Below are 127,734 nucleotides of genomic sequence, written 5' to 3' on the forward strand. Positions count from 1 at the left end.
GTGTTAACGAATGCGCACGAGATAAGACATGTCTCGAGAAAGAGACGAGACGCGCTTTATGACATCCAAGATAAGACGAGGCAAATATTTTGGACATGAGATAGCTTGTAAAATGTCTCTTCTTGTCTGGAATGTCTCGAAAACAAAAGTCTAAGTTTTAAAAATTTATTTTTCAAGATCTATTCTCTCAGAAGTAGTTCTCTGCCTTAAAATTAATAACGGCATTTGTGATTTGAAAAAGATAAACAATGCCTAAAGTTAATAGTTGACTTTTCGAAAAGAAGCTTCATTAAGGGTGAACCTGAAAGATGTCCACAAAGTTCGGGAGATGATTCGTGACATCAAAAGGAGACAAATGGTCCTCTTGCAGTTTTCGAATTCAGCTTCGTTGTCGAGATACAGGGTTGCCAACTGGTCGTGCTTGAGAAACTCACTGGGAATAAATTCAACTCTAAGAATAAACTACTACTCATATATTTTTCAGGTCAATTGATTTATACCATGTTGTAAGGTTAAATATTTATTTACGAAGTGTGTACAAAATTCGCCAGTCTTTTCTGAGAAAATCGTCAAGAAAAAGTCACCTCCAAGAATAAACTACCCCTCGTAAATTTTTCTAAGAGAAATATCTGATACTGCAATATAGGGTTGTTAATTAAATATTGATTAATGAAAAATAAACAAAATTGTTAAAACCATTTTTGAGAAAATAGGTTTTCTCGATTTTCGTCTGTTGGTAAACCACACTTATTTTAGGTGGTAGGAAAAAAATTGGAAAAGCTCCTGTAGGAATACTGTAAACCCTAAGTTGAGTTGAGTTGATTTTAGTTTAGCGTCCCTTTCAGCAGCGAGGCTATATGAGACGTGGACCTACTGATTAACGTGGAATCCGAACCACATGAGCTTCCGCCGGGAATCGAACCCGGGTCTCCCACGCCAAAGGCGCGTACGCTAACCACTTAGCAACGGAAGAGCTCTACTGTAAACCCTAAGTTTAAAATTTGGTGTAGATAAGTTGAACGGTATGGCGTCTAGGAGAGTGCAAAGAAAAGTGTACCGAACGGACGGACCGGAAGGACGGGTGTCGAAAAGTCACATTTTCGGCATGTATAGCCTGAGCCTGAGCAAAAGAAAAGCCTGAGTTTACCACAAAAAGCTAGAGTTTACCAAAAAATATTCAATTACAGGGCCACCGCACTAAACTTTTTTCAATTCAATTTCTTAACTGTGTTAGGCCGCAGTTGTTACTGAAGTGTGTATTTGGATAATACGAATAAAATTATCGTATTATTCAAATACATCGAATGTCAGATTATCGAATAAAAAACTTCGATTGAAGAAAATCCACACTACAAAACTAACTCACACTTTGAGCACATTTTCATTAGACATATAATAGACCAATTAATACAATCATTGTTTATGAAATATGAAAAAAATCAAATGAGTCATTTTTGAGAAAGTCGTTCAAAAAGAACACGTAAGGAGTAACCTACCTCTTGTGAATTGTTTCGAACAATGAGTTAAGATATACTTTTGGTTATTAATGAAATATTTATTTGCGAAATTTGAACAAAATCGCCTGTCGTTCGAGAATATTGTCGGGGAAATAACCTTGTCCCCCAAAATAAACTATCCGTTGTAATTGTTATCATAGAAATGACTTATACTAAAATACAGGGTTATTAATGAAATACTTATTTATGAATTATCAATAAAATTGTCCGAGTAATTTTTGAGAAAATCGTGAGGGAAAAATAACTCCCCGAATAAACTATCTCTTGAGGATTATTTCAGGGTAAGCGAGTTATTCCATATTATTAGGTTTTTAATGAAATATTTATTTCTGGGTACGAACAAAATTGCTTGACTCATTTTTGAGAAAACCGCGGCGGAAAAGCACCCCCAAGAGTAAACTACCCCTCGCATATTTTTTCAGGACAAACGAGTTTTGCCATATTGTTCGGTTATTAACGAAATATTTATTTATGAAATAAGAACGAAAACACTTGAGTCAATTTTGAGAAAATTATTGAGAAAAAACTCACCCCCTTAGTATAAACTAACCCTTGTAGATTTTTCTCAGATAAATGCCTTATACCACAAAATAGGGTTGCTAATTAAATATTGATTTATAAAAAAGAAACCAAGATCGTTAGAGCCAGTTATGAAAAAATATCTTTTTTCTATTTTCATCGTACAGGAAACTACCCTTGTTTTGGGAGTACGAGGGAAATAAAAAAAACTATAGGAAATACTATGAAAATCTTAAACTAAAATTTGGTGCAGTTAAGTTGAACGGTATGGCCTCTAGGCGAGTGCACAGAAAAGTGTAGCGAACGGACGGACGCTCAGATGGACATGTATCGAAAAATAACTTTTTCGGTGTTAGGAGCTATAACACGTGTAAATTCGTTGAAATCTCAAATTTGATTTTTTTCGAACACCATACTTTCTACTCTCATTTGTCACATCAAAGAAAAGGAACTCAGAACTACAGATAAGAGGCACCTACTTTTACACATAGACATTTATTGATTTAAAGCTGTTTTAGTTTGTGTCATTTCACTTCCAATTGAAAGGTTTTACAATGACTAACGGCATACCAATGACGAGACGGAAGTTTTCAGGAATTAAATCCATCCAGAAGTCTAGACTGCCTTACACCTATCAGCCTGTTTTTACTTCTGCAATTGTTGACAGCTGTAATTTCGTCCAAACACTACATGAAATAATTCTTGGTTGACGTCATTGTGTTACTATTTTAGTATTGTTCTCTTCAGACTTGGTTGAAGTTTTGTCTTAACGGTTATACATTTTTCTTTTCTTATTTCATCGTTACACATAAGAATAAAATGTTGTGGTGAGTGGATAGATTCGAACCTACGAACATTGAGTTTTTATTCTTCCAACACTTTACCAATGGACCAAGCTTTGTCTTCACGTTAACGCACGGTTACAGGGTTTATTACGATTTAAATAAAATGGCTGGCTGTTCGAGTTTTCTGCTCACATATTTTGATAAAAAATTTTCATTGCTTCGTAGATACGTAGAGCAATGTTTAGATACACGTTTTAGGAGAGTGAATTTTGGTGTATATAATAATTTCATGCCAGATAAAATGTGGATTAGTTTTGATAAAATGTTTCGTATGTAGTTCTCAATAATAGGCTTGTTGTTCGGGGTGAAGTTCCAAGGTTCAGCATTGACTAGCAGTTTTTGCTATTAATATCCCTTCTAACAATATTGGCAATGGACAAAAGTTAGCCCGTGTTGAAGCTTTTTGCTCCTAATTTAGTTATTTTACTTTATTATTTAACAAATATATTGAAAATTTTCAGCAGACACGTATGCAGTAATTTATTTCGGGAGTGGTCTGACCTCAATATTAGGATAAATTATAATAAAATTTTAAAAGATAATCCTCAAAATTAGGCTAAATTTACAGAAAAGTTGGGATTTCAGAAGGGGGTTCGGACCCCTGGGACCCACCCCTAAATGCGTCCTTGTTTGTCAGTAACGTTTCCTCATTTTGAAACCCTCAAAAACTTCGGATAGACTATATAAAGGAAAACGAGTTATTTTCGATGAAATATCACTTCAAGGAGACGCGTGTTTTATTGCACATGGTGGTATCCCACGTTCACAAGGGCAAGAATTCCTTTCCTTTGGTTCTCTGCTATTGTGCTCTATCAAAAGGTTAGGTTTGTAAAATATTACTCCTACAACAAGCAAGACTGGCAGATAGGAATACTGAACAAAACTTCACAGAAATGCATGCTGAACTTACGTTTATAGCTACCCTTTGGTGATTTGCCCTCAAGGTCAATCGAGTGGTAATTCAGTTCCGTCTCTGTTCTTAAGCCATGTTCGTATTACTTCGAACAGTTTTGATAATGAAAAGCATGCCTCTTAATATAAGACTTCTTTCGCGTAAGAAATCGAAACTCAGTTGGTCAGAGCAACTAGTCTGTACGAATTAGGTTGTTAGTTCGAGCCCAGTACGAGTAAGGGTTTTTATTACTATTGTTTTTCTTTTTTATGTGAGGAAAAATCAAATTGTGACATCTCGATATCAAATGTATTTGGTTAGGTAGCTTTGTCTTAGCTAAACTTTAAACATCAGTAACCGTCGAAATTATTTCACTAACCGATCACTCACTGAACATTTCAAACACGTCAAACCAGTGGCATAACATGTAGGTTAACCTCTCCTCCGCAGTCCTTAGTTATGTGTCCGTACTTTCAGAGGCGGACCAAGGGCCGGGCGACTGCCCGGGGCGACAAAACGAGTCTCAAAAACTAAATTTTATAATGTGTTTTCTACTGATGTTTTTGGTTTATATTCTTGTAAAGTAGTGGCAATTACATGATCTTTTTCCATTTCACTATGGAAGAAGAGAGTTTCATAGTACTAAGGGGACTGTATCGAAAAATGGAGAGATGGCATGTAGAATAGAGTGCCAGGAAGTAAGTATTGTTTGTTTGCTTGAGTTCAGCGTTCCACGGTTGTGCCTTAATGGCCAAGGGAGATGTGGATAATAATTATAATGGAATCCGAACCACTTTTATCGTTCAACAGTAATCCACCGGGAATTGGAACCGGTACCACAGAAGGCAGGCGTGCTAGCCACTAGACCAGGGGAAAGCGGAGTTCGTATTGCTTATAGCGGGTCATATTCTTTGTGAAGTTTTCCTAGATAATGAATTTCCTTTTGAAAAATGGGTTTAAAATATTAAAAACACTATGATAAAATGTAAAATATAGGCTAGTACTAGGGGGAGGGCGCCAAAAAGTTACTTTGCCCGTGTGAAAATTTGGCCTGCTCGCCCCTGCGTATTTTCTGTATATTTTTTGGCCTTGCAGCTTGTGCGGTCCCCACGCCACAGGGTTGCGAGGGCGCTATTTACGCCTATGCTTCAGAGCTCCTCCGTGGCTAAGCGGTTAGCGTACGCGCCTTTGGCGTGGGAGACCCGGGTACGATTTCCGGCGGAAGCTCATGTGGTTCGGATTCCACGTTAATCAGTAGGTCCACGTCTCATATAGCCTCGCTGCTGAAAGGGACGCTAAACTAAAATCAACTCAACTCAACGCCTATGCTTCGAACGTAATTCAATAACTGCTTAAATTCTACCACCAGCGTGGAAACGGGAATATATATTTTTCTAATAGTCCCTAAGAACTTTCACTCAGAACGCCAGATGCTATTTTTCAGAGTGGGCTCTGGCTACGTAGAAGGAAGATCTGTTTCCTAAGTAAGTTCCTTTCAGAAAGTTTGCTATTTCTTTAACGGTGATGTAATTAAACATACTCATCGTTATTAGCCCGACACCAATCCATCCTTAACAAAGCCCTCTAGAAAAATGATCGGCAAAAGTTTATTCTGCCTAATTTTATAAGCGACTCAAGGGCAAAACACTTGTTAACGAAAGCAATGCTGTGTATATACTGCCTTGTTTCTGACAAAATATAAAGTGCTTTGTAATCTTTAGACACTTTTCCTATTCTTTTTGTCACCCTTGGTTGTGTAGGGCAGCCTCGAACAAATAAAGAAGAGGTAATATTACAGTTAAGGGGCGCTATAAATATATTAGGTATTTCTTTTGTTACCTAACCATAACGGCCTAGGGTCGTCTTTAGTAGAATAAAAAATGATACGTGATATTCCATTCACGAAGGAGGAAAGGATGTTCTAAATATATTTCTTATTCATTTTGTCTGCCCTGCTTCTCAGAAAATATATACTTTCTGTTGGAGGGCGCTGAAAAGAGAGGGGGAAATAAAACGTCGTTCCCCGTCATATATTTTAAATTTTGTGACGTGGTTGCTCAAATTATTACTTAAGAAAGCACTTTAAACTAAGACGTCTAAAGTTACCACATTATGTAAGAGTGGCATATTCAGGAATAATAATAATAATAATAATAATAATAATAATAATAATAATAATAATAATAATAATAATAAATGTCTTTGGAGAGCCAAAATAATATGACACGAATCATTATATGTAGAGCTTTAAGATGAGTGGTCATAGGGGAGGAAAAAACAGGATTTTTCTCTGTCTGACTCTCTAACGTTAAGATTATGTGCTGAAGGTAAGAAACATCATCATTCTACAATAGGTTGCTTTTACATAGAATATCAATTACTTGAGTTCTCATCCTTCGGGCAACTTTCCTTATGAAGTAAATTCAAAACAATTTCAATTTAAGACAAATATTTATAGGGAAAATTAAACATTTAATAGGGAAATCTGTTATCAAAATATCCAAACACGTAGATAGAAGACAATGTACTGAGAAACATTGTGAAACTATAAAATTCTCCAAATTAGAATTAACATTTACTAAAAAATATTCGTTATGCATCAGTGAGCATGTAGTGAGCAGCAGAATTGGCGTGGGTCAATGAAAACTTGACCCACGAGCCACTGACCCACCACCCACCGTGACTCACGACCCACTCTGACCCACCATCCACCGTGACCCACTTATCCACTGTGACCTACTCTGACTCACCAAAATCCATTGTCATCAACTCTGAACACGATCCACGGTCTCTTCTGTACTGACTAAATTGTTTACACTTGTAATAAAACAAGACTGTGAAATTGTCACTAATCGGAGTTTGAATTTCTAGTCAATCGCTCAAGCACTACTCTGTTACAATAACGGTGGATCTGACCTTTACGATATAAAATGGTAAAGTGTTTGTCAGTGAGGAAATTGACAGTTCGAGGTGGGGTGAAATTAGTGTGTGCCTAAAATATACTTGTATTAAGAGAGTATTCTTGCAAGTGTTAATTTCTGAACGCATTCCAAAAGAAACTTCTATTCGCAGGAAAATATCCCTGTAAAATATGGAAAAAGTTATGGTTTCTCAATTCATAGTATTTTTCTCACAAAATACTTGAAAAATCAGCTTTTCATAGTGTATAAAGGTGCTCGGGTAGCCTATGTGAGAGTATCTTCATAAAGTATACTCATAATTGTAATTTGTGTAATCACTAAAACACCACATTAAATTTAAGTTACAAATATGCATAATTGCAATTATTATGAATATTTATTCAAAGTAGTTTACCTAAAGCAAAGAAGAGACTTACTAAAAATTAGGTACAAAGTTGAATAACACAAATAAGCCATTAGTAATACAAGTATACATTTTCCATAATTCGTAATTTTCCACCTTAAAACAAATCTGAAATCGGGTTTATTTCCTGTTGGTAACTTTTTCGTGGTAAATCATCCGCAGCGGAATGATGTCTATCCTTCAGACAAGAACTAACTAGCGCGTCTATTTCGAGCTTGTCTAGCGGTGGGCCATTGATAAACAACAAGTTAGACAATGTTTGAACACTTAGTCTATTTCTAATATCAGTCATCTGTAAATTCATACGGGGAAATCCCCGTTCGCACTCTGTCGTGGAAATTGATAATACTTCTACCCGATTTCTGCAACTCCTCATCGACAATCTGCTTGTTAGACTTAAGTCTCAAAACGATTTTTCTTGGTAAGTTTTGAAATACTCAGCAAGAAGTATCTCTCTATCACGATACATCTTTTCTATATCGATCATGTCAGTTGGCAATGTCGATTCATGGAGAATAGAAACTTCATCTACCACGCCTTCGATAGGGAATCTTGTGAATAAATTATCAATTAAAGCCTGATAAACTGATGATTTCTTATTTGTTTATAAATTTAATTTTTGTAATTATGCATGAAGGTTTGATGCCATCACCAAGTTCCGTACCCCGTCTAGAAAGCAAAAGGGAACGAGGTTCCTGGAAAGTGTTCAGAGGTGAATGGGAATTTCCCTTCTTCTTTCCCTTCAATTACCACACTGCTGTTTGCCATGGGCCAAATTACGATGAATTTCAATTAAATTATCATAATGTTGAATTATCGATACTTTTCAGTGGAAAAAAGGATGAAATTTGAAAGTTCCAAATCAAGGTAAGTAGACCAACGTAAAGGGGGAAAAAAAGTGTAAAACTTTTCATATAATTATGCGTACAATCCAAACTTCAAATTTCCGTGTAATTAAGCTTACGGTACAAATTGTATGCCTATTTTTCTCACAACTTTATGGGTTGATTGCTCTGTGGTGTAAACGCTCCATATAATAAACATAAGCTTCAGCAATTATTATAGTAGGAAGCAATGGATATATGAAACCAAGCACTGTATTTTTTTTTTCTTAAATAACATCGATCGTTTTCGATCATTTTTACAAACCAACTCACTATCAATTTTCCATATATAGAAAGTCCCCCCCCCCACATAAAGGAGAATTAAAAAAAATGCTAGGATACATTCTGTTTATTTTCAATAAAGAGTTAATACACTGAATTTCAGCTCCGTAAGTTTAACGGTTTGCGAGATACTCAATTTTTTTCTCAAAAATTCGGATCCTCACTACCTCCTTAGGATATTATGCATTATAATAAAAGCAATATAACATCCCAGTTTGGATTAAGGCCTAACTATATACCAAAAGTAATTTCATTTGACTTTGCAATTTGACCGTGATGATCAGGCGCACACAGTTACATTGAATTTTTTATATAATAATTTATATATTACAGTGATCCAAAAATGTATTTTTTCCAGTAGTTAGCTCCTCTAAAAACTCTCAGGTCTCGAAAGCCAAGTAGTAGTATAAGTCCTATTGCTATTATTACAATTAAAAATATCAATATCCAAAAGTGCGTGAAGTTCATTTTTCACTTAGATATACTCACCTCAGCTAAGTAGACATAAAGAAATGGAAAAGGAAGGAAAATGGTGTTGAAAGTAAAACGAAGACAAATTTACCAGTCTTCAGAAGATACTGTCTACAATGCAGTGAGCAGAGTGAGTCGGTAGATCTTACTGAGTCGGTGGGTGGAGGGTCACAATGGGTCATGGTGGGTGGTGGGTCACATGCTGTTGACCCACGACCCACTCCATCTCTGGTGAGCAGTGAGCACAGGGAAATAATTACGAAACTGTTTGCAAACAAAAATTAGACACGCTAATGCAAATGCGATATTTTCTCTTTTTTTGGTATCGTCATGAGTTTTACACATGTTACAATTTGATTCTTTCCCAAATAAAAAATAAATAAAATAACCTTAGTGATAAAAATGACAACAGCACTTCCACGGGGTTCGAACCCACTACCTTCGGCATACAGATTCGTTGCTTTAACTGCGCTATTTGCTTTATTACGTAAACTGAACCTGTTCTACAGTAAAGACGATTTTTCATTACGATTGGGCTAACAATTCGTCTTTTTCCATAGGTAATTTCCACTATTTGCTCTATCTATACGTTAATACTTAGCATACATTCATATATTTGGAGTTTGTAGATAATGCATATAATAAGACATTAGAAATATTTCGTTAAAATTTTCGTTTGTAGATCTAATCCACGCTTCTCTCAATGACATAGATCTCGCTGCTTCGTGCTGAACTGCAGAATTCCCTCGCGTTATTGAAAATTTCCCACTTTAGCAGAGTTTGTAATTCTCGAGATTTCTGTGGATTTAATGTTTTTTGCTTCTAATTTATTTATTTTAAGCTAATATCTAACACAAATATTAAAAACGGGTTTGTTATTAACCTGTCCTGCCGCGGAAACCTTCCGAAATTTCGAACACATAAAGAAAACAGATATTTTCAAACAACTTCAAAATAAAGAGACGCGTCATTTATTTTGCTCATAGTAGTACATACTAGATTTACGAAGAAAAAACTGGAAAGCAAATGCAATAAAGAATTATTTTCAAGAGCCAGTTCTAAAATAGAATGATTGTTGTTTCAATAGAATGGTTAATACCCGGGTGATGGTTATGTTATTAGAAGGCTTATACTTTGCCGTGTAAATATGCTGATAAATGGCGAGAAAATACCAAGATGGACTGAGGAAGATATTAAGTTTGTGGTAGACAACATCGTGTCCATATGTTTTCTCGAGGTACTTCAGTTTCCTGCCACTTCCTTATTCCACCAATTAATCCATTAACTTCCTTAATTATCCATCTACCTTAGCATAATAGGCATAATCGTAGGACGTCAAACTGAAAAATTTCGGATTTCACTTTGGATGAAGAAACAATTTTCACACGAAGAGAAGAAACTGAAGCATTAAGATGTGTGACTGGTTATATTGCAAAGAAACATAAGAATTTATCTGCTACAATTTATACGAATTGGCATAATTCAAATGTAAGATGGATAGAAATGGCTTCGCGGTCTCGTTTCAGCTTCTTCCGGATAGGAGCAATGAAGAATGTACGTTATACGAAAATTTCACAAAACTTAATCGAAAGAGAATGTAATTGGTCCACTGTTTGATGCAGATATTTCCAAATGAAGATCCAGCCATGTTGAAACTAATCGCCAAGGCTAGGACATTCTTCAGAATTCAGTTTTTGAATAGAGAACACCGGTGAAGGAATGTTCTTAACAGTGAGGATGATGGATGCAAAGCTGTTCAAGTGCTGCACAATACTAAGGGACTGCATATTGTATTTGTCTAGTCTTATTTTATTCACATTTTTAACAGCGAGTTATGAAAGGACCTACTAAAAACTCGAACCAGTATAGTAGATGGACCTTGATTATGAAATATACCACTGCTACGAAATGTCGCCAGCATATATATATATATATATATATATATATATTTTCCCTTAACAAAATTAGTGGCATAATGTATACCCTTGATCAGAAAGCAACATTGGAAGACTAGCTGAAATACGTTCTTTACACGAGAAAATTTACACAAACCATGAAACGTATAACTGAAACCCACTTTCTTTCCCTTAAGATATGTATTTTGAATTGAAGTTATAAAAACCCATTTCAACTCAAATCTTACTATTTCCCAAAATTCATCTGAAACAATTCAAACTTTTCTATGATAGTGAAGAGAATGTCTATTACTGTGTTTATATACTCATTTTTGAGTCGCGTAGAAATTTGGCACGCTAACCAACAATCATAATGGGAATTGGCCAACGCAGGTCCTCTCGCCGTGGCCCGATCATTATATATTAGTTTTTATGCTTGAAATATTTTGACAGTAACAGGTTACATTATTTTGGGAACTACTCTGCTCGCAGTAGAGAAGAGCTACTCAATTATATATAAAACATTGTTCGGTCAGTGCATAAATTTTTGTACTCCAGGTTAATATAGACCTCTTTGGAACTACATTCGCCAAAATGCATTACTTATTTTCTTGTAGTTTGTAATCTATGGGTCAAAGCTTTAGTAATGTAACTCAAGTAACTGGAGTTTGAAACATTGCTACGTATTAGAGATTTTTACTTAGTCCTCTTATATCCCTAACATAACAGTGCCATTTGAAAAGCATACAAAGTTAGCAACACTGCCATACAGCATTATTGATGGTCTCGGCAGTGTATAATTTTACTAAGACGTCTGGTAAAATTTTACTAAACAGATCGCTCAAATACATTGAAACTATTTAAATTTCTTAAAATTTTTACCAGAGTTCGCATTTCTTAAAACTTCAATGTACCGTATCTTCATTATTGATGCTCATAGCTACAACTTCGGGATATATTCCATCTTCAAATGGCCGATCTAGAGTAAGGCCGCGCTAAGAAGAGCTCTGACAACTCTCACGTGCGATCAAGCGCGGTTGCCACATTTATCTTCTGTAACAATACAACAAGGGGTACATTTTATGGGGAAAGAATCACCTATGTATTACAACAAAAATATTATTTAACATTATGCCTGACGAAAGTATTGGTCAAAAGAAACAAAAATTAGTATTGCGTTAAGATATAGTTTACAAAATTGTCAAGAAAACACCCGTTACTTCTAAACACACACGGCCTTATGCAGAATCGTTTTGACGTAGATTAGCGTCATACTAAATGCTTGACTACTGCATGCAAACATGTTAGTCCAACTCTTTAGTATGACATCCAGCTTCGTGGATAAGCGGTTAGCGTACGCCTTTAGCATGGGAGACCCCGGTTCGATTCGCGGCGGGAGCTCATGTGGTTCGGATTCCACGTTAATCAGTAGGTCCACGTCTCAGCCTCGCTGCTGAAAGAGAAACTCAAAATCAACTCAATTCTAGTATGACACTAAACGCGTCAAAACGACTGCGTAAGACCCATAATGTTATATTAAAAAAAAAAAAAAAAAAAAATGAATACTACTTACGTTAGAGTATGGCTTTCAATTGTAGACAATTTAATTCCGTTTATTGTAGAAATCCTACGCTTTTTTCCTAGGGTGGATGAAATTTCAGTCGGTTCAGAGAAGTCTTTCGGGCACTTCTCTTTTGTGATTTTCCCAGTTGTAGGGCTAATGTAGAAAACTGAATCTACTCTTTTCATCACTTTATTCAATGGCAATAAAGGACCGTCGTTACGTTCTTTTTCGAAATATTCCCTAAGATTAAACACAAATTCCTGTGCCTGACTTGTCAAGGGCACCCCCTTTCCGCACTTCAGGCATTGTGTTCATAAACACACACATATATACTAAATTTATATTTTAGGTCTATGTGAATAATACGAATACAAACTATGTTCCACCGATGAATGAAAATAACGATTACACCACAATATTCACACCAATGCACTGAGATGATAGCACAAAAATATCAAAACCTGACAACAAAAACTTCCACAGTAATGAGTAGATATAAATGCGACAACACTGTTACCATGGAAACAACCTAGTTTCGAAATGTATCTTTGTGGGTCTAAACCTATCGTCCCCTTCACATATTGGTGGAAAAAAGTCTTCTACGAAAAGAAACAGCTTGATCATGTTCGTTACTTTCCAACTACCCAATTTCTAAATCAGTCCTTATGAAAAGCTCTTTATAACTGTCTCTATAATATATAGACTATGTACAGTCATGTCCAAAATGACTGTCTCTTATCTATAGCTGTCTTCTTGTAAGAATAAAATTTGATAATGATTTTGCAGGGTACTTTTAATACTGATACTGATGTACAATTGGGAAATGTATATTTGTTGTAAATTTCATAGGAAAAGAATTATATACATGAAAATTAGAATGAGTAAAATAAAATGTTGCTAATGGACAAGAAAATTTATTTTCGTTTTATTGTTCTTATTTACTGCTCTTGACATGAAATTTGCCACATACATGTCTTTACCGATTATACACATACTAACATTATAAGAAATACCGGGCGAATTCGTTATCAAATTATATAGCTACAACATTTATAGACACGCGACAATAATTTTGGACATGAGTACATTTTTTCCGATGTCAACAAATTTCCTACACAGACCATTAGAAATTTTACTAATCTCAGCCTGACATTCCAAATCACGCTTCATTGCCCATGAAATTTAGAAGAGCCGTAGACTCGCTACCCTCTTAGCTTTCAATTCCACGAAAATCTAAAATCTACTCCCGGCGGCGACAGGGAGGTGGACCGGTTGTTGTTCCACGTAACCCCACTTTTATTTACGTAGCAAACTTGTCAGAAGGACAGTTTTGTCAATAAGTGGAAAAAGAAAAAAAAAATTATTATTGTGGCAATAACGTTAGTCCTAGTGGAACTATGTTGTGCTCGCATATTGAAGAGTAAAGTGAAGTACGATTATTTTTTAAATATCTAGTTTGTAAATATTTCAACTTATTATGACTCAATCACTGATAAAGTAATTTGATTCCTTCATCGTTCTGTCAAGTGGTCGTTTTGATTCTTGCTATGACAGTTTGCAACACTGTCGTCAACTTACACGATGGTAGATCTGTCAGAGCTCAGGTTATGATAGCCTTAGAATAGTACCAGAATAGACAAACCCATTTAGTTGGGAACATTCATGCTAAAAGAAGTATTAACAGGGAAATAACTGCACTCAAACCTGCCAATGACTGATGTCCTGAGAGCAATCAAACTAGGAGCATACATATTGTGGCTAATAAGTTTATAGATGACGAATCTGTCATGCGGTGTTCTTAGTTATTTTTATTGCTATGGACAAGACGATGTGGTCTTGTGCAGTCATTAACAAGATTAAATAGAAATAATCATACACACAAATCATGTTATTTACTTCTGTCAAACTAAGAAAACTATTTATTCGTTAGAAGTTCCTTCGAAAGCTAAAAATGAGGACAGCTAAATAATTTAACAAATTTCAAAATTATTTTCCACTATTTTATTTCAAAACATTTCATTTTACAATATATATATACACACACAGATACAAAAGTCAAAATTACAAAATTCTCACTGTTGTAAACTTAAAGCACTTCGTTCAAATTTAACATTAGTGTATTATTTATTACTTCCAATGAAATAATGGCACTTTGTTCAGAGAATTAGAAGGCAACACATTTGCTTAAATTGCTTCGTTCTCCTGCATACGAAAATAATTTCACGAAAAATGTGTTTACAAATATTCTACATAAAAATAAATCATTTCGAACTTCAGCTCAAGGAAAATGGGATTTTTTTTTTTTTTTTCAAATATTCAACCCTGAGATGCAAATACTATATAAGGAAACTGCGTTGTTGTAAAGCAATGGATATTGTGAGATACCATTACAAGTAACATATCTATATTCGTAATAACTATGTTCAAAACTTCGACCCAATATTAAACTTAAAGAACTCGATATAAGCTAAATACACAAGAAACAGATTTAAAAGGAAAGACTATCACAGTTATTAAAAACAATGACAAGGCATGCAACGAAGTGAGCGTTACATCAACTATGCAAGGCAAATCCTAGTTTATCAGTCTCATGGAACAGAATTTGTTGCAATTGCTATAGGCCATGTAACAGGTCCTTTAACTAAGATTTTACTCAAGCCTTCTCTCATCCTTTTGAACTGTCGTTTAAACTCCAATCCACATCCTTTGGACAAACGGAAGTCTACTAAAATCTTGCCATCCATATCAATCAGGTTCGCTTTGAATATCAGTTGCATTTTTCGCCTATCAACGGTTGTTATTGTCACCTGAAGGAAGTACAAAAGAACAACGAATTAATACCAAATAAATTAGGAGCAGCAGCATCGCATTTACTCATTACTAAAGACTAGTCATATCATCATGTTCTGTGCTATGAGCGATTTGAACAAAAATCGCTCAATGCCTACAGTGTAACATCACAATTTTGAACGAATGCTATTTAAATTTAAGAGCACGGAACTTCAATTTTTTGAGCAGACACTTTTGAGAAGGGAGTATACATATACACCGATTATTCAATATTTTTTGATTAAAAAGACATTGTGTCTATACAAAACCCTGCGTATTGGTATTGTTTTAGAAAGTAACAACGTTGTTCATAAAAGGATACGAAAATGCATGATCCAGTTTATATTGAGATATTGAGGAAAATAGTTTTGTAGCAAAAAACACGAACAGACAACTAATGTCATTCTGTCTGGAGATGGATCGTTTCAACCTTACTGTCTGGTGGTGTTTATACGAATCCTTATCAGTAGTTTTCACGAACAGTTCAGTGTGTGCTGCTTTCACTAGCTTGAATTACTAAATTAGTGCGATGAAAATACTATAAAATGAGGAAATTAAACAGCTCCGAATCACGTGCTAAAGTGGTTGTTTCGAAAGCAGAGTTCTCTGCGGAAAATCGCTCAGTAATTGAAGTCGAAGCAATGCGTTTGACTTTTCAAAGACAGTCACACACACGTGTAAATATTGTACGGAAACGAACTGGTCGTCTAGGACTAATTTCTCGTAAGGACTGCAAGCAAATGGAATAAAATTTAACCACTCCGGAAGCAGCAATAGAACTAAAGAAGAGCCGTTCTTAATCAGATGGGACGGTAATCCGAAACTTGCAGATTTATGGTCTTAGGGGAGCGATTGCAGTAATGAAACTACTCCGAGGAGGGAACAATGTAAGAAGAAAGTATTGTGCTATAACTAATGTCCGGATTTGTATGTAATTACATATTTTTTCCTTTTATGTAGGTTCGTCAAATCCTTAAATGTTTGTGAGTCACATCTGTACGGTGCTTCAACTCAAATTCCATATTTTTATAGTTTCTACACACACACACACACATATATTATATATATATATATATATATATATATATATATATATAATATATATATAAAAAACTGTCTTAAAATTTTGTGTTTACTGAAATTTTAACTTAAAAGAATAAACTCTCCAAATGTGCAAGGCTTGCATCTAGATTCAATTTTGTCATGTCTATCTTTTCGTTTCTTTACCAAATGAGAAATACCTCTTTTCTTGTAAAACCATGTTTTGTAGAATTTTCGCCGATAACAAAAGAAATTAAGAAAAAACAAGTTAAAATCCTACCTCCGGGGTACATTATCAGCGCCCTTTATTCTCAACTCTGGAGGAAGACAGATCAGATGCCTGACAGGCGACTGGCCAGGAAATTTCTAAAATTAAGTCTATTTGATTGTTAGGAGGTCGGACGGGAAAAAGATGAAAGCAAATACTGCAATTCAAGTTAAAACTGTATGCTAGTGTGCTTCCAGGAATTTAATGCAAGAGTTCGTTCCAAGAAGCTAGCGACAATGGCAATATCACAGCTGGTAACCTAAGCTTTCAGAGAACTTCGCTTGTTCAACTGAATGACAGTATTCTAGTATTGCAGTTGCAAAACGCACGTGTTCTGTATTGACAGTCGAAGTTAGAAATGGCTCCGGTTGCCTCAACTTTATCCGCGAAATTACAGTCGGGGGTAACTATCGATGATGCGTTTACTACGGACGGTAAAGTGGTGTTGTGCCACGTGTGATTAAAAAAAAAAAAAATCAATGAAATCTCAGAACTATGTGTACGAAGTGCACTCCATGCAAGAAAAAAATTTGCGAACTAAAAAAAAAAAAAAAAAAAAAGTACTCTTGACAAATGCATCAAGATACTTCAGTGAGTGAGTTTTTCAAAGACATGTGCTATAGATACTATTAGGAATGAAATAGAGTGTTCGTATTATATATATTTGGATTTCTGTGGACGAAACAACCGACGTTTGGGAAGTTATGTAGCAAATTTAGTGATTGGAAATTAAGTAAAGAAGTTCCACCTAAATCCTATCTTATTGTGAGTAAATTGCTGGAACGCACGAATCATTCCACGATTGTTCGCTTTGTAAACCATGGTCTTGTGTTGTGGCCGGAAGGAATTCAGGAAGAAAAAGTCTTGTTCTCTATACAGACAGTGCAGCATACATGTTAAAAACGGCTAGAGCACAGTTTTTTTTTTTACCCTCACTTAATTCATTTCACCTGTATGGCCCATGCTCTTCAGTGTGTTGCTGAAGAGGTGAGAACTTTTGCGAAGTAAATCAATTAGTTTCTTCCACGAAAAGAAAAAAGTTTCCTAAGGCGCCAGAACGTGTTCAAGTTTACAGAGATCAACTGCCAGATGTGCCACTTCCTCCGGAGCCTGTGCTAACGCGATGCGGCACTTGGATACAGGCAGTACATTTCTAGAATGAACAAATTTAGCCTGTTCATTCATTTCCATCGGAGTCTGCTGTGTCAGTTGGCATTGCCCAGAAACTGTTTAATGACTCAAAAGTAGCGTGTAATATCACATACAGACCAATTTTGGTTGGCTACCTTAGAAGCATTAAAAAGCTTCGAGACTTTTGGACGGCCTCTTCCGGAATCCATGAAAATCGTAGAAGATGCAGAGAGACTGCTGCAAGGTGTGTGTGGAGATGTAGCAGAAAAAGTTCGAAAGAAACTAAATGCAGTGCTGGAAAGAAACCCGGGTTACGACAGCCTATTGGCAGTGTGTGAGATTCTCAGTGGTGAAACACGAACCGCCCGGAAGATATTTCCCCCAACTACATCCCCCTGTTGAAATATGCTCCTGTTACCTCATGTGATGTGGAGAGATCATTCTCTGCATACAAGAATATTTTATCCGATTGCCGACATTTTACTTCTGATCATTTGAAAATGTACCTTGTAACCCACTGTGCAACAACACAGTTGAACTGCAAGTACTTTATTTCAAATTAAAAATGTTCATTAGTGGAAATATTCTTCAATCTTAGTTCAGCTGGTATTGTTTAAAAGATATAGGACTGCTTTTCCCTGCATGAAATAAATATATATAAAACAATGCATTTCGTCTTAAGTTGCTTTTAGTATTTAAATTTGTATAATGCGTATGATTCATTTCAAGATTGGGCCCTGGTGACGGATGCACATTTAGTGTAAAAGGTTCTAGATTTAAAACGGCACCACACACCACATGAGATTTCTGAAGTACAAATGCCGTATGCATTGCTTTTCTCGAGGCTTTCCTGTTTCTCTCTAGCCGATTCACATCTTCATTCGCGTCTGATTCTTATTATCCTGCAATCAGTCACGTCAGTGACGTATGACTGTCTCAGCTATTTAAGCATTTCACGTCATTGGGGGACTTGCATTAAGCAGGATGAAGTGTACATTTTCCTTTTTATTTTCGTAATTCGCTTAAATATTGCATACTCATACGCATGTTATTACGTTTTCATAAATATGTAACATTACACATTCTTATAAAATATTAAATATTTCTTATATTTTAAAGCGATTTTTGATACATATTTAGGGGGTTGATATTACATAAAAATCCGGACTCTAGCTATAACATATTGAACCGATGACAACGGAATAGGATATTCTGCACTGATGAATCTAAATTTCAACTTTTCGGTCCCAAACGCCAAATATTTGTGCGTCGCCCATCCGAAAAGAGTTTTCCTCCCGATTGTGTAATACCTACAATAAAACAAAAAATAGTGTCATGGTGAGGGTGTTACACAGACAATGAAGACTGCGACCGTTCATCGATCAGTGCTAGTTTCTATCACTTTGGGCTCAAATAGGGTATAGGTTGAATAACGGAAGGAGTGAGGGCTACGTAAGGAAAAATGAAATGAAATTGAGTTTTAGGTTCCACGGTTATTAGGCTAAAGGAGACTGACTGAGTAATGAATGAAGTGGTGGAATGAAGAAAGTGGAAGGTAACGGGGGAAGGTAACCCGAGGAAACCCATGCATACGGTGTTTGTCCACCACAAAGTTTACTTGGCGGGGGCTGGGATCGAACCCGGGACCCCAAGCACCAGAGGTGAACGCTCTACCACTGAGCCACCGCGGCCCCAACATAAAGAACTTTCAAAATCTCGACATTATTTACTAACATGGTTTGATTTAGAATTATATGGTGCATTACATCAGAACAGTATACTTCCCGAGTTAAATTGTTAGGTAACACGAGCCAATAAAATATGGCATTTCACAACCACTTTTCGGTAAAGATTTTTCAAATCCTTTGCTCTGATGTCAGTTTTGACATTTCACATTTCTGTATCTCTGAAATCATTTCATGCCTCCTAGTGGTCTAGTCTCCTGTAAATAGTTGAAAAGTGACCAAAAGAACATGAAAAAGTGGCCAAAGACGACCATAATCTTATCGTGCTTCTTTTTCCTTTGTCAATTTATTCCATCACCTCTCTGTTTCACCTTTTCTTCTTTACTACTTTTTGAGCTTCCTTCTTCCTTGGGTTTTCTAAGTATGCTTTGTAGTTGCGGTAAGCAGATTTAGCAGATGAAAGAAGCTTCTGAGTAAGTGGAACCAGTTCTGGCCTATTTCCGATTTTTTTCATCCCAAACATTATATTTAACTTAGAATTGAAAGTTCTCAAAGCCATGAAATATCCAAATTTATCACCTACTCTTAAGAAGACAACACAAGACGAACATGATAAACACACAAATACACACACACACACACACACAACGTTGAACGGAGCGTTAACTATTACGAGAGAAAACAAAGACTTATGATAGAAGAAAGAATAGACACAGAAGGGTTCTCAACCCCACCTTGAGAGCTTAAGCATCCACCAACAAGCCACTGTGCTTTAGAAAGAATAAAAGCTAGAATAAGTGAGAATAAAATTGACTGAAGCTTTCAGAAGAGTAATGAATAACAAGTTTCAGCCTTTCCCCATTTATTCTTATATTTTTCTTACAAAACTGCCAATGCAAAACAATCACATGAAAAAGTCCCTTTACCTCCCAAAAAAATAGCTTAGTGACAAATTTAAAAAAAAAAAGTAACTTTTAGTTAAGAAAGTGACTCACTGAGTCCTGTCATTTGTTTATGATCTTTTATTTGTACGATGTTTCTCTTAGACGACAGTCATCAAATAATATTTAACGTTGGAACCTGGTTTGCAAGTGTTATCAACCTCCCTGATCTTAATCTGTTGCGTGTGGTTGCGTAATCGCAGATATTTGATAATGTGAAATTTATAAATGATAATACTCATACGACATAGCAACTTAATAAACCGATAATTAGATATTTTCTCTTAATACAAATCATCTCTTCCTATACCCCAGCTCCCTCTATAAAATTCGGTGCTCCGGTACGACCTAACTCTCAAATATAAATATCTAGAGTACTAGTTCCTGTGATATGTCTTTAACCATCTTTAATATATCTTACAGTTTCCGAGTTAGGCAGCTTCAATGTTACACTTCCCCCGTATTCGGCATCGCGTGAAACCATGCGGTTTTCGCCCTATGTCCATATGAATTTTATTTGTTTAGGGGAGGATGTCACCAGTAGATTTTGGCTACATAATAAATGAACTCATTATATATATATATATACAGACTGTTCCATAATTCGTGTTATTTTCTACAGCGCTGGGAGAAGATGAAGTTTTTACACTATTAATTTAAAATTTGGCACTCTTATTGAGAAATATCTGAATTTTTCGAATTTCTAAAGAAAATAAAAGAAAATTGCTGTTTAGCCCCCCTTTTAGGGGTGTAAACACGAAAGTTCATTTTCCTTATGGGAGATTCAATGTTAAATTTTAGAGCAGTTTTCTCCAATAATTATTCGTGAAGATTTTGGAGCAAATGAGTTGTATTTGTTACAAAATGCAAAAACACCTATTCACAAAGCTAGTAAAGCCGTCTCAAACATTATTTTGCAAAGGTCCTCCTTTTGGGGGGCAAGGGGCGTAAAAAGGTGGTGGGTGATATGTTACCAAAATCTCAAAATTTATTCTCGGAATGCCAGTAAGTGTGAGATTAATCACAAATGTCACAGAATTAATGCTCCAATGTCCTTACATGTAATAGTGACTGATAATGGGGCTACAGCCCCCTTTCAAAAATTAAAAAAAATCACTATAAATATCCTTAGTAGGGACATACGAGAAGAAGGTATTTTTTTTTAATTAATGTAAAATTAGGCGTCATTGTATCAAAAGAGTATGCGTTTTTAAAATCTGGAATGATATTTTGATAACGCATCGTCTTAGGGGGGCACAGGAGGCGAAGCACTTAATGATGGATCTTTATAAAAATTCAAAATTTTGTTCCGGAAATGCCAGTGAGCGTCAGATTTTTCACCACTGTCACAGAATTAATATTCTAATGCTCCTTGCATGTGCCAGTGACTTATATGTTGCTATAGCCCCTCTCAAAAATTAAAAAAAAAATCACCATAAATATCCTTAGTAGTGACATACGAAAAGAAGGTACTTTTTGTCAATGTGTAATTTGGCGTCGTTGTAGCACAAAGGTATGAGTTTTTCACATCTGAAATGTTATTTTAGTAACCACTGCCTTAGGGGGGCACAGGGGGTGAAGCATCAGATGATAGACCTTTATAAAAATTCCAAATTTTGTTCCGGAAATGCCAGTGAGGGTCAGATTAATCACAAATGTCACAGAATTAATATTCCGATGCTCCTTGCATGTGTCAGTGACTGATATGGGGATAGCCTCCCTTCCAAAAATCATATTAAAAAATCACCATAAATATCCTTAGCAGGAACACACCGGAAGAAACTATTTTTTTTAATCAACTAAGTTAAATTTGGTGTTATTGTGCTAAAAAGATGTGTGTCTTAATATGGGATGTTGCTTTGGTACCGCACCGCCTTAGGGGGCAAAGGGGGCGAAACATAAAATGATGGATATTTATAAAAATTCCAAATTTTATTCTGGAAATGCCAGTGAGCATCAGATTAATCATAAATTTCGCAGAATTAATATTCCGATGTTTTTTTGCATTTGCCAGTGATTGATAAGGTGCTACAGCCCCATTCCAAAAAATCATAAAAATTAGCCATAAATATTTTAGCAGGGACATCCGAGAAACCATTATTTCTTGTCAAATTAATGTAAAATAATTTGTTATCTTAGTAAAAGGGTACGCGTTTTTGAAATATAGAATGTTATTTTGGTGACACTGGTTTAGGAGGGCACAGGGCGCGCAGCATAAGTATTTGAATATTTATTTAAAAAATCCAAATTTTATTCTGGAAGTGTGAATGAGTATCAGATTAATCACAAATGACACAGAATTAAGATTCCGATGCTCCTTGCATGTGCCAGTGATTGATGTGGGGCTACAGCCCCCTTCCACAAATCACGATAAATATCCTTAACAGGGACACACCGGAAGAAGCTATTTTTAAATCAAGTAATGTGAAATTTGGCGCTGGCGTTTTTTCTTTTTTTTTTTTTAATTCGGTATAATTTTGATAACGCACCACCTTTAGAAGAAAAGGGGGCGAAGCATAAGATTGTGGATCTTTATGAAAATTCCAAATTTTATTTTGAAAATGCTAATGAGCGTGAGATTAGTCACAAATGTCACAGAATTAATATTCCGATGCTCTTTGCATGTCCCAGTGACTTATATGGGCTACAGCCCACTTCCAAAAATCACAAAAATTCACAATAAATATGTCATAATTAATATGTAGGTTGTCATTATTGAAAAAAAAAAAAATACAATAAACCTGGAAATTATTGTAAATGAATAACTTCTGTCAATGTAACTGATCATGCATATAGCTTTGTTGTTATGGTGTCACTGGAATATAATCAAAGAATTTTATATTTTTAAAAATCAATTAGGGCTCTTTTTATAGCAGAAAATCTCACACAAACCACCTACGTATTTTCTACACACTTAAGCAGAACCATCTCGAAATGTAACACAAAATGACAATGCAAAACGTAGCAGGAACAAAAAATTAAAAGTGAGCTTTAAGTTTCAATATTGTTTGCTTTATTCCTAAAAAGAAAAAGCATGTATTAAGCATGTATGTACGGTTATTGTGTACTTCTTACACAATAACCGTATTATCCAACTTTCCATATAACAACTTACTCGTATGTACTGCAGACGTAATACACACGGACACACGGTTTTAATAGAAACAAATGTTTCCCGAGGAATAAGAATCAGTTGCTGGAAATTATTCTTTGTTGAAAACTACTCTTTTTGGCTCTACTATCACTAATTGTTTAAAGAGATCATTAACCTAAGTGTAAAACCCATAAAATCAACTTACTTTTATTCGGCATGCCCTCCTGAACGAGCAAGACAAATTAATGCGATTTACTAAAGAAACTGAACACCTTCTCCAACATATCTGGAGTGATCATCTCTATACTGTGGACAATCCTGTTTCAAGTCCTCTACACTTGGTGGCCATTCGACACTTGACCCCATAGAAATAATCCGTTCCCCAAATTTCTCTCTCAAAAGATTTATAGTCGTATTTGAGCGATGCACTGGCGCTCCATCTTGTATAAATCATAATTCATCACTTTGACCTAAATTTAAACGATCAAGTTCAGCAAATACTTTTTTTCTTAGTAGCTTTTGGTATGATGACGTTACATTTTCATCAAAAAAGAAAGGTCCTATCACCTCAGTCGCAGTTATACCACACCAAACCATTATTCCTCGTTTGTCCATTGACACTTCTGATCTCACGTTCGGCTGTATCGATGACCAATATCTTGCATGTGATGAGGACACAAAACCATTTAAGAAGAATTTTGCTTCATCGGAAAACATCACTTGAAATAAGAACATAGGGTTTTCATTTAACTTCTCAATAAAGCAGTTACAGAAATAAACACGATCACCATAATCACTTGCACACAATTCAGAAACCATTCGGACCTTGTATGGTTTTACCTTCAAGTTTCTTAAAATTCTTTGTAGCGTAGTTTTCTTAATATTTAAGCCTAAACTTCGACGAGCAAGGGATTTCCGCGATGAACTAGTAACAGATAACAATACTTGTCTTTTTGTTTCTTCTGTAGATACACTTGGAGATCTTCCTGCACTTTTTCTAGATGCAAGATGGGTAGTGTGAAAACAATTGCTGCGGAACTGTTTGTACAAACGGTGAATTTGCATATCGTGTACTTTTAATCCGAGTTCTTTAACTATACGGAATCTTGTTGCTCTTGCAGATTTTCTGATAAAATGTACCATTCAATTACATTAACACGCTGATCCTGAGTTAAAGACTGCATGATCGAAGGACACTACAGTATGAATGTACTCTTAAAGTATACTGGAAACGACAAGTAATTATCAAATGATTAAGCCAGTCTATCCCCGAGATTCACCTACTATGTAATGTCCATTTCCGAAGAAGTCAATCTAACCCAGGTGTTGATTACAGACACGAAATCCTATTGAACTGTCAACACGTTAACTCGTAAATCGTTAGTGTATTGCGATAAGAAAAGGTCTGAAACTGTTGTCAGCACACATGAACAAGAAGTTGAGTCAGGAATTAGAGGGTGTTTTATAAACAAAAGTTTGTTGACATTGCTTAAAATCAGCTTACAGTGGGACACCAACAAATGATTCGGACGTGTTCCAGTGCTTCTTAAACACACATCTCTTAGCATGGAAGATAATAGAACAAAGTGGTGTGGTTCTTTAAATGATTTAGGGACCGGGAAAGGGGAATTGAATCACTAAAGTGGTCGCTGGCACATGGAGGTAGCTTCTAAGCATTAATTTTGGTACATTTCCAAATATTTTGACGCTCACGGGAAATAGCGAAAAGTTTGAATTTTTCTTACTGCCTATCTTCCCCAATTTGGAGGTTTGGCGTAATAAAACTAGAAACGCATGTACCATCATAGATGAAAGGGGATGAAGAGGAGGAATGGTATCGTATTTTGTACCTAAAACTGCTAATTTACAGCAAAATTCGTATAAATATAGAGCAAACTGGTTTCCGCATTTTACATTGAAACTCCAGTTAGGCCAATCAAACTTTTAGTTGACGCCACTAAAAGAGATCAACACATGACCATTATCATATTGTCGCTTTAGCTCTTTTTCTAAACAAACATTTTTCGACAATAATGCCAAATTTCACTTTAATAATGAAAAATATTTACCTTCTGCCAGTAGGTCCTTGCGTATAAAAACATTCATTATGAATTTCTATTGTTTTATGAAAGGGGATTGTAGCCTAATATGTCACTGGTACAGTCCGCAGCAAAAAAGCTGCAACATGAGCATATATGTTTATTGTGAAACGACGAAGTCCTTTGCTCCAAAATAAGTGTGCAGGGGAGGACGCCGAGGTTTCTCCTGGCGTGATTCATGCCACTTAGACGTTATGTTGATTCCCTGTGCTGTTAATCGTAGTTTCACAATAAACTTACGTGCTCATGTTGCAGGTTCTTTGCTGCGGATTGTACATGGAAATAGCATAGGAGCATTAATTCTGTGCCCCTTGCAATTAATTTCATGCTCATTGGCACTACCAAAATAAAATTTGGAATTTTTATACTTCGGCCTCTGTGCCCTCCAAAGCCAAAAATTACCAACCGCGCTATTTGTCCCGTTACCAAAATAACATTTCAGATTTGGAAAATACAGAACTTTTTATTACAATAACACCAAATTTCACATTAATCGACCAATAGAAAAAAAAGCTTCTTCTGGTATGTCCCTGTAAGAATATTTATCGTGATTTTTGGTGATTTGTGGACGGTGGCTGTAGCACCACATCAATCACTGGCACATGCAAGGAGCATCGGAATATTAATTCTGTGTCATTTGTGATTAATTTAATACTCATTCACACTTCCAGAATAAAATTGGAATTTTTATAAACATCCATCATTTTATGTTTCGCCCCCTGTGCCCCCCTAAGACGGTGCGTTATCAAAATAACATTCCAGATTTGAAAAACGCATACTCTTTTGATACAATGACGCCTAATTTTACATTAATTAAAAAAAATACCTTCTTCTCGTATGTCCCCACTAAGGATATTTATGGTGATTTTTTTTTTAATTTTTGAGAGGGGCTATAGCAACATATAAGTCACTGGCACATGCAAGGAGCATTAGAATATTAATTCTGTGACAGTGGTGAAAAATCTCACTCTCACTGGCATTTCCGGAACAAAATTTTGAATTTTTATAAAGATCCATCATTAAGGGCTTCGCCCCTGTGCCCCCCTAAGGCGGTGCGTTATCAAAATAACATTCCAGATTTGAAAAACGCATACTCTTTTGATACAATGACGCCAAATTTCACATTAACAAAAATACCTTCTTCTCGTATGTCCCTACTAAGGATATTTATGGTGATTTTTTTTTTATTTTTGAAAGGGGGCTGTAGCCCCATTATCAGTCACTCTTACATGTAAGGACATTGGAGCATTAATTCTGTAACATTTGTGATTAATCTCACGCTTACTGGCATTCCGAAAATAAATTTTGAGATTTTGGTAACATATCACCCACCACCTTTTTACGACCCTTGCCCCCCCAAAAGGGGGACCTTTGCAAAATAATGTTTGAGACGGCTTTACTAGCTTTGTGAATGAGTGTTTTTGCATTTTGTAACAAATACAACTCATTTGCTCGAAAATCATCACGAATAATTATTGGAGAAAACTGCTTCTAAAATTTAACACTGAATCTCCCATAAGGAAAATGAACTTTCGTGTTTACACCCCTAAAAGGGGCGCTAAACAGCAATTTTCTTTTATTTTCTTTAGCAATTCGAAAAATTCAGATATTTCTCAATAAGAGTGCCAAATTTTACATTAATAGTGTGAAAACTTCATCTTCTCCCAGCGCTGTAGAAAATAACACGAATTATGGAATAGTCTGTATATTTATTTATTTATTTATTTGAATGCATGCTTAAGACTACTGACTTTTTTCTTTAGTGACATTTTTAAATTTATACTCCACATTTGTTTGTGCACAAAGTAATGTGATCATCGTTATTATAAATAAGTTTCTGTTAAACAGTTTTATTGGAGAATCTTAAGATGGAACAAAATTTGAACTTTGGATTCAAATGTACGGGTATAGAAAAAATTTAAAAATAGTTTTTTAATCAAGAAATTTCCTGATTTAATCCCCAGCCAAGTAATTTCGTTGTGGACAACATCGTGTTTGCGGGTTTTCTGGGAATACTCCGGTTTCCTCCCACATTCTCGTTCTACGAATTCTTCCATAATTCACTTTAGTATTAGTTTCCCTTAGTGTAACGGAAATAATTGTGGGATGTTAAACTGTTCATGTCACAAATCAAGAAATATTACAATAGGCTGAAACCCACTTAAATTTACATGTCCTGATAATATGACTTAAATTATATTAAGTGCATATTTAATATAGGGCTGCCATTTTAGCAGCTGTGGGAAATAGGCCGTACAATGATAAAAACTAAATTCTACAAAAAAAATAATCTATTATTCTTTCGCAACTGCAAATCTGACATTGTAAACATGCCAACTCTCAATTCAGAAGATATGTTCCATGTTCGTCCCTGAACACATGAGAGCCCTATTGTTATTGGTTATATAATCTCATAATTGGGAACACACTTAAGTTAATCTTTATTCATAGCAAATTTTATTAAAAGAAAAATGAAGTTTGCAATGAACTGACACCTGATATGTATTTACAATTTCGTTAATAGTTGGCGCTATAGTCTATTTTCAACATTTATGTTAGTCCATACGCAAATAATTACTTGTACTACTCAAACTCTGTAATTCACATTTCACTTATAAAAACAAATATTACCAAACCAGAATTTAACCGTAATTACTAGGCCACTAAGCAGTAATGAAGTCTGAATATTTGTGGGAATTATTTTTTGTAAACACAAGCAAAGAAAAAGCAGCAGCAAATTGGTCTTTTTCTCTCTCTCTCTAAATTAGAACTTCTAATTAGCTTGATTCTTCAACTTCACACAAAATTATACTACGAACCAGCAACTTAAAACTTGTCACAGCCACAGCACTCACTAAAGCGACAGAGGCATAAATTTATATTACAACTATACAATAGACCCAAAGTTTGATATTGATTTTCCCAAGTTCAGTACAGTGTCCGAATGGAAATACATCAAAAAGAAATTTGAATAACTCGAGAACCAATAGTGATAGAATCGTCCGGTTTTGTTTTTCGGGAAGAGTAAAGAATAGGATTTTATATTAAATTATTAAAATAAAAAAATAAAACTTTTTTGCTCGGTAAACATTACGATGGTACTCAACCTCCTCCACGTGTTGTGTAACATTTGAGGTGACACGGATTCACAAGCATCGATACTTCGTCTTAGATCATCCAAATCGAACTAGGGCCTGGTAAACAAAAGAACAAAGTCCAAGGAAACAAGTTGCGCGGTCTCTGGCCACTGGATGAGACCTCCCTTTCCAACCCAATAGTTCTGAAAATAGTTATCCAGAAATTCTTTCTGCAACGGGCATAATGGGGAGGAACCACGTCTTAGAACATGTATCCCTATAGTACGCAAGACGGTATAATATTCCAACACTACCAGGAACTAATACTACCACCAACGTTCCTGTAATTGTAGCTTGTTCAAAGAATAAGCCGATGACAACTTTCAATCAACGCACCCACACGCTTTATTTTGGGCTGTTGCGTTCGTTCCACAAACTTTTTTTTTATGTGGACTTTCTTCACCTCCATATCCTGCAGTTATGCCTATATACGTACTTCACCTGACGTACGGAAAATTGCTGACAGAAAACTGCCCTTTTAAGGAATCATTGTGCTTATCAATGTACGGTAGCATTTCAACAACGAATTCCTACCTGCAAGGCTTTTTATTAAACTGGTTTTTGAACAAGCTGTAGCTTATAGACTGATACGTAACCTTTTATGCGCAATATACACTGATATATGGTTCATAAATGTTACGATTCGCGACACCTTGCCTAGGATTTGCCTTTTAAGATTAACAAATATACTGTGAAAATTATTATTACACGCTGTATAACTTCGCGAAATTATATTTTGTTAGTTTTAGGACAACAGTTTGTCATGTCATTAACGTATGTATGTATTATTAGTACCTTACTTTTGTGCATTTCGCTACAAATATTAGGGTATGATATTGTTCAATGGTTTGTCCTTTCCTTGGTTTGTGTGAAAATCGAAACAGGAAGTAATTTTAAATATTGAAAATTCTTCTGTTTTCTTAAGATCAGTTATTTCATTAATTATTCTCTTTCATGAAAAGTTATTCTGATTGGTGAAACGAAATCGCCATTAGACTAAGATACGTCAATTTCTGATTAGTCGGCATTCATTTAAAGTTACGAGAGGAAGATGCTTTTATTACTGCGTCACCTTTCATCCAATTAGGGTTCATAACTTCATTGTTCATTGTCTTGTCCTGGAAGTGAAATAAAATGTTTGTTCTTGTAGTCTCTAGAAATTAATATAAATACGTTTACTTCGTGAGAAAATAACGAAAAAATGTGGTGCAACAAGTGTATACGCCATTTTCTTCACCCATGAAGTCCTGTTGTATTCAATTGTGTGCTGCGCATAAAATTCTATTCCTTTATCATTCCGAAAAACAAAACCAGACTATTGGTTTTCGAATTATTCGAACTTCTTATTGGTATATTTTCATCTAGACAACAGTTTCCTTATAAACTCCTTCAAATTCAAATTCACTTCCAATGCAAAGCACGCTCCCAGAAATTTAAGCAATATACTCACAAACTGTTCAGATCAAGGTTTAAGACAGTCATTTCTAGATACTAATTTTTAAGCTCAGTTTTAAATGGCACTACTTACAATACCAGCAGGGTTAATTTTCCAAGAATAACCCATCTTTTCCAAAAGAACTCTTAATTCGCTCAGTGTTGTCTCTCGGTCAGTGGTGACAAAAAACCTTGTCATTCGACGTACAAGCTTCTGGAAAAGATTGCTCTGAAACAGAAATAATCACAATAATATTATTAACTCATGACAGGAAAATTTATGAGATTTACAAGTAACTTTTCTCTCTCAATACGCTTTAGGACTAAACTAAATCACCGATACTTCATCTAACACTTAAAAATCCGAAGGTTCACCGCCAAAAAAGAAACTAATCATGTGTACTAAACCAACCTTCGGCGTTCCTTAATATCCAATTCAAGTCCTCTTCTCTTTCTTGGTCCATTTAAGTAGGCCCCACAAGCAAAGGTAAAACAAGACTTATTTCATGTGAATATGACCCAACCGCGAGTTCTTACGGAAAAGTATCAAACTGACCAAAATGTTTACTGAGCTGGGCATTATGCACGCTCCCCTTCAAACTAGGAAAATGAGGATATATATTGTGCTTGTAGTGGGAGATTTACAAAATGAAAAAAATCGAGAAAATAAAAAAAGGGGGGGGGGGAATAGTTACAAAGACACAGACTAATAATGTAAGCTGAGATTCCCTTTCTGTTCAGCTGATGCCCTTTCGTAAACAATACATACTTCATACCATCCCTCTTTCCCGCTCGTTGGGTAGACAAATTTCACATGCAACATTGATTATTTGATCTTGAAGCCCGTGTTATATACTGAAAACAATTTGCACTCATTCTTGATAATTTTGTAAAGTTATAATTTGCACAATTATTTAGTTTTCAGTAACAAATCTTGAATACAAATATGAAAGACAAAATGTAAACATGCAGCGCCAATGAAGTTTGCTGAAGCCTGAATTTGTCAAATTTATTTGTGCATTATTTTTAGTGTATTTGGCTCAGGCAATTTAATTCATTTTTATTTTAAAACGACTGCTATTTTTAAACAAACAGTGTATCTTATCGTTGTACTTCCTCGCAACGGATGTATATTAGCTACGAGGCAAGCGAAGCAGTCGACGGCCTTGGCAACCAACGGCAGCAATCACAGTCCTACCTGTGCTTACGTCATTCTGGTAGACGGGACTCACGTGAACAGCGAGAGCAAGGAGGAAACTGCGTGACAAAACATTCATTTGGTGCCAATTTATTGAAACTGAAAGAGCCTTTTTACACTCGCTGCTACAAAAGTGCATATCAAAATGTAGAATCAAATATCTAATCAAATTTCCACATATAGGGAACATCCACATTATTTGTCAAAATATTATCTATCATTAATAAAGATATATAAGTATCCTAATTATCAAATATAAGCTTCATTTATGCCTATCTTGGACGTCATTTCGACCTGTTAATCGTCACACGTGCTTTCAAATTGTTGTGCATGGTGCAATATATTGATAATCGAATTCTTTGAGTGTCTAGTTGATTTTCAGGTTAAATGATGCTGAAGTTTTATCGTATTCGTAAATTTAATGTTATTTGAATTTTCGCCTATGTGTAGTTAGCGGTGAGAAGCTATCGCTTTGTGATAACTTGTATCGTCGTTAACGCTCGGGTGAAAGATTCGATTAACTACTATCTATTGTAATGCTTGCTCTACTTATATTACCATCCTATGGAGTAATCACAAACTGTACAGTCATCACAAGTGGTACTTTTTTATAATTTCCATGTTTACTTCTGCTCAGTGGCTTATGCCGCTCGTGTTGGCAACCACTGGACTAGAGAAATATTTCTAAGTTCTTTCAGTTATCATTTAAAGACTTCATTACTGGTCCCTGTAATTCACAAGGGTGCCCAGATGAAATAACCCACACAATTTCCGACCATTTACGTTAACATGTGAGTTACATATGCATTAGCTAAGGCTTCAATATAGATCCACTTGCATCGCAGTACCAAATTTGGACATACATGTTATCTTTTCTTCCTCATGTACAGTTAGTATTCGAGAATGTCCTATATGGACTGTCCTCGGAATCTACAATCGTACGGAACAAGGTAAGGAACTTCCAAGCAGGTCTATAATTTACAGTTAACAACTTCGTTGAAAGGTTCTTCTGTTCATGTTGAAGTTATGGCAGTGGTTTAAACCAAAAAAAAAAAAAAGTCTTAGAGAGGCATTCCACAGAAGACAGTTGGCAAGTGCTACTTGAACATTTACACTTGAAACACTACAAATTTACAATGGTCAACTAATTACTGACAAGGTTGTTCGTGGAGAATTCTGTAGAGAAATTATGTTGGATCGGATAGAGGAAGACGAGACATTCCTTAACACAATTATCTTCAGCATTTAGAATACACTTTATATCAATGGCATAGTGAACACTCAACTAGAATCTGGGGTAGCGAAAACCCATGTCAAACCATTGAACACATCCATGACAGTCCAAAAGTTAAAGGTGTTTTTTGGCCTTAGCAAATTTAAAGTGTACAAGCCTTTTTTCTTCATGGAGAAAACTGTCAGGGGTATCGTGTATCTTGATGTTAAAAATTTTGTTTTAATTCCTCAGATGAAGATGTAACCTATTACTAAGAGCAAAAAGACGCACCGCCTCACTTCCTCAGGAAGTTTGAGATTTTCTTGATATTCGCTTCCCACATCGGGGGATTGGCAGTGCAAGTCCAATTGCATGGCCACCTCGCGACTTGGCACCTATGGGTGCCTTCCAGTGGGGTTTTGTGAAAGATCGAATGTGTGTTCCGTCCCTACCAGACAATCTTGTAGAGCTGAGAAATCGCATTTACGCTGCTGTTGCAGAAGTTAAGCCCGATGAGCTGAACTAATGTGGGAAGAATGACTTCCGGTGAAATGTCTGCCACATCAACGGCAGTCACATCAAACCAAAATGACACTGATGTTAAATTTAAAGTGTTTTGCTAGAAACTTACACCTCTCGTTCCTGTAAGTAATAAATTTCTATATGCTTTCAAAGTTGTAAAGTTCTTGTTGACTTATCCTGTACCTATCTAAAAGAACCTTCCCGTCCACTAGCTGAATAGCTCAACATTACAGTAACAAAAAACTACGCAGCGGTAGCAAATTGCAACTTTAAACCCTAATTCTACTTAGACTACAGGCCATACTCGTAGAAAGAAGAACTGATATTCTGAATCTAAGATTTGAATAGCAGCGAAGTAGTAGTATTTATTGCATTACTTGAAACGTATATGTAGGAAAAGAAAAGCCTCTTCAGGGTGAATTTATTTTATTTTAATAATACTATGGATCAGTAACTTATTTCAATATACTTCAAACATTTAACCAAGCAGATTGACAAAATTAATCTTATAACTTACCTGACTAGGAGTAGTCTGAGTCCCATTCATTTGAGTACTCAGTAACAAATCATCGATATGAGCTGGCTGAGAAAATGAACACAGGACTTTCTCTTCAGGATAGCCTTCCGGTGGGACACTACGCACAAATGGCTCTGGCTGTGTTAGACACAGCCTTGTACCACTATCATCATTGAGGCTGGGTGGTGAAAGATCACTTCCGGAGCATATGCGCTTTGCTGCTGGGGGCGTGTCTGCTGGCCTTACAACTGAATTCAAAGAACGAACAAATTATCTTCGAATTCTAACCTTTCACACAATGCTCAATTACACTATTGAATTAGCACAATATCATCATTACGATAAGAGAAACCCAGAAAATATCTTTAAAATGGACACAGTTTTCTCTGCTCACGGAAACACTATACTGTAAGTACACGATTATATATTCAAATGCTAGAGCTCGGAAAAAAGTCATTAAGTCAATACAACCATACCTAATCATTCTCATTTGAAGGTCTCGGTCACATACATCAAACCGGTTATAAGGGCAACTGAATATACGCCAACGGTAACAAATCTTTCAGAGAAATAAGAGGGAATGCTGATAAGGACTAAGCTTTACTTTGAAGGAATGTAGCAAGGCAGCTGAAAGTTTCGTGATGTTACTTTTCAATGGAACCATAATAAAGAATAGGACCATAATAAATTTCCTGCTTTCCAAAAGAAAGGTGTGGAGCAGATCCATAAAGTAATGTCAACTTTGGGTGACAATGGCCCTTCATACGTAACAAACTGTTAGGTTGTCAAATTGAAAACTGGCCACCGGTGTTGGAGGTGAAAAACCTAGAAGTTATGCTTCTGCCTCTGACATAAAAGCCATTCATAACTATCATCGCGGACATTTTAATATCTGTCGAAGCACGCTACATGTGGATACATCACGTGAATATGCGCTATTATCCGTGACTTGGATGAGAACTGGAGCAAAGTAGATGCAACGTTTTGACAAGAAACGTGTGCAGACTTTGGTTATGTTCTTGGAACGTCTTGTAAAGAGTGAAAAAATGAAATATGAGAGTTTTACGTCTCACGATTATGCCGGCGAGGCTAAAGGGGACTGAAGATAAAAAATTATGAAATGGCGGAATGAAGACAGTGGGAGGAAAGGGAGAACCAAGAAACACCCCCACACACGGTGTTTGTCCACCACAAAGTTCACTTGGCGCGAGCTGAGATCGAACCATGGACCCCAAGTACCAGAGGTGAACGCTACACCATTAGCTACCGCGGCCCCCCTTGTAAAGAGTGAGCCATGGATAAATAGTATCTGGTGAGAAGACATGGATTTATCAGATCATGATACCGAAGAACTAAGGAGTGACTATACAGTGGTTTTCCCCAGGGTAAAAATTCCTTGTGCAGAGGTCAGTGTAGAAACCACCAGAGACTGTTCTGTGAGTGAACAATCTCGAACAAGGTTCAACCATTAATACTATCTTGGTTAAGTTGACGGAAAACGAGGGAAAATGACTCCTTCGGATAGCTTTCACATTTGTTGCATGAAAATGCCTTAACAGGCTAAAGAGCCATATTGACCGTAAGCTTTGGTGTTACTCCATCTACCCTATTCGCCTACCCTAGTACCTTCCGATTACCCTTGTTCCTCAACAAGAAACCTGACAGGACAAAGTATTGGTAATGTTCAGGAGGCAACTAATGCTGCAAATTAGCTGGTACAAAAATATAGGATTTTGCTTTAAGAACTGCAGACACTAAGTGTACGGACTTATAGAATATGTAGAACAGTATGGCAGTTTCAGCTTTCTAGCTCAATTCCTTAAGGTACGCTTAATCTTTATCAGCATATCCTCGCACAAACTACATGAAGTTCTCAGTCAGACAAGCCACCAATCACAGCTGCCAACGAACAGGAAGCCACATATGTACAGTATTCCCAGGGTGCAAATTTGATTCCTTGCGCATAATACATAAAACATTTACTATTAACTACTCTAGTTTTACAGATACAGAATGTGAGTGGCTCCATATAACGACTACACTGTTCTACGGATATTGTCAGATCAAAAACTCATATCAGCATAGCTAGTTGGTATCCTTACACAGACGATGTTAGTAACACACCTGCTTCTCTAGTAATTTAAACTAATCCTCTCTCCCAATTTTTACGAGTCTAATAAGAGAAACTACGAGCAAAACAGCTTGACACTACGGCGCATACGGGCCTCAGCATTCATTGGGTGTCCATGACTAGTGGCTTGTATGTCATGTAAACGCCTGTGATCCGTTAATTTGCTCGGGAGAGGACGTAGGTTACACATAAGAGACTTCAATACGAATTGGAACTACAGGTAGGGATATAGGAAAATGGTTACACAATGAAATCCGCCACCTTGAACTTACGCAATTAAACAGAAACCACAGCAGAATGTGAGATTTTAATAGTAAATTTTTGTAGAAATTGAATGGCACTTTTTTTTCATCTAGCGCTAACAATTATGAAATTACGACTTATTTTGTATAGTTGCAGCTAATACTAGCATAAGATAGCCTAGACACACGCAGAGCGCAAGTTGATAGTGCTGATCTCTGCAGAACTAAGCACCATAGTAATTGCAGACGATTTTAACCGCTTTCATCTGAAAAGTATTTCCATCGGCAATAATATCTTCAAATGCTAAAGAAATTCCCAGAAACCGACTGTGGCAGATCGACCAAAGAGACTACGCATGGCAACAGCTGTGCTCTTAGTCTCATATCAACCATGCGCATTATGTCAGTAAATAAGTGGTACCCTTGTAAGCTGCAACTTCAACACCTTACAGAAGATGATCAAGCTCATCGCCTGGAATTTGTTCAATTGGCCATACAAGAGGTAGAGAAAATCCACGTTCGAATCTGACATCGCTTACTCATGAGAAAAGAAAAGTCGTAACGTAGTAATGATTAGCACTAGAGCAAAATTACTGTCATTCAATTACTACGAAAATCTGCTATTAAGATGACATCACATGCTATGGTTTCAGACAATTACATAAAATTCAAGATGGTGGACGTCATTGTGATGTATCCTCAAAACATTTTCCCCTAATCCTGTACCTTACATGTTTACTTCGGTTATATCTGAAGCGTTTACCACTAATTAGGGTGTTTCAACACTTTTGGATCACTCTGTATCACAATGTAATGTACAAATATAAACTATATCTTCCTTCAAGTACAGAAATAAGTAATCAAACTTACATGTTTAAAAATGTACATAAGACACTATATTAAATTTCACACAACTGGACGCTTATAAACTTCCCGTAAATAGCCATGTGCAATGGAAACTACTTCATTTTTAGCACTATAGCTCATTCAATGCATATTACGAAGCATCTAAAATCATGAAAGAAAAGTAGGAAATTTGTAACGCACAAAAAATAAAGACTGGCAGACAGAAATTAAAAATTATCAACAACAATAATAGTAACACGTGTCTTAAAACCTGTTTATAGTTTTAAAAAAATTCAGACAAATCTAAACTTCGGGCTCGTACTTCACATTATTTCTAACTTGTATTTTACCGAACTTTCCTGAAACCAGTGTACAAGAAGCTTGTATAAGCATATATGTATTGTTACTCTGATCACGAAACTATTAACGATTTTTCTTTTTCTTTCGCATATGTAACAACTGCATCGCTCATAGTCTAACAGATACAACACAGAAATAGCACTAACACTGTGAAAACGACAAGTATATCATTCAATGGTTCGCTCCATTCAACAAAATTAAATCCACCACATGCCTAGAAACTCCGTTGTAAATAGATTAATATCCCTACACCATAAGAGGCGCTTGAATTTTTCTATAATATTTTATTGCAAAATATAAACACAGACATTCGAATATTAGATATAACAATACCCCACCTATCATTGCGGGCAATTTTTTGCGTTTTACCTTCTGCACCTTCAGAGAGTTCGTCTCAAGTCGAAGTATCCCATGAAATTAGAATTATTCGTATTGGCAACTTCGTAAACTACCCAACTGCTTTTTCTTCCATTCTAGATCTAACATCCGAAAACACTTAAACACATGTCTTTTATCACGTTGACCGGTGTGACTGATTTCAAGGGCCATTTGTACCACATCACTTTCTGTAGTTTTATATAGTTAATTTTCGCTCACCTGTTATATCAGTCTACTCAGATTGGTTTTCGAATTGTCGGCAGTCAACGAGTAAAATGAGAACTATCAAATTCCATGATACTAAACATAAGAGGTTCCAAGGTATGGGCATTATAATTGCAACCCTATCAGTTTTCATTCTTTCTAGGTCGGATATCATAACTTCTAAAGCATGTGCAATTATTTTAAATGAAAAGTCTAAATACCAAATTTCAAGTCTCTCGCCTTAAAGGCTACCTAGATAGGGGCACATTATTGCTATCCCCATTCCCCCATTTCAAAGTTGTATTTCCGATAATCCTTAGTGATACCTAAGTCACAAATCTGTCCAAATTTCAAGGATCTAACTAACTAAAGGATCTAGCAGGCTAGCCTAGACGTACTGAGACCTACTATTTTTATGTACAAAAATGTGAATGCAATAATGCATAAATCACGTTGAATAATTACTATATTTTGTTAAGACTTATGTTGTATCTGCAACTTACCGTAAAACCTGACACTACGCATTGAGAAAATGACGACTCACGCAAGTTACACATTTTCTACGAACGTTACTATCTGAATTAACCTACTTGTATAACTTGTGTCGAATTTCTTCTTAGTCCATGTGCATTAAATGGGACTGCGTTGGGTCTTCCGCCAATACCTGCTCCGGTTTTAAACGTGATTTACCTGGATTGTTGAAATTGCTGCCAAGTAAAATAAACGCAGGATCACCTCAAAAACAGTAACTTGTGTATTCCTTGTCAATCTTCCATAGCTTCACTTAAGATTTATAGTAAGACCCCCTCCCAATTCATATTTCATTGAAGAAAACTATTGTTGCCTTTTTGAAACGATATTTGCGATTGTTTTCTTTAAAGTAACTGTGGGTTTTGTCACTTCAAATGTTTGTAACACGTAAAACTTGCGCTAAATTATTAATATTACTTTGTGTAGGTATAACTGAAATTATAATATTTACTTTTATATATAATTAAAAAAAAAAAAAGTTTTGTAATTTAACATTTAACAGGGTTTGAAAAACTTAACAGACTTTCTTAAAAGCTAACCCAGCTGGGTATATGTGAGTGTTGAAATCCTTCTGAATTCTTAAGATTCTTTGAGGCAAGAGTTAAAATTTCATTGATAATTTAAGATTATATCATAATTTACAAGTTTTCTGTTCACTCGCCTTCTTTCCATTTTTTAAGCAGTTTCGTTCACTGAAACTTCTTTATATGTTTAAGCTATCTGTTTATCCGTCCAGGAGAAAAATCGAGAACTACTTGACGGGTTACTATAAATTTTGGCCAGAATGTACGTCAAAATTTAGACAGGTCGCTGACAGGTGATGTTCAAACCGAAAATGACAGAAATCCGTTTTAACGTTGGTAATTACGGAACAAAAACGATCATAGATAGCGAGAAGCTGTTTTCTGCAATCGATTAAGCATCGCAAGAGTATACCTATTTCTAGATTCTTAACTCATACGGGATAGAAACCCATTGCAACTTCAGTTTGCAATAATTCTCTACAGAGAGCAAATACAAGAACAAGAAGAGCTCTTTTTGGAACTACTTGAGGTTCTACAAACAAACACCATCTTTATTAACATTCTATTCAAACCGGAAGTGGCATAAAACCACTTAGTTTTAATGTTGATCACTATAGATTAAAATATTAATAGATGGCGAAAACATGTTTTCTACATTCATAGGAAATAGGAGCATTTTAAAGTGATAAGTATTATAGATCATCATATACACGGATTTCTAATTCAAAAACCATTATCTGCTTATCAGTTTGTATCGTATAAATTTAAGAACTCTCTCGTGGCTAACGTCCGCAACTTTGATGCGAAATATCCAGCTTCGATTCTCCATAAAATCTCATGTGGTTCTAATAGTTAAGTCCCATATAGCCTAGATGCTGAAAGATTAAACTAAATCAACCAAGTAAATAAATAGTAAATGTTTCTGCAATATAAAATATTACGTGTAATGAATATTCATCTGCTTTCCACCCGCAAGTATGATTTAAATGTTATAATTTCAACATGCTGCCTATCCACAAAACTGTATGGCACATTCTTTATACTACTCTCAGTTTCATCTATAATAGATGAAAAGAAAGAAAGAAAGAAAGAAAAAAAAAACGAGTTTTAGTAAAAACCGAAATATCCATGTCTTCCCGTTTCTACTGGCTCTCAGTTCAGGATTTACAGATTCATGTTGGTACGATTGCTGTCCAAGGAGTTGTTCGACATGTAGTTACTTGTTTTCCTTTTTACAATCTGGAACATGACTGATAGCCATCTGCTATGTCTGAACTTCCCCAGAAAGAAAAGGCTACGAACACGTAATGACATCAAGTGGTGTTAGTCGCTTTTACGTGATTATGCTGAATTTTGAGTATATTTTTCGGTAATAACCCTTTTCTCTCCTCCAAAATACGCCGACGCTATAGGTCTGTTCTTCCACGACAAATGTTCAAAATCACGAAATTTTACCATGACTGACGACTTCGAATTTAAAGTATCCTTAGTCGCGCTTATCCTGTTTCGAGAGCCGAAATTAATACTTTGTCATTAATTAATTATATCGTATCATTTGGATTTTGTCACATTACCTTCTTCGCCACCAATTCCCTGCGCCCAAATACAATAAATTTTCCAAGGTTAAAAGACTAACCTCGCGACAAAAATACCACTTTTTTTGTGCGAAGTTCGAATTTCAAGCCCCCTCCATCACGTGTCCCTTTGTTTACCGCGCCACAATAGATACTATTCTAGGTATATGTTCCCGAAATATCATTACTGCATTTTATTTTGTAGATTTTTCAAATGTAAAATTGGGTTTGTCATTTCACATATAAATACAATCCATACATCAATTCTTTAATATTTCTCAAATCATTCACTCGGTACATTCACAATTTCACTATGATCTTGGAATAGTCTTCGGTGTAAGACTACGTACATAGAATCGTAATATGGGAAATTAATCCTCCTAGATAAAGCAATATGATATAGCTTGGCTGTACCTAGAAAATACTAATAAAAAGCTCAAAACTCACGTGGGTTGGTTCTTCAGATGTGTCCAACCTAGAAAATCGGACAGGGGCCCACTGGAGCAAACCCTTATCTTCACGCCATCTGTTCATTTGTTTTAAATTGAGTAGACAACCGATTGTATATATGTAATGCCGTATAAGAATCACAGTAGATTTTAAAATAAATCACTTCATATAACCGGAACACAAAAAGGTGACTACTGGAAACTAAAAAAAAAAAAAAAAAAATATAAGTACACTTATTGCGTGTGTATAAGTTAATTTCGAAAATTGTACCTATAAAAAGCTAATATTTTCAATGCACAAATATTCTTACATGTTATAAAAATTTGAAGAAAAAATTCAAGACAAACAATCGCAAAAATGTTCAAAAGGACAGTCAGTTTTCTTCCAACATTCTTACGTTAAGCTGTTGAAAAAACGAACCACGAATCCTTTAAATGAAGGAGTAGGAGATTAAGTAATACATAAGTACTTGTTTTTCACGATTTTTTTTAAGTTTTACAGTATAACAAATCTGGATCTCAACCGCACCAGATGCCGATGAAAAACCCAGCGATGTACATTATGGTTAATTTGGTACCATCTACCAGCAAAACTTCGTACCTCGTTCCTGAATAACAACCTTCACGAGAGTGAAAATTTCAGACACTAACCTGTTGAATACCAACTCTATCTTGATATTTTATCAGTACTGAAACAAACATTTTTAAACTTTCTTAGCATTCAGCATTTCTTTTAATTTCCCCTTCTGCTAAAAGCAGCCGCCCTTCCCTACGATGATTCCAGTTGTTTGCACTGTGTTCCTGACTTCGGTAATCTAGCTTTATGACATCCATTCCTCTCATACAGCTAGATCACCAAAGAAAGGACTACAGCTTCTCTCCCTCTGTTTTAAATTATGTACAATGAATCTATAATATAAGAACATACCTGTTATCTGGATGACTCGAACATCGATGAAAAGGCCCTTGTCCCTGCTTTGGTAATCTAGCTTTATGACTTCTAATACAATCATACAGCTATATCACCAAAGAAACGACAAAGACATCTGCACAACTTGTCTCCTTGAATTCTTCTACGTCAAAGACAGCTTCCAACATAGATCACTAACTGAAACTAATATCTTAGTGCGGAGAATAACTTACAACTTGCAAATTTTGATCAAAATTTATAAAAATTAGTAACTTGCGTAAGTATTCCAAAGTTTTCCCACGAGATATGAATGTCGTGGACAACTTACGTTTAACTACTGGTATTTGTATTACATGTTCTCGTAACAAATGTTTTTGCAGGTTGAAGATAGTAACCCAAACTACAGGCATATTTAGACATCAATCCAATAATACTATTAATAATACTCTCAATTCCTTTTGCGTTGAGTTTGTAGTAGAGTTAAGTATACTACCTATTTCTCACCTAAAAAAAATAGATCATACGTATGCAACAATATTGGTCTAACATGTAGGAATAATTTTTTCCTAAACAACAACTGTATGGTATAGAATCGGTATGAAAAAAAAGTTACAATAGAAAAGAATAAAATTAGTACTTTAAGTACATATAAAACTTTTCTTTTTAAATTTAAAAGCAACCCTTTACCTACATAATAGTACTCAACTGCCAAGTTGTGTATTTCTGAATTTCAGTCTTCTGTAATTCTTGTGGAGCTAATTCACAGTAAGACGTTAATTACTGCAACTATATTACAAGTAAGTTTTCACTGATTTCGAACATTACATTGCTTATTTCTAGGTTAAATTTAACAAGTCACTAACACTTCTTGGATTTAAACACTAACTTCAGTGATTTGAGCAGAAGTACGATAATTTTAAACTAATTTTGAATTAGTGCTACATGGACGATCATAAATTATCTCCTGGAACACACACACGTTCTATTATATATTAGCCCAGCTATTCCGGACCATATGTTAATATTAGATTGATATAGAACATACTATAGCAATGCCTAGGTTATAAATATTTTGTAAAACATTATATACATGTCCATTCTTTAACCAATAATTTTCTTTCAAAACAGTTACGACATTCGTGTAATCAATAAGTACAATCAAATCATGTAAATGTTCAAAAGACAAGTATATTACATCCATTTTTTTTTTCTTTTTTCAATTTCTTTATTCCATATATTAATAAGCTAATATTTCACTCTCTCTTTCAAACAATATAATTAAATGCTTACTTTTATCAGAAAAAAAAGTCTACAAGAAATCTTAAAAAGTTCCTAAAGCAATAATAATAAAATAGAAATAACATTGCCAATGCCTGAGTTGTCAGAAATGTTGCGAAGTGAATTACGCTTGTAACGTTTTACTTGTTCTGGCAGCATAACAGGGCTGCATATAACATCTTCATTTAAAATGCACGTCAGACTGGTAGAGACTTTCGAAGCACTCTCTGCAAATACGAATATGCAGATGTGAAACTTCCCTACCGACAAGTGTACGTGCAGTAATACAAGCTTAAATTAAAACTACGCACATGAGACAAGTACATGACTCAAAATTGCGCAATACTCCTAAACACACTGACTTGGGAACAATGTTTACAGGCAAACGAACAAGTGGAAGAGCAACTTTGCAATCTATAAATCCACGAACGCCCAACAGAAGCTCCATTGAAAGATACAGTACAAACTAACCAGAAAATTAATATCTTGCATTACTACGAAGATACTGTTAATAGCTATGATTTACTCTAGATAAAAATTTGTCCTTTGCGTTGCGTTACTGAATTTACGTCCAAACAAATCTACTATGGAAACAAATTCGCTTTAATGTTTCATTCAAGAGTATTCAGAACATACTTTCTCGAGTTTCCTCAAACAGTCATGAATATTCGAGTTTGAAATAATTTGTATCAAACACTTCACACATGCTTAAGCCAGAAACACTTTCTGATGCGAAAGGAAGCTCCGAAACTTCCACACGAATTGAAAAACTGGAAACTAGTAAACACTTTTATACTTTAGAAAATATTCACTGACTTGGCATTTTATTTACTTATCATCTAAGAAAACGTTACCAACAGAGTAACAACGGGCCACTTCCAGGTTGTTTATAATTTAAAGCAAAGATTGGTATAGAGCACGGATTACCAGTGGCACACACAAAGTCGCATAGCATACTTCAGGTTTGGACACAGAGTTGACAATGCTCATAGGGAAGAAGTTAGTAATGCTAAGGTACATGGACTATGGATTGGTCATTGCAGTTTTAAATTACAAAATAAAATGGGTCTAACATCAATCTAAAAGAAAATACTGTACCTAATTTCGGAAACTACAATACACTCAGGCAAAATCACTAATCTAAATGAATACAGGATTCTATTATATACATGACTAATGTTTCGCATTTTCAACCTAAGTATATATATATTCCGTCATAACAGGCATACTTTTGTAGTTTCGTTCAAAAGACTGGATTCATTTCCCTTTTCCATATACCATTCACATAAATTAATTTCAGTTTGGTGTTTAACAGTTATCAAAATAACGGAAACATCTTAAAAATCCAACTTATCTGACCGCTACAGTGCCGTTTGTATTCATTGCGGATCGTCTCCAGAGGAATAGTGGGTGGATCGCATTCTTCATGTACTGCAGCACTCTGTAGTATCAACTATAATGAAGGGAACAGACTAATCGGATACCCATAACTTCCCCTCTGAAAATCTCCAGGTACCTCGCAATTCTCGATGTCTGGCCTCAGTGGTTCCCAACCTGATGAGTGCAAGCTACTGGGAAATAAGCTATATTCGTGTTTACAATTATGAATCATAACTAAGGGAAATTAAATTAAATATGGTTAACATAAAAGAACCATTCACGGTTCCATTAAAAGCAAAGCTGAGAAAAACTGCTGCACCACAACGGTATGCAGAAGTTTTGCTGGAAACAAATATGAATGGATGTCTATTATACATTAGATTTCAAGGGTGGACCTGAAATCGCACAAGCGCACCAACTAGCAAGGACGGGAGCGCCACGTAAAAAAGGTTGGGAACTATTGTACTAAAGAATTCGTACCACACCGCTTCGCGTGTATCACCCAACACAGTATGAACACAAGATAGAGCATATATGTTGTGTTACTAATTCTCAAAGATCACTTGTTGCAGTACGTTGCATGTTTCCGTTATTTTCATTAAGCTAATTGTTAATGGTAAGATAAAAGAATCCGCTCTTGAACGTAACTGTACATACATACATTCTTGTCCAGAAAGCGTACGCAAGTGGTCGGGGGTAAGATATATCACTTGTAATTATTTGAATTTAGCAGTTTAAACCCTCTTTAACTTTACGTACGCCACTGTTGACAAAACTAGAACAACTGTACAATTGTCGCTCCAAGTTCTGTTCCACAAACACTTATTTCTTCCACTAAGAATTTAATTTTGGTTTTCTCTTGAAATATTCTTTATATGAAACCCTTGGCAGAATGTACACTACACGAACATAAGTTTAAGTCCACATCATATTCTCTTCTGAAATGACACTGATGAAAGTAAGCCTCACTCCCCCAGATACAGAGTAAACCTGAATCATTAAAGGCCTCAGAGTCACTCAGTACCTGAAGAAGGAAGGACTTGGTATACTAGGAATGCCTTTACATCCCCATTGCCTTCTTACGGGCTGCACAATGCTCACGTAAATAAAAGTAAATATTACAAATAACTGACGATAGGCTGAAGATAATTGACAGTATTTACATGTTTATACATAAAACATTTCCTGAAAAGAGTAATCAGCAAAACAAAACAAAATGAACAATATCACTTACCTTGTGATTTCAAATATCTCTTTTTAAACCATAAATGGTTCTTCACTTTTTGAATTGTAAACCTACTAGATGGAAGCGGTACAAGAATTTTTCTCGCTAACGACAAAGCAACGTTGTCCAACTTTGTCCATGGGGTATTTGTAAATTTGCCATCCTTCCAGTGAACGTACTCAGGGCAGTCCGAAGTTGGTTTGTCCCATGGTAGTTCTGGAAAAAAAAGCGTTCCACGTATTAAAATTTCAAACGTCACATATCACTGATTTAACTGAAGTTATTTACCTACTTCAAGAGTTGAATTCTCAAAACAAAGTATTAAACAGCACACAAAATACTAACCATTCATACACCTACTTAGCAACACCTCAAGCCAAAACAAAATTAAAAATATAAGCACGGTAATCACTATCAATAAATATCATTTCCTATATTTTCCATTGACTTATCAGACTAATTCGAGGTTTAATACATTTAACTCTAATTCGAGGTTTAATACATTTAACTAAGTGCAATTACAACGAAACAAAATTATAGATATTTACTTCACGGAACTGTATCTATACAAATAAAACTGACACCCAATTCCTCGAACATATTCCGCAGGAAATTTTAACCTAAAATACTCAACTGTCGAAAATTCATACTTTTATTTCACCTAGATAAAAAATATATATATAGTGCTTATCAAAGTGATTGGTGATCAGGTCACTTAGAACAAGACTGCATACAGTATCAATATTGTGTAAATAGTACATACATTATCTAAGTTTAACAATATTAAACTCAATTATATGAACTCTCATTGCGATTTGACAGAATAATCTCTCCTGAAATTCATGACCTACAGAAATTAAACTACTGCATTACAGACTGACAGTAATGATATTCAAACTTTTGTGGGAAAATGCTATTGTGACCTTCCTGAAAGGTAGCAGATTCCCAGCTCTCAAAAAAATTGCATTTCCTAAAAATCAATATATGCAATTTGCACTTTTATCTCAACATTAAGACGATCGTATGCTCCTGCACGGTGGCCCACTAGTTAAAAATTCAAGTTGTTTGCAAAAATAGGTTTAATTTCAAACAATTTTGGCTCAATTACCAAGTACGTGCGCGATGTATTTCCATTTTCCTATTTAACACTTTCTATTACAGAAACTATCCATTTTGGATTACTGGAGTTTAAAAGCTTCCTCACAAAATTTGCAGATATTTATTGTATAAGAATTTCTTTCGGTAGTAGCACATCAAGTTTGTTCACAAAATCATAGGAATACCATGTCAGTGCAAAATTGGATAAAAAAATGCGACGAAAACGACACCGTGAGAAAAATGACTTGACAGTCTCCCTTGAAGTCGCTGGAAACTGGTCGTAGAACTAACTTATGCACTTAAAATTTTATTGCATGTGGAACAGAAGAGCCTGAAGGGGCTTCACTTAGCCCACGACTGCATTTTGAGATCCGAACCTTCCAGCCTTAGTGTTAGAACCTTGAGTACTAAAGTGAAGATTAGATATTGAAGCTTCAATTATTAGTTCACTAACGACGTATCTGGTTGTTTCTATTAAAATTAAAAAAACAAAAAAACAAAAAAAAAAAAAAAGTTTGGTTGGAATTGAATGCTTAGTTGCAGAACCGAGGAAATTTGTGACCTGAACCTACAGTCTTACGTAGGATTAACCATAAGACAGTCCCCCAGAATCGAATCCAGGTCTCGCAACAAAGGCGTTGTGCCAACCACATAGCCATGAAGCATAGGCCTATCTGGTCACAAAATTACGAAATAAGCATCGTATGAACTTATTACAACTTTTGCTATAAAAAAAGTTCAATTCATTGGACTGCTTAATACTTTTTATTGACAGCATTACTGGTTCAGAATAAATGAACAAGAACTACATTATGCTAATTCAAGATAACCTCTCAATCTGTGGAATAACCAGTTTCTTAATTGTTATATTTTGTTGTAATTTTACTTGTTTATGGTAAATTTTCTATTTTCACACACTAAATGTACATTTATGTGGAAGTATATACTAAATTCTCAGTTTGAACACATTCCTTAACACGACAGTTTTAAACTTCAACTTATCAAAGACAGGCTCATTTTCGTAGTTAAAATTCATAAGTAACAGTATGACAATGAATTTACAAAAGCTTCAAACTTTTAAAGGTCATCTAAGTATTAACTACTATTCCCTACATCATTTCAGATAATTTCTCTGCTGGTTCTTGCCTTTTGCCACCATAACCTATATTGAAACCAACTCTACTAGGAATAGCGATATCGTGTGAAGCAGCTGTATAGCTACTGTTTCTACTGGATATATCAGTGCTTAGGAATTAAGTAGATATCTACAGAGTATATCATCCAGCTACACCTACAGCAAGTTCTTCACTACATATAAAAAAAGCACCCTCCTCTCCCCAACTCGTGTGTACAGTCGCATATATGTTTGCGTAATAAGTCTGAACGTAGTGGGCTCATGAAATTAAGTGAATTAAAAGAAAGAAAAAATTAACATACTCAAAAGCTAAATGTTCAACTCTAAGTTGCCATATCGGGTGTAATACTTTTTTTCATATCAAAATTTGACTACGGTTCTGTGAGAAATAAGTGCTTTGTTTATTAAAATAATTTATCTCCCTTTCTAGAATTCTAAGTTAGACTGCGAGAAAAAAAAAAAAAAAGGTAATAAAAGCATACGTTGAGACACGTTGCTAGTAGTAGTAGTAGTAGTAATTCTTGTCGAAGCTTCAAACTTGCTCTACATTTCAGCCGAATGACATACTGTACATTTATATGAGCCAAGAAAATTCACCTGCTCCATGAGCACTAAAGTATCTCAGACTAGTTGATAGGAAACCAAGAAAACTCTCTACTCTCCTAGTCTTTCTCGCCGTAAGAGCGGAAGGCAGGTATACCACCCCTAACATGGAAGGAAACGTTTAAGAGACAGTATTGTTTAAAATCTAAATTTTCACCCCACTACACGTGCGCTTTGTCAATGTGAGGGAGTTTGCTGTTCCTTTCAACTACTCTTAACGCACCCATCATCCACAACTTCAATTAATAGTTACTTTAAGAAAATGATATAGCATTGTTTACGTATTTTATAGGCCTAATAAATATGGATTTGACCATTTAAAAAAATATAACAACAGTTGTTTATAGACCAAACTTATGCTGATTCTTTCATTTGATGTTAGAAGGGGGAAGAGCTATAAGGAATCGTTGACGTATGTTTCCAACTGTAAAGAATGAAACAAAATACTTGTATATTCGACTGAACCTCAAATACAGGAAATATCGTTGTGAAAATACTGTAGTGCGTGTATTAGTGGATGTATGTGTAAAGTTTGCTGTATCCGTTAACATTTTAAGAAGCAAGTAATTGTAATATGAAAAATATGTAGTGAATCCCATAACGAAGAAATGAAGAATCCCTAGAGGCACCAATACAATAGGCAGTGGACTGCTGGAGAAAGAGGAAACTCCAGTTTGGCAAGCAAAAATAACTAATAGGAAAATAGAATTAAACTGTTTTCAGTTGCTTTAATTTGAATCGATTAGGTTATTTGGAAGTGACTCGCATTCTTTTTTCTTTTCGTGAATACAATATAACTTTTTATGGAAAAGGAATATACATTTTTTTTTTAGTTTTCTTGTCATATGTTGTCATGTTACGGAGGAATGGGGTCTGAGTGGTAAATTACTTCCAGTTTGATAATTGGTCATGTAAATTCGTGGATAACGACATTGTGTCAGTGGGTTTTCTCGGGGTTCTCCCTTTGCTGCCACTTTATTCTTCCATCAATTCTTCTTTATCATTCATTTTCCATAATCACAGCCTCCCTTAATTTATATGGCATGCATGTGAGACGTTAACTAAAGATACTTTTTTTATGCATATGTTGCTGTATTAACGTAAAAAAGTAACCTGATAAAATCATCATGCCGACAAATTGTGTACAAGGTCCAACCCTGCCATCAGTTGTAATACGCGATCGAGTAACAGACACAGTCCGCTATTCCAATGCTTCTGCAAACTCCCACCGTTTAAATTAATGAGCATATTTAAATTGGATTGACAGTTAATTGTTAACTTGTTTTGGTTACCCTGTTTAATGTGTTATCAAGAAGTACGTACACGATAATATGAGAGTTTCAATTCGTTGTTTACATTTTTTTAAAAAATATCTACATATCAGCGAATGAGGGCGTGTATTACTAAAGAGAAGGGCAACAGCCACCGCCTGAAACAGACAGCTAGCAGATGGGTGGTGGGGATATAAGTCCTTATCAACTTGTCTGAGAGACTTGCTAAACCATTGCTATATTTCAATTAAGACTACACAAAACACTACATCAAATACAGGATATCTGACACTTTCAATCTAAGAGTTAAAAGTTTATATTATATAACACTTTTCAAAACTAAACCCTTTACATTTGTACCAATAATTTATGAATGAACCAATTTCTCCGTGCCTTATTACAGACAACCAGATATATACTGTATTCTTTAAATTACTGGAACAATAATACTTTCACAGCTGGTGGGGTGAAAGTTCTGAGCGAATGCACAATAAGTATCATCCTACTTAAATATTTCAATCATTAAACTTTTATTTCACACCTATGTAATCGCTTGATTGTGCTACAAACTACTTTATTAGGTAACATTCTGAACTTCGAAACATAAATTGAAATGTGACTATACTTAGCAGGGTTGGCAAAAACCACGGTTTTTATTGAGAAAACCAAAAAACCAGGTTCTTTGGTTTAAACTTTTTTTTGTTTGTTTGTTTAAAACAGCTTTTTTGGGTTTAAATAATTTGTTCTATGTATAATACATATGAACACAAATTTGTATCGCCGTAATGTTATGCTGGAAGGGGCCACAAACTTAAAGCGGAATCCAAACCGCTTTTCGGCTTACATCCGAGAGAAATTGTTCTCCATTTAGACTCGAAACCGGGACTAATTGGCCACAAATGCGATGAGTCTGCTGACTCACTCACGAAGAACTCTTGATAAAAATACGCTGCATTGATCTTTACATAGGCCTACTTGTTAATATAATTGTCAAGAGTAATTTCAAATGGACAAACAGATAAACAGTTGCACAATTGAAACCATTAAACAGAATTATATACCTAGATATAAATTGGGAAACTCCCGCCTCAGACATTGGGAAAATCTGCTACTACTTTAAATGTAAAGCAATAACGAAAAGATCCCGTTATTGCTTGCCATGTAAAATTTTATGGTCAACGTATAATCAGTACGCTAAATCTGAGGTATTAAATTACAAATTTAGTATGTAGATATCATTCAATTAAATTAAAATTGAAAGTCCAATCCAAGCTAATGCTGGAAGCTACGTAATTAGTTGATAAATTTTGCCAATTTATATCAATATATTTAAGCAACTTTAGCTTCTTTATAAAACAACAGGCATTCAAGGAAGCAGAAATATACAATTTAGCTTCGTTTCGTATGTTTAGGCTGAACATTCTTATGTAATACCGAGGTAAGAAGACGATTTTTGCTTAAAGTGACATCCGAACCACTACTTGGTTTCCACTTGAAAGAAAGGTTATGGTTCGACCGAGAATTGAACATGAGACACCTTGATTAAAAGGTGAAAAGGAGATAAAACTAATGTAGATGGTTTGATATGTGGAAACGTCACCATAGTGTTCATACGATTTCAAGCTTTTTTTTTTTTTTTTTTTTTTTAAACCAGCCAACCTTGATACTTAGCCTGTCAAGCTTCTACAAATTGGACCGACAATCATTCTTTATGCTCGTAGTTTCTTCCTGATTGCCTGGCATGGCAAAAAAAAAAAAAAAAAAAAAAAAAAAAAAAAAACTTTTAATTGTTGTGTTCTCAATAAGAGGCTCACCAGATTAAGATTTTTACTTAGTGATACAAATTAATGTAGAGATGGTTATCCAGTGACACGCAGACGTGATTGTGACCAAGATTACAGCGCTGCTGATCTAGATTATCCATTAAAAATAGAGATACTTAGGTAGATCTATTGTACCGATGTGATAGGTACCCTTCAGCTTCAATCAGTTATTTCTAGAAAACTACGTGACTACATATACAATAACAGCTCAAACTATTAACAAAATTATAGCATATAGTATGTTAATATTAACATGTTTTGAACTTTACACTACTTATTGAATAATCAATTTAATCAAAACATTTTAAGATTCAAAAAACCTCAATATGTCTGCAGATGCCATGCTCCTAGTTGATGTTTCCAAAATATGAACCGGGTCACATGCTGACCGTACAGGGATGATCGTTCCATGTGCTTGAAATTTCACTCCTGACCTTGGTAATCTAGTGTAGGCAGTATTAATTGAAATCCTACAGCTAGGATACCAAAGACAGGAACAAAATCATATCTAATATAGTCACTGCTGGAAGAAAAACTGCTCAAATACAGAATTAACACAACTAGACTTGTCACATATTCGTAACAAACATTAAGTCATTTATACGTTAAGCCTAATTATTGACCATTAACTACCTCTTCTGCGGGATTCATTAATTATTAAAAATAGCCTAGAACAATCCAACTCCAGACAGAAATCTACTTTCCCTGAAATCTTCACCTGAGAAAAACTTTTTTTTTTCTTTAAATAGTTATATAAAGTACCGGACATATAACAGGTCAAAGCTGACCATGTAGAAGCCACTGTCGATCACATTTTTCTAAAAATGGCAATTATCAAAAAACCTCCCAACCCAGATGAGCCTCCTTTTGTACCAAAGTACCGATTTACAAAGTATAAAGAAGGAAATCAAGACCTGTGCTCAAAATCAACCAATATACAGCAATTACAAGTTCCTGAACTTTTTTCTTAATACCAATCTAGTAAATTTTAAATATTCTCCAGAGTCGTAATTACAGTACTTTATATTCTGAAAAGAACATGCCACCAATAACTAATTTTGCAGAGAACTGGTCTTATTCTACCGGTAGTAGTACAGAGCTACCACTGGCAGATTTACGAAATATCAAATTTTACAGCAATGACTTATTGCAACAAGGGGAGAGAAAAGTTTTGCAATATGGCACAGACAATTCTTTTCAATATTAGCACTTCAGAAGACAAAAGGAAGCCTTGGTGTTAAACCCACCTCCCCTAGTATAATCGCAAACGCAGACGAAAAATATATTCTGAGGGGCTGCTCGTCATTTTAAAAATAGCATACAACTATGAAATTTGAATATTAGCAGGTCCCTCAGAACACATTTTTCGTATAAGGGACATGGAAAAGGAAAATGTGATGGGGTCAAGGATCTAGGAAACTATTTCACTAAGCACAAACTATCGAAGTCCGTAATGCATGTCATTCAGGGTGCAACTAACTTTGTCCAGATACACAATACATTAGAATTAGGCGTACACTTTTATCCACAAAACAAGTAGATCTTTAGTCTTTTTAAGAGAGTTGAAAATTTCACTCGCTGGTTTTCAAACTGAAGCGCTATCACAACTCATTCGTTCTCGTCAACTGACAGTAATAGTATTACAGCCAGACTATGTGTAATAATAAATATTAATTCGGTTTCGCAGTTTCCATTCAACTGCACTGAACGCATGTTAAAAACTTCGTTACAAATTCAGAGGCAGACATTCTTTTCAGAATATATAGTACTTTGATGTAAGACTTGTAATATTTTCAGAACTTTCAAGATTAGCCTTTGAAAAAAAAAAAAAACTAATTGCTGTATAAAGGTTGATTTTGGGCACAGGTCTAGATTTCCTTTATACGAGGGTAAGTAACCAGTATTTTTCTATTTCTTTTCAGGTTGGCTTTTCAGCACATTGTGTGCTCCTCAGACGCTAGGTGTCATCGTTGGCTTCGCCTGTGGTAGGTTGCAGCGTTATCGGATCAGTCCGCTATGCGAAGTAAAGATGGGCGCGACACACCGTGTGCACTAAAGAACAATGTTGTCATCCTCTTGTAATTTGAAGGTATACTCGGACCGGAACTTTCAGCACAATACAGGGATAATACGTTGCCACAGCGAAGTGTTTACCAGTGGACTGAACGGTTTAAAAGAGGTCGAACGAGCGGAAAGAATGAGAAACGAGCAGGGCGTCCAGCTACAGCAACAACTGACGACACTGAACGGGTACTTGCCTTGATTCTGAATAACAGATGAGAGACTGGTAATGAAGTGGCAGCCCATATGCAGATTAGTCCTGATTCTGCATGACATGCATAAAAGGTTCAACTTTCACAAAGTGAGATGGGTTTCGAAAAAAACAGCACAAGCAAAACCGTGTGAGAATCTGTCAACACCTACTGGACCGTTATGCTAACGAAGGTGAAGCATTTCTCAGGCGAATCATCACTGGAGATTAAACTTAGATCCATCACTGAGCCAGAGAGAGAACGCTAGAGCATGGAATGGAAGCACTTCGATCTCCCGTATGCTGAGTGGTTCGGGACTCAAGAACCAACTCTGGAATATTACTTGGAACAGAGGTCAAATATAAACAGTAAAAGATAGTGATATACTGGTAAGCAACCTGAAGCCTGCAATTCGTATTAATCACAGATCGATTGCCGGAATATGCATGACAATGGGAATCCATATATCGCCGCCCACCGCTCAAATTTTTAGACGCTGCGTTTCGAAGTGTTGGAGCATCCTGCATAGAGGTCCGATTTCGCCCCGTCGGATTACCATCGGTTTGTCCCATTTAAAGAGCCCTCAGAGGCCGTCGATTCAACTCTGAAGAGTGAAGAAAGTATTAAGGCTTGCTGCTTAACCAAAAACCTTATTTGCAGGTGTAGGAATGCTTGTGCAATAGTGGATCAGCTACACTGAAAAACAGGGTGACAGATGAAAGATGAATAAAAACATTGTACTATTGGTAATAAAAATTGCAGGTGCTTATTACCTTACCCTCGTCTGTATTAACGAGTATATATTATTATTATTTTTAAAAATATGACTTTCAACAGTGGTTTCCGCGTGGTTAACTCTTACTGTATCTCCAGTATCATATATAATAATTGTTTTAATTAAAAATTAAAAATGTCTTTCTCATTTTCACATACGAACTTTTACGCCAATGTTCCATGACTAGTATGAGTGGTGAAGACTACTGAAGACTGACCTAACTCGTTAGGAAAAAATGGTGAAATGAAACTGGAAACTTTCAGAAACCAACAGAATGTGTTACTAACAACTCTCACACCTGGGATAAACTCCTTAAAGAGGCACTACCATTGGATAGCATTCCATCCCTTCGTAGAATTATATAGATATCATTTGAAAACTACATTCTTCGTATTTACGTCCTTTGTCAGCCGCAAGCCCTACAGTTTGAAATGCGATCTGAACCAATGAAGTGTGTTCAATGCTGTCTCACCGGGAACAGGGAAGTCAAACTGAGTTATTGCAAGAAATTATAAGAGTGGAAAATTTAATTTCTTTATAACTAACAAATACTAGAAGTTACGACATGCTTGGATCAAATTACTAACCTCCAGTCAGCATTGCAACCAAAATTATGCCGCACGACCAAACATCAGCTGGTTCTGCATGGTAAGGCCTAATGAGAACTTCAGGCGCAACGTACGGTAAAGTACCACATCTTTTTTCCAGAGGGCGTTCCTGGAAATTAATAGTAATCGACAATTGGTATTGAACTCCGTACAAATTCCAAGAGGAACTAAATAAAGTGACGCTGCTACACGACTAGAATTTCTTCAACTCAAAGCAGTTTCTCAATTATTTATATATTTTCAACATTAGTATCATGGAATTCTCATTATTACTACTACACCACCTGTCTAACATTGCAACGAAGTAATAGTTAACAGAATGATTAGTAAATTTCAAATCACACGACATAACTGGAGCTCCCCCATGGCTATATGGTTAGAGTAGGCGCTTTTAGGTAGAAGACTACTTCGATACCCGGCAAAAGCTTATAATGGCACGGATCTCACGTTAAGCTGTAGGTTCGCGCCTTATAGCCCCGCTGCTGAAAGGGACGATATCTCAAATCCAACCAATCATATAAGTTTGGTTAATTGCTCACAAGATAAACATTAATTCGTCTCTAGCAGCACATGGTGGATGACAGTGTGTGTACTGCTACCGTCTGCTTTTATATTGGTTGTATATGATCTAGTTTGTACAAATTATTTTAAAGTTCGATACAGAGGTAGGAAGATAAAGAAACCCAGGCAACAAGAATATATACTTTTATAAAGGTTACCAGTGAAAAACTTTATACAACAGTTATTTAGTACGGCTAATCTGATGTTGCACTATATTTAACGCTGAGATGCGAAGCAGATTAAGAATATGCTGGTTACAATAATAACCTATGTCACGTTCGAAAACTTAAGGCAGTGCAATCACATTTACGACGAATCATCAGCCCATCGAACATTGATTGGCTTTTTCGCCGTGCAGACAATCTAAATTGATTTCAATAGCGCATATGGAAGTTGCCCGTCTGTACATTCTCCCGTGATTTATTAGCAATTCTTGCAACATTTTGAAAAATGTAAGTTGGAGAAGATACTAATTTGAATGCCTTTCCGTACTTTGTGGAAAAGCCCTGAAATTATAGTCTCCATTCGCAGAAGCTGGAGTCAAGATTATTACGTCTAAATAAATACCTACCTAGCATAAAATTTTAAAAATCTGAACCAAAGGATGTTAAAGGATGGCACATTACTTCTTTGTAAAGCTGTCAGTTGAAACTTCTTTTTGTCAGTTATTTACTTCAAGCCTAATTATTTAATTATACTACTTGTATTTAACGTAACCACGTAACTACAGGAATATGTAAGATTTGGATGTATTAACCAACTTTCAATACCACTTAAAATGTTTTTGAAATTGAGCTGCATTTATGAACACGATCTGGGAAATTCTTAAAAGCCAATATAAAAACTAGAACAATGTTATTTACAGTGAAAGTCAAGAATTCCCAGTCACATACGACATCTCTGCCTTCAAACAGAAGTACCCCTTCCGTTAAGTATTATAATATGGTTCTCAACTCTTTCAAAGCAGAATTCCTGTAGTTTGACGGGAATTTTCATACTAATTTGTCTGAAAACAGGTGACGGGCTTTTTGAGGAATCATATAGTAGAATGGTTGAACTAGTACCACAAAATTTCAAAAATCAAATTAGTTAAAATCAATTTTGAGAAATTGTACAAGTCAAGCTTCCAGTCACAGAAACAATGCCCAGTACTCTACAGCTACTAATTTACAGAAAATTATAATCCTTCCTCACCTCTCCACATAATCCCCATTGAGATTCAGGCATTTCTCACCGCTGCACCAATCTGTCCAAACCCTTTGCAAACATTAGAGCTCTGGCTCTTTAACGCTCCCTCACATTCCGCTTCACCTCTTCATCTGTTTTGAAACATTCACCTTCCAATGCAGAACAAAACAAATAAACAAACAAACAAACAAAAAAAAAACCCGCTAAATTGAGGCTTTATGGAGAGTTGGCCAGCCGTTCCAACTTTAATTCTTCAACTGTAAATTGTTTGCGTGCTAAGTATGGGTGAGTCTTATCGTTAAGGACCAGACACCAGGCCCGACATAAGCAACCTAGTCTCCTATTAACTGCTGTAACCCTTCTTAACGATAACACCCACCCCACTTTCCATAGACTCGAAGAGCCGAGTTACTTTCATCTCTTCCTGGTATTGAAGTCCACATTGCAAGATGAACATCTCGAAACGGATGCAGTGAAGTAAATGTGAGGGAAGTGTTTACATATTTTACCAAACACTTACCCGTCCCTGATGTCTGTACAAAGTAGCCATTCCGAAGTCAGTGATTTTCAAATCATCATGGACATCCAGTAATAAATTCTCGGGTTTTAGATCTCTATGTGCCACGCCCATGCTATGAAGGTATTCCTACATGAAACCAAAGGAGATTATCATTGGAGTGTATAACTCATTCCGAAAGCGGAATTATGCAGTTAAAGACAAAGAATAAATATCACAGCTTATAACAGGTAAAGGAGTTTAGTTAGTCACAGCGTAAAAATCGTATTCCCCCTGGCCAGAATTCACCACGCTAAAACTATGATGTACTTAAGGAAACTGGAGAGACGGCAGTACAAATTTAAATTGCACACCGCCTCCAGTCTCATCAATGTATTCCTCCTTCCCGCCCCCCTCACTGTCCATTCCTTCTTAGTTGTCATAACAGATTTAAGATTGAGTAAATATTTTCTCAATACAAACTGGAAAATTTCTACCGGTTTTAGTAGAGATGAAGAGTGGAGATGGAAATATTTTCTTGAGAAGTTTGATTGCAGAAAACAGCTTTTTCCTGTTAAGTCTATGCTCTACTAATTTTTACTCTACAGTGATTCATATTAAATCTGGAAACTGCTGATTTCTCCCACTTCCAGTGGATGGAATAAATCCAACGAACTCCATCCCTAACTTTTCACATGTACACTCATGTCCAAAATTATTGTCGCATGTCTATAAATATGTTGTAGGAATATAATTTGATAACGAATTCGCCCGGTATTGCTTACAACGTTAGTATGTGTATAATCAGCAAAGACATGTAAGTGGCAAATTTCATGTCAAAAGAGCAGTAAATAAGAACAATAAAACGAAAATAAAACTTTATTCTCCATTTAGCAAGATTTTGTTTTACTCATTCTAATTTTCGTATTTATAATTCTTTCCCTATGAAATTTGCTACAAATTTACATTCTCCGATTATACACATTGTATCAGTATTAAAAGTACCCTGCAACATCATTATCAAATTATATTCCAAAATCAAGAAAACAGTTATAGATATGCGACAATAATTTTGGACATGAGTGTACATCCTGGCGATTCATATAGACTGACTTTCTTCCCTTTCTCTCGGACGGACAGTAAATAAGAGTTTGAAGATAAAAGTTTTTGGTAAACCAAACCCTTCAAAAACGTACAGAGAGCATATTACCAGCGCGTAATAATTTGTTTTTCAATCTTACTAATCAGATCTACGTAGATTATTTTTAAACCATTACCATTATATATACAGGATAAAATTACAATGGTAGCTTAGAGAAAGCAGTAAAAGCAAATAACTTTATAGGTATCATCTGATGAACTCAGTGATAATTGAACAAACAAAGCTGATATATGAATCAATTATGACTTACTGACAGCAGTGAGCGTTAACTGTTATATTGGTTGAATACAAAGAGCATATTAGGCTCTTCGCTAAACTTATCCCGACTTTTTTGAATTAAGACCCAAATGGTATCTACAAAATATTACATGAATTATTAAATGCTTCCAATATCTTGAGTATAATGTGTAAATTTGGATGCAAACAACTGGTCCGTACGGAAACAAAAACTGGCTCACTTTCTACTTTTAATATTCTTAATCACTACGAATAAAAAAGCAGGTTTGAATTTAGCGAAGAGCTTTAAGAACGTTCAAATGAGGAAACTTCCCTCAATACTTCATAATGGAATATAATTATGAATTTGTGGAAATAACCATCTGGATTATTTTAAGTCTAAACTTAAAGAGTATTCTAACGAATTTTTCTTATAATAAAGCATGGTAGCACAAGCTTTTACTTCAAACTAAAAGACTAATTATACCTAGTTCTACTTACAAAAGCTGACCCCTTTCCAACCGAAGTACTTGCAAACAGTAAAATCTGTCAAACCACGTTTCACAAAGCAACGGAACTATACACACGTGTATAAGGATAAATGTGCTGTAATGAATAAAATGCCGCCCCAAAAAATCGCTCTTCAGAACGGTATGTCATGGCTCTTTTACATACAAAGTAGCGTTCCCCCGATAAAAGTGTCGAAACAAGGCTTTGTGGTAGACAAGCAACTATCAGCGTTTTTATAGTTAAACGTTATGTACAGCGTCTACTCCACAACACAGTATGCCATCACCAACGAAATCATAGCCAAGGGAGGAAGCGAAACAAGTCCTGTGCTAAGAAAAATCCGAGTATTGCGGCATGTGAGATTCCACTACCACGGTGTTATGACCAAACTATTACATGTAACCCAAACAGTGAATCGTGCAACTGTCTGCAAGGTCAAAATGTGTGCGTTAACACCATGGCATATTGAGGAGCGAAAGAGCAAGAGATTAAACCTGTATAAGCATCACCTACCTGGTGACCGTTGGAAATTTGATGGAGCAATGGACGAAGCGTAGACCTACCGAAGTGACTGGAAAAGTTATCCATCACTATGGAATTGTATATGAAAAAGTGATTTATCTACATCAGTGCAAGGAGTTTCTCAAACTGTTCTTACGTGGTTACTGATTTTTGATACAGACGAAAGCTCAAAATTCGTAAAATCGAAAAGCAGTTGCAGGAACATGCCTCTAGTTTACAAACACGAAATACAACTAATATATGGCAACACCCACAACGTGAAATTGCACTTGTTCAAGTTACACGGCCACAGCATCGTAGCAGCACGTAATATCCATGCTATTCAGTTTGAGAATTCCCCCTCTGAGTCCCAAGTATTATTGTGATCTTGTGACTTCCTGTAAAGCCTGCCAACAGGAGTAGGGCAAAATACGTGGTACAGCTGCAACGGAAGCTGTGGTGTGCAATGTTCGATACCATGTGGCCATATCCAACCATGATAAATGGTGATAATGTGGAATATCGTAAGTACGAAACAACTGTTTGGATGAAAACAGATCAGCTTCTGCACGGATAACTGAGACCAAAGGTTTTCTCTGTAGTGAACTACTTTAACCTTAAAAGGGCACTTACCACTCCGGACAGCAACTGCCGAAAGTACTTCTGAGCCTCCCAAGCAGGCATTCCGATATCTGGTTCTGTTTACAGAAAAATTTATACATATGAAGCTAATACAGCAAAAACTGAACGTCATATAGCAAACTAATATACTGGACGTCAGAAAAAATTACTCGGTGGCCGTTGACATCTGCTGAAGGCCAAATTATTCAGAAAAAACAGCTTCTTATGTATGACTTCTGAAGAAGTAGTTGATACAAAATTAAGTGGCAACGAAATTTACAATGATGCTTCCTTCGAAGTTTTTCCTAACTTCCCAGTTTGAAGGAACCCGGCCTGTTGTCTAACTTAAGTTACCAACACTGAAGTTCCATAGATTGTAGTTCTGAAAATTTGTACGAAACTCAACAGACCTAACAAAATTATAAGTCGCTAAACACCATGCACTTCCAACTATGACAATGGGGAAACAACTCGAGGAAGTGAATTAATGATTATGTTTTAATGAGGGCGTCAACAGCGAGGCTACATGTAGTCATTACAATAAGCATAATTGCGAACACAATCAAAAATACAAAATAAAACTTCCTTAAAAATTTATTCCACATGCGCCCACGAATAAGAGCGCTACTCTTTAGGTTAAAGGTAAAATCCTATATAAAGGCAAGCTTACTAGGGCCTCCAACTGCTATAGGATATCAAAATTTCACTATGTGGCAGCTCCGCAGATTAACTTGGAAAAATTAGAATTGCTCTACGAATCCACCAAGTAGTTGCAACAAATGTTAGGTAGGAAGTGGTGCTAGTGTCAACGTATATTGTCTAACTTTATCTTTGGAGAATCGACATACTTCTTGATAGACAGGTAGATTTGTATTTTTTTTTTTTTTTTTTTTTTTTTTTTTTTTTATCTGCGACATTGTCACATCGTGCAATTCGCATCTCCAGACCAGGACCCGAAAATTATACAATATTTTACATATTTTTTGCTTTGTTTTTACTTATAGAATAATACTTTTTAGTCCGTAGGCATCATTTTTAGACCACCATATATATATATATATATATATATATCTTTAAAACAGGTAATAAAGACTTACAATAAACAAAAAATAGAAAAATTGCAACAATTCGAAGAAAAAAAACTTCAGACTGTATTATAGCAGGGCAAGCAAGAGATGGTCTCTGACGTTTCTTACCACATGTGGAGAGACAATGCAGACCCTACTTTGGTACTAACGTTACCAACCACGGTCACTGCCTTACACCATTAATTAAATTGCCACTATAGATGCACCGAAAAAACTCTTGACACATGAGTAGTGGCAACATCACGAGCTGTCCGAGACCACCTCTTGCTGGTCATGCTGTAGCTATTCCAATCTCACGAATAAAATGAAAATGCGGCTGCTAAAGACAACATTACACCCAGTCCTGACAGACTGAGGTGTTCCTAAGCGTTCTGAGGTATGAATATTCTGAGAATTCCATAAGATTGTGCCTAATTCTCAGTGGGACAAGACCGTCTTCACAATACCAACGGTTAATGTCATGCACTAAACAGAAATGCGTTAGCCGATACACAAGCGGTTAGACCACTTCATTTGGGTGGCTAGTACGCGATGACATTACTCACTGTCCGAAAGATGTAGCAAGTGAAGCTTGTCAGTGGACGCATCCGTTGGACGAAATAGCCACGGAGATCCGTAATCGGGAGAGTGCTCTAGTGCAACATCTATAAATGCAGGGTCTGCCAGTTACCCGGAAGACGATGACAGCCTTGTCGCCGCAGCTGATTGAAATGAAATCAAGTAGTCAAAAGTATTTCAATACAATTTTATGAGTCGATACAGTTCTCTCGCAATCGTTCAAATCATTTCAAAACAAGCTGTGTTACTACACTAACAATATAATGTACCTTTTGTATTGTCATGTTTAATTTGAGCTCAATGTATTCGAATTGGAAGTTTAGTAATTATTCACGAATCCAGTGTCATTTGTCAACTGTATTCAACACGTTCTTTCTATTGAACCCGGCGGGTACAGTATTAGTGATCTTGTCCACTACAATTTAAAAAATCTGCCACCATCTCAACGACCCTTAGATCATTGAAAAACTAGCTATACTTATTGGTCTAAAGCACATTTCTTCCTGGGGACATTTAATATTGTCACTTACCAGATAGCAAATTTCAACAGTGCAACTATTGATTCTAGTGAAAATAAGGAATTACTACACAGTAAACCACAAAAAGTAATTCACTTCACATCTGGAACATTAAATACTTCCTGATTTATCACCTGTCTACAAGATGTTCAAGATGTCTTTACGGGGTCTGGTGGTTCAGTAATAGAGCGCTCATATTTAATGCATGGAGTTTCAAGATTGTCCATAGCAAGGTCAACTGAACTTCGTGGTGTATCAACACAGTGTGTGTTGATTTTCTCGCAGTTTCCTTCTCTCTTGCATTCCATCATATCCTCATCTGACTCCCTTAGTATGAGTGCATAATCGTGGTAGGCTACAACAAAAATATTTACTTCTCCGTAGCATGAATTTCAACCATCAACCGTTCATTATTCAACGGTAACTGAAACACGATAACCTCTCATTAAATCGGACATAATGGAACGCCGTTCTGTTGTTCAAAGACAAAAATCTTCACCGAAATGCTGCTATGCACATTTGGCGGAAATTGAGTTAAAAGAGGCAAACCATATGACAGTTCCCACTCAATTTAAATAATCGAATTCATGCCTTTTCACGGTCGAAAAATTTAAGCTTTTACTGACCGCACAATCACAAAAATCGCTCGGTTTGGCTTCTGCCAAGTTTTTCCATTAACTTGAACATTTTCTTCTGATAATGAAATCTCGGCTTATTCATGGTTGGGTGCACAATCACACCATGGGGCATTAACTGGCGAAACAAAGCTTCATATAATAAAGCTTTATGAAATAAGTTATTGCAAGTACAAACATTATCGTATTCCTAAATTTGCAACATCTCGCTAAACCGATTTTAAGTCGACGGCGGTATTGTAGATACTGGGGGCCACTATTTCCGGTATTTGATTTTTTCGTCCTACAGGGTGTCTACTAAAATTCCAAAATGAAATTTCGTGACTTTCTTGACCTTTTCTTTACCAAATCATAAAATTTCGTAACACTCGAGACAATTTGGGTGCGAATTAGGCCGAATTTTCATCCATGCGATAGAAGCGTGGTTTGCTTGCGATTTCATAGCGTCTAAAGCCGATCACAGACATTTTTGGTGGTGAATTTTGACGTTTTATAGAACAAAATTTTGCAATTTTTACTTACATTTGTTCAGATAAAGAAAACCGTAACCCAAAAGCCAAATTTCTTGACTTTCATGATCGATACACACCCTATCCTATTTGATCGGACTGATGTATTGCAATTGATTTGTTCAATACAAAACCGTGCCTACAGAACAGAATCAAATTATCCAAGAATATTCCTATAACAATGCAACGTCTTCAAATTTACAAGTATTGTTCTGAGATATTGCAAATTATTTTCTAGCAAGTTATAAGCATTTATATCTCACCTATTCTATCGAAAAGTTCTCCCCCAGCTGCATATTCCAGAAATATGTACTCCATATTTCCTTCCCTCCGTTGCCCATAATACTTGATGATATGAGGATCTTTTAACATCGAGAGAATACAGATTTCCTTCCTTATGCTTGACGCTGCTTCAGGGTGTTTCTCCAAGTTTACTATTTTCATGGCAACAGCCTCTCCTGAGGTTTCGTTTACAAGTAACTTCACTCTGCGAACAAAGTTTAAAATCGCACTGCATTATACGTGATATTAAACTCTGGAAAAGATAAATAGCTTCTATTAATACTAAGATAAGTACCGAGCGGACTACAATTTGTACCAGTTTCGTATCCGAGGATGTTTACGTAGAAAAACTCACTCAGACTTCACAATTTTCGTTCAATCTGATACGTCTACTCCTACTTGAGCATGAATGTGAGTGGGAGATAAGATGGAGTTAATTCCTTTTCAGCATTAAAACTGATCTGTTTCAAGCATATCTGAGGATGTCTTTCCACCGGACATCGAACACAAGTCCATATGCAACGCAAACAGCACAGCAGGTAACTTAGAAATCTATGACCTTACATAGAATTTTGTACATGTAAGTTTCCTTTTATCTCTAACACAATATACTGTGTCAAATACGTACGTATAAGGCTCTTCAAAAACAAGAGATATATATTCTCAGATGTACACCTATTCTACTGTATCTTGATTTCACACACTTCAACACTCAAGAGCAATTCGTAACTATGAAGCAACGGCTGTAGTTGTTCAAAGCAATGGTTCAATTCTGCCACACGAGCAGAAAAAATGCCTTCGATTTCAACTCAGGCAAAAATAAGCAAAATTGTACCATCACCATCTCCGATATTGTTGAAACTTTTTTTTTTATAGCAACTAAACATGCTTTTAAGAGACCCCCCCCCCGTTTTTTGTCGAAAAAAAATCTCCCGCCTAGTAATGGGCCGTCAAAGACGGAGTACAATTTATGAATTGTAGAAAACATGGAAAATGGTCAACTTCGGAGCCCCACCATTCAGCTATAGTTATAATTCTTGTTGTGATATGTAGATAGGAATATAAAACTATATTTTATTATAGTTTGGTTTGCTTATCTTTTTGTACATAAATTAACATCATCTGAGAAGTCAAAGTTTGCGAATTTTTTCGCGCACTTCTGGTTCGAATTTTAAAATTCTGTTTTCACGGTTGGTAAGACCTACTTACCCGCTTTCTGAAAAATAAATAAATATAGCTTCTGTGTGCAACCATTTTGTCGAAGAAAAAAAATTATAAATTGTCAATTTTCAAAAATCTCAAATTTTGGGCGCCATTTTCTCGAAAACTCCGTATTTTAAAATTCTGAAATTTTGTTAGATGGTTCAACTTCACATGAATAATAAACACACCAAAGATCATTCTCGAACAATGCTTCATGAATTAACTTCAGCCTTTTGAAGTTAGCGAAATACCGTTAAATGAGTGTCTCCCTACTCCGTTTTCTTAAACCGAAGTAATCTAAGATGGAAATTACGATTACCAAAAAAAAAAAAAAAACCACTTACTTAAAATGATCATCGGAAACAAAATAGTGAAACCTCTGAATAACGGACACCAATGGGACACGAATTACCTTTGTAGAGGAAAAAGCATGCATTTTTCGCTAAATAAAAGAGTTCAGCCGGTCAGTGGGTTTCTTCCTAACATCTTTTGAGAAGGTTCTGAGAATTTGAAATAAATGAAAAACGCTTACCCTAATTATCCCTAATTTAACATTTAACAGAAATATATTTTCCTTCATCCCTCCCAGTTATTGAAATACGTACTGATTAGAGTATTTTCATATTGAATTTTGCGTATTTACGTTGATACATAATGTATTTACTGTATATTACTGCGTTGTGAGAAATTAAATTTCTGTAACGGACAAAAATTCGTGTCCCATTGGTGTCCGTTATTCAGAGGTTTCACTGTATCACTTTTTTTTTCACATGAACCGATCATCTGCTTGCTTGGTGTCTTCGCTAACAGCATGTAACAGTGCTTTCACAACTCATAGCATATTATCGATAGTCATAAAACACTTATTTTCACTTCTCTTATGGTCTTCTGGAAACCTGTACCCAGCTGAGGGTCCATGTGGAAGCATTAACAGCACTTCACCTTCACGTAATTCATGACTTATTCATAATATTTCTGCTACCTACCGCTGGTTATCATATATGCATATAACAAAAGTTCCTTTTTGCAGACTTCTTAAATCTACTCTGAATTGCAGAAGCTTGATTTTGGGAAGCATGAAGTTGTTCATGGTGACCCATTACTGCCATAAAAACTTCGCATATTCAGAAAGCCAAAGGTGACTTCGTTGAAACCAGTTACCGATCGCACACTTTTCTATTCTTGCATTTTTATTTAATTTATTTTTTCCCGGAAATTGTCGAATTCAGTTGCAGGCAACAAGAGAGTAATACCCTGAGTTTGTACTTGCACTATACCCACGAATTCTGTTTTAATAATGCGTATTTGTTTTTGCCTAAGGTTATGCCGCGTTACCACATTCTTTAGAATCCCCCCAATACAGTCGTAGAGCCTCTAGGATGGCCGGTTTTACTGAAAAACCACTACTTTATCGGACGTGCCTGCATCTCGAACATCTGAAAGCGATTTTTAAAGTGTCAGAAATCACTGACACGTTTGGGAATTTGTAGATACTTATTTTCACGTATTCGAACCTTTTTCTATAACCTATATTTTCGCTTTTCTTCGAGTATTTTTAGAATCTTGTCAATGGCTATGAGTACATGAACCGAATCGTGCGTTTTGTCATCACTTAATACAACAAAACTGTCAGTTGTTTCATAATGTACCACTGACGTAAGATGGAAATTTGCTCGTTTTTCCGTGATAACTCAATCTCACTGCAGGATAACAGTTCAGTTTTCATCGAAGTCCATATGAAGTAAAATAGAATGTGTATCTTGAAATTTTACACGATGCTTTTCGGTAGCGATTAATTCTCTGGATTTTCTTGATGTCATGAATTACAATTCTTACAGTTAAACCAGCAGCGTACGATACGAAAAGAAAATGACAGTTTTTTTTCTAACGATATCATTGTTTTCCCATATGGGACACGTAACACTTTCGTTTTCATCAGGATTAGTAAGACTCCACACTTACTCCTTCCACTCCAGGACATTCAGCACATTCTTGAAGAAAACAGTTGTCATTTTCTACGGATCATACTACTAAAGAAAACAGGTCCCCCTGACACCTTCAATACAGACTGCACCTTTCATTTGTTGCAACGCAGTAGCAGCTAACTTAAAATTTGCACAATACACGTGAACACACTTGCCTCGCAGGTTGCGGACTGACCCATTTTGGTCGAATACTATAAAATTTCGAGTGGCCCATTCTTATGCTGGGATTATTCTGTTTAAAAAATCCGTAAATTTCTTTCATGGAATGCGTAAGAAAGTTTCGACTTTTTGTTTTTAACTTTCTTCCATTTTCGATCAATATAATGACCGATTTATTGGGACTTTGGAGTATTCCAAATCATCACTGAGGTAATAGTTCAGGCCTTTTATAGATCAGAATTAACTGGATGGCCGTTTCAAGTAAACTTACAATTTGTGTTTCGTAATCGCAATTTCCACCTCAGATTAGTTCGGTTTAAGAAAGCGGAAGTCGGGGAGGCTCATTTTACTATATCAGCATTTTTGCAAAATAATAGAAAAACAAATAGGAAAAACTTTCATTTAATGAATGTAAATCACAATCAACAACAAATTGTTGCATTTTTATTGTTTCCAGTGTTGCCAACTGACATCAAAATTAGCGAAGTTTCGTTAACTTCAAAAGGCTGAAGTTAATTCATGAAGCATAGGTCGAGAATGATATTCGGTGTGTATTATTCATGTAAGGTTGAACCATCTGACAAAATTTCAGAATTTTTAAAGTACGGTGTTTTCGAGAAAATGGCGCCCAAAATTGCTATTTTTGAAAATTTGACAATTTCTCGAATTTTTCGCGACAAAATGGTTGCACACACAAGCGATACTTTTTTTTTTTTTTTTTTGGAAAGCAGGTAACGGACTTATCCGTAAAAAGAGAATTTTAAAATTCGAACCGGAAGTGTTCGAAAAAAAAAAAATTCGCATACTTCAACTTTTCAGACAAACTGACGTTTTATTTGTTAATTTATGTACAAAAAGATACGCATGCGCAAACCAAACTATAATAAAATAGTTTATTTATATTTCTATGTACACTCATGTCCAAAATTATTGTCTCATGTCTATAAGTATGTTGTAGGAATATAATTTGATAACGAATTGCCCGGTATCTTATTATGTTAGTATGTGTATAATCGGCAAAGACATGTATGTGGAAAATATCAAGTCTAAAGAGCAGTAAATAAGAATAAAATGAAAATAAAACTATCTTGTCCATTTAGCAACAGTTTGTATTACTCATTCTAAATTTCGTATTTATAATGTTATGAAATTTACCACAAATATACATTTCCCTATTATGCACATAGTATCAGCATTAAAAGTACGCTGCAAAATCATTACCAAATTATATTCTTGCAAAAAGACAGTTGTAGATACGCAGGGTTGGCTGGTTTTTTTTAAAAAAAACTGGTTTAAACAAACAAAAAAATGCCTTAAGTCGTGTGAACTTCATGGTGACGTTTCCACATATCAAACCATCCGCATTACATTTATCTACTTTTCACCTTTTAACCCATTTCTGCCCAAATTATTTTTTCGAAATATTTATTTATATTTTTCATCTCTTACAAAATACACACCACGTGACACGGAGCGGGATGTAGCTGACCTAATCGTAGGCAGTGATACCAACCGACACTGGAAAAAGTTGTACCGTTTACCCCTATTTTTATTTCAGCCCCAGAGGTTCCGAAACCTCACAAATGTCGACGTCAGAGGTTGTCGACAAATGTCGACAATGGGCACAAATGGGTTAATCAAGGGGTCCCGTGTTTAATTCTTGGTCGAACCACAATCCATCTTTCAAGTGTAAACCAATTAGCGATTCGAGGTGTCCTTCTAAGTGAAAGTCTTCTCCGTGATAACCTTGGTATTTCATAAGGATGTTAAGCCTAAACATACGAAATGAAACCAAATTATAATTCTTGAGTGAATTCCTGTTTTATAAAGAAGCCAAGGTTGCTTAAATATATTGATAGAAACTGCCAAATTTATCAACTGCCTACATAGCTTCCAACATCACCTTGGATTTGACTGTTTTAATTTTATTGAATTATATATACATACCAAATTCGTAATTTAATACCTCAGTTTTAGCGTAGTGATTATGATACACTGGCCTTAAAATCTCACATACAAATACATTTAAAATAGTAACAGGATTTTCCCAATCGCTAAGGCGGTAGTTTCTCTTTTTGTCCTATGTAAAGATCAGTACAACGTATTTTTATCAGAAGTCCTTCGTGAGTCGGCAATCGCATTTGTGACCAATTGGTCCCGGTTTCGTGTCCAAATGGACAATTTCTCTTGGATGTAAGCCGAGAAGCGGATTGGATTCCGCTTTAAGCTTATGTGACCCCTTCCAGCATAACCTTGTTGCATAATAACACCAAGGGGAAACAAACTAATATCTGTCCATATTTAATATAAATACAGAGTAAATTATTTAAACCAAAAAAATCCTGGTTTAAACCAAAAACCTGGTTTTTTGGTTCTTTCAATAAAAACCATGGATTTTACCAACCCTGTAGATATGCGACAATCATTTTGGACACAAGTATACATACCACAACAAGAATTGTAACTATCTGTCACCATAGCTTAATGGTGGGGCTCCGAAGTTGACCATTTTCCATGTCTTCTACAATTCATAAATTTTACTCCCCGTCTCGGACGGCCCATTGCTTGACCGGAATATATATATATATTTTTTTTAAAAAAAGCCTCTTAAAACATTCCTAGTTGCTTTAAAAAATGTTTCAACAATATCAGATGGTGATGGTACACGTTCTGCCTGAATTGAAATGGAAGGCACCAACACACACACACACACACACACACAGAGGTTGATCAGCCTACGTTTGGCCGATTTCGTTCCTTCCCCATTCCGGGCAGAATGGACTCACCCAACCTAACTCGTGGCGTCCTGCAGTGTTGTGCAGTGGCTTCCTGGGAAAAGTTGTTTTTCGCGCGGACGACAATAACGCACAAAACAGAACCATTGTTCTGAGTGTTGTGTTAAATCTGTTTCCAAGTGTGGGCTTCCGCTGTTAGCAAATGCCGCCCAAATTAAGCCGGTTTTGGGAAGGCTATATTGCGGCTCTTCATGACACCCACTTTAGTGTTTCTGTCATTAAAAAACAGTGCAAGAAGAATGGTTGCAACATCAGTAAGTGGAATAAAAAATATTAAAAAGTACAAGGGCAACGAAGCTCCACCATTTGGACCACCAATGAAGTTGCCTAGGAAGCGGGAATGCACCAAGGCCACCTCTACCATGCAGAGGAAACTTCGCAAAATGGCAATGCAAGAAAATCCACCAACAGAAAGGTGTATAGCTAATAGTCTTGACGTGTCTGGGGACTGTGAGCCGGATGTTACACCAACAACTCAAGCTGGAAAAGTCATGAAAGCTCGCGGCCATCTTCTCACGGATGCCCACCAAAAGGAACGAAAGTGTAACGCCCGGAAGCTGTACGAACGGCATCTGGCAAAACAAAGGTGGATGTACGTCGTAACGCTCGATGAAGCATGGATTTACCTTTCGGACTGCGGCAAACCGAGAGCCATCATGTACTGAAAGGTGCAAAGACCTTCAGAAGGTGGGTCCATGTCTAAAGAATCCTTCCCAAAAGGGTTCATGGTTGTTACTGGCTACTGTTACCGAGGTAAACTGAAGATTCGTAGGATGGCGAAGAACTGCAAAATAAATTCGCAGTATTTTTCAAGAGCAGATCATGCGGCCGATCTACGAGTATGAGATTCCAACAATGTACGGAAATGACGTCAATCTGGTGCGCATTCACATGGACAAGGCATCACCACATACCTCACGATCGTCCCTCGCATTCTACAGGGAGATGGAGGAGGCAAGTGGCATGTATACAGGTGATACCTTTCAATGAGGTACCTGTTAAATCTCCAGATGCAAGTCCTATGGACTATTGTGAATTTGGATTGCTGAAGCGGGCTTTGGGAAAATTGCGTCTGCCAACTGTGGAAAGACTTTGGAAAGTTGTGCAAAGGGAATGGGACAAGATCCCCTCCTAGTTCTTGAGAAGCATATTACAGTGGAAATTACGCTGTCGAGCTGTTAGGAAAAAGGGAAACACATCGAGCACTTATGGACCTGGCGCCATGGATTCTTTAAACTTTTAGGTTAAGTCGAAATTGGCCAAATGTAGACTGAACAACCTCTATATAAGGTGGACCATTTATCTTTATATGTCTCTGTACACTAATGACAAAAAACGCTGTCAAGCAAATACTATCCAGGTACCAAGCAATCCATCATATAACCATAGTACGTATTAGACAAGTATTGTGGATGTACATTGTCGCGTTTCTCTCGCTTTATTACTGCTGTAGAACCCACTCAAATCTGAGTGTGACCCTATACAGCCCTTACGTTTGTATCATTGAAGAAGTTTTCGTTTAACACAGTTTTGAAATATATAATAACCTGATGTAGTGCCATTTGAAATAAATACTCACTCATGTTGGGTTAGCAACAACTTAACCTTATGGTATCCGAGTATGCCAGACGACGTCCCATTCCGATATTTGCATAGTACAAAATTTGAGCTTTTGTCCACTCAAGTGCTTTCAAAACTAGAAACAATTTGACAGCTCAAAACTACGTGCAGATTTCTTTTGAAGAAGGGAATCTACGTCATAGTTATTACGGTCACTCAGCGAGGGTCGAATCAAACTCCATTTTAGCAACAGTGGGTGGAGGGTTTCCTTGGCAACAGACCAACATTCCCATGTTGCCGCTAAATAGTAAACACGTGTTTTCAGAATGAAAGAACCGTCTTTCGTTTCTTTGTACGCGGAAGTGATTTTGAAAGAAAAGCATCCCCTCCTTCCCAACATGCACAACCTGGGACGGTAAACACATCCTTTCATCCATTCCAAAAAAATTTAAAAAGACTATTTCGTTATCCATTTAAAAAAAATCAAATTATTTTTCGTTGACTCAAAGAACAGTTCCAACTGATGAATCACGATGCGCACGAAATGGCAACAGCGTACCACGTGCTTCTCCAAACGTCAATTTCTTTCTAGTTTTGAAAACTGCAGTTTAAAAATTACAAGGACGTATCAAGATAAACGGCCTACCCTGTATATATGAAATCTCAGTTAAACGTCCGACGTTTAGGCTCAAGCTAGAGATGAATTTATGAAAGTGTATGATTGCGGATATGCGGAATGAGGAACTACAACTACGAGAAAACCCTGGAGCACGTTAAAAAAAAAAAAAAAAAATCGAACCAGGACCTCCTAGCATCCAAGGTGAGAGCTCTACTACAGCCACCGTTCTCACTCCACCAATGATATAGGCGGAGTATGCTTTGTTCACATATATAATAAACGTATGTTTTTAAACAGTGCCAAATTAAAGATATGAAAATATGAAAAGGACAAAAAGATACAATTGAAAACTGCATAATGAAATGTCTTCAAGTAAATACTCTGACATCATACATCGCAATGTTTCCATTTACGCTTAAAAAAAAAAACCTTCCAATAATTAACAGACATGACTGTATTCTTTGGTTATGGCTTTTTATTGACATGTACAAATCCTAGTGAAGTGCTGTATGGCTTCCTGGCTCCCATGTTCAAAGCCTTGACATCAATAGCTTGATTTGTAGGTCTAAATACATGATGTGCTCGCCATTCACATAGCAATTAATAAACTAGTCTTACTAGAACTTTTACACTTTTTACCTCTCCGGATTTTCCAACGTTGTACAAATCACACACTATCTCCAATTGTAAACGATAGGATTACTTACGACAGAGACTCGTCAATTTAATGGAAACACCAGAAAAAAAATGTAACACATTAATATGGTGTTGGAAAAGCTATGATGTGAACTCATGTTTCGCGATTAGGTGTGGACACTGCGGATTATATGTTCTTTTGCGCGTCCGCCACACAAATAGGGTTTGAAATTAGGTGAACGATTACTCAATTCAACTATCACAGGTTCTATTCACGAGCGATCCATGATGTTCGCAGCACCACTGATTGTGCCGTGCTGAAGTGTGATGGTCCCGTAACAGTTTTGCTCGTGCAACCTAAACCCATATGTTCATGTCATGTAACTCTCAGCAGATTATTATTGTCGATATAGGTTGTGGAAGGTACTGCTTGAGTTCCTCCGTCACATGATTGCTGAGTGACCATCAGTTTTAATACACGGCAGAACCTGTAACTGTTTTCTGACTACTGTTCTCTTTCGCCAATGTAGTTCTACGAGTTTTGGAGGCCGTCATCACCTTGAACACTGTCCCTCGTGACACTTGCCACTTTCCTTACGTCCGCACCATATAACCGAACGCAAGCAATTTGCCCTCTTTGGAAATTAGAGAGCTTACTCATTGTCACGTCTGGTCAGTTAACAGCACACTACCATTCTACAGGACGTAGTACCAAGTGTGCCTTAACATTACCACCTACAGCCAGGAGCTGTGGTCACCGCCTGATCGTTGCCACCCCAGACACCTGACGTGTTTGCATTAAATTAACAAGTCTCCGTATATTGATTAGAGTACGTATTTAAATTAACTTACTTCCCGTAGGCACCTTCTCCTAAAGTTTGGACAATTGTCCAACCTTCTACAAACTGTTCCATACTGCTCCATATATGTGAAAGTGAATTGCTGGTTCCAACCAGAACCACTCTGAAAAAAGAAAAAAAGTGAATTAATATGAAAACCTGAAAACCTATACTATAAACAGAACAAAAAGTTCAAAGGAACAAAGTTTAGTGTAAGAAATGGCATTTTGACTTTGAACTATTTTAGCTTTAGTAATTTTAGCACATGTTAGTAGGAAAAATGATATAATTATTACCAATCAGGACGTGACATTACTACATCCTGCAAGATGCACGCTCGATCTATTACATTATAAATGCATAAGAATACTGGAGCTTGAGTAAGCAGATCTCATCTACAGAAATGGAAAGATTGAAATGAACTTCACGGTCGCAATTTAATTCAAATTCAGATCAACCTGAACGGATTTGAATGTAGGAGCGTAACATGTGTTGCATTCCCAGCATGTTGTACAGTCGTTATATCATAGCTTGGGAAGTCAATCCATAGCTGCTGACTCGAGATCTTGCAGATCCTTAGAAGCCCAGAGTTGGCGTCCGACCTCGTCCCAAACATGTTCAATTGCAGAGATCAGGTAACATCGGACCAGAAGAACCTCAACATGACACGGTTGTGTCATTAGCACTTTTGGTGATCTTAAGTTTTTATTAAGTATAGTAGTTACGAGAAAATCAAACCCTCGATTGTGCTTTTGAAACAATCCGTTTTTCGAGCGAGGATTTTGCTACTCTCGTTAAATATCTAGCTTAATACAATCTTCTTATCGACAAGCCGGAACGATCAGCCTGAAAGAATCTGTTTTAAATAAAAATAACGTAATGACAAATTGCGCACCAAAACAGCCACTGTTGATTTTTACTTTCAAAGTTAAAAGGAAGCATGACGTTGCAGAACAAGTTTTCTATATGCAGGTTTCATGGTTTGCGTAGAAAAAAATACTTCACAAAAGTACGTTAGTTTAAAGATTTAACATAATATTCAATTAAGACAAAAGGAAACTATTCTTACCAATTCAAAGGATGAAAAATTGATCCCATGTCACACACCGGAAACTTTTGTAAGTATATAAAGAATCTCTGAAACAAATACAGAAAATGTTAACATTACATTTCTTTATAATTCATTAATAATTAACTTCGTACATTAATATTCAAACAGCTATTAAACATAATACTTCCATATAAAAGCTAATTACCGCATTACGCACTTTTCCCTTTAGGTTGTCCAAACAAGTTAGGTCATTTGCTCATTGGTGAGACGTGAAAATGATAGTTTAACAGCTTTGACACGATCATATTTGAAACTTGTCATGACCATAATTCATAGAATCAACCGTCCTTTCCATGTATTTGGTAGATGAGCTATAATAAACAATAACGGCAGACAAGGTGACTTATTTCAGGTAGAAAGATAACAAAACTTAAGCACCACCATAAAACAGCAATAAGGCAAAACTTAAGCACCACCATAAAACAGCAATAAGGCCAATGATTACAACCAAATGCTTGGTCTTTTAGAAAAAGGTTGTGCATACCATCACCATTTCAAGACCAGGATGGGTTTGAAGAATTTGTTTTCACAACAGCAACACGGAAACCACGAAACAGACTGACGACGTAGCAAGTGAACAGACTTAGAATTCACTCAAACTTAATTAAGTAGCATCGCTTCAACATGTGAAAAACTTCTTTAAAATTATAATTGTGTACCCTATACGGAGTTACACAGGTATACTGAATCATTTAACACAAGTTCTCCCGCAGTTCAATCGGCACATAACTACTTAAGCACTAGAACTGTATAATAGTTTTTCGTGTTCTGACTGTACCGTGTACCGGATTACCGTAAGTATAATTTTCTTTCTTGCTACTATCTTTCACGCTTTTCTTAAAGTATATTGCTTAAAATATTAGACAACTTTGTTCTGTCGCTGAGTCATTGGTTCAGCTTCCTAGTACCACTCGATTACACAGTAAAGTACACCAATACACAATAAACAGTGTTTTGTCGATTTGTAAGTACATTACGAATTTCGTATGTTTATAGTTTTAGGGGTTTTAGGGACGAAAAGCTTTCGCGTGTTATTTCTAATACTGTGTTGGGAAATTCGAAGAATGAAGGGTAATATTTGCAGAAAAAAAGAAGCTGCTAAACCCAACATTGAGAAAGCGACGCTATCTGAATTTTCACTTTCTGTTGCATTATTATCTTTGCACACTAAAATGTTCTTTATCCCTTGATATAATTTTCGGTTCTTTGCTTGCCAAACTATTAGTATCTTCCCCCAATTCACTAGTTATCCTGGTTTCGTAAATGCAGTCTTCTATTCGTGAATATGTAATAGCTTTCGTAACAGATTCCGATGTCGATTATAAGACCAACTCTAAGCTCGGCAAATCATTCAATTGGACGTCACTTATCAAATTATATATTGTACTTAAATATCTACGTTACTTAGACAAGCTCTAGGGTGCAATTTTCTAAAACCACCTTGCACCACGAAATTCGTTCCTTTCAATATTCGATCTCTAATATTTAGGTTATCTCTGTGACCATGGATCTCATATCGTCACTGCGCCTGGAAAAGCGCCATGTAACATTTTCGTACAAAATGATATCACAATGAGCAGGAAGTGGAAGTAGCGTTGCATCTTCTAATTTCTGTTTATTAAGTCTTAATAGTTTTTACCACAAAAAAGAAAACTACAGTTGCTAATCTGTTTTTTTTTTTTTTTTTTTTTTTTTTTTTTTTACACTTCTGGAAAATTGACAGCAGGGTTGGCTGGTTTAAACCAAAAAACAAAAAATGTTCGCAAAAGTGTAAGTGTTTGTAAAATCTTGATGAACACACATTTGTGGGTTATCACGTTTCACTCCCGTATATTATTCGTATTATATTCAGACTTAAATTCCCCATTCATTACTCAAAAAGATTATACTACAAAAGCAACTTCTTTTTACAAGTTTATTTTGTGGTTTTTTTGTAGTTATTATTGTTATGTAATTGCAATCGAAGAAAAATTCTAAATATTGTTTCGTTTCAATGTTTACTATTGATAAAATACATCGAAAATGCCGTACTTTGTGTGTGTGTGTGTGTGTGTGTGTGGAGGGGTCATACAGACCCCACGAGAAGCATTTAGTGAAATAAGTATCTTTGGTATCTATTTATGTATAAATGAGTGAGCCAAAGTGGACTCAAATAATTCGTATCTTTATTCACTTTTCTTATTGATATGCAGATTAAGTCAGTATATTTCTTTAATTTGGACCAATAAATGTTGTTAACTAACTTGAACTAAATTAGTTCTGTACTCCGTAGTACTTTGAAATTGTTCATATGTAATTCTGTGTAATGGTTTCACTTGTGCAACTGTATCTTTTTATCCTTCTGAAATGACTCTTGATAGTTATATTAAGAAGTATGTAAAGATCAGTATAACGTTTTTTTTTTTTTTTTTTTATCAGGATTCCTTCGTGAGTGAGTTGGCAGACGTATCGCATTTGTGGCCAATTATTCCTGGTTCTGAGTTCAAATGGAGGACAATTTCTCTCGGATGTAACTCGAGAAGCGGTTTTTATTCCGCTTTAAGCTTATGTGACCCTTTCCAGCATAACCCGGTTGTTGCATAATAACATCAAGGCGAAACAAACTTATTTCTGTCCATATATGATATGAACGTATAGAGCAAATCATTTAAACGATAAAAACCTGGTTTAAACCAAAAAAAACCCGGTTTTTTTGCTTTTAATAAAAACCATGGTTTTTGCCAACCATGATTGACAGTAATGCACAAGCGGTTTTTAGAGGCATAGCGATGATGTGCATGCTATGGTCACAGAAATAACCAAAATACAATGAAAATTACTTAATATATCTGTGTTTTTAAACTACTAAGCAACACTGACTTCACTGTTTATATCGAAACCGTTTAGGAAGAAAAACACGCTAACTTCTATCAGTAAACCACTCGAACAATTACTACGATTTCACTATCAATTTGTATTATATCTATGAACATTATGAAGCTTAACTTCAGAACTTCGCAAATAATAGTTACATGTCGACTAACCAACTTTCCTCAATTACTAGACAGGCTGAGAGTGAAAATGCATCCATGTGTTAGCATCTGCACCTCAAGAACGCGTACACCTATTGCGTATACCTTAGCTGCCACCTGTGGACTTGAGATACACACTCATTCTTTCTATACAGGTGACAAAATTCAGTGAATCTTAATTCGTTCCTTCGCTTGTAAATCTATTCGTGAATCTATGCTATTGCACAAACTAGTTTATCTTCATTTTTACCAGGGTTGAAAACAAGCCACGTTTTTGTTGATATTTTCTTTTTTAAACGAAGAAAGTTAAAATTCTTTCCTTGATTATAATCAGTTTAACTTAAATTTACCAACCAATTTCTTCACATTCACAACTATTTTAAAGAGAATATGGATTTAAGTAGTTTATGGATTAATTTTTCATGCATTTTAATTATACCTATGAGCGGCTCGGGCGAATATAATGGTATATCAAATTTTATAACTTTCGAGTAAACTGGAAAAGAAGGTTGACAACTCCCATTTAATTCAATGCAATGACAAACTTCCCCTACAGCTACATTTCGAAATTACACTACCCATATACAGGGTGTCTACCAGAAATCGGAATTTCTACTTCGTGACTTATCAAATTTCGTAACCTGTAAAAAAAAATACCGAAAAATTCGAAATTCCATCATTTATACTACATTCAATTTATATGCTTTACAGACATCATTCCTATGATCTGAAAACTACTACTGAACTAAAAAGATCTTACCTTATTCCAATACGATATATTCAAGAAATTCATTAACAGTGTTAATATTTATTTTTTAAAAAAAATCTTAAACCGTAATTTTCTCATTCACTCTGTGACCATATACAACACTAACACTGATGCGCAGTTCCTTGAGATGAAAATTTTCTCTTGAAATAGTTCAGCTTCTTCAACCTGGTAACGTAATTTTCTTGCCAAGGCCCTAATTTCCTCCTTAGGGTGTTAGTTATGATCATACTTTTGGACAATTACTTTATCAAACCCACCACAATGAGTGACGGCTGAGTGAACATCGCTAGGCTGTAACAAATTCTTCACCAAGATGGTCAACGAGACACTGTTTACAGAGAATCCTCTTTCAATGACAATTTCCACAAAATACCCACAAATTCATGACAAATTTCAGAAACACAGCATCGTCTGCATCTAAACTTTCAAAAGAAGTATCGAATCTCTGCTTTCTCCATTCAAAATCTCGCAGCTTTTGCTGAATTCCTTACTTTCACAAATTTTACGGTAACAGTTTTTTACGTGATCTGCTTCTGAGGGAGAAACCCAGTTCGTAGAAATGAACCCCTTTAAAGCTAAGAGTCAGTAGGCAATTCTCAATACTGAATTAAACATGACTACCAAATACGTCGCTCCCTTTATCGTTTTAATATGTAAAGGACTTCTTTTACTAATTAATTTTTCAAATATACCAATCAAGAAGTTCCTGCAATCACGTCTCAAGGTACTGATGTTTATGTATGGACATGTAGGGACGCGAAGTTTTCGTTTTAAAGATAACATCCAAACTTGAAAAAGGGAAACTACATAGATATACCTAAGTAGAAGGCCGGTTTTTGGAGTTTTTAAATCGCGAAATAACGCAAATTTGGTACTTTTCTCAAAGTAACACCGAAATGCACTGCATATTTCGATAGATTCGCGAAATCGCCATGTTAAGCGGTAATACTAATAACACAAGTTTCCTTTGCAATAAATTTGATTCACAGAAGACCATCAGTCAGGGTTTGCCCAAGTGGGCCCAGCCCGAAAAACCCACAGGGTTTAAGGGTTGGACCCACCAGGGTTTTTGAGCTTTTCGTTAGTATATTATTGGTGCAATTAAGGTGATCACATTGGAAGTGATTTTTATCAGTTTTTGGACTTTCCTTGGGCGGATTAGGTGCTTTCACGTTACGGTATACAGGGTGTCGAGGAAGTCCTTCCCTGATTACAGAAATTGATAACTCAGGCTAGAAATAAGATAGAAATATGAAACTGGTGTTGAATTGTTTACAAACTATAAAAGTTTTTGTCTGTTAGGTTTGTTCTGTTTTACCAAGTCTCATTTTTTTTTTTTTTTTTTTTTGTTTTAGGTTTGTAGTACGTAAGTAAGAAGCCCAAGAAGCCATGCCAACCAACCAGGAGAAGGCACAGTGTGTCCTGTGGTACCATGAGACACGATCACCAACCACGGTGCAGAGACAGTTCCAGACAACATTTGGGAGGACTCCACCTGATGTCAAGAGCATTAAAGCCTGGTATGAGAAGTTCAAGAACACAGGGTCGGTTGCTGACCTTCCGAGGTCTGGTCGACCAAGAACCTCAGCAGACACGGAGGCTGTGCGGCAGTCTTTTCTGAGAAGTCCTAAGAAATCGGTGCGCAGGGCCTCACATGCCAAAAAGCTCTATCCATGACATTTTACACAAACGTTTATTGTTTCGTGCTTACAAAGTGCAACTCGTTCAGGCCTTGTTGCCCGACGACGGTACACGTCGATATGACTTTGCGGTCAAAATGCTATCACGTATTGAGGACGATAATGGTTATCTAAGACGAATTGCCTTTTCCGACGAAGCGACATTCTTTGTCAGTGGAGTAGTGAATCGCCATAATGTACGCATTTGGGGTTCAGAACCCCCCAGGGAGGTCAGGGAGTTCACCAGAGGCAGTCCAAAGGTGAATGTTTGGTGCGCGTTATTGCACGATCGAATTATCGGGCCATTCTTCTTCGCTGAGGATACCATCACATCTGCAGTGTACCTGGATATGTTGCAGCTGTATGCTGTTCCTCAGCTGCTTCAGTATCGCCCCGATGTTTTTCAGCAAGACTGCACCACCTCATTGGGGTTTGGACGTCCGTGCCTATCTCGATAGGACATTTCCTGGGCGATGGATTGGTCGTGATGGATCAACAGCTTGGCCTCCACGCTCTCCTGACATAACCCCATTAGACTCCTTTTTATGGGGTTATGTCAAGGATGAGGTCTACCGAACACGTGTACCAGATCTTGAAACCCTGCAGCAACGAATAACCACAGTCGCTGCATCGATCCCTCCAGTGATGTTGGCTAATGTGTGGATGGAAATTGAATATCGCCTAGATGTGCTACGTGCTACCACGGGTGCTCATGTGGAAGTGTACTGATGTGACCAAAACTTTTATAGTTTGTAAACAATTCAGCACCAGTTTCATATTTCTATCTTATTTCTAGCCTGAGTTATCAATTTCTGTAATCAGGGAAGGACTTCTCGGACACCCTGTACAACATTCAACGTAAGACCTTTATAAATCCACTGAATGCATTAAAAAAGCCATATCTTAGATTGAGATAAATATACAACAAATTAATGTATGAATTGTGCTTATAGCCTATTTTAAGTAAAATATGCAATTTTATATTTTACAAAATACTTTCCGTGAATAGTGTGCTAGCCCACTCGGCGACGCCAAAGAACATTATGCCTCATACATTTGATGGGTTTAGTGCCATAGGTGCTGGTACTACTAGTAAATATGTAGTGTATTAATAAAATTATTAGTATTATTTTTTATCATCTTTGATAGTAATATTACAACAGTTTAGTTTAGTTATTTGTTGTTACTTTTCAAATAAGCTTTCTGTAGAATCAACAGCAGCAATAGCGTAAAAATTCTTGTCAAATTTAAGAATCTTAATGCTCGGAGCTTCGAAGAGTACGTAACGCTTACTATTTCAAGTGCTGAGTTCAAACCTCGTACCAGTGTAAGTTTCGATGTACAGTAAAGAAAGCTTGCATTTTCGGAAAATAATAAACCTTCGTCACGAAAGAAGTGGTCGGGAAATTCCTGCAATTAAACGCACAAAACATCGGAACTGAATACTTCAACAATAAAACTGAGAAAAATTAAATGAAATCTTTCAGTTTTACGTTCCACGGTTATACCTGTTAGGCTAAAGGAGACTGATTATGAGAAATGAATGAAATGGTGGAATGAAGAAAGTGGGAGGAAACGGAAGAACCCTGAGAAAACCCACAAGCACGGTGTTTGTCCACCAAAAAGTACACACGGCGCGAGTTGGGATCGAACCAGGGACCCCAAGCACCGGAGGTGAGCGCTCTACCACTGAGCCACTGCGCCCCAAATAAAAATGTTTATTTTACGCTGTAAGATATTTAGTTTCATTTAAGACATATTGAAACATTTACTTTATGAAATATGAATTAAAATGAATTAAACAGGGTATTTCAAAAAACACCGACGACGTTTGGGAGATGATTCCTGACACCAAGATAAGACAAAGTATAGACCAATCTGGGTGCACAAATGATTCATTTCGAACTTATAGGCTGCCGAAAATATGTACTTTAAAGCTATATAGCGCCAAAACTGTGGGACCTACCGTAGTCGGGTCGAGACTTCACTTAGGAACTAAGATGCGCACTATCCAAAAATACACGTTTCAGAATCCTGCGGTACTCACGCAACAATTTTTATAGAGGGAGTTTTTTGCCACCGGCATATAATTTGAAGTACTCACTAACTACCTTTTTTTCATGTTTTCGGCAGCTTATAACTCCGAAAGGAAGCATTCGTGCACCTAGGTTGATCTATACTTTTTGTCTTATCTTGGTGCCAGGAATCACCTTTCAAACGTTGTCGGTGTTGTTTTGAAACACCCTGCATATGTTAATTGTTTTAAATTAATTTTTCTGGGAGAACGGTGTTGCAAGAAGTGCTCGGGAAATTCCCGTAATTGAACGCACAAAGTATCGGAAGTGAACTTCAACAATAAAACCATTTATTTTATAAAACGAGTCATAGATTGAGTTGTTCTAAATTAAATTAATATATTTGTTTTAAATTAATATATTTGGTGTTCATATTTGGCGAATGTCACTGAGGGTATTGGGTTGATTCGATCTACATTTGTTCGTTCGTCTGCCTGCACCACATTGTAACAGGGTAGCACTTTCCGTCTTTTAAGTTTAAATTTTCAGAGTAGAAGCACAAGACACTAAATTAGCTGTATATATTTTGGCGGCGATCCAACGTAAAAATTCAAAATGATAGTAATTTTTCAAAACAGCAGTAAATAGAAAATTGTTGCAAGTTGTGACAATCTTGAAATATAAATCACATTTTAACACTTTTATCCCAAAGACATCGAAATATTTCAAAAACCCAATTAAACCCGAAAAACCCATATGGGCCCAGGTGGGTTGGGCTTTTTCAAAAAAAAAAAAAAAAAAAAAAAAGCCCGGGCTTTTTCAAATCCTGCCATCAGTCGTTATTTTTAGACTAGTTGGTCAGTTTTAGACCCGTTGTCCCTGAGATTTTGCTGCCTGTGCTTTTGAAGCAATATCTACCAGCTTCCAACGTTGATTCTGAAAGATATTTTTCAAAATAGAACTCTGTAGTTACGATAAGGAAGCAAAACCTTAAAGAAAATGTGGAAATATTAACAATTTTGTCCTTTGAAAAATAAACATTGCAGAAACTACAAATTCGCCATTAACTGAAAATGTGTGTTGATATAAATAGAGTTTTAAATAAGTATACTGCGATTTTTGTTAAAACACTATACTATGAATTGCGTTTTAGGTAAGTTTTTTGTGAATTTATTATTTATTTTTTTTCTTTAAGAAAATGTTACACACTGTTGTGTAGATTTTAGTCTATATACAGTATGTATTTAAATCATAAATAAATCCAAGTTTAGAGGGATATCAAGCCAGTTTTTTTTCTCAGTACGTCCAAAATTATAAATTCTTTTAAATTTAAGACGTCAAAATTTAAAACTAATCGTTTAATTTTAAAATTATATTTTAATTAGCTTTCACAGACCACTTTCTCTATGCCTATCATTACTTGCTTTCCAAAATCATTACAGAATAAAGCAAATAAACCCTATTTGCTTGTACACCCTGTTTCAAAAAGAATTACGTATTACGAATAATTATTTTGTCCAAACTATTGATCGCTGCGCCTCGGCTCGCCTATTGGACAAACGAATACAGTCTAGTTTATAATAGCCGCTAGATGTCAGTTGTCTTGTTTTACTTGGTAACCGTCATGTTTAAAATGGCTACTACGCAGCAGAAATGATTTTGTGTTCTCGAGTTTGCGAAGTGCAATTCCGTGATTACAGTGCAAAGACGCTTCAGGCTGAGGTACCAAATTGATCCTCCGAATGGGTGGAATATTCGCAGATGGTATCGACAGTTTGTAGATACAGAATGTGTATGTAAAGGAAAGAGTCCTGGCCGCCCTCGTGTTTCTGAAGAAAATGTTGCACGAATTCAAACTGCTTTCCAACGTAGTCCAAAATCAACTCGTTCTGCCAGTCGGGAGTTACAAGTGCCGACAACAACAACGGCGTGTTTTGAGACGTCGGTTGGTTATGAAGCCGTACAAGCTACAGCTGTTACAAGCTCAGCGTCCTGATAAACGTAAACATGTGGCATTTTGTAACGAAATTCTGGATGCTATTGACAATGGTAACACTTTTGCACTACGCATCGTGTTCAGTGATGAAGAGACTCTCCGTGTTAGTGGTCCGGTAAACAAACAAAATGTTCGAATTTGGGGCCTACAGAACCCACATGCAGTCATTGAACATGTACGAGATTCGCCTAAAGTCAATGTGTTTTGTGCGATATCCCGATCATCTGTTTACGGCTCATTCTTCTTTAATGGAAACACGGTTAACAGTCAGTAGTATCTCGCTATGTTACAAAACTGTTGTTTCCTAGGCTGCACGAAGACAACATTTTTCAACAAGACGGGGCACCCTCTCACTGGAGTCGCCAAGTGTGTGAATATCTGAATGAAACACTACCGAACCGTTGGATTGGTCAAAGAGATGGCGACTTAGCATGGCTCAGCTGGCTTCCACGGTCGCCGGATTTGACACCCTGTGACTTCTTCCTGTGGGGTTTGTACCACCACTCCCACAGTACCTGAAAGAGTTGAAGAACCGGATCCGTACTGCCATAACATCAGTGACGCAGGACATGCTTGCCCGAGTATGGAAGGAATTTGAGTATCGATTTGATATGGTTCGTGTCGCTGATGGAGGACATATGAAACACCTGTAATTTGAACTTGAGAGGCTCGTAAATGTGTGTGTAAATTTCACATTCCTAAGTCTTAAAGTTTAATAAATATATGCATTCGAAATATGTATATTCTTTTCGAAACAGGGTGTATTGAATCTCAAAAAATAAATTTTGGGCAAAAATAACACCGATTTCAGTGACCAAATAAAACAAACTTTACGTCCCTATGTATGTGTCTTTCAAACCTTTACATGCTTGTCGTGCTCCAAATCCTGTCAATATTGGTAAGCTATAGTACTGACAAAGTAGCCTGAGCCGTGGCAAAAATGCGAACTAAACCTCACACCCTCGACATACCAACGCGTTGAGCCAATAAGGGTTTAACTGTTGCTAAGCGAAAGAGCTTTGGCGAAAGGGAGTGGAATTCCTTCAGCTGATAGCAGTATCTGGAACGGAAGACTAGATATCAAGTCAATATGGCATATCTTTATAGTTTCATTCTTAACATCCACTGAAAGCATTTGTGCACGATTTTTAACAGCTTTAATAGCTTTTCCCTTCAGAAATCACTTGCCAATATTTCTAAAGTACAAGAATGGCATCAAAGGTTTGTCCGTCAGAAAGGAAACAACAATAATAAAATTCAGCAGCCACCGACTGAATAAACGACAATTCAGCAGGAATTAAATAATCTTTCACAAAAGAGTACACAACTGAGAAGTTATCGCTGGCTGGTGGGTTAACAGACTCATGCTCTCAATCACAGTTATATTAACCTATGATTAAACATTTTCAGAGGAAACAATGAACCCGTTACAGAGGTATACTATGTTCATCTAGATGGGAAACCTTTGAAATAACACAAAGCCCTTAAAAAACCCATTTTCCATGCAGGTACGTTCTGTCCTGTTTTGTAGCTACCATGCACAAAATGAAGAGAATATGTGCCTGGATCTGCTAGGATTCTGTCCTCTTCATTTAATTCTGATCTATCGGATTCTAACACTATATCCAACTTTTTTCTTCGTAACACTATATCCAGCTGAATTTGACCTATGCAATTCATGTCTACAGATCAGTTTTCAAGCTTTAAGCGAAGTGATAGTGCGAGCGTAAGTTGTACATCAAATTACCTCTCATATTTCCCATGGCAGCTTAATGTAACGAACTGCTAAACAATTAAAAAATAGCCCTCCTCATTGGTATAGTGGTTAGTGTGCACTTTTGGTATATGTGATCCGGGGTTCGATTCCCGGCGATCTGGATTCAAACAAACTGCTGGTCCTAGTCTTCTATGCAAAAGGGAAATAGTCTCCTAAGGACGCTAAATTATTTTTTTTTTTTAAAAAAAAGTGTATCTCTACTAGAAGAGGCTGAGAGATAGCAAGTCTTAACGGAAAAACGTTGTGCAGCCTAAAAGAATATGCTCTGATCTTTTACTATATACTAAACAGGACTGAGTAGACGGGCTTTCCAGCTACTGGAGGAATAAGGGTAAATGACTACGCGAACACACCAACGCTCAGACAAAAGCATTTATCCCGGAAACAGACCAATGAACGAACGGAGTGGAAATATGCAGATCCAAAGTGCACTGACACAAGAGCCATGTGACGAAGAAATTTAAACTTAGCCGCACAACATCGCACACTAATCATATCAACGGCCGCCAATGACTCATGATGGACATCAGACGACTTCCAAGAGTGACCCCCGATGGTGCCTATGGGACTGGCCAATTAGTTTTTTTTAACACCCGCATCCCCAACAAACATACCGGTACGGAAATAGTTTATCTTATTTGGCAGTTACCATAGCAGTCGCCATGTATACCTATAAAGGTACCTTGCTCACTTTCTCTAACCACACTTTCGTATGGTTTTACGCTTTAGACTGTAATACCAAAATTTGTAAGTCGCCATCCCCCCATCCATTTCTGATTTAATCCCTTGAATCTAAAATCTCGCCAACACGTTAAAAAGTTTTCGAACTAAACAAATCACACGGCAGCAGAAATTGGCATGTTCAGGTAAGTCCCGCATGGTACCCGAATTTGTGCACCCATACGCGAATTTGAAACATGTCCTAATTTAATCAGGAAATGCACTCCTAATACCTTATAAATTATTTACTGCGGGACAAGTTTCATACCTGGGTGTAGGTTCACTTTACGAGGGCTTAGCCATTATTGGTCTAAATACCGCATCCGGGCGCGCCATAAAAACTGGAGCAAGAACAACCAACCTGTGCTAGACAGCCACTAAAAAGTATCAATAATATTAACAGACTACATTCACACAAATCCAGTTTCTCGTGGCTTCCATATGGAGTATTACGTGCTTACAAGTGTAAATTTCGGATTATATTATTATGGTTTTAGAAAAGGTAAGATCCGTACATATTTTGATTACTTATACATTCTACTTTTGAAACTAGATGTATTTGCTGTAAATTTTACAAGTTTATTGCCTCAAACTAGTTAGCACTCAGTGCCGAATTCTATCATTTACCTGGCAGAAGAATACATTTTATTCTGAGAAAAAAAAATGTGTACCTACCCAAACAGTGCACTTAAAATTTTAATGCTAGGTTGGTGATTTCATGTGTTCCATTGGAAAATCTCCGAACAATCCTACCTTATACCACATAGTACAGAACTAAACTAAATTACATATACGCGCTGTACAGTCAGAATATTAAACAAAATGAAAATGAAATATTTCAGCTTAACGTCCCACGTCCATGACCTGTAGGCTTGGGGAGACTATGATGGAAAAATTAACGGAATGAGGAAGTGGGAGAAAACGCACTATGTCTACCTTACACAAACCTGATTTTGGATAGAATGTGAAGGAGCAATTTAGTGTGCATGAACTCCATGCTGATAATTAATTGCACTTGTGGTGACGGAAAACTGTTGTGCTAGTGTCCTAAGATACTTAAAGCTGTGCTTGCAGCGTTGCTAGTAATTTGAACGAAATCTTAAACTGCATTATTACGGTATTTATTTCAGCAAAGACCTAGGCAGATTACTAGTGCCAACTATATGCATTTCCGGAATTTTATTTGACCAACTGCAATAACGTATTCACACTAATTGTATCTAACAAATCAAATTAAATTACATAAGTACTCAGGCACATTTTCAAATGACACCTTAAATAAATTCTACAACTCAAAATGCACAACAGGAGTGCCATCCCAACACTGTTTCCTTCGCGTTGTGCAGCATCTTTGTTTCACTTTCCTCTAGAATTACTACTCCATATGGAACTACCGCTGACAAGTACGATTAACCTGCATGATTGACATGAAAACTAGCATTCCAACATATAAAAAGATTTCATACTTTCAATAGTAGTAATGAAAAAAAAAAAAAGGCAGGCAATGCCCTCGATATTCTATTCCCGCTATTTTAACACACTATCACCTAGAACAAAGCACTACTACTGTATTAATGATACACAAAATAAACTTTCAGTAATACAGTTAATCAATATCATCTGATCGTATATCCTACTAACAGCTAATCTGATTCCACTTGGTAACTTGAATAGCTGGAAGAAAATGTCGTCCGGAAAATGCCATTTTCTGCAAATAGGGTATATATAACAAAACTTTTATGTTCAAACATACCAGAACTCTTGAATAAACTACTTACCTACAAATATTTCTCCCTTGCACAACATATATACATATTTCATGCACATTAACAATGGAATCCAACACGTGGTTGTCAAGCCACAAGACATTTTTGTTTCGCTGGGAACCCTTTAAGCTACTACAGAGCCCCCGTTTAAATTGAGTACTAAAAAAAAAAAATGCAAGAATTTCCACCTACCTTTTATTGTTCTCCTGTAGCAGTCCATTGTTAAAGTAATTAGAAATTCAATCTCCGGCACAAATAAGCTTCAAAAGTGTCATTTTGAGGGATCTTCAACGAAATATAGTAACTTATCCTACTTCCACACAGCCGCCCATGGCTCCGATCTTCCACGCTTTCTTCCACCACTTTCGCGCCGAGGCCAATAATACAACGACATCTATGCCCAGGTCAGCTCATGATGTCATTTCCGAGACCAGAGCTTACTTCAAAAATCCAAATTTTAGTATAATTTAATGCATTTTTTACTATATAAAATTCATTGTTACAAATATATACAAAACATTACTGTTAAATATTAATTACTAAAACAAACACCTTTATTAGATGTTTAGTTGACTGAAAAGTGGCATCGTGGTTCCAAAGACATACGAAAGAAAATGGATGAATTAGTACATCCAAATGCAACATTCTCGGATGAAAGTTACCATATTGATAGCAACGGCGCCGACTTTCCAAAATTTATGTGTGTGCATATCAATGGTGAGTCGTGTTCTGTTTTCAGGGGACTGTCAATATTTTTTTTATTGATTTCCTTTCAGTTAAAATATTTTACGAACATTGTCATGAAGGGCTGTGCTGTGATAAAGTAAAATGTACCGGTATTATAAGGATAAGTTGAGGCTGCCCTAATTCAATTAGTATCACGGCTAGGGATGGGACTTGGGTATTTACCCACTTGGTAGGTAAATAAAAATTGGGTAAATACCCGGTAAATACCAAAATTTTATTTTTCTACCCAAAAAATGGGTATTTATATTTATACAAACTGCAAGATTACATAATAAGAAGACGTAGTGGGTTCTAAAATAACACTTGAAGTGAATATGGTACCAAAGAAAGGAAAATCCTTGAAGAAGACAATAACATGACACTTTTTTTCGTGTGTGAGATAGGTGGAGACATCAGCGGTGATGATGCCATATATTCATTCCATATATCCGATGAATAATCTTGGTAGAAATGTCACCTCATAAGGAGATAACGTTTTGCTCTTAAATGTATAGCTAGAATATTTCGAGAACGCTGCTAATTCTTGAATGTTCTGTAATTCATTTGTTCTTTTATTAGTTTTATGATAGAAATACCGTGGATTATGCTGTCAAATGAGATGTCAGAAACCAGAGTGAACTAACGGAATTTTGCCGAATTCTAAATTAAAGCATGAAATCATTTGAATTAGGCATATGAATCTGATGCCATCCAATCAGAAAGTAATTAAAGAAACTGATGTAATCGTCATGAGAATCCCATTTTCCAATGGTATTTTATCTCTCTTGTTTCCAAGAATGTTAATTTCATACAAAACATGAAAATACAATTACTTCATTTTGACTTAATATACCTCAATTTTTATTACATTCTGATGTGTAGCTAGCAAGTAGTGATGAGCGCAAGAGTCTTGGTCTTGCAGTTTTTGCAAGAGTCTTGCATGCAAGACCAAGACCAAGACCACACCTGCAAGACCAAGACCAAGATCAAGAGTCTTGCACAAGTACCGGTTCGGTGGTAGAGCAACCACATGTGGTTATACGGGTCCCTGGTTGGATTCTAGCATGCGCCATGGGAACTTTTTGGTGGGCAAACACCGTCTGCGTGGGTTTTCTCGGTGTTTTGATCTTCCCTCCTACTTTCTTCAATCCACCATTTAATTCATTTCTCATCAATACCGTCTCCCTTAGCCTCGATGCATAATCGTGGGACGTTAAACTAGATATTTCGTTTCGTTTCAAAACATAATAGTGGTGTTTTTCTTCCAAAACTAAAGAGAAATGTAGTACTGAACATTGGTAATACCGTACAGCATAGGTGTCGATTACATGGGTATGACCTTGGCTCCGAGACTCAAGCATCCATTGGGAATTTTTAATGTGTGCTCATAAAATTAATATCGAAATAACGTTTTCATGACATTGAAAAAACTTAGTACATGTGACCGCAAGTTTGATTTCATGGGCGGATGCTTATACGTTAAATAGTTGTTTATCAGTATAACTTTTAGCGTCCTTAGGTATACGACACATCGAGGATTGAGCAATATAACATTATCCTACAACAATAAATCTATATTATACAATTGAAAGTAACTATTTTTGTGACTCCTTATCTCTTGAACCACCCGACCGATCTCGATCAAATTTTCAACATAGATGGAGTTTGAGCCTGGGAGTGTTTTCTCATTTCACTTTGACGGTAAAACTTAGGGGAGGGGAGAAGGGGGAGTTATAGAATAATAAATAAAACTTAATAACTTGAACCAAACGAGTAATCTCGATCAAATTTTTAACATAGATGAGGTTCAAGACTGGAATGTTATATGTCAGTTCACTTTGATGGTAGAACCTAGGGGGAGAAGAGGGTAAAGGGGATATATATATATAATAAAACTTAATAACTCTTGAACCACCTGACCGAACTCGATCTTATTTTCAACATAGATGAGGATCGAACCTGAGATGGTTTCTGTCATATCACTTTGACCTTGCAGTTTAGGGGAGAGGGAGAGGAAAGATATTTAAAAATGATCGAAAATGACCGACATTAAAATGGAATCTATAGTTTTGGGGATCGCTGAGGTAAACAATGATACTTCCGGTGCTGTTTAAATCAAAATTCAGCCTCGTAGCTTGGCGGAGGAGGAAGAGAGGGAAACAAAAATAATCGAAAATGACCGATATTAGAGAGCGCTTTACTAATAGTGAAAAAGTGATTGACTAACGAAATATATTATTATTATTATTATTATTATTATTATTATTATTATTATTATTATTATTATTATTATTATTATTATTATTTATATTCTTCTTCTTCTTCTTCTTCTTCTTCTTCTTATTATTATTATTATTATTATTATTATTATTATTATTATTATTATTTTAATTTTAGTTTAACCCAACAAAGTGGATACTTGATGCTAGTAATCCATATTCACAAGTGAGACTTCAAATAACTTGGAGTTTGACGCCGTTATTTTGTATTTCTAATACACGTCAACATTATTTATATAAATTGAGTTTACACAAAAGACATAGACAGTTGAGTCGTTTTCAGTTTTCACTCAAATTATTCTAAAATATTAAGAGGTTTGATTATAATAATTATTTTAATTTTCTCTCCCTCTTTTTTGGTCAATATTGCTAAACATATCACCATCATCATAATAGCTATTCTGCCATTATTGGCAGGTTATTTGTTTCAACAGACAAGGTTCGACGTTCCGTGGTCCTCAGCTAGTCTCTTCGTCTTGACATGGCAATTTTCTGTTTTTAATATCTTCCTTCAACTAGTCTGCTTCGCTCCCTCCCTCTTTTTCCTTCCACAATACTCTGTAGCACGTCCTTTATAATACAGTTCCTCGTGAGCCAATATCCTAAACAGTTCCCTTTCCCCCTCATAACAATATCTAAAATTCTTCTTTTTTGCTCCTACTGCTAATATTTCTAACACATTCGTTTTCGTTCAACACGGCTAATTCTCTCCTTTTTTCTCCATGCCCATGTTTCGAAAGTCTGCAATTTTTTCATCGCTTTTGAGTAATGTGAATGTCTCTGCCCCATAGAGTACATATTGGAATCAGTAAAACAAAGTTTCAATATTTAATTGGTAGTTTGTTTAATACAAGAATTAGCTAAAAATCTGACAGTGGTTGGAAAGAAAAATCTGACGCCTTTAGAGTGTAAAAATAATTTTGCAATTCATGGTATTTCAATAATCTGTGCCCTCTGATTTTCTTTCGTGCACCTCAGGGGTAGCCTCCCCAGTTTGGGAACCAGTGGAATGTTGGATCTAGTAGTAGTGGTCCCGTTATGCGCGAATGACTCATCCTCACTCTCTTTTATGACCGGGGTGAAAGGTCAATGACCTGGCCCGGGGTCAATGACCTAGGGGTACTTAGGACCACCCCCTCTAAATTTTGGCAGGGGTACCATGGCCCACCCCCTAAATTTTGGCAGGGGTACATAGGACCACCCCCCTTAAATTTTGAAAATTGCCAAATCTAAAAATTTGGTGTGGTAGCCTAGGACCATAGTATGTACCTCTATCAGTATTGGGTGTCTATGTCGTTCCCTTTCATGGGTAAAAAATTGCCAAAAATTCAAATTTCGGAGGTTTTTGACCTAATTTATCCCCTTTGATGAGGTATTAATACCTTATATAGTTATATGGGCGTATACAGGGGTTAATTTTCTTTCATAATATATGGGTATATTAATGCACCCCTTTAAAAATTTGGGAAGGGTATCTTGGCCCACCCCTTAAATTTTGGAAATTGGTCAATTTCCAAAATTTAAGGGGTGGGCCAAGATACCCTTCCCAAATTTTTCAAGGGGTGCATTAATATACCCATATATTATGAAAGAAAATTAACCCCTGTATACGCCCATATAACTATATAAGGTATTAATACCTCATCAAAGGGGATAAATTAGGTCAAAAACCTCCGAAATTTGAATTTTTGGCAATTTTTTACCCATGAAAGGGAACGACATAGACACCCAATACTGATAGAGGTACATACTATAGTCCTAGGCTACCACACACAATTTTTAGATTTGGCAATTTTCAAAATTTAAGGGGTGGGCCATGATACCCCTCCCAAATTTTTCAAGGGGTGCATTAATATACCCATATGTTATGAAAGGTAATGAACCCCTGTATACGCCCATATAACTATATATGGTAATAATACCTCATCAAAGGGGATAAATTAGGTCAAAAACCTCCGAAATTTGAATTTTTGGCAATTTTTTACCCATAAAAGGGAACGACATAGACACCCAATACTGATAGAGGTACATACTATGGTCCTAGGCTACCACACCAAATTTTTAGATTTGGCAATTTTCAAAATTTAAGGGGGGTGGTTCTATGTACCCCTGCCAAAATTTAGGGGGTGGGCCATGGTACCCCTGCCAAAATTTAGAGGGGTGGTCCTAAGTACCCCTAGGTCATTGACCCCGGGCCAGGTCATTGACCTTTCACCCCGGTCATAAAAGAGAGTGAGGATGAGTCATTCGCGCATAACGGGACCACTACTACTGATCTGTTAAAAAATATATATAAACAGATTACGAAACGTTGTGATTTAGGCATATCTTATAAGTAGTGAAGCATGAGCACCCATTAAAAAAAAATAAAGGTCATCACCTATGTTGTACGCTATCATACTTACACGACGTTAAATTATATTACATTTAGAAACATACATTGTATTTCCGTTACTACTGGTGCATTGTAGAGTTTATTATCCCTTATATCCATAGTAAAATTTACCTATGAAAAGCCTGAGATTTCTTAAATGCAAGATTTGCAAGACTCTTGCATGCAAGACCAAGACCAAGACCAAGGGTTCCAGTGCAAGACCAAGACCAAGACTCGATGTGCAAGACCAAGACCACCCCGGTCTTGGTCTTGCATTTGCTCATCACTACTAGCAAGTGTAGTGTAAATGTGAAAGTCCCTTTCTCATACTCATACTCCTACTGTTTTATTTGTAGTTATTAAAGCATGCATAAGAGAGAAACATTATACAACGTTCTTACAGAACTTGGAATACCGAGAAAGCTAATTAGATTAATTAAGATATGTTTAAGTGAATCCCAAAGTAAAGTCCGGGTAGGAAAATGTTTGTCCACGAGCTTCCACGTCGAAAATGGCCTGAAACAAGGAGATGCGTTGTCGCCATTATTATTTAACTTTGTGCTGGAATACGCCATAAGGAAAATCAAAGATAGCAACCAGGGCCTAGAGTTGAACGGAATTCACCAGGTTATGGCATATGCTGATGATGTAAATTTAATAGGGGATGATAAGAGAACAGTAGAAATAAATGCAGAGATCTTATTAAACGCTTGCAGGGACATGGGTTTAGAAGTAAATGCAGAGAAAACTAAATACATGGAAGTGCGTCGGGACCGTAATACGGCAAATTGTGGAGGAGTTAAAATATTAAATAATGCTTTTGATAAAGTGGATACTTTCAAATATTTAGGATCAATATTAACAGACGAAAATCATATTCACGAAGAAATTAAATGTCGACTAAAAGCAGGGAATTCGTGTTACTATTCGGTTCAAAATCTCTTGTCGTCGCGAATTCTGTCGAGGAATTTGAAGCTTAAAATATATAAAACGATAATCATGCCTGTTGTTCTGTATGGTTGTGAAACATGGTCGCTTACTCTGAGAGAAGAACATAGACTGAAAGTATTTGAGAACAGGATCCTGAGAAGAATATTCGGACCCAAGAGGAACGAGAATGGGGAATGGCGGAAGCTTCATAACGAGGAACTACATAGTTTATACGGTTTACCCAACATTGTTAGGGTCGTCAAGTCTAGGAGGCTTAGGTGGGCAGGTCATGTAGCTAGAATGGAAGAAAGTAGAAACGCTTTCAAAGTCTTGACTGGTAGACCCATAGGAAAACGACCATTAGGAAGACCTAGGCGCAGATGGGAGGACAATATTAAGATGGATCTCGCAGAGATAGGAATACAAAGTAGAAACTGGATGCAATTAGCTAAGGATAGAAGTCAGTGGAGAGCTTTTGTGAACGCGGCACTGAACCTCCGGGTTCCATAGGCCATAGAGTTAGTTAGTTAGTTAGTTAGTTAAAGCATGCATAATGTAAAAGAAAATATATATTTCAAAGCATGTCAATTTTAATAACTTGTCGCCCATAGTTATTTGTAGAATGTAAATTAAAAAAAAGACACTTATTCGCGTTCCAGTTTAGTTTCTTTTTTACAGAAAAAATTACGGTGGTATTTTTCAGGGTCAACAGTTTTTAAAAATAAATTCTCTGGAGAAGCATATTTGTTTTATGTTACTATTAAAAAAACAGGAACGACCTCGTAACTTATTTGTGTTACCGAAAATAATATATTTACTGACTTTTTGACATTTCTTTTAGTTTCTACTGGATCTATTGTTGCTTTTTAATTACTTTTACGTACTGCGAAAGAACGCCTGTCTCACATATAGGGTTGAAAAGGAAAAAAACCGTATATTTACCGAATTTGGGTAAATACCTGGATATTTACCCAAGGTATATACCCAAAAGATCTTTACCGGTAAATATCCCATCACTAATCACGGCTGACTCAAGTGCAAGAGAAACGGTTTCAAAAATGAATCCTAGGTTAAGGATAAGTTACTGTAACGAATATTCTCATCATATGTAATCGTAACATTAAGTGTAAACTTTAAACACCTTACATGATGCACAATGATTGCAAGAGGAAATGATACTGTCAACAGGTTACTAAACGAAAATAGCGCATTCAAACAAATTAAAATGAAAAATCTTCATAAAGGCAATTACTTTTACTGGTATAGCAGAAAGAAAGTGCAAATATTTTGTTGTGAACATAAATTGAAAAATTACTATCTTAGGTGTGTTGCTTGGTTGCCTTTGCACAAACACACATGAAACAAACAATTATGTTTCAGAGGTCAGAAATTTTAACTTACATCTTACTGTTTTAAAATTGCCACGTAGTTGGCGCGTATGATTGATTGGTATAGGTAAAAAAATGTTTCTTTTTTCATTTTGTATTATTTTTTGATAATGGCAAGTCAGAAATATTTTATTTTGATTCTATCAAACTAAAAAATGTTGTGGGTGTAGCGCAACAACAAGATTATTTATGTTGGTGCTGGAGACCCGGAGCACCCACGTAGTTGGCGCGTATGATTGATTGGTATAGGTAAAAAAAGTTTCTTTTTTTCATTTTGTATTATTAAATACAATCTGCAATAGTTAACTAATATTAGTAAGATATCTAACTATTACAAAAATAAAATAATGCGAATTGTTATATCGGAATACTAGGAATAATTAAGACCTTGTGTTAAATGATACTCATTTCTTTTACTAAACGTAGATTCACTGTGGTGCAGGTATATAATAGATTTCAACACTGGTGTCTATGGCATGTAAAATTTGGGAAGGACATCAAAGAAAGTTATTTAAATCGTACTACCTAGCGCAGCCTGTTTATTAAGTACGATTTCATTTGTTACCTTTCTGCTTACCTTCACGGACCCCCTAAGGTATATCAAGAACTTGATTTCAATCGTTTCACAGCCTGAATATTATATTCTAAATAAATATTATTATTATTATTATTTATATGATATTCTGTCGTTGGTAAATAAATTAAATTAGAATAAAATATTGAATATTTTATACTTCAAAATATTGGGGGGAACGCGTCCCCCTCGTCCTCCCCGTCAGAGACGCCCGTGGATTTCCACGTGTAAATTGAATGCATATGCACTTTCGTTTTCAGTGATGTACTACTAGTATCTTCAATAATCCTTTTATTTGTGGTACTCGGTTATTACTCGGTACAGAAATACATTAGCAAGGCATTACCGTCATGGCTAGAAAAATAGTGGGCCTTATTCCGAGCCGTTTAGACGTATGTTTAGGGTCAAACTAAAGTCCTGTCTACTGCAGGAAACATGTTAGTCCAATTCTTTAGTATGACACTAATCACGCGTCAGAACGACTCTACATAAGGCCTAGTATTTTAAAGATAAAGATATATATAAACCACATAGAGAACTGTTATGCATCTTTATGTTATTTACAATTCTGTATAGATGTATAATGTGAGTGCAAACATATACTATACCAGCGCAAGTACAAAATAATCACAACATGTGCTAAGTGATCATTGCAAGAAATTCCCATCTATTAAGGATAGGGCAGGAATAACAAGGAACGTATGCGAACCGTGATAGTTAGATATATTATGGAAATTGATACCCTGACTAATTATGGATCGCCAATCATCGTGGTGATAGTCATTCCGTGCTGAAATGCCTTGTTCACCTGCTAAATATAATACATATACCAAGCAGTGACCGGGTGAGGCTGTGCCGAGTCAACCGCAAAAACGCCGGGAGAAGGCAAAAAGTGCAAAATGTATGTAGATAATGTGATACCTACAAGAAAGGGACACGTGATCAAGAACATGGCAGTTCAAGGTTCAAGGTATTTTTCTTCCTTCTCTTCGAAAGTTTAGTTTCTGAAAAAAAAAAAAATAGTGAACCATTTTCTTTTAACACAAAAATCCTATTTCTTTCTCACTTAGTTCCCTTTCATTTACATTAAAGCCTAGCGTCCAAGCTAATTCAACCATGTTCTCTTCCTTTTCCATGTCATCGTTCCATTTCCATGCTTTCCTTTTTTTTTTTTTTAAGGGTTTCTTTACATTTTAAAATTAAGTGTTCTAGTGTTTCGTCTTCTTTGGAACATAGTTGCAGGGTGCGAATTACCGGGGGGATGAGGGGGATTTTCCCTCTCAATCACATTTTGTTCCCCCCAAAGAGATCAGCTAAAGTATCTCCACCAGGGATGCTCGCTTCCAGGGCGGACTGGCCCACCCTGCTACCCTGCAAATGCAGGGTGGGCCCCTCAAACAGGTGGGCCCCTTCCACCAATTTTAAAAAGGTTGTGCTCAATTAAACCTACCAGAATCAAAAATATGGCAGGGTAACTCCTGCAAACTTGTGTTTTGCATAAAAAAGACGTAAAGTTAAACTTTCATAAACAGACCTTATTCTTCTTCACGTTTATCGACTTGAAAAGGTTCCGTCTATCAGACAATCAGGCCCTAAAACTTTGCGGGGTTTGTGATACAGTAGCTGTTAGAAACGAGCACGTTAACTACTACGGTTCTTTTTTAAATATAAGAAACACTGTAGATTTCAGGTTGTTATTGGACTTGGATACCATTGCCTACTCCGGTCCTTTTACAAGCCGGCGAGTGGCGATGTTTTAAAGAAACAATAGTTTCGTAGGCATTGTTATTGTGGAAAGTGGAGGTGGAGCCGGAACGCTTTTGAACTGCATTGTCTTCAGACCAAGCTTCGAAGAAAGAAATCGGATCAGGCTTCCTTTTTTTTTTTTTTCAGTGCGGTAAAGCGAAAATAAATAAGTCGCCACTATCAACGATTGTTTTATACAAACCTCAAACAATTACTATGAAGTTGCTGCCCTCGGCTCGTGTTTTGTTTGTATATTACATCGAAGAGCAAATCCGATAGCAGCAATTTAATTATTGAAACACCAGTTACGTGTCGTTTGTCGTGGAAGACAGATGTGGTTGTGTCAGTATGGATGGTAGGAGTGATTGTAAGATTACTGTAAAGAAAAAATATAAAAGTGGTGCTAAAAAGCGAGAACACAAACGAAGATGTGATTTACAAAAAGCTGCATCTGACCCAAAACAACGTAGGCTATTTGAATCTGTGAAGCCCCAAGAAACAAATTAGCGTGATGTGACTCATTCGAGTACTGCAGGACAGTTGCCAGGTATCTTTTTGTTTTTCTGTCTAAGGTGTTTATAAATTATAATGTATAAACCACGTCTTTGGATGATTTCAGTCAATTGTAGCTTATCTTTTATGGCTATTTTTACTTGAAATTACACAACTTTAACAGGCGAACACGAAATTAAGTGAACTGTTTGCTGCCGTGTAGTGCTTTCAAACGGGTCAGATCAGGCTTTCATGAGTCAGGTGTCGAGTCAAGCCTGCTTGAGACACGGGTCGGGTCAGGTCACTTACGCTAGGGTCAGGGCTGCTCTAGCCACGGGTCGGCTCGTGTCAACTTTCTTATGCGCCGTTTCGGCTAAATCCTTCTGGGGTCGAGAGGGTCGGGTCGAGTTGAACGTCGACCCGACTCATGACCCGAATAGATTTTAGTCGAAACGACGCATAAGAAGTTGACCCGAGCCGACCCGTGGCTGTAACTGAAATTGTGAGTGTAACTGGAGCATAATGAAGATATTAATATTAGGATACATTTCTGGCATTCATATTATATTATATTAGGTTACAGTATGCAATTCAGTAGAAAATTTCAACCAATTTGATATTAGAGCTGATTTATGAGGAAAGAAACTTACATTATTTCTGTCAGTGCTTTAATTATTTAGCGTTTCAAAGTTGACTTGAGATTAGTTTTTACTTATTGCACATGTATATAGTTTGTGTTTTCTAAAACATGACACTCATTTGTTTAAATAAATGGTTTAAATTCATTACATAAAAAACAATAGCACAATATAAATAACTGAAAGCACCAATTCCGGTATTATGTGTGTTTACAATAAAAATGATAATGCCAATTACACACTGTATGAGTTACTATTAAAATGTTCCTTCTTCAGATTTTTTGTAATTAATGTTTTGCTTTTGTATGAATATATAGGATACTATTTATGGGTTCGAAGATGGACTTTTATATGTAATACATATAAAGAATGCCAAGTACATTTTTTTACATTTTTATACAGTGGGCCCTCATTTCAGTTTAGCAGGGTGGGCCCTATGGTTGCCAGTCCGCCCCTGCTCGCTTCCCCCCCCCCCAAAGTATGCCTTGTATAACGCTAAATTTCACTGATTTTTGTCATTTCTTGTGAGTTTATTCTGCTAGCTGTATTTCGAAATGAGCAATGTAAACTATTCAGTTTTTTTTATTTATACCAATAATTTTAGCACTATTTTCACCGTTGTTTAGTTGAACTACTTTATATTATTATGACTAGAGCTCTTACTTGCAACCGCATCCTCGTACCTTTCAGTTCGTCGTCGTTCGTGAATTGGAGTGTACTAATTGCGTATAACAAACTCACATATGGATTTATAAATGCTCTTAGTGTTTGGCTAAGAAGAAGTAAACAAAGAGCGTTTTCCACCATATTTAGCGAAGGTCGGACATGTCATATTCTTCCTCTACATTTGTATTGATTACCATCGTGTTTTAATTTTTGTTATATTTCATTTTCCAATGTATAATTTTCATTTTTCATAATAATTCATTTTTTTTATTATTCCCAGTTGATGTTTATCAAAAGAGTCTTTTTAAAATGGACGAATATTTTGGTGCTTAAATATTATAAGCAATCCAAATTTTAAATTTTTAAAATAAGCCACGAAAAAGCATAATGATAATCATAAAAAGTAAAATATGATAATCATTGTCTGATATAACTTTTTTTGGTAAAATACTTGTTAATATACCGTTAAAACGAGTTTAACTGAAATACATTCTGAAAACGGGAATTTCAAATTTTAATTTGATTATGACACTTAGCTGAATTCATACTTAGCTTATTTATTTTTACTTCATTTTCTCGTGCGCGTACCCATATACAATGTAAGATTTTGTCAACCTCATATTACAACAACTTCGGAAATAATTACTACACTAAAAATTTTCATAGGTAAATTTACAAAAATGGTGGTAATCTGTTTGCCAAGCCGCTAAATTCATTTACACCTATAAAGTAAAATTACTAATATGAAATGTAAAATTTCATTTTTATCAATAAAAATATATTTTTATAAATTTACTGTATATTTGTAAAAAATAAAATAAAAAAACAGCAAACTTTGTAATTTAATCTAACGAAATGTATATCAACTTACAAAATGAAGGGTAAATGATTTTACATTGATATTTGGCAATTAAACTACATTTTTTTACCCTAAGGGATAGATTTATTGTGAGAAAAATATACATTATTGGAAGTGAAATAAAATATTTAGGTGAGATGTTGTGGTGCATGTCAGACAATATATACATAGTTATTGTCGGTAGATTTATTGAAATAATAAAGCTCTTATTTATTACAATGTCATATATTTATGTGTGTGTGTGTGTGTGAGGGTAAGGCATTATAGTCTCATTTTGAATTATTGCACCTTCAGATTCTATGTCCTGTTGGCCTAATTGTTTCCCCCCCAATATAAATTATCTAATTCGCACACTGCATAGTTGGCATTTTTCATTCACTTCTTTAATTTTTTTCAATCTTGGTCAGTCAGGACATTCTTGGTTCAAGACTGAGAAAAACACCTAAAATATTCTGGACACAACCATCCGGCAGAAAAATTCCTTTTACATTTTTTCCCTTTTTCTAACTGAAATTACACTTCTGTTTACTATTTACTGACCCAACAGTTCCTTCGTCTTCGTGCATCCTAAAAATTCTATACAAGTAAGCTGAAACTTTGTTTTCAAAACTAGTTGAGCTTCTAGTGAGACCATGTGAAATTTGTTGCGTTCATCTTTTTCAGATTTCTCTTGACTGAACAAATCGTTTAACTAAAGCATTATCGCATGGAACTGGCAGCAAAAAATACCAAAATTTAAGCGATTTAGTGCTTCACAAGATTTCGAACGGTAACTTATTGTCTAAATGTTGTACAGAACTGTTTGAACAAATTTTTAGCTTTGTGTTCCACGATTATGCTCTTTAGACTAAAGGAGACGGATGATTAATGAAAGTGAATGATTGTGAAAGAATTAGTGGAATGAGAATGTGGGAGAACCTAAAGAAAGCTCATGGATACGATATTACCACCACAAATTCACATGGTCTGGGATCGAACCAGGAACTCGGAGCACTAGAGCTGAGAACTCTGCCACTAAACCGCCACACTCCAGGAATATTTCAGTTTGTGTGTAGTAAGAAACTTTGTTCCGCTGGGAAAAATGTAATCACAGCAATGTCGTCAGAATGTCATATGGCTGTTGTATGGGGCAGTTTATGTGTTGGAATGGTCTTTAGCCAAAGTGAAGAGTATTTTGCTGTTATGCAATCTCCGCGTATGTCCAATCCTACATACCAAAAGTATGAGAGACACCTGGGGAAGTTTATGTCGAAACTAAAAGTTGAAACGATCACAAAAAATATAAACGAGGAAAAACGTGCTGCAGCTCTTGAAGGAAATGTTACAGAGACAGAGCTCTCACGTATACCTGTTATTGTTAGCGGTGCTTCGTGCAAACGAACCTACGGTCACGGCTTCGACGCTCAAAGTGGAGTAGCAGTAATTATTGGAGAAAAGTCGAAGAAAGTTCTCTTCGCTAATGTCAGAAACAAAGGAGGGGTGGCGAAAAGGGCCAAAATCGGCCCCCTTTATTTTTCAATTCATTTATGCTATATTGGTAGTACTAGAGCAGATATGTATGAAAAACAGAATGTTAACCAAATATATTTTGCAATTAATGTTTTACACAGCACCATTTGTTAACAAAAAATGCACAATCGTATTATATTGTAGGTAACATGGACAAGAAACTAATATTACTGATGAAAACAAAACAAAATGAATATTAAAGAGACAAAACCTTTTCCTTTTTTATGTTGTCAAAACACTATTTGTGGTATCCCCTATTACAACTTCTTGATATAGGCCTACTACAGAATTACAATATCACAATAGTCATTTTATTAGTTTGTTCTTCACAGACCACACAGTGCCGTAACACAACATGTAGAGAGACACACGGTTCTATTTTCACTTTCCTGTCAATCTGAGTCTCCTGCTTTGTCATCATCAGCATCTTCGTCATCGGACCAGCCAACTGCAGCATCTTGTATAAAATCTTGATAATGTGCGGAGTGTCTTGTTGGTGATGAAGGTGTCGATAGTAACCAAAAAACACAACACAGAAGCAATGTGAGCACAGCATCCAACAACACGTGCTCCAACTTTACACTGGCAATACCAAGATCCAACTGTAGCTATATTATACTGTATCCATAGAGTGTGTATCTTGGACGATGTGTGTCGGCTCCGAATTAAAACTCTTATTACATCTGAACATTCTCTGTGTAAGAACAACTTGTAAAGGCCCAGTTCATCTGTATGTTCAGCTGTATAAGAGGTTGCCTGTTTCAGCTGATATATGCCCAAGGTCAGTTGTTTAAGTTCTTCAAGTGTTAAACGAGGGAAGTCGGTCAAAGTGTCAGCAGTCATTTCTTGCCAAATAACTCTTTTTCTTAACCACTTTTCTGCAGTCACGCGGTGTTGCAACTCATTGGGATGGAAGTGCAATGCTAACATTCTTTCTCCAATTATTTTTGCACTTTCATCATCTTCCATTATTCGAGGAGACCTAAATGCATTGCAGATGCTACTTACAATTTTGACATAGTCTCCTATGTATGGCACTTGAGAATTGGGCATGATGTGGGCTAGTGCTTGAAAAGTTTTTAGTAAACCATTTGAGGCTTCTACTACCTATCTCACTGATGTAACTAATCTCGACTCATTAGCCTCTTGTGTAGTATGTTGACTTTGTTTCTGTAGGAAATGTGGCATCTTTACTATTAGATTCAAGTCTTCCAAAAGATTCACACTGTCTCTGAATCCTCTATCTACGATGATGACATCATCCTCATTAAGCCAAAGTCTTAAACCCTCTGCTTGTTGTCGCATATGCGCTGTGATAATAGAGGAATCGTTGTTCTTCCCATCTGCAAAATATGGACCTAAGACATCCAAAATGTACCCTGTGGTGCTCACAATCAACATGGGTTTAACCAGGAGTCTACCTTTTTGAATTGAATATGTCCCCCTCTGAAACTGGTAGTTCGAGCTCTTCTCTATATAAATGTAAGTTCTATCCACAACTATTACAGCTTTATCCTCTCCTTGTGTGAAGATGGTCTTCGCAAACGCTCTGGTGTGTTTCTGAATAAAATCATCTCTAGTAATATGATTGAAACCGAGATGTTTCGGAACGAATTCAGACATGAGAGCCTTACGAACAGTGTGAACACATCGTTTTATGACATCTTTTGATAAGACAAAAATGGTAGATAGGATATTATAGGACAAACCACAGCGAAGTTTGGTTAAAAATACCGCTAAACTAGTTCGGGCACTTCTGTTGACAGTGTGTTTCACGTGACTACTTATGATTTCAAGAAGAACATTGAACTGCTCAATTGTGGTCCCGGTTAGTCTCCAATAGTCGTCATTATTCAAAACATCAGGAGTGTCAAAGTCTAATCCCTTCTTAGATGCAATGTTACGCAGTCCTTCAATCAGATCTTTTATTTCGGTTTTGTTGAAATTGGTCTGATCACACATTTTCGCGATCACTGCATTACTTCTGAGAAAATCACCTACTAAATGCCGTGAGCAATACCGCACTCCTTTAGGAATAATAACGCCATTTTCAACAAAGAACTTGCACCGAGCTCTTGGAGGTATCAGTTTAAGGTTTTTGTCACTGTTGCAAAATGATGCATTTTTTATGCGTATTAGCAGTCCGACCCAAATCAAGGCAAATGTTTTTTGGTGACTCAGGATGAGACGCAAGTATTTCCTGCGATGCGGCAGTAGGCATCTCTTGTGCTGCGGCAGATGTCGATGCGGACGGAGTTTGCGAGGAGCGGTCCTCCGAACGCGAACGTAATTTGCTTCGTCGTTTGTTCTTGTATCCCTCAGTGTAACACTTGCCACAAACTCTTGTATTAACCACCAAATGTTTGTTTTTCGTTTTCAAATAATCTAATATTTCCAAATTGCGTAACATTTTTAAAGCACGTAATGCCTTTCGAGATCCACAACAATCACAATTGCACTGTTTAGGCATCTTCGAACAACTATTCTTTACACTAAACAACACGAAACATTCCCATCCGACCTTCACTCGACATACAACAGCACGACCTGGAAGAAAAAGCTCTTACTGAGTAGTTACGATACAGAGTGGCCTTGTCAGCTGTGTTCTCAGTGTGCTGTGGTGGTTGAGGGAGGAAGGGGATGGGTTTCATTTTCACTATGAGCGCTGTGGAGTACTGTGGCCATTTTTACAAATGTTAACGGTTATCCACTCCTACACAACATACTTAAAAATAATTTTCGTACTCCGTTGCGCTATATACATAATAACTTAGTAAATGTCGAAAAACAACTCCTTTTCAAGGATTTTCTTGCAACAAGCCTCCTTCCACAAATATTTTCCTATAAACCACTCTGCACTGTATGAAAATGCTTATTATTTTTTGAGGTTTTATATCTTATAGATTGCTCATATAGGTCAAATTCAGTCCGTACCGCTACTTTAAAAACGACCCCCCGCGGGGGCCGATTTTGGCCCTTTTCGCCACCCCTCCTTTATCCATTTGTATACATCCAAGTTGCTGTATATCTTTGATATGAGTAAGTTATAAAAATAGTAAACAAACGATAGACGCAAAAGTGTTATTTCTTTCATTAATTAATTAAACATGTTTATGAAATTAATAGTAAAATAACAAACTAATAAGGCTTATGATCTTTCACCAGAAAGGGAAACAATGTGGTACGAAATTAACACTACAAATTAACACTACTAAGTGAATATGAAGCTGCATGAAAGAAAAATAAAATTCAAGACAGCGTCTAAATAATGAAATTAAAAATAAGTTATCGTAACTAAACTACTGTATAGTATTCTTTCAAGCAAACCTGAGTATAACTTAAATAAGTACAGTCAATAGCAATTCCATAAAATGCTCTACTGAAAATTACTGAACCACGTCCATAAAATAATTGAATTAAAAAACAGATCTGAAATTAACAAAACTAGAAAAAGAAACAAACTTGTTTTTGTTTGAAAATGTCCTAATGGTCGAGGTGCAAATAAAACTACTCGTGCGGAGACATTCGTACAACACGGGTAGTTCCGCAGTTATAAGTTGGAGTTATTTGTAGTCTAATTGTAGGTGGTTGGTTTTGTAGAAAATAGTTGTCGGCAGTGACGTAACTAAGGGGGGCAAAGGGGCTTAGGAAATGGGCGCCGGATTGAGGGGGCGCAAAGGTGGACAAATATTTATTTTCACTATAAGGCAAGGGAAGGAGTTTTAGCAAACTAAAGATCATAAAAGAAAATACCTCAGAAACTTAACAGGAGAACAAAGACTCACTAACCGTAGGATCATATCCATAGAGTATAAGTTAACTTTAAAGCTATCTTTTGAGAACATTGTAAAAACTTTTGCAGCCAAAAGAGCTCCCAATGTTAAATTTTAGTTCCAGCTTTTTTGTGTTTTAATTACATCGATTTAAGGAATTTGCAAAATGTCCTTGTATAATACTCGAGACAACAGCTTGACCGTTTGTCATAATTAAATATTCTATTCTAAAGCAATAAACTGTTGATTCATTCTACACACATGCACAGGACATCCAGATATAATTCCAAAAACATTGTGATTTGCAGTTATTATGATAAGGCTATAAGAATATTTCAAGCATGCTACTCTCAGATTATTTGGCAATCAAATACTAATTAGTTTAGTGTTTTATCTTGTACTAAAAATTAAATTATGTATTGCAATTTTGAAATCAGGCTTTACACTTCAAGAAAAAATGGAATAAGAGAATTACTGTGTGATGCCAATATCAGGTGTAGTCGGGGAGTGTTTTAGTTTGGTTGGTCAGGGGGAAGGGCGCTAAGGCGAGTTCTTGCCGCGAACGACAATTAGACTAGTTGCGTCGTTGGTTGTCGGTGATCTCTTCAAAGCTCTTATTTCCATCATGTTTCTCCAGTTTACGTCTTTTGCATTACTTCCCTTTGATTCTCGAATTTGTAGAATTCTAAGTTCTTTGGAGAGCTACTTGAAGTTGAGGAAGTCAGTATGATGTAGCGCCATTACCTCAAAAGGCTGCTTTCTACAAGCCACCTTGATCACATGGACCAGTTGTGAAGACATATAAATATTTCCTGCCTGCTTAAACAGCATATTAAAACAAATTACACATTAAGGTGAACACACACACATACAAAAAAAAGTTGTTTGAGATACGACTGCTGTGAACAATAGAAACTTACCTTAAATTCTCTTGGAAACTGTGGTATCTTGAGTTACGGCAATTCGAGAGAAATTTAATTCTCTAAAATTGCGATACGACGTACATCAAACTCTTATTCCACAGTTATATTTATGACTTTAGATACGGCTATTAAAGAGTATTATAGAGCTCCTAAAGGGACTAGTCTTAACTCAAATATCGATTTTTTTTAGATACGACACTTTGCAAACAAAGGGACGATATGAGATGTCTCTAACAACAGATATGTATAAATATCATGATACCGACCTATTGGTATAGTGTCCTCCCAACATCTGTGCCATCACCCATTTTATTGAGCCAGACCACCCATGGTAGTGGAGTGTACATACTGCGCTTTGCGCTTGCTCCTTACACACGCATCTAAACTTGAGCATTTTAGATTACAAGGGATGTATGTGAACCGTCACAACTAAATATTGATGAATATTGGTACCTTGACTAATTTTGGATCGCTAATCATCGTCGTGATAGCCACTCGGTGCGGAAATGCCTTGTTTACTTTGCAATGCTCCACTATAATTGGCTTACAGTACTCGTAATTTTTGTTATTTTGTTGTTTATTTTTGTATAAATTAAAATAACATTTTTTTACATCTTCATGTATGTTTAATAATGTTATATATGTATCATAATTAACCTGCACGAGTACACAGTATATGGAAGTATATAGTCAACTTGGAAGTTTGGTCTGGACCGTAACGATTTTAAATTTATTCTGAAACAGAAAAATAACGAAATCAAAAAAGTGTTCCCTGAATCGATGAACGAGTTTGCTGTTGGATTGTGATAGTGTCAACATCTGCTAGAGCGAGCTGACAAAAGTGGAAAAAGTGGTTTATTCTCACCGACACTTTTTACACATATACAAAAACTCTTGAAATCACCTACATTCATTTACAATTACCTTACACGTTTACATTTTATTTAATTACTCACTTTTTCCAAATTTCTCACCCTGACCAACTGGGTAACTGGCTCTCTTCTTCCCGTTGAAACTCCATCACGATTTTGAATTTTACTATACCCGATTATGACTTTACATTTATTTACCTAACTATGACAAATTAGTATTTCTATTCCTATACTGACATAATTAACATTCATTAATTTTTTATTAATTTCATACTATATATAACAGGTAATGCGACTTGAAAGTCGACCAAAAATACAAAGGGCGGCTTCCGCCGGTTTCACCGAGGAGGCCACAAGTCTTTGCTGATTGTCCTCTCTGGTGTAAACATCTCATGCACAAGGGACAATGATTCAGCTGTGTGGCATGTTGCACCGACCTGCTGAAAGTAACATAACTGACGCTCCTCTTCGGTCAAGTGTGTATAAAACTCCTCCAGGATTCCCATATACACGTCACTGTTCACTGTCGTCTCAAAGAATATGGGCCCAATAACGCGTGTGGCGGAAATGGCACATCAAACACCAATCTTCTCATCATGCAAGGGTACCTGGTGGATTGTGTGTGGATTTTCTGTCGACCAATACCGGTTGTTTTGGGAATTTACGTAACCAGATAGGTGGAACCACGCCTCGTCACTCATGATGAGCATTAGAGGATCCAAGAAACCACTGGCAACATTGTTCAACAGCCATGAACAGAAATGCACCCTCTTCTGCAGGTCAGGCTCCTTCAGTTCTTGCACAACACTTGTCCGGTACGGTTTTAACTTCAGTCCCCTTAAAACACGTCTGCAACTTCTCTCACTCGCATGAACCTGTTGACTCAATCTCCTGGTTGACTTTCGAGGACTTCTTGTCATTATCTCCTCCACCTGCATCTTTAATTCAGGTGTGCAGACAGATGGTCGTCTGTTCCTGGGAACATTTTGAACCGATCCTGTATGCCGCCATTTTTCAATCAATTCCTGAATGATGCTTTTTGCTGGCACAGAACGTCCTGGAAATTTCTCCCGAAAAAAATCTTTGTTTTCACAAAAGATCCAGTGAGAATGAACCCTTCAACAATGGCAACACGCTCCGGTATCGAATACGGCATTATCACACACTGACACTCACCCGGCTTAACACAGCGAGGCCTTTTTCTCAACTGGTTTCGACAAGTTTCACTGGCTGCGGCTGCACGTGACTGCTGCAGGTCACGTAAGTCGACCCGACCTCGACACGCCATCTCTTGGTAGAAAGGTAGATTATTTAAGTGTTGCCAAAAACACAATATACCAGAATATTACGACGGGCCGATTTACGTGCCGCACCCTGTATATATATATATATCTTACACTAAAAGTGTTCCTTTCGGAAATTATTACTAAAACAGAGTTCCTATAATTTTACTCACTCAGAGGTTTTCATCAGGAAGTAAAAACCTTAAATCGATGTGATATTTTGCACCATGTGTCTGCTCTTTCTAATAATAGATTAAAAATGAAATGAAATCTTTGAGTTTTACGTCCCACGTTTATGTCGGCTGGGCTAAAGTAGACGGTGATGATGAGAAATGAATGAAATTGTGGAATGAAGAAAGTGGGAGGAAACGGCAGAACCCTAAGAAAACCCCACACACGGTGTTTGTCCACCACAAAATTCACTTGGCACGAAATGGGATCGAACCAAAGACCCCATGCACCACTGAGCCACCGCGGCCCCAAATAATACATTATATAATTGATAATTTTCATATATTTGGATATATGTGGAGTATAGACATGTGGATTTCAGGTTACAAGAGACGTCAAACTATCTCAATATTGATATGAGGTTTTAAAATGCAAATAATTCCAAAATAAATAAAGAAAATGTTAAATCGAAAAGTCTAAAGCTGTTGTTATTATGGGATAATGTAAATGGAAAAATTTTGTAACAAGTGTTTAAAGAGAAGCCTCGGTAGCTCGATGGCAGAGCAGTCGATATATATTGCGAGTTTAATGGATTGTGTTAACTTGTGTTCGTTTATGTACCTGTTGTGTTTTATAATATAAATGATTAACCTAAATTCTCTTACCGTTATTTATTGGCAAACATTGTAATTATTACAGATGCTATTTCTAACCCTTGGAGCGCGCTGAGATTCTCCCTATATAAAAGCATGTAAAATTTGGTCATGATTATTTCAGGAACTACTGTACTTAGGACATTGTAATTTTGGATAAGTGTTTCAATGACCAATCTAAAGAAAATGAGTGAGCAATTTTATAGATATCCCGTTTCATTTTGCAGTGGACTTTGATCATTTAAATTCGACAACCGCGCAATAACGCTGGCTGCAGCTCGCACGGAAAACAACAATAGATTTTTTCTCTTTCCTCTTCCTCGCGTTGCTCTGTCTCCCTACACGAAATGCTTATAAGAAGTTTCATTTTCTTTACAGGTTATTGGAGTACTATTATTATTCAGTCATTTTCTCCCTCGAATCTGAAAATAGGTTGAGGCACAGATAACGTAACTTTTCTTACAGCAGAAGCATAACAGTCAAGTGATTGAAAAAATAACAAAAATGTCTGCTTACTAATTTTCACATTTCTTTTTAAAATGCAAAACGCAAACTATTTTTAATATTCAGAATTATACTGAATAAGAAAGTACTGAACCACACTCCTTTTTGAAAGTTAAAAAAAAAAAAAAATCAAGTTTGAGGCTAAGTCCGTTCACAGTAAAAGCAAGTGAAGAATGTGTTCAATCTAAGCACAGTAGGCAAGGGCGCCCATGCTGTGGTTTCCAAGAAGGGCAAGTATAAGCGACGTTTCAAATATAGTTTCAAATTTGGCTGTAACTAATGTAAAAATTCTATTGGGTTTTCAATATTCCCAAGTACAATTTCCTTTTAGGGGGGCGAGTGCACCACCTTGCCCCCCTGATGGGTGCCCTTGACAGTAGCATACAATATTATTGGGTCTGAATTTATTTGTTCTATCACTAATTTCGACTTGTACAGTCTGGTTCAAAAAATGTCTGGTCACTCTCCTAACTCTTTGGCATCCATCAATCTTATTCATGATGCAGTAACACAATGAACATCTCTTTTGGACAACTGAGATCTTTCTTCAAGCTGTCGCATCATAATTTCACGCATATGATCAGCGGAGAAGTGTAAGGGAACGCCTGTATGCCCGGCATCCCCTGTTAATAAGAAAAAGTACGTATTTCATTATTTTTATAAATTGTTTGCTTATAGTTACCACAATTATTTCCGTTGCAATCTTCTGGATGCGCTCTCTCGCTTTACTTTGACAAGCGGAACCTACGCATGCGCATCACTCAGATGCACATTTCCTGTCTTCTTCTTGTATGCTATGTTCCTTGGGCATCCAGGCCTACTGCAAGCATCGGGGTTTTCGTCTGCCTTCTGTCGAATGCGCATGCCCAACTAATTCTTTTCCTATAGAGCGTCCCACCCTTAGATTGCAGTACAGGAGTAAATGGCAATGCTTTTCCTTATGCCCATTGTTGCCAAACTTAGCCTGAATTTTAGAAATAGTTTCTTTTACTAGGTATGAATAAATTATTGTAGAACATTGTATTCTCTATCAAATAATCTGATTTTCTCACATCGAGAAGAATTTTCAAGTATTGAAATACAATGAAAGAGTGAAATCTTGCTAATGGCAAATTCTAACGTCGCGTTAAATATATCACGTCATAAGTTCGGAACTCTAAGAGATACAACATTGAAACTTATACAGCTATTAACACCATATTTGGTGCCAATGTTGGAAAAGTGTGCATTCAAAAAAACTTTTTGAATTTTAAAATAAAAAATAAAATGTAAGACAAAGTGCGTATACTATTGCAATGCAATATCTAAAAAGTTGACTAGTGAGAAACTTTTTTATTTTTCAGGTTAGATGGGGGTGCAAAGCGAGAAAAATATTGAGAAAGGATTGAAGTTATTTTTAAAACAAATTGCAGGTCGATATCTTCCTTTATTTAGGTTTTATGACTTTTAGTGTTAAGAGTCAACTTTCCAAAGCGCGCGCATCTGACCAGAAGAAAGGCAGTGACAAATCTTGCCAATGTTATTTTCCTTATAATGTTTGTTTTAAAGTTACTGGTGTAGAGTATTGTGCTATACCGATGAGTGTTTACTGTTGATGCTATGCGAGCACGAATCTACTGCTTAACGGAAGCATATTCGCAAAATCAAATCTTGGACCTCACCTACGATAAACATTGCGTCAACTCCACTCAATCTTAAGTTCCACTACTTACTTCGCTTGTTTTCCTTGAGTTGCACGCACGCAAGCACGTACACACACACACACACACACACACACACATATATATATATATATATATAATATGACAAATATCTATTAATAATAAATCTCATTCCTGGTGATAAAAAGCAATTAGTTTTGTAATTGATTCATTATGGTTCGCATGTAGTCCTTAATGCTGTTTCAGATGCTGACAATTTTGACAATAAAAGTTGGTTTCGTTTGCAATTCCACTTCTCTTATTTACTTTGAATACACAGATGAAAATGACAAAAGCGTTCATAACAAATAACTTTATGAGCTCACAAAGCAGACTGAAAGGCCTCTTTATTCTCCCCCCTTCCCCCAATGCTTCTTTAGGAAGCAGGGTTTGATAATTCTGTTTGATTTTGTTTTCTCGCCCAATGATTTGTATCTTGTTGGCTATCACTATACGTGATTTAAAGTCACAACTTGCGCGTTTGTTTAGAACGGATATAATGGGGTTTATTTTCATTCTTCTTCTGTTTCCAGACTGATATTGGTGTCTGAGGTGTCAGAAGTGAGTATAGAAACTAGGAGGTTCAGTTCCTATTCATTGTTGCATATGTCATCATCAGCATCATCATATTTTATAGGCAGACCACTTGCTGCAACTCAGAAGCTTCCATGATCCACGGTCTTCGGTTAACTTCTTCGTCTTCACGCATTATTTTTCTATTTTGATATCGTCCAGTAATTGTAGTCTCTTTTCGTTCCCTCCCTCTTTTTCCTGCCACCATACCCTCTAGCACGTCCTTCATGATACAATCTTAAACATCAGAAGTGGGGAGAAGCCGCCTTCACAATATACTTTATTATGTAACTTGTTTGACAAACGGAATTGGATTAGCGGATATTTTGTGTACACAGACGAATGAGCGTTCTCGTACATTACATTTTCTCGTCAGTTATCACTATCACCTTACTCCAGTTTTCACTCTTATCCAACTTCAGTAGCAGTATCTTACCCATTGCTATTCCTTAGTTTTCCGCACAATCGATGCAGGAAATTTCTGTTTAGAAGTGTTTAGCTTGCCATTTATTTCAATCATATGTTTTCTATTCCTTTCATATGTTCTCTCGATTTCGTATTGCTTCCAACAAAAATTTTATTGCAACGATTTATAAACCATCATTAAAAAAAAAAAAAAAAAAACTTCTAACACACAATTGCTAGACTGTTATTTCGTACCCTCCAATTCGCCGTTCTAAATGAATTTGAGCGATTGGAATGACAAAAGAGTTGATAATATATGAATTTAAGAAGGATTTATTTACAGATTCATCACTCTTTCTTTCTTGTTCTTTCTTCGAAAGAAAACATACGGCGGAAGAAATGTGGCAACAGCGCGCTCCATTTACTCTGTACTGCAATCTAAGAGTGGGACGCTCTATACTCCCCGTCATCCCTTGCAACTGAACATTTGCTTTAGATATAAGCTGGCGTATGCTCAAGTACTGCCAACTCTATATATTTTGAACTAAGCTACGGTATCTGTATAGAACGTACGAGCGCTGTCGAATAGAACAAAATATAAATAGTTAGTTCAACGTCATTATGAAGCATGTCGCTTATGTAAGTGATAGTATAATAATACTTATGCTTTAATCGTAATTAAATGCATCGTAATTGTAATCGTAATTAAAGGCAAACTAATAATCTACACCATAAATACATATCATGTCCCAGGGTGTAGCCAGATACTCTTTGAGAGGACTCACATACACAAGCATAACTATAATGCATTCTGTAGAATCACGGTCACCGATCTGGTAGGCCACCCTCCGCCCTTCACAAAGTTTATTTGGGCTCTTCCGTATCTGGATATCTGACAATGAAGTAGATACACAGAAATAGGCCTCCAGAGTTACTTTAAGTGCTTTCTATTTGTATCTTCAAATGATATGCACACTCAGGCCCATATTCACGAACGGACACATGAGATCCGGACCTAAGATGACAAATTTCTAGGGGTGACATTAAGAAAAAAAATAAAACGAGATTGAAGTATGGTATGCGGAGAAAGAAGCTGCCCACGAGAGAGAAATAAAGGGAATTATACTGAAAACAATATTCATACAAAAGTGGAGCCGGTTTTTCTCGTCACAATGCTGGTGGCAGAAAAGGAGCTGAGACAGTTGCTTATTGGCGTCTAACGTAATCTACGCATTTGTTTCTGTATGCCCCACCAGGCGTGCAATTAGGGGAGCCTGGCCCCCTAAATGTTTTGGCCTCCTAATTATTAAGAGTAGTTATTGATAAAAGAGATCCAGAATTGTGACGATTGGACCCCCTAGCATATTTATGCCTCTCTCCTAAACTTTATAATGGCTGGTTGTGGGCCTTAATGAGCAGACTCAGCCTGTTAATCTTCTATTTGTGTTGTGTAATCGTATGGGATGGTTGCAAATTATGCCGTGCTAAATATAAAGCTTCTGCAAGTTGTTTAATAACATGGCTTTACAATCCTTTCTTGTGATAAATTATTGGCTCACCTCTCCCTGGCTATGCCCTTGCGTTCTGTACTAGATTTATGCTTTTGATTAGCAACATTGATCGTTGGTGGTCAAGAAAAATTGGCGGTATAAAGTTTTTTTTTTTTTTTTGCGTTGTGATTTGAAATGAATATTTGTTTTATTGTTTTATATGAAGAAAATTGCATTTATAACAGAGGCAAAGCTGTGGAAAGTGTTCGGCTGCTACAAGGTATAGTACCTTACTAACGTTTAGCAAATGATGACTACGATAACAGTACCAGACACAAATTTAATTGTTTTTTTTTTTTTACGAGCAGCGCTGCTCACTGAAAGGGATACGACCTACCCCAAAGCTTTCCATAAAAACGACAACTAGCAATCAGTCGCGAATATTTCAGTCTTCGTGGTATGATGATAGGTTTTCTTGGCTTTCTGGGTGTTCTGTAGGGAATAAAATGTTAGGCCTATGTTTCGTCTGCATTATGTTTGGGCAAGTCGGAGTCGGAGTGGTGTTCAAACGGTATTTCTGATTTGGGTAATTTCATGAAGAAAGCTATAAAACATGAGTCATCGAAACAACATTTGCTGCATAGTGACTCTTTTTACTTGTTAAGGAGAATACACATTGAACATGTATTGCATTATATTGTATTATATCAGACAAGTGAGTAACTTTGGCATCCCCATTTCGGAACACCATGCTACGCTACTGCATATGATTGATTAAATATGGCTTTTGAATGACTAGTGGGTGGCCAGTCTTTTCAAGTGACAATACACAGAGAAAAATCCGTTATCTGGACATCGGTATATTGTACAAATATACGGAATCAATATGTTTACTACCTAAAACTGTACTGAACACACATTATCCATATGCTACATACGTACTGCCTTTTTTCCGCTTAGATATCACATCATGTCGCTGCAGGATGTCTGGCATCTAACAATGTTCCGTATATTACATATGTATACTTTTGTTACATAGTTCATGTTGATGTTGACATTTTAATGTTGATCACTGTAGAGAAAAAACTGTAATAGATAATTACCTAGATAGAAACGGTTTTCTATGGTCAAGGAAAAATATATTATCCACTCTAATCTCTCTACTAAAATCGGAAGCGGCATAAATCTAATATCACTTTCGGTTTCAATATTAATTTAGAAAATATCACTTGATACTCTAGACTGTCCTTTCCACAGTTTATTTCATTAGTAAATCTAGAATATAGCATAATTTCTGTCAAAATAAAATCAGCGGAATTTGAGTGACTTTTCTAGTGATTCTGTTACGAATAGTTCTTATACTTTTGTGAATAAATACTATCGAAATTGAATTTTTAGAATAAATATAGTATTTCATAATTGACCATGTAACATGGAACAGTTTTTTTCTTTTTTGTGAAGGACCCAGAAAGGATATTACACTGGTGAGGTAAGTAGTGTTGTCACGAGACGAGATGTCTCGTCTCGTCTCGGAATCGAGGCAACAAGTAATTTTTAAATTCGAGACAAGACGAGAAACATGACAATTCTCACCTTGTTTTCCACACGACAATCTAGATGAAACGAAAAAATTTCTCGAGTCCTGTGGGAAACAGTATTTTATCCAAATATTAGATCTCAATTATGCATAATATAATCCTATAAGTTGACAAAGTTATTGTACGAACAAAATGAAGAGCATTTATTAACGTTTAAAGATGTTCAAGTCATTATACAGAAAACAAGACGAGGAAATTTTCGAGACGAGAAATAATCCTTCGACAATTTCGGCCACACTTTTTTCTGACAGACAATTTGAATCTCAGTAAATAAAATATTGAAGTCCTGAGTGACTGGCTGACACTAAGCAAAGACTAAACCCCAACCATTAATTTGAAATTTGGACAGTACATAGGATTTGTGAAACATGTAATTTGGTATTTGAACTCATATTGAATACGTGTTTTCAGCTTTCCACCCCATAATATGGTCTTGAAGAGAAGAAAAGGAGCGGAAAGACAAATGGGTGGGAATTACAATTATCATTACAAATCCTTAGAGACTTCAAGAAACTTGGTATTTGGACTTCACATTTAAAATAATTTCACACGTGTTTCAGCATTTTCTGATATTTTAATAAAAAGGATAAGAAAAGAGATAAAAAGGAAAATGAGGGGCGAGGATTGCAATTATTACAAAGATGATTTTATCTCAGAATCTCTGAAAATTAGAAACATGCAATTTGCTATTTCGACTTCTCAATAAGCGGTATTTTTATATATGGTCTATAAGGGAAGAAAAAGGACGGGAAGAAATATGGATGGGGATTACAATGATTATACTATGTTCATATCTCGGGCTCCTGAAGAGTTAGAGACATGAAACTTGGTATTGAAACTGGAATTTGGTGTACTTGGTAGTTTATGAAGTGCGAGCCCGCAGGCCAAGCAAACTAGAAGGTCTGAAAGCGAAGCCCCCTGGTACTTGAACTGAAATTCGATGTATCCCAGGATCTCGGAAGGTTAGAGACATGAAACTTGATATTGGAAGTGAAATTCGGTATGCTTGAAGGTCTATGAAGTGCAAGGTAGTAGGTCAAGCCAATATGGGCCTCTGGGGATGACAAGCTCCCAGCTAGCCGAAGGCTAGTTTAATAATAAATATTTCAGTGTGACATGTTTATTATCTAATTTGAGAAGCTGGAATGAGAAATGAGGTGTCTGTTTCTTTTATTTATATTGATTCCCAGGGGCGGATTGGCAAACTTTGGCTCACTTAGCTTAGCTACCGAGTTGGCCGTGCAACAAAATTGATTTCTCATCCAGCCCACAGCAGCGTAACACTAGATATTGAAATCATCTAATCAAACAAATATTTTTCTTAGAAATAGACACTTTCGTCTTTGTCATGTTGCTCCACCCCGCATGGGTGGATCAGGCCGCCTCTGATTACTCCGATAATACTTTAGCACTTGATCTTACATATCTAAAAATAATAAATAATAACAATAATAAACAAGTATAAACAAGAATATTGTTGCAAACACGTGACCTGTTGAAACATATACACTGTATTTTGCCTAATGTATATACAATTTATGCAGAAAATTAATCTCAGGTATAATGAGGACTACAGTACACACATATTGTGTGAATATAAACAGTATGTTTCCTTACATAACACACTTGAGAAGCTTCGTCTAAGAGCTCGATAAATACTGTTCTACTTTTCTTGAGACATATAGACTCCTTTTTCATATAAAATTTCTGCAGCAAATGGTTCAATTATATGACTACAGTCTGAATAAAATAACATATAGGCCTATAATATGAGAGTGTGACATACTGTATATAAGAAATACAATCACATATTTGTTTAATGGAATTATTTGAAATACATTTTCCTTTTTTTCCTTATTCAAGAAATATGTTTTACATTGAATACAACAGAAATACAAATTAGAAACTAAGCGATATCACTCGTAATGTGTTTGTATCAATGGTAATAAATACCTACATAAATGTAAGCATAAGCACTATGACATACAACTACCGGTATATAAATTGTTAATCACATGAAATACACAAAACACTTAATTATCCTTTATAAAATGTATGCAGAGTAAGTTTCCTGTGCACAACGCATATGCGTTGTTTCCTCTGGCTACTCAATGCAGACTGGCTCAGCTAGGCACATCTTCAAATGAATCAGAGTATCCACTAGTTCGAGTGACTCAGCACTATAGTGCTACGCCCCACGCATTTTGAAAGTTAAATTATCACACCTTGTAAAATAATTCATAATTATTTCAACCATTTTTACTTCTGTTCTATTGTTTTTCAGATATTCCTACAAGTCACTCTTTTGCTTCCTTTGTTTTCTCTTTCCATTTTTTTTTTTTCACTTCGCGTATAAGTACCGGTAAGGATCGTTCTACACGGGAATCAACTATTTCGGGAAGCAAACACTCAAAATAAAACGTAAATAGACTACCTATTATGTTAGAAATGAATTCATTCTCTCTTCTAATAGAGACAACTTCCATATCGTTTGGTATATAAACAACAAGATCACATCTATTAAGGTTACAACATCGTAGCTGAGTTTGAATTTGATAAAAGTATTCACTTTTGCGAGGCAGATATAATTCTCCTTTTTCATTAATCGACAATGGAAATGTCTTTATTCGTGTACACGCTTCTATAATCGTTGCACAGTAACGCGCGTTATACGGACATTTGATTTCGATTAAATACATGTCATTCAGGGAGCGTACTATACCATCAGGCGAAGCTGCAAGAAATGGATATTCCTTGTCGATATACAATCCTTCATTCCTTCCAATATGATGTCTGCTTCCATTGATGTTGAAGATGAATTCCAATTCGCATTACATATGAGTTGTTTTGGTTCTTCACTCTTCAATTTGGCTAACTGACGAATTACACAAAAGGAGGGGTGGCGAAAAGGGCCAAAATCGGCCCCCGCGGGGGGTCGTTTTTAAAGTAGCGGTACGGACTGAATTTGACCTATATGAGCAATCTATAAGATATAAAACCTCAAAAAATAATAAGCATTTTCATACAGTGCAGAGTGGTTTATAGGAAAATATTTGTGGAAGGAGGCTTGTTGCAAGAAAATCCTTGAAAAGGACTTGTTTTTCGACATTTACTAAGTTATTATGTATATAGCGCAACGGAGTACGAAAATTATTTTTAAGTATGTTGTGTAGGAGTGGATAACCGTTAACATTTGTAAAAATGGCCACAGTACTCCACAGCGCTCATAGTGAAAATGAAACCCATCCCCTTCCTCCCTCAACCACCACAGCACACTGAGAACACAGCTGACAAGGCCACTCTGTATCGTAACTACTCAGTAAGAGCTTTTTCTTCCAGGTCGTGCTGTTGTATGTCGAGTGAAGGTCGGATGGGAATGTTTCGTGTTGTTTAGTGTAAAGAATAGTTGTTCGAAGATGCCTAAACAGTGCAATTGTGATTGTTGTGGATCTCGAAAGGCATTACGTGCTTTAAAAATGTTACGCAATTTGGAAATATTAGATTATTTGAAAACGAAAAACAAACATTTGGTGGTTAATACAAGAGTTTGTGGCAAGTGTTACACTGAGGGATACAAGAACAAACGACGAAGCAAATTACGTTCGCGTTCGGAGGACCGCTCCTCGCAAACTCCGTCCGCATCGACATCTGCCGCAGCACAAGAGATGCCTACTGCCGCATCGCAGGAAATACTTGCGTCTCATCCTGAGTCACCAAAAAACATTTGCCTTGATTTGGGTCGGACTGCTAATACGCATAAAAAATGCATCATTTTGCAACAGTGACAAAAACCTTAAACTGATACCTCCAAGAGCTCGGTGCAAGTTCTTTGTTGAAAATGGCGTTATTATTCCTAAAGGAGTGCGGTATTGCTCACGGCATTTAGTAGGTGATTTTCTCAGAAGTAATGCAGTGATCGCGAAAATGTGTGATCAGACCAATTTCAACAAAACCGAAATAAAAGATCTGATTGAAGGACTGCGTAACATTGCATCTAAGAAGGGATTAGACTTTGACACTCCTGATGTTTTGAATAATGACGACTATTGGAGACTAACCGGGACCACAATTGAGCAGTTCAATGTTCTTCTTGAAATCATAAGTAGTCACGTGAAACACACTGTCAACAGAAGTGCCCGAACTAGTTTAGCGGTATTTTTAACCAAACTTCGCTGTGGTTTGTCCTATAATATCCTATCTACCATTTTTGTCTTATCAAAAGATGTCATAAAACGATGTGTTCACACTGTTCGTAAGGCTCTCATGTCTGAATTCGTTCCGAAACATCTCGGTTTCAATCATATTACTAGAGATGATTTTATTCAGAAACACACCAGAGCGTTTGCGAAGACCATCTTCACACAAGGAGAGGATAAAGCTGTAATAGTTGTGGATAGAACTTACATTTATATAGAGAAGAGCTCGAACTACCAGTTTCAGAGGGGGACATATTCAATTCAAAAAGGTAGACTCCTGGTTAAACCCATGTTGATTGTGAGCACCACAGGGTACATTTTGGATGTCTTAGGTCCATATTTTGCAGATGGGAAGAACAACGATTCCTCTATTATCACAGCGCATATGCGACAACAAGCAGAGGGTTTAAGACTTTGGCTTAATGAGGATGATGTCATCATCGTAGATAGAGGATTCAGAGACAGTGTGAATCTTTTGGAAGACTTGAATCTAATAGTAAAGATGCCACATTTCCTACAGAAACAAAGTCAACATACTACACAAGAGGCTAATGAGTCGAGATTAGTTACATCAGTGAGATAGGTAGTAGAAGCCTCAAATGGTTTACTAAAAACTTTTCAAGCACTAGCCCACATCATGCCCAATTCTCAAGTGCCATACATAGGAGACTATGTCAAAATTGTAAGTAGCATCTGCAATGCATTTAGGTCTCCTCGAATAATGGAAGATGATGAAAGTGCAAAAATAATTGGAGAAAGAATGTTAGCATTGCACTTCCATCCCAATGAGTTGCAACACCGCGTGACTGCAGAAAAGTGGTTAAGAAAAAGAGTTATTTGGCAAGAAATGACTGCTGACACTTTGACCGACTTCCCTCGTTTAACACTTGAAGAACTTAAACAACTGACCTTGGGCATATATCAGCTGAAACAGGCAACCTCTTATACAGCTGAACATACAGATGAACTGGGCCTTTACAAGTTGTTCTTACACAGAGAATGTTCAGATGTAATAAGAGTTTTAATTCGGAGCCGACACACATCGTCCAAGATACACACTCTATGGATACAGTATAATATAGCTACAGTTGGATCTTGGTATTGCCAGTGTAAAGTTGGAGCACGTGTTGTTGGATGCTGTGCTCACATTGCTTCTGTGTTGTGTTTTTTGGTTACTATCGACACCTTCATCACCAACAAGACACTCCGCACATTATCAAGATTTTATACAAGATGCTGCAGTTGGCTGGTCCGATGACGAAGATGCTGATGATGACAAAGCAGGAGACTCAGATTGACAGGAAAGTGAAAATAGAACCGTGTGTCTCTCTACATGTTGTGTTACGGCACTGTGTGGTCTGTGAAGAACAAACTAATAAAATGACTATTGTGATATTGTAATTCTGTAGTAGGCCTATATCAAGAAGTTGTAATAGGGGATACCACAAATAGTGTTTTGACAACATAAAAAAGGAAAAGGTTTTGTCTCTTTAATATTCATTTTGTTTTGTTTTCATCAGTAATATTAGTTTCTTGTCCATGTTACCTACAATATAATACGATTGTGCATTTTTTGTTAACAAATGGTGCTGTGTAAAACATTAATTGCAAAATATATTTGGTTAACATTCTGTTTTTCATACATATCTGCTCTAGTACTACCAATATAGCATAAATGAATTGAAAAATAAAGGGGGCCGATTTTGGCCCTTTTCGCCACCCCTCCTTTACAGTTTTCCAACCTCAATTATACATTATTCTAATATTCCAAGAACTATGCACAGTGACGTAACTCATTCTTAAAACAAATTTTTTTTATGCAAAGTGACGTATCTTAAATAACATATTTTCATAGCATAATATTACAATATTATAAAATTTGAATATGCGGTATTAACAAATTTACTTTTGGCTACATTGTATCAAAAATTGGTAAATATTTGTTGGTAAACACGAGTGTAACTGGAAAGCGAAATAGGTGACAAATTTCAAATCGCTTTCCTGATAAATGAGAAAAACTGAGATACAACACTTTGCAAACAAAGGGACGATATGACATCTATAACCACATGTGACTTTAAGATATAAAACTGAAGTAGAGGTACTTCAAACAAAAGCCTAAATGGTCATTATTTTCATCTATCCATGAACCAAGCTTCACTTTAGAAAAATGTAATGTTATCTATATTTATTACATTTATAGACAACCCTATTACAAAGCAATTTAAATTTGCACACGTCTTCTGAATTTTATGATCCTCTCACACAGGACCGGATCAAGGATTCTCTGAGGGGGTGCACCAATAACTACCAGTGGATTTGAACTAAATTTATTTTTTTTAAATGCCTTTAGGGATCTGTGATGTGAATGAGGAATTCCGTTGGAAATACTAAGTGTGTGCTCTCGATAAATTATTTTCCTTCAACTTTCAGAAAATTGACTTAAGCTATTGATTTTGCAACATTCACTGCTAACTTCTCGCTTTAGCTAGTGTATATTTACAACGAGGGGGCGCACGTGCACCTTTGCACCCCCCTAAATCCGGACTTACGTACTTTGACGCACACCTCTTAAATTTTGGTAAGAGTACATTGGCGCACCCGAATTTGGATGTTGTCAAAACTAATCATTGATAAATGTACTTGAGGACTCATACATATACATCTGTAAATTTGATGATCCTACTTTCTATTTGTCCCGATGTATTGGTAAAAAAATTGCCAAAATATAAACGTAAGCAATATGTATTGTAATATGGTAGGTTATTGAATTAATTTACCCGCCTTGATGATACTTTCTTGTTTGATACGCTTATATGGATGAAATCAAGGGTCCATTTCCTTTCATAGGCCATTGGTATAGTATAGTGCTCATTCTCAAAATTTTGGGAGTGGAACATAGAAACACCACTTGTATTTGGGAACTGTTAAGAGAAGATTATAAAAGTCATCTAGCACGAAAATATATATGGTATTTCTGTTAATTTGGATGATTCACCTTGTATTCTTCCATGCGTAAAAAATGCGAAAGATATACTTAATATTCGGCATGTTGGTTGGAAACTTGAATTTGCAACGTTCATGTTATTGACCTAATATATTATATGAGATGATACGAGCAGAAAAAAATGTAAAAAATTAAAACTAGGGAGGCTTATGATCTAATTTAACTTCTAACATGTAAGATGTAGTTTTATTGGATCAAAAGATCTAATATATTTCAACCAAAAATGTTCTTGTAGGCTTTATATCTCGAGTACTACATATAGTGTAGAAAAACCCAAACTATCAGTTAACTCAATATGATGTGCTTATTCCGTGGAAAATACGAAAACTCGATTTAGGGTGTGTTCAAAAATTTTGTGGCCCCTGATTCAAAAACTAATTATTGGCCAAGATCGTAATTTTTTGATCCATTTTTGGATTTCCTAAAAAAGCTTTTTGCAACATAAGATCATATGGATGGATATAAGGGCTCATTTTCTTCCAAAAGTCAATGGTTCCTTGGTACACTCATCTTAGATTTTGGGAGGGATAATTTGGCCCGCACATACAGTTTTGGAATTGTCAAAAAATAAAAATTGGTAATTGTTCTCAAGGGTGTATTGAAAATTTATATTGTCCAACCTATGTCCTTCCATGCATATAAAATTGCCAAAATTTAAATTTGGGGATTTTAACCTAATTTATCACCATAACACTATGAACTTTAGGGACAACTCATAACCTAAGGTCATTGATGTAATCTGATTGGTTGATATCTGCCTCTGATTAATAATGTTACACTTTAAACCTTAAGCAAAAATGAAATGAAATATTTCCGTTTAACATGCTACAATATTGTCTTTTAGGCTAAGGGAGACGGATGATTAAGACTAATGAATAATTATGGAATAATTGGTGGAATGAGAATGTGAGAGGGAACCCAAGTACCCCAAGAAAACCGACGGACACGATGTCGTCCACCACAAACTTACTTGGCCTGGGATCGATCCAGGGATTCCTGCAGCAGAGATAAACGCTCTGCCACTAAGCCACCGAGTCACCCTTGAATCTTAAGCATTGTAATCTAAGGTCATTGATGGAAAGTTCTCTTTAATGTAATCTGATTGTTTGATCCCAACTTCTGGTTAACTCCAAATTTTGGACTTCAAAATCGAAATTTAAAACATGAAACTCATAGACAATTATTAAAACAATAATATGCAACGAAAATTTTCATACTTTGAGACAAAGTTTGTGGCCATGATTCACACATAGTTTTAGATCGTTGTTGTAAAGTTATCTTTAATAAAACTGATTGGTTGATCCTTATATCTGATTAAAGTTTTGTCTTGAAACCCAATAGGTAATTATTGAAACCTATTTTATATACATTAACAATTGCACTATGAACTTTAGGAATCAATTTATCGTCTACGTTCATTAGGGGAACAATTTAAAATTTAAAAGGTGATAGGTAATTAATTAGTTAAACCGGTTTGATAACAATAACAATTTGACACACTGAACTTTAATTACATATTACTTTAATATCATAGTCAGAAGTCATTGGTGAAATGTTATTCTTCTTGCAAACTGATTTGGCTGATCACTTCGATATCTTTGTTTTAAATTTGAATAAAGTTTTTGAACATTTTTGTTTAATGTTAGATTTTTTCGATTAATGTTTACAAAGTTCTGGTTTGAAAATTTCTGAACCTTAGGTTTCTACAATAGATTCACAGATTATCCGAGTCCTAGTTCATCAAGCCTCTGCATTATTCGACGAGTCTAAAAAAAATATACGTGTTTAGAGCTGTATATTGCTGATTACAATTATTGTAATGATGGTATCACATGTTACCAAAGCTAATAAGGTCACGCCAGTTGATTTCCTCAAACTACAGTTGGCGCAACATCGCAGCATCAAAAAGAGTGCAAAGATGTCCCAACAACCAATCACTAACTTTTCAAAAAATAAATTTATATAATACCGTATATATGTAATAATATTGTTTTTTCATAAGTTTTAGTATACTGTAATAAACAATTCTTGTATTTGGTCTAGGAATTAATTCGTGCGGTTGGTACGCACACATTGAAGCTGTAGTACAAACACAAAATACATACATACCTTAAGAAAAATATTGTCCATCGCTAGCCACCACTTTCGCCCATCTGTCAGGCAATGTACGGATTCCGTGGCGAAAGAAGTCCTCATCCTTGGAAGCGATCCAGTCAGAGACCCATGTTTCGATATCTTCTGAAGAAGTAAACCGCTGTCCAATCAAATCGTTGTTCATGCAATCGAACAAGTAGTAGTCCGAAGGAGCAACGTCTGGTGAATACGGCGGGTGGGGTAAAACTTCCCATCCGACATTTTCTAAATAGGTTTTGACCGGTTTTGCGACATGTGGGCGAGCGTTATCATGTTGAACAATAAGTTTATCATGTCTGTTCTCCCATTCTGGTCGTGTTCTGGCCAGAGCTTGCTTCAAACGCATTAATTGTCGTCGATAACGTTCTCCATTCATAGTTTCACCCGGTTGCAGCAGCTCATAGTACACCACACCTTTCATATCCCACCATTTGCACAGCATAACCTTTGCACAGTGAATATCTCGTTTTGGTTGTGATGGACCTGGTTCACTTGGTTTCACCCAGGCCTTTTTTCGTTTAGGGTTCTCGTAATGGATCCACTTCTCATCACCCGTAATAATTCGATGCAGAAACCCCTTTCTGCTCTGTCGTTGAAGCAGCAATTCGCAAATGGTTTTTCGTCTTTCAACGTCTCTGTCTTTCAATTCATGTGGAACCCAATATGACATCTTTTGAATCATTCCCATGGCTTTCAAGCGTTTGGAGACTGTTGTTTGATCAACGCCTAATGCTGCTGCAAGTTGTTCCTGCGTTTGACACGAATCCTGCTCGAGCAATGCTGTCAATTCTTCGTCTTGACATTTTTTTGGCTGTCCAGCTCGCTCTTGGTCTGCCAAGCCGAAATCACCACTTCTAAACCGTGCAAACCACTTCTGACACGTTCGCTCAGCTAGAGCATGGTCACCATACACTTCCACCAAAATACGATGACTTTCAGTCGCACTTTTCTGCATGTTAAAGTAATGCAGCAGGACACCCCGCAAAAACACTTTATCAGGCACAAATTGCGCCATGTTCACTTAACTACAAACTGGTGTTGTTGACGCTTTAATCCACTGCCCTATACTACGAACGATACGCGATGACAGGAGTTTGCAACACATGTGTGGATACACGGAACTGTGGGACGCTCCGTTCGTTGCGCCATCTCTTGTCCACCCGCACGAATTAATTCCTAGACCAAATATAAAAAACTGTTTTGTCATTTACAGTACGTAATACTGAACTTAAGAACAGCTGATTTCCGTATTATCCAAGTTTTTGCGAATGTGCTGTAGGTTTGGTCTCAATTACCTCAGATAATAGTGAGCCTATTGTAGTTTTACCTCATAGCGTAAGATCATCGATGGAAAAAAATAGGACTTAAATTTTTAGTTTAATTTTGTTTTTTGAACCTTATGATTGTGGTTATGACCCAGCGATGCAGGTATGCAAGTATGTAGCAGAGATGCAGGTATACATTTACTTCCCCCTGTTAAGAGATAGCAGCACGCTAGCATATGCTCAATGTTACTGCTTCCAGTGGCAACTCTTGCTGCAACTGGAAGTGTAAATCTTACTCTTTCTTTCAGTTTTCTTAATTTAATTTTTTTAGAGATGCATCAATACTGTCAAGAACAAAGTTGTACTGTCAAGAACAAGAACAAACCATGCAACATGTAGTACCAGCTGCTGTTGGTATGCACTCCCGTTGCTGACGCATCTGCTCACTAAGGATGCACCCCGTGCGGGAACTATTGCTCTCCTGCCTTCTTAAAATCAATTTGCACCTAATAATGCAACTATTCCATTAAGAAACAATTTCTGAGACAATAACAATGCATTTCGTGCTATAAAAGATTAATATTTCATAAATATAAACGTATCTCCCTAAAATAAGTTAGTAC

At 36.3% G+C, this 127,734-nt stretch overlaps 1 protein-coding gene across 7 annotated transcripts; it reads right to left on the bottom strand.

The window, feature by feature from the left end:
* Positions 1–14,179: 14,179 nt before the first annotated feature.
* Positions 14,180–88,878, bottom strand: grp (serine/threonine-protein kinase grp). 7 transcript variants are annotated; one of them, XM_081758882.1, is made up of 11 exons: positions 88,577–88,869; positions 74,610–74,677; positions 73,554–73,664; positions 63,726–63,949; positions 60,167–60,231; positions 57,169–57,294; positions 54,879–55,008; positions 45,344–45,550; positions 33,303–33,550; positions 29,947–30,081; positions 14,180–15,000 (listed from the first exon to the last, which is right to left on the bottom strand). In XM_081758882.1, the coding sequence occupies exons 3-11, from the start codon at positions 73,613–73,615 to the stop codon at positions 14,782–14,784; spliced, it is 1,416 nt and encodes a 471-aa protein (XP_081615008.1). In that variant the 5' UTR covers positions 73,616–73,664; positions 74,610–74,677; positions 88,577–88,869; the 3' UTR covers positions 14,180–14,781. The 7 variants fall into 7 exon arrangements, with proteins under 7 accessions (XP_081615008.1, XP_081615009.1, XP_081615011.1 ...); XM_081758883.1 differs by lacking the exon at positions 88,577–88,869 and adding an exon at positions 88,397–88,418; XM_081758885.1 differs by lacking the exon at positions 57,169–57,294 and having other exon boundaries at positions 88,577–88,878.
* Positions 88,879–127,734: the final 38,856 nt, after the last annotated feature.

The sequence above is a fragment of the Thermobia domestica genome, chromosome 5, assembly GCF_964235325.1.
Source record: "Thermobia domestica chromosome 5, izTheDome1.hap1.1, whole genome shotgun sequence".
NCBI classification, from domain to species: domain Eukaryota; kingdom Metazoa; phylum Arthropoda; class Insecta; order Zygentoma; family Lepismatidae; genus Thermobia; species Thermobia domestica.

Excerpts from the sequence above, each read along its gene's own strand:
- grp (XM_081758884.1), bottom strand. The coding sequence starts at position 73,615 with ATGGAACAGTTTGTAGAAGGTTGGACAATTGTCCAAACTTTAGGAGAA. Across the intron at positions 45,551-54,878 it reads GGTTGCAATGCTGACTGGAG|AACTACCATGGGACAAACCA; the intron begins GTTAGTAATTTG and ends TTTTTTTTCCAG. Across the intron at positions 30,082-33,302 it reads CTCAGACTACTCCTAGTCAG|AGCAATCTTTTCCAGAAGCT; the intron begins GTAAGTTATAAG and ends TTTCTGTTTCAG.